The following is a 144,179-nucleotide window of genomic DNA, read 5'->3' as shown; positions in this document are numbered from 1 at the left end:
ATTTTAAGTTTTCTTCTTTATTTGTTCCAAAGCAAAGTTTTAAAAGTGATATGCACAACAGCTAAGCTCAGAAATACTACCACTTAGTTTGTCTGGCTCATCTTTTCAGCGTGATTTCTTTGGAAGTGCTTTGTTTTAATTCCAGTATCTGGCTTTTTGAGTTTTGGTCTTGGGGGATGGGAGTGCTTCTGAGCACTCGTTCAATTCAATAATAAATAATTGTCTCTAAGAGAGAAGGGTTCCAAAAAGAAAGAAATGGGAAGCTGCTAGGATTTGAATATATTCATGTGGGCGCTGTGATTTGAAACTAGTCAAAATGTGTAAGCAGATGGAGCTGTGTTATCACTATTTTGGCTTCCTGGACAACATGTGTCATAGCCATTTGGCCACTGAATGCAATGGTTAGAGCTGAGAAATACTGAATGTCTCCTGACAAGATGGAAGATAGCTCAACATTGTCAAAGGTATGCTATGTTTTCGCAGATGGTGGTCTGACTATCTATGACCATTTGAGGAAAAGCCCCTCATCTAGGCGCAGATGGTCCATTGGATTGTACCGGAAAAAGACCACACACAACCCCCCCCCAACAACAACAACAACAAAAACAAAAAAAGCCCAGAAAAATCCAAAAGCTATCCATGGCAAAAACTGCTGCTGCTCAACTGGCAGGCAGTGCACTGCTGAAGCGCGGACTGATGCATCAGAAAGCAGAAGGTACATATTCCATTCCCACTAATCAGGGCAATGGGGCCACAATTAAGCTTTGAACAAGGTCCTGTAAAGTGGTCTGAAATCAGCTTTATGGTCTAGGGGAGACACAGCACTCAGGGAGGAATGTGGAGAGCTGAATCTGCCCATCACTTCCCTAAGCTGCTATATGACTGAAAGGAATCATTTCAGCATAGTTTCGCATGTGCTGTTCCTTTGCATCCCTTCCACTCACATTAAGAGGTCTTTGGCTATTTAAACTGTACATTAGAATCATAGAATCATAGAATCTTTTAGGTTGGAAAAGACCTTTAAGGTCATCAAGTCCAACCATTAACTTAGCGCTGCCAAGTCCACCACTAAACCATGTCCCTAAGCGCCACATCTGCATGTCTTTTAAAAACCTCCAGGGATGGTGACTCAACCACTTCCCTGGGCAGCCTGTTCCAATGCTTGATAACCCTTTTGGTGAAGAATTTTTTTCTAATATCCAACCAAAACCTACATTCAATAATGTAAAACTGCTGTCTTAGTGTATGCTTTCGAAGCATATAGCACAATATGTTCCCAAGCTCTACAAAAGCCCTCTATTCACCACAAAAATAGAAAAAGATAATAATAATAAAGACCGACTGTCACAACATAGTGTTGGAAACTCATTTAAACACAAGTATATAAAGCTGGCTACATCTAAACCACTGTGTTGTCCGTCTGCTGAAGTAAGCTGACTATTTTGTTGTTTTGGGGGGCTCAGTAACAAAGTACTCCACTACTCCATCTGGCCTTCATCCGAAGAGGATACCTATTCACCCCAGGATAGTATTTTGAAGCTTGAGCTGTTCTGTACCTCTTAGGATAATGAATTTTTGGAGCACTGTATATTGTTTTTCACTAACATGGAAGCATCTTTTGGATTTCAAATAAATTCTGATTTTGAATAAATTTTGGATGCTGTACTATACAACAAAATAACCAGATGATCAGGCCTCACATTTGGAGGCATTTATCTAATATATTTTCCTCTCATCTGTCTCCTTTCTTTTTATCCCTCTTGTGAGCTATGCTCCCTCCTGTTATTTTTTTCCCATCACTATACCTAACTTAAGGTGCATAGAAAAAAGCAGAAAACAGTCACTGATTTCAGGTCATGTAAAAACAATAAGTAAATAAAAAGTATAGCATTTTTATGCTAACCTCTGTAAGTTCAAGTGTTGCTGTGTGCACACTTACAGAATATGGTTATGGGGTTTCCATTAACCTCCTGGTAATATCCAGGAATTCAATATAATCTAGACAGTATTGTTTCTGATATTTATAAAGAATGGTTCATCTTACACAGAGTCCCCCATAAGGGGCTCTCCTTTTAAATTATTCCGCTGTGGTTAGAGTAACATTTACCAAAAATGTGTGTTGTTTAGAGAAAACTGATTACGTGGGACTTGAATCCACATAATTTTTCTAGTTAAGATAAATTCACATTAAATCAATCACAGCTTTATGAAAATAAAGGCCAGGAAATTAAGCACTGTGTAGATCATAGTCCCATAAAACAGGGTATAGGATTTTGCATAATAAACGAAGCAACATATAAACGTGAGAGCACAGTGTTAGTTCTCTCTCTTCCTCTCCTCCTTAATAGGAGGAGAGAGCAATGTTATTAGAGTTGACTGAAACAGAATTTGTTAAGTAGTTTAGGGTGGGGTTTTTTCAAATCAAAATTAGAGGCAGAAATGCTAATAATTAAAAAAAAAATCAAAAGGATTAAATATTCTGAAAAAAACCCCAGACACTTCAGAATATCAAAATGGCATGATTTTTTCAAAAGACATGAGCCAAGGGGTTTCTCCATGTACTTTAAACTATATTCCCATTGGGGAAGCCTACACAAGGCATCAGGAAGAGTTGCCTGCAGAGAATACTGCCTGTCAGTCAAGCCACATATCCCAGCTCAAGGCATGGACACTGGCTTCCCTCAGCATCACAGCTCCAGCCTGGGGCTCTTAGACCTTGCTGTCTCCAAGACTGTTGCTGAGTCCTCAAATCTGAATCAACTACCAAAGCTCAGGAACTCTCTGATTGCCCTAAGAACAACCCAAAGGCCAAATCAGGTTTCATTAACTTCCTGATTGTGCTTAGGTGAAATCTTGAACAATTCAAAATGTTTCCTTGAAATGTAGTGGTATTGCCAAACTGGTTTTGTTGTTGTTTGCTTGTTTTTCTACTCTAAAATATTTTTAATTAGAAAAATCTTAATCATCTGTGTACTTCCTATGCACGCATGACTAGTAGGATCTATCTATGGATCCATTAAATCTAATTGGTTTGACCAGGTCAAACTGGTCAATAGCACTGCTTATTCTCTCAGTATTGCTACATTTGTATGATCTATATAGATACCTTCTTGTAATTCAGCAGCATGGCAAAACCAAGCTCTGAAAAAGCAGTGAGAGGCCATCATATTTTTGAACAAATAATAACATGCTAAAATCTTCTTTCTTGCCTTCTTTTTCAGTTGCACTTTCATTCTTTCTTCCCAATCATGATGACTAGAAATGTACTTTAACAATAAGTCAGGGGAAAAGATGAATCTTGAATAATTGGCATCATGAATCATAGACATTTCAGAACTCCAGGAACTGGAACTTGAGGACAGGATTCATCTCACCTATCATCAGCAGTTGAAAGTTAGGCAAACAGTTGAGCTTCTCAGCAGGGTTCCCTCCATAGTCAGCTGAGAGAAAGAAAAAAAATCCAGATGAGGTTGCTTAGCAACTCCAATTTTCTTCAAATATCTTAGACAGCTATCTTAAAATGGGATGAATCTTCCTCTGGAGACCTCTTTCTCCTTCCAATGATTATAGATGAAATAGCTTAAAGTGGCTGCCTAACTTCTGGACCAGTAAAATAGGTGAAATTAATTCCATCTCAAGATCCAATTACAGCACAATTACAGATTTTGGTTGTGCTCCGAGGACTGTAGTGGAAGGGAACTTGAGTGTTACCACACAGAAGGTGAAGGAGTTCATCTAAATAAACTGATGTAAACAGAATAGAGATTCGCCAAACTGATGGAGGACAGCAATGGCATGTACTGTGAAGATTATGCATTTATGCATTGTTTTACATCCATAAGCAGAGAGCAACATGGGAGAGGTCTGGGAATATTCTATACAGACAGACAAAGATCCCTGTTAACAGACTTATTTATGTATGTATATTTATCCAGATGTAGAAAGAATGAAAGTTAATTTATTCAGTTTTGGGATCATTCTTTACCTTTGTCTTATCAAGGGGCAAAACATCAGCTGACAGAGCTTTGTTTCTCTTTTTAAAAAGCTGCTTCTTCTGATCTTTCCTTTATTCTAAATCAGCTTCTTCTTCAATGTTAGAAAAAACCAGCTCTCCTCCCACAATTTTTTTTCAGTAACCCTTCACAACTGTCATATGTCATGCTCTGTAAGCAAAAAATTTAGACATCAAGCTTATGAACCAAAGACAGCTGAAGGGTTAGCAGTTCATCTTGATAAATTTTTGAACTCACATACAAAGCTCATATGGACTCTAGCTATGGAATTAAGGATGGAAATTTCACGTGAAGTTAAAGTACTTTCTAACTGTTCCTTAGCAATTCAGAAATATCACAGTATTTATTTTTATTTTCAGAAAATAAAGCCATTTTTTTAAAAATCACTAATTTTACTGATATTCTAAAATTCTACTCAAATTTATTCTTTTTAATTTTTTTCACTATTATAATTTTTATGGGTCATATTTGCAAATTAATTTCAATAATTTAAGATATACCTCTACAAATAAGTACCGAGTCCAAATACCATAGATGCATGCACCTGCACTGCCTAGAGTTCATTGTTTCTGTAGCGAGCAGGTGACATTCACACTGCAGAGCACTTCGCTTGTGTCTCTTTTGAACCACAAGGACTGCCATTGTTGCCCTGAAACAGTTAGGTAGTTAATTAATTAGTTAGTTTGTGTGTGTGTGTGTACGCATGAATGATGGCAGGAGCAGCTTCAGATCAATGTGTCTGATCTAAGATGAGGTCTTTGCTGTGGCCCATCAGAGTGATGCTTCTATAACATGAAACATATGGGTTATGTTTGCCCATGGGAGTGGCACAGTTTCTAAAAGGAATTACATGCTTTGTTTATATACTTATTTTCTCCAGAAGGTACTTAAATAGCTTTGTAGATCTGGTCTTCTGTTCTGTAAGTAGAGTATGTGGAGGTCCACCTTGTGCTGGAACATATGCTCTGTTGGTGTGGTCAGTAGTCTTGCATATTTTTATTAATATTTAAGAAGCCTTATTTTCTTAATGTTTGGAGGTAAGGGTGATGCTGTTTTGAGTAGAAAGTGGATTCAGGATATTCAAATCAAATTATTGCTTTAACTTTATTTCCTGTACCAAAAGAATATTTAACTTGATTATTTCACCCCTGCAGCTGAAGCTAATTTTTTCACAAGTACCTCTTATAAAGGTGTATTGCTATTGCAATTAATTGGATAATTACTGTAGGGAGGTCAAGAAATTTTCCATTCAATGTGATTTTTCAAATTTCTGAGAAATAAGAAGTCCTATCCGCAAGTGAAATGGTTTCAAAATATTTTGCACACTGAGATGCAAAAAAACCCCCTCCAGAGAATCTATTTGGATTAGGTCAATCAAAACAATGCATTTAAATAGTTTTGAAAGGTTTTATTTCATGCAGGAATCATATGCTCACAATTTTCTCCCCAAAGAACAGATAAAGGGAATAAACAAGAAGCAACCTATATTTGTCAATAGTTTCAGTAAACCAATATTTCCAAGAAAAAATCTGTGTTAAAAATTGTGACCAGGTCTAATTATCTATGTAAAAATTGTTTATATAAGACTGAAAAATAAAGTGATAAATAAGTCAGTTTATAAAAGAGTTATGACTTGAAACTCAGCGTGGCACTCACACTTTCATGTACCTGAGTTTATCTTCACTTTCTCTTCATGTTATAGTATCTTCCATCCAATATTTGTTGTTTCTACTGAAGTATACCGCACTTTACTTTTTGTGTATGCAATAAATCATGCTTCTATGATCATTTTGGTAAATTGATTGAAAATTAGAACATTTTCATTTTTATACATAGTTACATTGGTTACTATGTACTTTCAAAATCTTCACCAGCTTTGAACTGATTAAATGCTAAGAAAACATTAAAGCCTTGCTGCTGTAAAATCTGGCCTGATGTTTTAAAACCTCAGTTCAGCAAAACCTAACCCAGATTTATCTTATTTTAATATTTCGAAACAGTGTATCTGCAGACCGAGGAAAGAAAGCAAGATAGAAGTGATCAATACCACTGATTTATGAATGACAAAAAAACCCTAATTCAAAACAAATTAATAAATCTTAAACTGCTAGGAATTTCCAAAAATGTTTTTCTACCTATTTAACACATGAAATCAAGTTAATTTAATATTACTTTTGAACCTTGACTTATTGAGATAAATAAACTTTCTCATAGAAATAAATGGAGAAGGGGTGTGTGTATATGTAAATATGCATCTGTGCATGTATGTGTGTGTATGCAAATAACTCCAATCATTTTGTGCCAACTATCTAAAAAAAAATCACTGGGTTTTTACCAAGCTAGGAAAAATTCAAGTTTAGGGATTTAATTTACTTAAAAATGCTGTAAACAGAGTATACAGATTAAACTATGAAACTGATTACTGCATATATTCTTAAGTAAAGCGTTTACTACTGTATTTCTCAAAACAGAAACACAAAGAAGTCTGGAGACACAGCCTAATCCAATGGCCTGAGTGGCACAGCATTGCCTTGTATGTGTTTTAACTTTGCTTTGTTTTAAACAGTTCAAAGTTTAGCAATGTCTGATTGTTCTTACCATGTTTTGGTCTTGTTACATGTTCTCCCCCCCTCCCATGTACACATCTTCCCTCCTTTCATGTCTTTTTTGGGAACTTGGAGCCATATACAGAAATGTAATTCTCCTTCAGACAAGACAGAGTGGCTGTTCCTTGCATAATTGTACCAAAGGAAGAGGTTCAAAAGTGGGAGAAGGAGCAGAAGGAGCATTTCTTATTCTCTCTCTTATGCCCTATCCTATGTATATCAAAGGGGGGCAGCCAAAATCTAGTACTTGTCAGGTCTGATTTAGTAATGTTCTGACAATCTTTCAAAGTCATACACTTCATCATATTCTTTAACAAATGAATCATTTAAAAAGTCTTTCACAGAAAGAGAGAGGAAATCTTGGAGAAAAGCTGGAAAAGAAGCTAATAGCATTTTTTTGAAATGATTGACTAAGTGAAAATACAGATGTGTTTAGAACTAGTTTTTCAACTAGTGGTAATTATTTGATCCAGTTTCTTTATGTTTCAGAATCTTAAAGGCTCCAGTGAAAATGAACAGAGCTGAAGTTGCACAACTGTTAGCTTTGTTCTTGTGAATCTCAGGGAGCTTTTCTTATTTATGTTCTTCTTGATTGTTCCATTCTGTTCAGCTCTGTTCTTTTTTGGCATCACATAGAGTCTCTTATTTGAGAAAGATTAAATACATGTTTAACATTTCTGACAATGGAAAAACCTCATGTAAGTGGCATATTGAAGAGAAGTTGTTACTACCAAACCCCAGACCAATTTTTCCTTACAGACCTGAGGACATCTGTGGGAACACAGATTTGTGAGAATTCAGGCCTGCCTTGGCTTATCGGGAGCATGGGAAGAGATTGCATGAGATATCAAAGTCCCACTGGCAGATTTCTAGACAACATCTGCTGACTGGATATACGTGGATAAACCTAGGGATAAAAATAGATTATTCCTTTCCTCTTCTAAAGCTTTATTTGCATTTAGTTTTGCCTAAACAAGTTAAGTATAAACATGTCAGGAGAAGAAAAAATGATGGGAAACAGTGATTGAACACAGAATGATTTAACATGGCAACCAGCCCAACGCTGTGCACTGCTGAGTGATCTTAGCTTCTGTGAAATAAGGAAATGTTCAGAATTTCAATGAAGATCGGGTATGTAATCACTGCTTCCCATGGATGCTAGCAGACAAATCTTTAGGAAGGTAAAGAAAGGAAGATGAATAGGGGTCAAAAGAGAAGAGACCCAATTCCAAAAAAGACTTCATAAAACATAAAACTGAAGTACAGCCTGTCTTGCAATAAAAACAATCCTGCCTTACCCTTTTGGTGCACTTTCTGCTTTTCCATATCTCTTTCCACTGCCCACTCTTTTTCAGAAGGCACATTTTGTTTTCCTCCCCTATATGGAGTAGCCTTCTGTGTGTTAGAGCACAGCCTCAGATTTCCACCCATCTCTCCCTATTTGCTGTCACACCTACACTTTTTCCTTTTTGGCCTACTTTTGATGTATATTCCATTTACAGTGTGTATTGCAAAACTTTTTACCCCCATCATGCAAAACTGTTTGCATTAGAAGTGCTTCTTGTTTGTGAATGTGTAGCACGTAATTGCAATTTTTTTCCCCTGTAGTAGTTACTGTGCCATATTTACAATACCATGAAAAATATATGTGAGAGAGCAGGCATTATGCTGTCTAATATAAATAATGTTGCTCATTTTACTACAAACTTGTAGATGGCATCAACAGAAATGGAGCCATTCCCATTTATCTGAGTGTCCTCTGCCTGGTATTGAACAGATCTATGCCTGCCTTTAAAGCAGAGGCCAGTCCCCCAGCCGCCACTGAATAATGCTTTCTAAAGCTCAAGAAAGTATTATGCAAAGATCCTTTGTACATCTCTCCAGTTTCAGGGGTTCCTCTGTACCTGGATGGTCTCCTAATATTGATTAGAGTAGCCACAATGTTCCCGAAGAACAGCCAAAATAGTGAAAAAAAGCCAATACAGTGAAAAAAGTAGAGCCATTACTCATGCCTCTTTATCATCCAGACATCTTCCTATTAAGAAAATATCTTTTAGGATCCCCAAGATTTAAGCCTGCACTGAGACCATAGGGCATCAAAAATATACACTTGTCTGTAGCTTTTCTTTTTACTCTGCCATGTAATTACTGAGACAAAAATTATACTAAATATTTTTTTCCTAAGCTAAAGTGGACCGACTGTGGGATGAAAATACTAATTAAAACTTTGCTTTATACATTTTAGCTGAGGTACAGTAATTGATTTTGTTCTGGGTCTGGATTTTGCTTTTTGATTTTCAAAATATTAGACCAAATTCTGCAGCCTGTTACACATATGCGAATATTGTTTTAATGGATATGTAGCATTCCTGGAGAAGACTTAGTTCATTCAGGGCCCAGTTTAACTGCCACTGAAATCAATGGAAAGGCTCTGACTGATGTCTATACGAATTGCATCAATCCCTTAATCATTTCAAACGGGATCTAATGGTGAAATGGTTCTCATTAGAAACAGTGTACTGTGAATATGAGCCTGCTGAGCTCATCAATGGTAGTATAATAAGCAATAATAAGAGCATAAAGAAAAAGGAATAATTTACTTACGTTTCTCAATTGGCTATTTGTTGTAAACATTTCTTTTGTTATAGTAAAGTTCCTCTGCCAGAATAAACAGAATCCTCCTTTCACCCCAATTACTGAACCCATAGCCCTAATGATATTTCATAATTAGAAACTAGCCTCATGATCTGTCTTTCTAAGAGGAAATTTTGGTACTAAATTAATTATGCTACAAGCCCAGAGAACTACAGTTTGCAGCATTTCATGTTATTCTATTGGTGCTCACAACAGACATCTGATGAAAGCTGTCTTCAGGGTTTGTTGGTACAGAAAGTGATTGCAACCTACCAGTTCCTAGAAGTCCCATTGCAAATGTTTATCTTACGTCAGTGGCTGAAACAGTCATTAATACCCAGAAACCCACTATGGTGGGTTGACCCTGGCTGGATGCCAGGTGCCCACCAAAGCCATTCTATCACTCCCCCTGCTCCCAACTGGACAGGGGAGAGAAAATATAACAAAAGGCTCGTGGGTTGAGATAAGGACAGGGAGAGATCACTCACCAATTAGCATCACGGGCAAAACAGACTCAACTTGGGGAAAAATTAGTTTAATTTATTACTAGTCCAATCAGAGCAGGATAATGAGAAATAAAACCAAATCTTAAAAACACCTTCCCCCGACCCCTCCCTTCTTCCCAGGCTTAACTTCACTCCTGATTTTCTCTACCTCCTCCCCTCGAGCGGCGCAGGGGGATGGGGAAGGGGGGTTGTGGTCAGTTCATCACACGTTGTTTCTGCCGCTCCTTCCTCCTCAGGGGGAGGACTCCTCACACTCTTCCCCTGCTCCAGTGTGGGGTCCCTCCCATGGGAGACAGTCCTCCACAAACTTCTCCAGTGTGAGTCCTTCCCACGGGCTACAGTTCTTCACGAACTGCTCCAGCATGGGTCCCATCCATGGGGAGCAGTCCTTCAGGAACAGACTGCTCCAGTGTGGGTCCCCTGCGGGGTCACAAGTCCTGCCAGCAAACCTGCTTCAGCGTGGGCTCTTCTCTCCACGGGGCCATGGGTCCACAGGTCCTGCCAGGAGCCTACTCCAGTGCAGGCTTCCCACGGGGTCACAGCGTCCTTCAGGCATCCCCCTGCTCCGGCGTGGGGTCCTCCATGGGCTGCAGGTGGATATCTGCTCCACTGTGGACCTCCATGGGCTGCAGGGGGACAGCCTGCCTCACCATGGTCTTCCCCACGGGCTGCAGGGGAATCTCTGCTGCGGTGCCTGGAGCACCTCCTCCCCCTCCTTCTTCACTGACCTTGGTGTCTGCAGAGTTGTTCCTCTCACAGATTCTCACTCCTCTCTCTCGCTGCAACTGCTACTCCCCTGTAACTTCTTTTCCCTTTCTTAAATACGTTATCCCAGAGGCGCTACCACTGTTGCTGATGGGCTCGGCCTTGGCCAGCGGCGGGTCCGTCTTGGAACCCACTGGCATTAACTTTATTGGACATAGGGGAAGCTTCTAGCAGCTTCTCACAGAAACCACCCCTGTAGCCCCCCTGCTACCAAAACCTTGCCACACAAACCCAATACACCCACAAAAATGCACAAATAATAGATTCAAACCCAGAACTTACGATACTCCAGTTCTCCCATTTTAATAAGTAACATCTTGTGCTTCAGTTGAAGATGCTAGTTCAAGCAAACCACAATATTCTGTAATATTGAACATCTGGTGACATAGTAGGGAGCAGTGGTTACTTGTACTCAAACAGGCTGCACCAGGAAACAGGGAATTCATTACTGTTGCTGGCAAAACCATATATTTCTGTGAATGACCTGAACATTATTAGCCACAATTCCTGAAACATCCTTTGCAATTTTATATTATGTCCACTTTCAGATACAGTGACAAGCCCATCATTATCAATAGCTGTAAATGACACTAGTGCTGTAAACCTATTGAGTACAGGGGGTAATCTCCCACACCTTGCCTTCTTTCAACTTAAAATCATTTGTCACTGTAGTGTTACAGGATGATTTTGCATTCTTCAATGAGTATGTGCACACAAATGGCACTGTATTGCTAGTGTAGACAATTAGAGTAAATTTTTTCTCCACATAATTCACAGGTTATGGGCATGCATTTACCCTTATTATTAAAACTGAAAACAGATCAAACTGAGCTGGTAGCATGAGTCTTTGCATTTAAGCCTCAGTTAATAAGAGGGTCCTTAACAAAGCCCTCCTCTCTGAACCCTCCCACTCCATTCACTTGCAAATCACTGTATGGCTGGCAAAGCCGTAGTCCTGTCCCCCCCCAGCCCCAAATCTTCTCATGCTGAGCACTGCGGCTCTATCAGCAGCAACATCTCTCTCTGTGAGGGACATATCTTATTAATCAGGGGCACTGAATTGAAACCAATCAGATAGAGAGTCCCTTTGGCTTCAGCTCCCTGCCTGCCTGACTTAAAAGTGATGCTGTGAGAGAGGGAGCTCTAGTTAGATGCAAGTACATACAGCGCTGAAGATACAGTAACAGGCAGAAGGGAGGAAGCAGGTAGAGAAGCAACACTGGATGGACAGAGCTAGGCTCACGCTGACAGACACGGTGAGTAGATTAACTTTATTTAGCATTGAAATTGCTGACAGCAAAAGAGCAGATGCCTTCTTAAAAAGTGTCTAAAACGTTAAAGATGCCTTACAGATACTTTTTAGGGAGGGGGGGTGGGGGGCAGGGTCAGCAGAGCACTTTGGGGAGATTTCTTTTATACAGTTCAGAAAGAAAATAATTGTACTAAATAGCTGAAATCTAAACTTCTGTTGCTGTATATATGACTTCTACTTATGCATATTAGAAAGCTAGTAATATGTATGCTATTTGGCAATACTGTTAGACATTATGCAGTTTTACTGCAATATAATAGTAACAATATAGCCTAACTTTTGTGCAGGATGCTTTTTCACCTGTCCAGATACAAGCTATCTTCCTTTTCTTTCTTTCACATTTGTTTTTATTGAAAACATCTAATCAAAACAAACCAAGTTAAGAAGGATGAAAAAGGAGGAGGTCTTTACTACTAATAAGAATGAAGTACCGATGCTTTGTTTTGTTTTTCTTTAGTGGGAGTAGCAAAATTAGGGGTTTTTTAATATGTGTTACAGGGGGAAGTGGCAGCTCAGGGTTCAGAAAGATTGAGAGCTGAGGGAGACGTCCCTTTGGATATTCATAGGAGTAAGTCAAAGTCAACAGGCTTAAAGTGTAAGGCTGTTTTCCAGAAGTGCTACCAAACAACCTTATCAGCCTAATATGTATAATCAGAGACTAGCACAGAAAGCAAGGCAGAAAGCACAAAAGATGGAACTGACCACTTGATTTTGAAGTAACCAGCAGAAATCAATTGTCCAATGAATGACATTTTGGTTTTTCTTTTTACATGCAAGAAACGTGCAGTCACATCCATTCAATTTCACTGTATGAGCTTCAAAGAATGATGCATATGAACTATAAAGAAATCGATATCTCTTGCAGTTGTATGGCAACGTGCATACAGTAGCCACTCACCTTCTCAGAGATTTAAGTAGTAGGTCAGAAAACAGAATGGTATTTTCTTAGGACAATTTCCATTTTCAGTAGACAAATTTACAACCAACGCATCAGTCTTGTTCTGATTAAAGTCAGTGACAAAACTCACATTTTACTTAAATCACAGCAGGATTATGCTTCATTGCTGAGTACTACACTAGTTTCTCATGGTAAAGACAAATATGGATAAAAAGGGAAGTGTAATACTTGCAATAGTTTCGCTAATGGGATCAAAAGTTTTGTTTAATAAATAATATTGGTGGTAATGATAGGAATTGCTAAGGACAAATCTTTAAAAATCATTGTTTCCAAGTCATTTTCCACATCTAAAATGTTAATTTCTTTTCCAAAAACTGAGAATGGACTAATTAAATATTTAGAAGTCTTGTGTTATATTTTTTCTATGATTATTAAGAACTTTATAGAATAACTGTGTTAGTTTTAAAAAAGGCATACTATTATCTATATGTCAATTTGACAGGTAAAATACATTATCCTGTCACTTGTCCTTCACTATGTAATAATATAAATACAAGATAGAATTAAATATGTTTACAGCTAATGTGATTTTCTATTAGCAAAAATATAAAACTTTTACAAGGTCACGTTATACAATCAAATGCCTATGAAAGAAATAATTTTTGTTTTGTTTTTTTAAGTTAGATAAGATTAATTTTAAATGGGGAAATGTAACCGTATCAGTACTACATACTAAACTTGTACCTAAAATAATTTCAAGTCTTGATGGGGTGATTTCAACAACCAAAGTTTCCATATATTTACTTGTGTGAACAAAGTAGAGTATTTCATTTCAGAGGTTGTCTTGCAGCCGTTATTGTGAAAAATTATGTTGCATGAGTAACCAGTACATCTCACCTAAACACAAAAAGCAGGTTGGAGATGCAGTTTGGAGAGAAAATGTGGAGAGAAACAGCTCTGCCATATGCTTTGTACAGCCCCATGGTACAAGTGCTTCAGGCTTTCAGCATTTTCACCCTTGTCTGCAGAAATGACCATTCCGAACAGGCTGTCCTCCCCTCCGGATAGCAGTCCATTTGCAGGGGTCTGCGCTCTCCCCTCACCTGGCTGCTGCTCCACAAGGATGCTAATCTCAGCGGCAGTTGCATGGCGTTGGCAGAGACACTCTCTCATCATTGGATCAGCCAATAAGGATGATTTCATTCCCTGACTTATTTGCCAAACAAAATGTAATATCCTAAATCCACTAGTTTAGATGTTATCACTCACAATGCTGCAGAAAGAACTGTACAACTTAATTCTGACATTCGCTTATGCTCTGGCATCAGGACATGGTTTCTGAAGCTGCACAACATGGGTTGCAGGGAATCTACTGGCAGAAGTGTTGAGAAGTAGAGATAGAAAGTAACAGGACTGACAATTTCCTCTGAGGACAAGTTTGTTCAGGAGATAAAACAAGGTAGACGGATGTCTCCTGTTGGCTGTCCAAGCCTGATGATAACATGACACAAGAAGGAACAATTATTACTTCAGAATTTTCATTTATTATAGAATTATGCAGAGAATCTTGCACCTGTTTTCAGAGATAAACAGAAACACAGAACTGTTCTCCTTTTCTTCCTCCTCCCCCTTATCTCCCCAATTTTGCAAACTGTTCTGGAGATATAGCAAGACCTTACTGAAAATCAAAACTCAGTAATTAGCACTGTTTAAAAATTCTCCCAATTCCTGCACAAATCTTGTGCTTATAAGAAAACTGGGCTATATAGACCTGGATATAAGACAATATAGATAAATAATTTTATATGTTTCTTTCATGCAGTCAGTGCTATTTAACTGCAGAAGGCAACTGGAGCAAAAGCCTAGACAAAAATGCATCTCCCACTCTTAACAGAATGCCTTCTGAATTTCTAAGGCTTGCAGCAGGTGTTACATGCAAATGCTATCTGCAGAAGCACAAATATTTAAACATGAATAGGGATGTCTGAGTGAAAGCTAACTGCATTCTGCATGTGAGTGAGTTTATGAAATGTCATTTGTAGGAATAAGTCCAAAATTTTGCTGAAAGGGGGTGGGAGGAGAAGGAAAATAAAGCAAAGGGAAATGAACAAAAAGAATCTTTGTAAAAGCAGTCAAGCATCATTTTAATAACTTTCTCCTTTTGCCTTTTAAACAAATAGGAAATTGCTGAATGGCAAAAGGCAAGTTATCATCCTGACTTTCAGCGACTGATCATGATAAAAAAAACCCAGCGGCATCGAGGCCTACTTGCCGAGCATGACTGAACAGGAGAGACATGATCAGATCATACTATGTGTTTTCAGTGCAAAATCCTAGCGAAACTGGGCTTTGGTTACTTCAAGGAAAATGTTGATACTAACTTCAGGGAAGAAGGAAAAATACTGAATGTATACTGCAGCTTACAAGAAAGCTCTAAAATGATTATGTTTTAGAAAGAAAGAATTTTTTAATGCATAGTGCAGAATTTGACATGTATATTTTGGCACCTCTTAAAAAAAAATCAATAAAACATCAGGTTGTATAAAAGTGTTCAATAAGGGAAATTTTAAAAAGTATAATGATCTAACATCCTCAGCTCAAGATCTTACCAAAATAATTGTTCTTTATTTCCTCTATATTCCATCATTCGATATTTGCTCCTGAGGAGATGACGAAGAGGTAAAGTGAAAAAGGTGTGAACTGGGGATAAGGGTGAAATTAATCCCATTATGTCTGTTTTGAAAGAAAAAGTAGGCATATTACAAATGAAAATTAACATTTTAAAATCCAGTAGTTATAGGTTATATATGGTTAGAAGGTATCAGTAAACTACTTATATCTGAATTTAACAAATCAAAATAGTCCCAGTTCATGAACAGAATTCTTCATATATATACATATACATACATTCATACATACATATATGTATACAAACAGAAACCCAAGCATAATTCATGCAAATGATAAGAAGAATGATAAAATATTTTAAAAAGGAATAGATTAAAATGGGTTTGTTTAAGTTTGCAGTGCTACTTTCTGGCTGAATTTGTTTGCCTGCTTACTTTGTTGTTTATCACAATACTTTTACAAAATTTGCATTATTCTTTATCATAATACTTTATACTAACAGATTCAAATATCAAGTTTTGTAGTGGGAAACTACTGTAAACAAGTTCTTTCTTCTGATTTTTAAAACATAGGTGCTGGTTTTGGGAAATCTCATGGAAATGATTCTGCCTGTGTAGTAACAGAAGAAAAATAATCAGAAAAACATAGCTATTTCAAAAGGAAATTCTTGAAGTTGTTTAAATAATTTGTCAGGAGAGCTGTTTGTGTTTGTGCCACATTCTAGAACCCTTATTCAGAATGACTAACAGTTTGCAATAAGAATAGTCCCACTGAAGCCAGTGAAATTGCTTTTGTGCATTTCCCTTACCCTGAGTAAAAATGACTGCTAAATCTGTGTTTTTATAATGATTCTATCTGATAAAAATATCTTTTTTCCTCAGAGTAAAAATAAAAATATTATGTTACAGAAAATATTTTCCCATTTCCTGCAAGATTTGCAATAATCCTTACATTTGCTTCCCAAATGTAAAAGGAAATTTCACCTCTAATGAGAATTCAGACTTGTTGAAAAACAGAAATATATTTAAAAATTAATGTAGACTCTTCATTCCTTGCTGTTATCTGCATCCCATGGATTACCAGCAATTGAGCCAGATCTTGCTCTTAATTGTTTGAAATTTGTGTGACACATGCCTTATTTCCTAATCAAGACACTTTTCTGCATTGTATTTATACCTTTTCTAGGGGTAAGATACTAAGTAAAACCCCTTGTGTTCTAAAGAAAATTAGTCTCTTCATTTTCCTTCATGGAGATAGAACTTCTTTATCTATGATGCTGAAGATATTGTTCTTTGCTTAGTAGTAGCAGTAGTAGTAGTAGTAGTAGTAGTAGTAGTAGTAGTAGTAGTATCAAGGCTGAGAACTCACATATCACTTCAAGTAAGGGTTTTGTAAAGTTTTAATAGCATTTGTCACATTTTAATAAAATCCAAGCTTCTGGTGCTGCCTGCTCTTTCAGTCATAGTCCTACTGAAAAATCCTCACTACTCATGGTGGCAAACCATCCCTGCAGCAAACAACAGGATTTTCAAAACAGAAAAGTATGGTGTCATGTATTTAATGTACTTCTAACTACTTTTTAAGGCAATTAAAGAGAAGAAATTCTCCAAAAAGTTGGTACGGCTGCTCTTAGCTACTAGTGGCCAAAAAACCTACTGGTTGAGAACCTTTCCCTGAAGCTTTCGTTCAGGAAAGGGGAAAATAACACTAGGGAAGTCAAAAAGGGGAGTAAATTAGGAAGTGGCTGGACTGCACCATAGATGTTTTTGGCAAAAAAAGAAACAAAAATTAAAATAAAAGATGCTCATTCATACTGTCTGACATAGATCTGAAAAGGTTGAATCTAATACATAATGGTTTAAGAATATACTTAGTGTTGAACATTCAGAAACATAACTGTTAGCACTGCTAGAAGGAAAGATTTAGCACTCCTGCCAATGGTACTCGCTCTAATTATTTATTTGCCATTTGAATTTACACTCATCCAATTCACATTTAAATTTTAGAACAAATTTGTCTAACAGCCCCCTACAACATAGATCCACAAAGAATAAACTTCTTAAATATACAAAGGTCGTCTATGTTTTTTTCTGTCCCCAGCATGTTCAAATTCTAGTTCATAATACTTTCCCAAAACTAGAAGCCTACAGGTAGAATAGCTATATTTTTTAAACTACTTTAAGGATTATGTTTACTAAGCATTTTTTTGATTAAATAGTGAACTGCACTGCTATACACAGACACAGGACCGTAGTTACCTTTGATTACTCAAGAGATGTACTCAGTAATGGCAAGTAATACACAAATGATGATTTCAAAGAAAACATATATCTGAACATTTCCTAACAATTGCATATGAGACCAGATAGTTCTTGTGTAGTTTGTGTACAGATCTGTGTGTGTAACAAATTAGGAGTAGCATATATTCACAGCTTGAGTGCTGAACAGAACTAAAATGGGTCTTAAAGATTAACCAGTACAGGATTAAAGTTCCTGGTCTCATGACATAAAGAGGATCTCAACTTCTACTCAAAAAGAATATCACTACTTTTTAACTGGCAGAAAATTGTATAAACTCAGGATAACCATTTAACTGATATTTTTCTGAAAGTGCAGGTAGTTTGAAACAGTAGCTATGTGCTATGCATGTCACTGATAACTTTCCTAGGACCTACACATGGGGGTCCCAAACAATACAAAGCCAGGGCAGAAACATACATTGAGTAACCTGATGTCATTGTTAAAGGACATGCCTAGAGACACTAGAAGAAAGCCTGCCAACCTGGTAGAAAGAATCACTAGTTCTCTGCAGAAGGAAGGAAGGAAGGAAGGAAGGAAGGAAGGAAGGAAGGAAGGAAGGAAGGAAGGAAGGCAGGCAGGCAGGCAGGCAGGCAGGCAGGCAGGTAGGCAGGCAGGCAGGCAGGCTTCCTCTCCAAAGCTTCAAGAGTGGATTCACAAAGCTGAAGCAGCATAACTATTTGTGTAAAACAGCACAAGATTCTGGATTACTATGTTTGAGCTCTTTTTAAATGCAGTATTGTGGGCAGCTACAATACAAACGGGACCAAAATGAATATTGCAGTTTGTCTATATCCTTTCTGTGCAAACAACATTGGAATCATTAATTTGTACAGACTGAAAGCTGAAAGCTGAAAAAACATGCTTTTAAGGAACATAAGTAGGGAGACATTGCTGTAGAATGGAAAATAAATGAGTCACATTAATTTTCTGCTTCCTTCACCTCAGGTTGATTAGCACTAATTAAATTTCATGCTAGTCAGCCTGTGAGTTTAGTAGGCAATAAAAAAAATCCTGAAATTTCATTGCTTGTGGTGAAAACACACACACATGTATATGTGCATACATGTACCTATATCTATATCTGTATGGATATTGATATCATTTTAGAGATAGAGATGAGATAGAGATAAAGAGATCTAGAGATAACTATGTAAATATATCTCTATCTCTATATCTATAATTATATCAATATAGATATATGTATATATATTTTTTTATATACACAGCATCAGTGTCATGAAAGCCATGCATGTACTTGCATTGTAAGGTCTCCAGTGGTATATGTTCTAGCCAATATCAGGTAAGGAAAGATGCTTATGTGCTCTGAGTTGAGGAGAACTCTGCATGCCATTTCAGGTTTCTATTCTTTAACAGTAGACCCAGACCAGTAAATATCAGAGGAAAACACAGCAAAACATCTGCTCTGCCTACACTATCAATCCAGAATCATAGAATGGTTTGGGTCAGAAGGGACCTTTAACTATCATCTAGTTCAACCCCTCTGCCATGGGCAGGGACATCTTTCACTAGATCAGGTTGCTCAAAGCCCCATCCAACCTCACCTTGAACACTTCCAATGATGGAGCATTCACAACTCTGGGCAACCTGTTCCAGTGTCTCACCACCTTCACTGTAAAATATTTCTTCCTTATGTCCAATCTAAACTTGTCCTCTTTCAGTTTAAAGGCATTGGCTCATGTCCAATTTTTCATCCACCAGTATCCCCAAGTCTTTCTCCACAGGGCTGCTCTCAATCCATTCATTCTCCAGTCTGTAGTGATACTGGGGATTGCCCCAAACCAGGTGCAGGACCTTGCACTTGACCTTGTTGAACTGCATGAGATTCACACAGGTCCACCCCTCAAGCCTATCAAAGTCCCTCTGGATGGCATCCCTTCCCTCAAGTCTATCAACTGCACCACTCAGCTTGGTGTCATCTGCAAACTTGCTGAGGGTGCACTCAATCCCACTGTCTATGTTGCTAATGAAGACATTAAATAGTACTGGTCCCAGTATGAACCCTTGAGGGACAACACTCGTTACTGGTTTCCACTTGGACACTGAGCCACTGACTAACTCTTTGGATGCAGCCATCCAGCCAATTCCTTATCCGTCTAACAGTCCATCCATCAAACCCATATGTCTCCAATTTAGAGAGAAGGATGTTATGGGGGATCATATCAAAGGCCTTACAGAACTCCAGGTAGATAATATCTGTAGGTCCTTGTCCACTGATGTAGTCAGTCCACTGTAGAAGGCCACTGGATTAGTTAGGCAGGATTTGCCCTTGGTGAAGCTATGTTGGCTGTCCCTAATCACCTCCCTGTCTTCCATATGTTTTGACATGTCTTCCAAAAGGATCTGTTCCATGATCGTACCAAGCACAAAGGTGAAGCTGACTGGCCAGTAGTTCGCAGGGTCCACCAACCACTCAGCCTTAGTTTATTCTTTCAGGATTTTCAGGAAACAATTTCCACTTCATTCAATAACTTTGTATTAAGGCAAGAATTCCCTGAAAGAGGAACTGATGACTAAATCACCTTAATACAATTATATGGCATGACTGACCACTTTCAGTGAAGCACCTGTATTTACTCTAATACCATACACTTTCTACCTGATTACATGTATTGACAAAATTCCGACGTTCAGAAAATTTAAGCGACTATTTCAAAAAGGGGTTTTCGACTTGTCTCACTGTTTCTCACCTGAAAGGGCAAAGATTCAGGAAACCTGGAATCTTGTTGCTACAATGCAGTTTTTGGAATATCTTCAACGTTACTGTACGGTCATCTAAATGATCAGCCCCAAGGTAGACAAAGCAATACCTCTGTTAACTTTCATTTAAATGTCCCTTTACAATGCAAATACAACGTTGACTTCTTATTCCTACTTTACTTAGTTGCTCCTGAAGCTTAGCTTTATCCTGATAATTGACAGGTCAAGTGATGTGAGCATGCTCTTCTTAAACAGAAATTTCCATCCCAGTGGCCACTATCAGGTATATGAAGGACAGGAAGGACAAGGAAGATATAGACATGTTCTCTCCTTTCCAGGTAGTCTGTAGTGGTTAATTCTAAGGCACACTGAATGATGTACGAGGTTTTCAGGATTGCCACAGAGCATCCAAAATTTCTTATCCTACTTATAAAAAAGAGAATTGTAGGTGTTAAGATTTAAATAAAAAGGTAGTCATAGGACAAAACTACCACCTCCATTTACAAGTGATTTTCTCAGGTGCAGGTGACAAACAACAGCACCTATCCCATGCAAAAGATGAAGAACTGTTATTTGTCCTGAAATATAATGGTGTTCATCATTGGAGGCAGCATGTATTGTAACTTTTTTTTTTCCTCAAGAAATGGAATGTTACCATATGGTACATTAAACTGTTGTGTCTGAGAATTGATACATCTTAATACTTTGCCAGCCACATTCAGTAATGTTAGGAATAGATGTTAAAACTTGCAGTTTATCTCACTGAGAATTTAATAAGAAGTATTTGTCAGTGTTCATTTGGTTTATTGTCCACAGTTCTATGAAATTACATGTGAAAGAAATTTAAACATAATTAGTGTAAAAAAACTCGATATTTAAATGTAAGAACATACATATGCTTGACTTATGTATGTATATGTATTTATGGGCATAAATAAGTGTAACTAAAAAGTTGGAGTTGACTTACTAGTGAGAGTCAGGTGCATTATAATTTCATAGAGTGCATATGCTAGTGAGCAGGAATACCTCAAGATCCCAGTAGAATCTTAATTTACATGATGCCAATTACCAAAATTATTATCTGCCAGAATGACAGCAGTATCATAACATTTCCAGCATTTATTTCTTCTCATACTCTGTACCCCTCCCTGGGGCCTGGCCTCACTGCCTTCTGGAGCAACTGGCCTTGCTGTGTCCTTGCTGTGGTTTGAGTTGGAGGACTCGTGAGTTTTGTGGGGTCAGAGACTTGCCAGTTTGAAGAGAGGACAGTGAAGAGGACAGAGGTTTCTGAGTGATCCTCATTCTGAGGGAAGTGAGGAGAAAGAGGGTGACACCCTCCACCATAAGGTGATATGTCAGTGAAAAAGTCCTTTCCCTTTGCTCTGGAGATCAAACTGGTTTAGCAAGTGGAGGAAAAGGTCCTTCCCCTCACTCCAAGTCTCACTGGCCTCTTGTCCATGTTTGTCTTAACACTTTATTGATATTCAAACAATGAAAGATTCAGTAGGTCTTAACAATCGCTGTCTGCACTCCGTCATTAAGAGACCTCCAGGAAAGGCCAGGGACTGGCCTAAGTACTTGCACCCACATCACTGGACATCCATAGCTTGTCATCCTATTAGGGCAGTCATTGATCAGGCCACCTGCAAGTTATATACTCTTCTATCATATTTATGTCCACAGACAGTGACTGCCTGGCACAAACTGTGATAATTAATTAATAGAAATATTAATAATATGTCTGCATGCCCCCAACATGGAAAATATTGCCTACTACTTCAGTGAAAGTCAATTCATAATTTATAAATTAAAGACACTGAACCCAGTTCTCATAGAACAACACAACACTCCTAGCTCACTAGGGATACACTGTTTTAAGTAAGTGGTTTTTACCCTGTGAGTCTGCAGACTTTTAAGGAGCCTATTTCTAAGAGACCCACACAAAAATATATATGCCAATTACAAGCAAGTTTAAATTTGTTGTACAGAATTCCACTTCCCTGATAGAAAATATTTATAATGTCTGCAAACCGTAGTAATCAAAAAGGAAACCACTTAGAACAATATTTGCCTACTGCTTTTTCAACAGATTTGAGGTTTATGAAAAAAGATATGTGGCCTAAGTAACCTTGTGTTCATATACTGCAAATATTGGAGGCACACAAAGGGAGAGGATGTGAAAGGACTTGAGAGTGGAGAATTTTTTATTCATACTTTGTTGTGATTTTGATATCACTAATAAATCTGACTGACAGGAGAATAGACAGGAAGGCACAGACAGTGCAGTTTTAAAAAAGAGAAGTTTTAACCATTCTAGTTTTAATATGAAGCTATTAACAAGTTCAGAAACTTGCATGGATGTAAGTCTACATTGCTTAAGTTCAAGTTTTGTCTTTGACTTCAGCTGACATAAGAATAACCAAATAATTTTACTACTGAATTTGAAGTCCTCTTAAATTACTAGTACAACAGGAGAGTATAAACAGTCATAGTTTACAGTTCAGTAAAAAAAAAATACACTAACTTAAACAACAGATTTTCTCATTGAGCATAGAACAAAATACTGAAATTAAATCTTGAAGAAGAAATACTAGAACCTGAGAAAATTATACAAATAGTATTAGCACATCGTATGTAATGTCTTTGTAATGATATGGTTCTATCTCACTATCACTGAACTGAAAGAAGATCAGTGTTGTATTAGAGACCAAGTAAATTGGTATTCATGTGGTATCCCTCAGAAATTACCAATTACCAGTCAGTAATTACAACAAAGTATTTCAAAGTGTTCTATGAAAGCAGTTAAGTATAAGCTCCAGGTAAACAACAGAAGTGCACATAGTCCTGATGGAAAGCTCAACATGGTCCAGTTGAATATTCCCATTTAGATTCAATCTTTATGAAGGGAGGAAATACTGTCACAGTCATTAACAAGCAGAGCAGAGGACCTGAGAGCTGCAAAGGGACAGAAAGGGCAGAATTAGCTACACAGCTGAGCACCAGCTTGTTCAGGAGTGCCTGAAGTGCCTGACCCACACCAGAGCTCGCAGGCTGAACAATAGCAACCAAACTAGGGGGGAAATGGTCATCTATTGTGTAATCAGGACTAATGTTAAATGATAAGAATTTTGTTGGTATGTGTGCAGAATCCACATTAATTTGTATAATGTGCATGTGAATATAATGTGAGTAGATGGATAATATTACCTGACAAAGCCAATTTACATACAATAAGTCAAAAAATTATTTGGATAATTATTTTTTTTAAATGTATTATCTTCTGCACATAAGTAATCAGTATTCAAACAAATAAGTGGAATAACTCCATGTTCCTTGCAAGGTAAATGTCAGAGGAAACAGTATTGCAAAATGCCAACAAATACTGATTTCTGATACCTCAGAGGATAAAGTTAGAGGAAAATCCAGATAGTGTAAAGAGGCTTCTTTCTGCACAGGCTAGGAGCGAAAGGGAAATTATAGCTTGTTCAGCTATCAAAATGAGATTGAAATATAATTTCAGTATAGCTTAAAATGGGATAAATAGAATACTGTGAGCATATTGCTTATAAAAGTAATAAATTATTTTATTAGATAAAATAAATAGTTATACTTGAGTACTGTATAATTAGAACAACAGATAAACACAGTACAGATTTTAAAATTATACACAGAGCTAAGAAATCTTTGGTTTAAAAAAAGAAAATCAAATGTATACATTAGTAACACATGTTGAAGAAGTCATTGCTTTAGAAGGCATTAAAATGTATATATCATTAAAGAAAATTTCATTAGAAGTTAGAGACACTAAGTGACTAATGCCAGACAAAAAGCAGAAAAACTACAGGAATGCAACAAAAACCTAACTGTAAGCCACTGAAGTTAGCAGAATCTTTTTACTGACTTACACGACTTGGAAGAAAGTTCTAAAATTTCCTGCAAAGACTAGAACAGCAAAAAATATCAGCAATATTATGCACACCTGAGCAGACCAAATACAGTGCATGTAGGAAAGAGAAGAAAAAACCCCACCCCTACAAAGATTAATTGCTTATTGAAATAATGTCTTGTGTAAGTGATGGAGAAAACAAGAATGGAAATAAAGAATGCCTTACCACACTTAAGCTTTGAATGCATGCCAAAATAAAGATGGTACTGAAATAAACACATCAGAAAAATCCAGAAAACATTGGCTTTCAGAAGGAAAAAGCAAAATTATAATTGTATGTGTCATAGAGAAATCACCAGAAATTGGGAATTCCAACTATGAAGTAACTACCTAAATTCTTATTAAGACCACCTTTTTTAGTGTAGGTGCAGATACAACCTGTGTTAAAAACAAACAGTAATTAAGTATTAATCATAATTCACTCTATGACAGAGGACTTACATGATTAAAACAAAACAATAAATTGAAAGTATGAATGTTTTTGACTTGGTAATGGAGTATTCAATGTAAGCCTGATGGTACATAAAAGAACTTCAGTGAACATAATTGGAGAAAATGTGAACATATTTTCAAATGCCAACAGGGAAAAGAGAAAGTAAAAATATGGCTGGAGTAAGCACTTTTATTTTTAATTACATTCACAAGGCTCACATCCAAATGAGGGAAGTTTCACGTGTAGTATATTTTTCAATGCATTGCCTGTTATAATTTCAACACTCACAAGCTGGTGTTAACAAATGTATTTTCTGATGTATTCATCAAGATCAAAAGGGAAAGCTAAAGATCAAGAAATAGGTTTAACCTCAAGCTCATAATTTCTTTTATGATGACTTAATGGCAGCTGATAACATATTTTTTTATTATTTTATGAAATTAATTTCTGTGCAAAATTACTCACTTTCATTATAACACAAGTGGAAGGGGGGGTCAATCTGGAGATTAAGATAAAGTATTTCATTTTGTATTAGATAACAAGGCCTTCAATAATTAAAGTGGTTTTATTATTTCATATTAACTACTAAAGTATACCATGTCACAACAGAAGTGGTGAAGTGGAAAGCTGTTTACATATTGTGAGGCAATATAATAAAATCTCATGCAATATTGATACTAAAACTTAAAAACATAAATTTTCAAACATACCAACTAAAGAAGTTCTCTTTTACAGGAAATTTGGAAAAATACTGGTAATGAGAGTAAATTATGAAAGGTGAACAACTCTTAACAAATAATAATAACTTGTGGAACATAAATAGCTGTAAATGATCTACTCTTTTTTCAACTTTTGAGTTCAAATGTATTGTTGGAGAAAATTATTGGGAGGGCAAGTCACAAGCTGTTCCAACAAGGCGCATCATAGGCTGGATTGACCTTATGTGATAAAGAGATGTGTGATAAGCAAAAACTATCTAAAGAATTTCAGAGTGAAGAAGAAACTGCCTAGATACTTTGTTCAGCTAAACTCTTTTAAAGTGGAATGTTTATTCTGTCATGCTTTATTCAGTTGATTGCTTTTCTCAAAAAAATCTGCAATTCTGCTTGTCTACTTTGCACTGGAGTCACTCTTAAAATTTATCATAACCCCAATAACGTAGAACTTTTCCTAAAACTTATCTATATATTATATTGCAGTAGAAACTGTTAGGTGACTTCAGATACCACTGTGGTAAATACTGATTTCTGTGAATAATGCTTATTCCCAGACATGTGTATCTTTCCACAAAAAGTAGCAGAGGCTCTTAAAACACATGGAGAAAGTACTACTATTACATATATTTCCAGTGAGGAAAAAGCTAGGGACAGACAGAAAATTTTAGTGGATCTCAAAATAGATGAAACAATAGACCCAGTGTAACATAGACTGTTTTCAGAGTTGCTGAGCATTTATAAAACTAGTTTAATTCCTGGATTTGCTGATACTCAGCAGCTCTGAAAAAGTCAGATCCATGTTTCTTGAACTGAGTAACTGAAAACAATTATTCTAATGGGTAGCTAAACTTTATCTAACAAATACATGCTATAAATGGAATGCTCACATTTAACTTTAAACAGTTCTCTAAAGAACACTTATCCATCTTTCCTGCAGCTTTTTTGTTCTCAAGTGTTTGTATCCTCTCTCTTCTCCTCTTTCCTCTCCTCCTCGGTACACTTGCTCTTTCCCTTCCCTGTACTTGCCTTGCTCTTTTCTTATTTACTCAGCATTCTTTTCACTAAAAAAAAAAAAAAAAAAAAAAAAAAAAAAAAGAAGAGGAAAAGATGTAATGGTTTAGATTATATAGCATATGTAGGCTATGATGTTTAATTTTACTTAGGAATAAGAAAGAAAAATACTAGAAGCAATTAAAAAAAATCATGCTCCATACAAGGGGTAACATATATTTTCACATAAATTTCATATATATTTGAGCATATGTGCTTTCAACCACAGAATTTGTATTTGGACTTGCATCTCTAGGGTTTTAACTTGGCCTAACTTTTCTCGTTTACCAAATAGGTCTATAATATTAACATTAACATTACTTTCTGCCAATTACATTGCTACCAAATAACAAGATATGGTCATAGCCAAACCAGTAAGAGAGCTTTTTTGTAAAGCAACAGGCAAATCAAACCTATACTTTAGTTAAAAAATATTAGAAAGGGATTGAACAACTATCAATGCTTCTCTGATGCCAAAATACTAAAAGTCCCTCCTCACATAGGCTTACTGGGGTGTGCTGGACTCCCCATGTGGTACACAGACCTACCAGGAAGAGGCAAAGAGAATGTTCTAAAGAAATGACGAAAGTAAAGCAAGTGTTATTGATCACTCCGTGCTTTTCTATTCTACTCTTTCCGATACATCCTAGTCCACTGACCTTTCAGATATGAAGGCAATCCAGTCCATGCTTTCCAAAATACGGGTAATGCCTTTATGAGAACGGTGTTCCTCCAAGCAAAGGTTTCATAGAACTGGACGTCTCATCAGTTATTAAGGGTGATCTCTTATGTCAATCTCACTTTTTACAGAGACAAACAATTGAAGTATGTTTAGCAAATACCTCAAGCACTCTTCTTTGACAGTTATGTATACATTTTCCATTTCATAAGGTGGGAAATAAGTACAGAGAGATTAAACTCGGTAAAAAAGCATGTGGTGGAATCAAGAGCAAGAGAAATTAATCCAACTTTTTTTTAGTGACAGAATGTTTTTCTCTTGTTTAAGCATATTTTACTTTAGTACAACTATTTCACTCAGCTCCAATAAGATTATTAGCATATATTATCTATTTCTGAACTATATTGCTTACTCATACAAGACCAAAAAAACTTAGAGCAAACACCATGTTTAAGTACAATTGAGAAAAAGGAATAAAAGAATGTATGCAGTTTCACTGTCTCATAAAGTGGAAAGATATAGTATAATGTTATGGCTCCCTCTTTTGGATAGCACATATCTAGTATTCAATAATAAGAAAACTCATCATATCCTTAACACCAAAAAAATAACAAAAGCCTCCTCTCTGTTTTTCCCCCAGATCCTGCTTAACAGTCATAAATACAGCCAACAAAACCAAGCTTTTTTGTAAGTTTCTTGCAAAATGCAATTATATTGCTGATCTCTACATTCTATAAAAACAGACATGCATTTCCCAGCTAAGACTGTAGCTAGAATATTTTTGAAATATGTTAAACATTAGTCTATCAAGTACCTATAAAAACTGGAACATAAAATTCTCTCATGGATTGCTCCTTATTTTAGCAGTGCTATTAATACAAGATGAAGGTGAACAATAAACAGAAGATTGATGGAAAGCACTTAATCTAACTTACTCTCTGGACAAGTGACCAGAAAGGAACAAATTTTGTTCCTACACTGTTATTACTTTATTAGGAACTGTAAGTGAAAAATAAAATAAGCGGTCATTTGGGTTGCTCTTTTAAAATCTTCAGCATAACTGTGACCTAGTTGAAAGTCCACAGACTTATATGCATTGGCTTCAGGAAATTTTTGAACATACTCTCGAAGAATTAAAAGACATATAACATTTTTATAAGAAAAAAAAATCATTCCCATAAAATAAAAAGTGTTTTATTAGATGGGAAAGGTGAGGAAAGAGTAAAACTGTTAAAAGGTATCAGTCAACACAAAATAGTGAATGTGGGCCGAGCCTAAACTCCTATGGTTTAGGATTTTTTCCTAATATAAGACTAGTAATCAAACAATGTTGGCTTTATAGATATAGTTATATTTAATTCTGAATCTGGAGTTTGCTTTCCCAAGTATTGGAGGCATACTACCATTCTTTTACATTAATATCTAGGCATAATTCTACATTACACAACAGGTTCAATTTTCTCCATGTCTCCATGTATGCTGCTGTGAGACAACTAGAAATAAAATTTTTGGCAAAAAATATTCATGAAAAATTCAGTAGCACTATTCAATTACTTCAGCTGTGTCAGCTAGAAGACAGACTTTATTTCACTCAAAAATCTGTCCTATTGCTTTCTTATTACCTTTATATAAAGCTACCCAGTGTTCTGTGGTTCGTTTGTCACAGTTTTCAGGAGAAAACAGAAGGGATTATAATCCCTTAAGTATTAAATGCCAGATTGTTTTATTATTTTTTTTTATTTATTTAACCAGGGACTCATCAGAAGATCTAATTTCAGTACAGTGGGATTTCAAATCGTAGTAAATGGCAGCAACTTCATGCATACTATCAGGAATCTTAAAAATCTCAGTGATGAAACTGCTGAAATATTAATTATTTTCTTTAACCTTTCACTTCAATTTCCTTGATACTTGAGGGTTTCAAGGTATCAAATGTGATGCCAACTTTTAAAAAACAGTTTCAGTTCTACCACGGACAAGTCACAGGGTCAAAGTCTGAGGCCCAAACCCGTGAAACTGTTAGCAACTCTTATAAAGAATACAATTGTTGGACACATGACATACTGTGGAAAAGTCAGTATAGTTTTTGGAAAGGGAAGTCCTGCCTCACAGACCTATTCAAGTCCTCTGAAAGAGTTATCAAGCATATGGATAGCTTTGACCTCTTTGATATGATCTAATTGTGCTTCTAGAAGGCTTTTGACAGGGTCACTCACCAAAGGCTCTTAAGCAGCCATGAGCTAGATGTGAAGGTCCCTGCATATATCAGTAACTGATTAAATGACAGGAACCAGCAGGAAGAAGTAAATAATGAGTTTTCACATTGAAGTAAGGTCTGCTGTAGTGTTCCACAGGGATCTGTATTAGGGCCAGCACTGTTCAACATACTCATAAATAAACTGAAAACAGGTTTGAATATCAAGGTGAAAAACTTTGCAAGTCACATTTAGCATAATAAAGCCAAGGGGCTTTTGCAAAAGCTTGCAAAAACATCTTATGACTGTGATTATACTAATATACTTCACCTGGTAAGGAAACTAGCTTTTGCAATGTAATTGTCCATACTATTTCACTGTTATTACAGTCCCTAACATCAGTTTAGCTTGTATGAACTGGCACTCTCCCAGAAAATTCCTGTCAGTGTCTGAGGACCAAGGCCAGGGTGATTTCTCATAGATGATATGGACATGGTAACCCTGCTTTGGAGGGAAGCAGGAGAGACAGAAGAGAGTTTAACTGTACGGATTTAAGCCTTGCCATCCCAACCAGTCTCTACCTTACAATGGTTTAATAACTATAGTAGTTTGCTATATATACATTTGTAGTCTATGCAATACAGTGAGTGGACACCAAAATGATGGATGGTGAAATTGTTATGAAATTAAGTAAAGCCACACACATGGTAAATCCCAGATTTTATGTTTAAAATAATAAAGTCTGACTATTGCATTGGAGAATAACACCATAATGTAACAATAGATAATAACAGGAAAACATTAGTCCAGAGCTCTGCAGCAGTCAAAAAAAGCAAACAATGCCATGTATCATGATAAAATTAAGTAGAGAATGTGATTAAGCTGCTGCCTATATATGCATGAAGCTCCTGTAGCTTGAATACTGCAACAAGTTACAATCGCCAGTCTCAAAAGATACACCAAAATGGAAGAGATTCAGAGGAGGACTACAGGTGCAATCAAAAGTATGGTACAGCTTCCAGACAAGGAATGATTAAGCAGACAGTCCCAGAACTTTTCATCTTAGAAAAAAGACAACTGAAGGAGAAGTTGATTTAAGTCTATATATTCATCAGTGGCAAAGAGAGTGAAGAGGGAAAGACTATTTACTGTGGCTTCCAATGACAGTACTAGCTGTCTAATGAAGCTGTCAGTTACAATGTTCAAAAACAAACAAAAAGAGTTGGTTCTTTTCACAAGATTGTTAAACTGTGAGTCTCCTTGCAGAATGTTGTGGCTCCTAGAAGCTTACATGGTTTCAAAGCAAAAGTGGAGAAAGTCATGACAAAGAGAATCCATTGGGGATTTCTAAATACCTAATATTTGGAGACTGAGAAAACATACAGGAGAAAAATCATTATATGCTTCTCCATGCTTATACACTATCATGGATGTCTGCTTGTTGAAGACATCCTCGTCTTGGACTATCAGGATGCTAATAGAATAAGCAATACTTTATTACACTTATTTCAAATTTGTTTGTGTTTTGCATTTCTTTCATTAATGAGGTCAAATGAGATGCAAGTGAAAGGCTTTTTTTGGTTGTTTGGGGGGGGGAGATGTTTTTAAGGAAGAGATTCAGACCTAGAAATAAGAAAAAGGAAAGTCATTGTACTTTATATTTCCGAGATCTATATTATTCTTGTAAGTGGTAGAATTACCACTTGTAGGTATATTTAGGTATTGTTTATTATGGAAATAAAGGCTGAAGCTGCATCAGTTGCAGCTTCCTTTTGGATTAACTGAGATAACAAATAGCAAAAAAATTATGTTAAACCTATACACTATTTCTGTGCACAAATTCCTATGCTTGCAAGGGGCCTGCTCCGCTCTGAGGATGAGACTTTTCATGATTTTGTGATCCCATTGGAGACAGCAGAAGGGCATAAAAGGAGTTGAGCTCTGATAAATGACAGCATTCAGCAGCTGCTCAGTTTCTTCAGGAAGGAAGCAGCAACAACGGGCTGCAATTACCAGTCCGAATCTGCTAACTGCTTTTAACTGGTCAGCAACTGAGTTTTTCCAGTCCAGAGAAGTGAATGTATATTCCCTTGCAGGCAGTAATTAAGTCTGATTTTCATGATCCTTCTCCATAGGAAGAAGATTTCTAATGACTAAGACATACATGAGCAAAAAAACAGGAGGATGGGAGAAATTAATGGTTTTTAAAAATCTGGGAAATACTAGCTTGAAGAAGTCTTTATTCTGAGAAATTCTGGCTTGTAACAACCTCTTGGGCCATTATACAATCTGTAGACTCAGAAAGTTTAGCAAGCTCTCATCCCGGTACATGCTATGCTCAGGAGGTATGCAGAGGTAGGAGGCACCTGACATAGAATCTCAGACTGCTTCATCAGGACCTAGCTGTGTGACCAGAGTGGACTGCTGCATAATGAAGCAGCAAGAAAGAGGCATTTGGCGAAAGCACGTAGTCCCAGTTATCAGGAGAACTGGTAAGTACATCCTGTCATTAACAGTGCTACCATAGGTGAATCTCATCTGCTTCATGCAGAGAGACTGATGAGAATCGATGCGTCTGGGAAATAGGGGCCTACACCTGCAGATACTACTTGGTTTTGTATTGGGAAGATAGAGGGCTATTCTGTTTATAAAAGAAAAAAACACAACAAACAAAAAAATATGCCTTAAATATTGCAGGGTATCAATATCAAAGTACAGCCAACCAGTTTATGAGTTACAGAACTTGAGACAATCTTAAAGGGGAAGGAAAGAGAAGAATTTTGCTTTGATGACAGCATTTATTTTTCCTCCTGTTTCTGAAGGCTATTCTTTAAAAACCATGAATGTAATGAATGTGTTGCATTTGTAAATAAGGTGTGGTATAAAAACTTATAATGCAGCTTCATTATATGATAAGAGTGAAATGTGTTCCCTGTGGAGAAAAATTGATACTAAAGATCAAAGGAATATCTTCAAAAGGCCTTGCGTTAAGGGTTTACAAGTGCTGTATTTCCTAGTTCCCCTCATGTTGATGAAAAGCTGATCCTGTAAAAAGGTTCATTATTGGAGAAAAAAGGTCTTCTATTTTTTTTTTTTTAGAAAATGTGAAAATACACATTTTACTTTTGTAATCCGGTGACCTGCTGCCTCAGGAATAGATATTTTTAAAGTCTCTTTTTAGCTTCATTGAATACCATTGCTAACAAGTGAGATACCCTTATACAGAACTGGTTGGAAGTGCTGCAGGCTTCATTCACTAGCTGAAGGAAGGATGGTTGGGGGAGAAAGAGTCCAGAAACAGTTTCATCTGCACCTCAGAAAAGACTTGCTCCAGAGAAGGGCAGATGGTATTTTCGCTGCCCAGGGACAGTTGCTTTAAATCACAGCTGTGTCTCTGCATGAGTCTTTGCCAGTGGGGATTGTCCAAACATGAATCAACACATTCTCTTGCCAGATCCACCCACCTGGGGGACTGGCATTACTCATCACTGTGAGTGCTATAGAGAGGGTGACTCAAGCCATGTTGAGTTGAATTTGGACCAGTGTCTCCAATGTATGTGCCCAAGAGGCTGGCAAAACTCTAAAATAAATGCTAACTCTCTCTTGTTGCAGCAAGATAAATGTTTCTTATAATGCACCTACAAACCATAGATTCGTTTGCATAAAGACATTAAGTCAACAGACATTCCAATACAAATTGCTATTAGTTCACATTCCCTAAAACTTTATTTATATTTGTGTGACTCCTTGACTCATGTAGCTAAGGGAACCTGCACTGATGTCCCAGATATAAAGAACTACCTTCAGCTGTTTCCTGGCAAAATTTTCAGCTAAGCTTGTCTCCACTGTATATACTACTGAACAGATCAGCAACCCAATGGGCAAAAAGCAGTTCTGAAATTCTGTTCCAAAAGGTTTGCAGCGGAAGCTGCTGAGTGAGGAAGTGTTTCCTTTTTAGTGTGGCCCATGTTTCTGTGTCCGAATGGGATCTGAGTACTTGTATTCAAACAATAGGTGTTCATCAGTCAAAAATCTGTCCCTTAAGTTTTGGGGATCCTTCAAAAGTGACTTTAGCTCTCACAGAAATAAATGAAAACACCTTTCTTGATTGTCCCAGGTTCAGCACGGGACATCAGTCAAGATGCACATTGGCTGTTTTCTGTTCATCCTTTCAATGTTACCCTTAACCCCATCTTTACCTACGCAGAGGGGAGAGGGAAGGAAAAAAATTAGGAAGATGAAAACAAAAGGAGCTTGCTTTTTGAAAGTCAGCCATCAATGATACATCCACAGTCTATATTCATGTTTGCAGGATGACTGCACTCAGAGAATATTTGAGCGTTGCAGTCAGAGGGAAGCATGTGTATGCATACCTGGGCTATCTTTAATTAGTTAGGGGAGTAATAGAAGTGAACCTACAGTGGCACAGACCTAGCCTCTGCCTAAGTCTTGGTATTATTGGTGGCAGTGTGCTGTTTATAGCACAGCCTTTTGTTGCTAGAGCTTCACTGTTCTTAGTATTCAGGCTAGGTAGATTAAAGCTACATTCAGATATTTTGTTTTCAAAAGAAACACAGCCAAAGTCAATGAGACCGCTTCCATGCATGCAGGCTACTCAAGACACATACTTGCTATATCTTGTTAAAATACATATTTTAGTTTTACAGATTGTTTGGATCATCCTGAACATCAGTTGCATCTTTCCTATTTAAAGATTGGTGAGCGCAATATGAAGTACTGCTGCTGCAGTTAACTCTGCTATTTTTAGCTATACACGAGCAGTACAGCCTTTTAGAACAGAATTTTACTTCACTATTAACAAATGAAGCAAACTAATGTGGGATACATTATCAAGTTGTCGAAGGTTAGCCTTTCTTCATGTCATGCTTGTGAGTGACTGTGCTGCACTAATTAAAAACATTGCCATGGCAATTGCCATAGAAACATTTAAATTGGCATCATTGCTAACAAATCCCTGCTATTGATCCCAGCAGGGCTTATTTCACACTACACCTGAAGAATCTAAATAGAATGTTTTACATTCAAAAGGACTTTAAAAGACACATTTTTTCAGTTGCTAATGTGCTCAGGAGAATAATGTCTTTCATACAAAGAGAATTCATTTACCTGGAACTGTTGTAGAATTCTGATATCAGAGTCCTTACTGCAAGAAGAGACTTTAATGGTTCTAGGCTACCACCACAGATCCCGCAAACCATAAAAATAAAAAATATTTATTGCCTCCACTCAGATCCTCTGATTTGCAAAGTGAGGAAAGAATGCAGGATCTCCACAATTTGGGGCATTAAAATGTTTACTACATGAATACCTCATCTTAAAAGAAGAAAACCATTTTCCATTGTTTGACAAGAATAAGTTGAGCGCTGTACTGAGTAAATGATGGAAGCAGAAGTGAAACGAGAGAGATTGCATATATAATTTTGATCAGTTATTTAGAACAAAACCCATTTAAATTATCCTCTCTGGTTTCAGACTTAAGATCTTTGCTCCTCTTAGAAGAAATCAGATTAGATGTTTTCCATAATGTTCAGTAGATCCAGACTGATAACTTTCTCTTTACACCTAGTATGTCCAACTTTTGTAAAAATCAAAAGTGGGAAATAATGTGCTATATCTTTCTTTTTTTTTTTTTTTTTGGTCAAGAAGGATAAGGCTCAGTTTTTGGAACGACATGAAGGATATTACCTTTCCTCTCAGTAGCAGAAAAGTCCTTCTGTTAATTAGTAAGCAAATCAATAGAGGGCAGCACTACACAGAAAACCACACATTTCAAACGATCTCAGATCAAGTTCTGCCCTGGCTTGGACAAAATATGGGAACTTTGATTCCTCTTAGAAAAAAAAAAAAACTCTTAAAAAATTGGTGTTTGCACAGAAATAATTTCCTACAGCAGGCTCAGAGCATCTGTGCACAGTGCATTGTGGTCCGTTGAACAGCTGCTCTTACTTTTCCAGACTACACCAGAATCCTTTGTTTCAGTATTAAAATACACCTCAGTCTACCAAATGCAACTCCTGACCCACCTGAACAGCTGACTACAAGACAAGATGCATAAGCCAATGACCACCTTGAAGTATTTCTTTGAGTACAAAGAAAAGAGTAGTATAAACATCTTATGCATTTCAATGAGTATGGCAAATAGTGTTTGGACAGAAAGGAATGAGGGCAATTTCAGGAAATTAAAAATGTGTAGTTTTGAAAAAGCATTTGAAATTTGAAATTTGAAAATTTATTTCCCTTTGAAATTATCACAAAACTGAACATGCAATCATACATCTCCAAATGGCCAAATGAAAATATATTGATGTCCTCTATCCTTCCCCCTGTTTCAAAAAAGAGTAAAAATAAACCAGACTAAATCATCTGAATGTTAGGTGTGTTTAAGTTTTGAAATAATGACATTTTGAAGAGAATATTTAAACTGTTTGACATTTTTTGATAGCTTATTTTTCACAGCAGTCTTCCAAGGCTTAGAGGTTTTCTAAAATATATTTTTAGGATTTTTAGTAGTTTCATAGATTCACTATGTGTTAAAATTTTGCCAAATACATGTGAGGTTTTCAGGGCTTTTTGTTTGTTTGATTTGTGGTTTGTTTTGTTTTAATGAAGAAGAGCTGATATGTTCCAAGAAATTAGAGAAATAAATCAGTCATGACCTTAAATATACAAAAATTTAAAATTTAACAGAATAGTTAAGTAGCAACACATTGCTCATATACAAAGCAAAAGCAATCAAATCCAAAATTTGATCAATATGAATATTTGAACTTGTTATCATTCAGAATGTATATAAGATGAATTCTTGAACTACAGTCCAACAAAAAATGCTGTAATGCAGCTGTGAAAGAGCACTATTTGAGGACACATCAAGCAAGGGATAAGAGACTTCAGAGCCATTGGAAAAACTTGATAATCTGCCTTTTGAGGACAGTATTTTCAAGAGTAGTTCCTGTTGCTGTTTATTTTCATTTTACAATACTTTAACCAGGATCTAATTTACAGAGTCTGAAAAGGCCCTTGCAATCTGCCTCAGGTGGTGCAGTGGGCTGGATTTGAGGATCTGGATGATCATGTCTTATGCTTTACATTGATAAATAGTTTTATTCAGTGATAAAAACTACTTCAGTCTGTATTATGCAGGGAATTAGAATCACCAAATTTAGACATGGAAAAAAGATTGGCTGATGTGGTTTTTTTTTCTTTTGATCTGTATCCAGTAAGTTTCAATCACAACGCAAGATCATCATGTACGCAACGTGTTTTCCAGTTAGTGTCAAAATTTACTGGTATTAAATTAGCCACAGGAGAGTTCCTCTTTGCCCCTCTGAATGCAACAGGAACCTACTGAGCATTACAAGGGAGAAAACAAGATTTTGAGTATACCTACAGAATTCAAAGAAAATACATCCACTAATGTATGCCAAGATCTATGTACATTCATGATTTTATGCAAATAGAGTTAATTTACTTTGTGCTTTGATTCTTCAATTAAAATAAAGAAGTAAAAAAAAATAAGTTTTCCTGCATTATATCCATGATCTTCTGTATAAATTTGACACCTATTAAATTCGTTTCTTTTTGGTTTTGAACATGATGTTAGAAAGTGATAAATATTCCAAGCTTTCACTTCTTGCTCAGCTAAAAGTCTGTTTGAAGTTACTAAAATGCTAAGACTTTGATCCTCCTTCAGGATTGCTAGTTAAGATCCTGAGACCATACAGAATATCATCATTTTAAGGAAAACTTCACACAAGGGCACAATTCTATCAATTTAATCATTAAGGCCTTCAGAGTACAATTCACCGAATGTTTTCCATTACACAGTTTTGGTTCTCAACTGACTAATAATTTTCACAAAAAGCATCTTATTTCCAAAAAATTCTATCTTTTTATACAGAAAAAGACTCCCTTCCCCTCCCCTAAAAAAAACAAAGTGAGAATAGTGGCTGGTATTGTTAGGTTGTGGGAGAAAGGAGGATAGGTATGTATGGGGTTTTTTTAAATTGCAAAATTTCAGTATTCTAAAATTTCTGGGTGCTGTGGCTTCATGCTACTATCATTGTTCATGGACTAGGATTCCCAAAGCAAACGATACTTTTGCTGCTGAATTGTTTTCCTATGCTTTCTGTAATATACGATGACAGCTCAGCTAAAGATATCCTAAAGCAAAAGCGGAGTTGACAGGAAACCCAGGTTATGGAAAAGACTGGGACATCAGGCACCTCAGTGGTACTGCCAAATAGAGAGTATGGCTTTAAAAAAAAAAAATCTGTGATTTTGATTAAATGTTTTTTATAAACTTCTAAACAAAACATCAGTGCCAGATTCAGAAAGATATCATGATTCTGTATCATGAAAATTCCCATTCTTTCAGGAGGGAAAAAAATAAAATACATTCCAAATGCAGAATTCTGTGCCAAATGCAGAATTTTGTTAACCCCAGCAGGGTTCCTATGAACCAAAACTTATCTAACAAATACTTTTTCTTTCTTGATTAAGGAATCTGTTGAAGGCATCAATAATACTTTAATTTTCATCTTACATTATGAGTTCCTCTGTGCAGAAACAGAAGTGGATCCTCTGGACAATTGGGGGCTAGCAAAGAGGAAGAAGGGGTTGTATTAATCATGAAGTAATAGAAAATTCAGATTTGCAGACAATTCTGGACACATTGTAAGAGATCATAGCATGAAGGTGAGCTGGGAGAGATTAGGTTGGAAGGTTTCTTACTATTTGGGCTGTTTCGTTGTGTCAGGATGCTGCTGGTAGCTCAAGTTTTCAAATGAAATATTTTACTCAGATTGTGTTTTAAATTAATGTCTATATACAGTGTGAGAGAGTGAAATAGAAGAAGATGGAAACATTAAAGAACTTGACTTAAAACTCTGAGTAATTTTTATGGTTATATGTGATTTCCATGGGTTATTGTCGTGATCACTAGGCTATTAGTATTCTTGTTTCCCTACAGCTGTGGCCTTAGGGAAATAAAATTATTGCAACTCACTCAAATACTTTTCTCCATCCCCTAGGTCCTACTTACAAGAGGAATATAACATTCGAAAAATTTGTTCTGGTGAATTATTAGAGGAGTGGAGGCTAACATCATCTCTGTAAATGATGAGGACTTACTCCTTCTTGACAGTTTTTCTTTGGAGCTGTATGTTTCATGCGATTCATATGATGCCATCCCAAAAAAGGACTAACAAGCACTCACGCAATGAAAGGATAACAGGATTGTCAGAGAATGATGGAAAAACACTGCACCGCACCAAGCGTGGTTGGATGTGGAATCAATTTTTCTTGCTGGAGGAGTACACAGGTCCAGATACTCAATATGTGGGCAAGGTAAGCCTTGTGTTTAAAGGATTCTTTAGAGGTGATGCATCTGACACCCTTGGTATTTTCCCTCATTCTCCACAGTTGTTTTGCTTTTTATACAGCAATGGTGCCAATTTCTCATTTAAGTCAAACAAAGCACGTCATGGACCACCTGAGGCTTCCATGATTGCTCAAAGTTGTGGGAGAAATTAAGTAGTTTAGTGAAAAAAAAAAAGAAACTGTTCAGACTAAAATGTTCTAATTTCTTATTACATATGTCCATGCATGTGTAGATAAGGGAATAGAGAAGTTATGCTTTCATTCATCTACCTTGTGTCATTTGCCAGTATACTGGGATGTGTACTTCCTCAAGTGAAATATAGGATTCTATTTACTAATAATAAAATTGCTGTCTATGCACAATTCCAAGTATGGATAAAGTGTTTGAGGAAAAAAAAATCTGGGTTTCATCATTTCTGCAATAAACGGAGTTCTTTACTTAATGGCTTGAAAGACTTTCCAATCTTTGAGACCTACCTACATCAGCTTTTGCCAACAACAGAACCTCTGAATTCCAGTTGTCCGCAGTCCTACCTTTTCTGATAACACACAACTCAAAGATTTCCAGATTTTTAGCCCTTTATAGTGTTTCACCATCAACAGATCTGCCTTGTGATCTGGTATAACTAAACGATCTTTGTAGAGACCTAGAATACACACAGCAACCACCCAGGATGACTTACAAATTAAAGGAATGTTTATCTTAATATCTTAGGTTAATAAATGTCCATTCCAGCTTCTGCCATTCATCCACAATGCTGTCACTAGCACGGATTGTCAGGTAGCTCTCTCACTTTCTGGTGTCTAACTACCAAATGGATTGAGACATTTTTAATTAAAAGACCCCAAAATGTTTTTGAACATTTGCTAATATCTCTGGTCATGGGAGGCATGATCATCTGGAAAATACGTAAATCATGTCTCTTTATTAAGAAACAAATGTCAAAGAAGCCATCCACACTCACTATGAACTTGATTTCAACCTCATTTATACCAACACTACACCCACACAATTCTGTTTTCAGTGAAATTAATTCTGACTTGGAGTAGCGGAAATAAGATGAGGGCCAATAATCATATTGCTAGATCTATTTATCAGTGTGTAAAATAGGAAGGTTTGTTGTAGGCAAAGGGATGTTCAATAAAGAATGAACCAACTGCATAGAGAGATTTCTAAAAACAATTTGGTTGGAAGTATCTTTTAGTATTGAGTAAACCTGCAAAGAAAACGTACAATAAGGTACACAATAATATAGATCTCCATAGCCGTAAGATCTATCTAGACTCACAGAAATATTTTTTTGTAAAAGTAGAAAGCTGTCATAGAGGAGAAGTAAGTATCAAACGAGTTTTTCCAGTTTCAGTCCCACTGCTATAGATGAATGGACTCCAAACAATCTATGCCATTCTAAATTTCAAATAAATTAAGCTTACATCAAGACTGTCATCACCATCTCTGTTTCATACAAGGAATGCCTACATGGTATATTGCAACAGATGCAAACTTACTCTGCATTTATTCCAAACTAACTAAAAGCCATCAGACCTTATTACTATGGAAACATAGTAAAAGTCCAGGAAGGAAAACAAATGGCTGTACAGCAGTTGGATCTGAGATGATTCATTTCTTACAACTCAGATAACATTTTGAGATTTTTTACATTTCACTGCAAAATATTGTACAGAGGCCCTGAGGGAGGGGTCAGCATTAGTGATTCTCTAAACAGATCGAAATCACCCCAAATATTACCCCGTGTTCCAAAGTGATGGAGTTGGATTCAAGTGATAAACTCCATGTTGTTGCATTAACTTTGGAACAGTTTATGACCTGACAAAATGATCATAGTTCTGTCCTCAGTGGTATAAAACCACAGTAAATCCATTTGAATTAGTTCAAATTATCCTAGGTACACATGACGTACAGTACCAAGAGGGAGCTGCTACAACAAGAAGTCAACTAAGGAATTTATTTTTGAAAAAAAAAAAAAGCAACAACTTTTTTGAACAATGTTATTCTGAGAAAAGCTTAAATCTCACGTTTAGTATTCTCCTGCTCAAAGGGATGGTAATTAACAAACTGGTATGTGTGAAGAGAGAGCACTTTTATTCCAACCCATGGGGACTAGTTCATAGCAAGTATTTTTATCCTCTACCTCTTTAACATGGATAGCACAGGCAGATGAATTGCTGTGGTAGAATAATAAATGTTGTACTAAAAATTAAATAAACTGAATTAAGAAACTTTATCAGGAAATAAACTTCTAAGGGATCATAGCCATAATACTAAAAAATTAGTTTTCCCACCCTAGTTCAATTTCCAAACAATTTTAATCTGTTAGGTCATTGTGTTCTGTTAGTGATGCTACTTTGTCGATGCTTTATTTTGTTATGAGTGCATTCTGTTACTGGCAGTGAGGTAGGATCACTCGGTATGACATAAAGGGATCAAATTTATTTACTAAGAAGGATGGGCACATGGGATGGAGAACTATTCTGTGACATCCACACAACTCTCACTGCCACCACTCAGCCCCCCAGCCCAGTTTAGACCAGCAGCAGGAACCTAGGAGAACTAGACACTTGCTTTGACTGCTGGACTGTCAAAGTCCTGGCTGGCAGTCTGTCCCCTACAAGGGTACTTTTGCCTTGTGCTCAGGTCCCGCTTGGTGTCAGAGGTCCCTGGAGGGAGGAGTTTCTCCCCCATATATGAGGTGTTATCATCTTAAGTAGCACTTTTTAAATTTAGATTGTCAGGAGCCAATGGCCTCACTAGCCAAGTAGCCCAGGACAACTTCTTTCCCCATATCTAAGGCCAAATAGCAGTTGTTACCAGGGTTACTCTCACCCTCTGGCCTCCTTCGCAAATATCTTCCAAGAATGGAAAGTGGTTAACAGCTCTATCATCCCTGATTTTTTGTTTCTTTCCTGCAGATACCAGACTAATCTAAGCAATTAGAGCTGGCAGATGCAATCACGGTCTCATTTATCTCAGTGGTGCTTGTGGGTAGGCTTCACCCTGTGACAAGATGTAACTAAAAAAGAGGTCTGGTGTACTTGTAATGTAGATGAAAAACCCAGCTCCACACAAATCTGGTGCATGACTCCCAGACTACTAACAGGGGTGACAGTGTTGATGAACTCTGAACAGCTAGAACAGAGCTTACATTCCCAATTATAGTTAGATAGCTTTTAGACAAAGGCGATGGTAGTGATGATAGGTGACATAAAATGGAGACCAGTAAGTACATCTAATGCACTTAGCAGAAACAGAAAATATTGTTTCATGAGCAAAGGAAGTTAGCATTCAACAGTTGCAAAAAAGCTTGATGGCTAGAACAATTGTAGTAAGGAAATTACTCAAAGAACAGACATATCATCAACCACCCTTCAGGGACAGGACACATATGCAGAACAATTGCCTTGTGTATGTGACGGGAGTCAAGGTAAATCCAGACAATCTACAGTATATCCATCACACATCTTTCTTTCCTTCTCCCAGCTCAGAGGACCCATCTGTCTCATATACTGGTGCATGCAGAAAAAATAAGTGCATAGGAAGTCTTTAAATTTGTTAGGTCCTATTACTTGTACCTGCAACAATGCAAAAACTGCTTATGACATCGTTCGATTTCTTATCCTTTTAAATTATACTCAGGAAATGCTTAGAGAAACCAGTGGTTCCAATCATGCTAGGTGTTGTATAAAAAATGCATAGGGAGATAAACTTTGCTCTAGAGAGTTTGCAACTGAAATATTCAGTCAGACACAGGTAAGGTAAGCAGTATGACAGAGTCCTGTTTAAAAATTGGACCAAGAAAAAAAAAATTTCTAAAACATAAAAATTACCATATTCTTTCAAGATGACTGTTGCCTAGTGTGAATGTTGAATATCTCGATGAGATCATCAATGTGAAGGAATTTTCAGAGGATGTAGTGAGGGGAACTGTAAAACTCATTCTGGTTACTAAGAATTCATGAAAAAGAAAAAGAAAAAGTGGATTGCAATATAACATTCAGAGTTAAACGTATGAGAGAAGTTTCTTTTTAAAGGAAAAGAAACAACTGGCAATTTTTTTGTGGAATATGAAGGGGTTGAGAAAATAGAACACCTGACTATATCATATTGTGGCATTCCTTGGTTTCTGGGATCTCTGTTTCTTTCACTAGGGAGGGTCCATAGATCCAACTTCTCAGCTGCTACTAACTTTAAGCCCCATGCAGAACCTAAGAAATGAAATCTGAAACACTGACCTTCTATGAGAAAAGTCTACCAAATTTACTCACTTCCTAAACAAACAATCCAAAGAGATAATAATCTAAAAAAAGGACATGCAATTTAGGAAGTATTAAAATGTTGATGGGGATGATGTTCATTAATCAAAAAAGAAGCCAATAAAATGCACAGAAGTAGCCCTTTAGGAACAATTAGGTTTATTTTCCAAAGCTAATACTGATTTTGTATGTGTCCATTTCTAAACAACTTACCTGATGCACAACTGATGCCTATTCAGTGGGTAAGATGCCAAATATCCCATCTCTTTAACTCCAGTCCTTATGAAATATCCCTAGGTGGGAAGAAACAGGCCTAATCAAAATCATCAGCCATTTTGGAAAACACAGTCCTTTATGCTTTGCAACAATATACTTAAGTGATTTCAAGAGACAAGGGATTTTCCCTCCTTTAAATCACTCAATTACATTTTTTACATGAAAGCTAGTCTCTCCCTATATCAAACAGGCACTTTGCTAATCAAAGGCTGCTAATCTTGATGGGTAGATAATGTGTGAAGTTCCATGCAATGTGTGTTAGACCCAATCATAAACTGTATAATCAAACACATGTCATATCCCAGAATTTAAAAACAGTAAACAAACAACAACAACAAAAACATTTTTGTACACCACCTGCAACCTTTCTTTTTCATATTAAGGGGGGAAATACAAAATCAAATAAAAAAGAACTGACACTGCTCAAAATTAGCTGCTCCATGAATAACCTCCTGTTTAATAACTTCCATAAAATAAATGAACTAGGCTTTGCATGTCATAAACATAATTTAAATTGGATGCAAACTGAAGAAAAATGTCTGTTCTACCTCTAGTTAACCAGTGAGTTTGATTCATAACATTTGCCTGTGTGTCTTATTAAGAAGTATAAAGTGAAAAGAAAAATATTCAGAGGGTGTTTTTTTGGGGGGGTAAGGTTTGTCTTATTTTGGTTTTCGGGGGGGCAGGGTACAACATATATTTAAATGCAACCATTTACTTCTTGTAGTCTGCACTTACAAATATTCAGACATCTACAAGTGAGGTTGGCTACTATAGCAGTGTGCCGTTGTCATGGTTTAACCCCAGCCAGCAACTAAGCACCACGCAGCCACTCCCTTGCTCCCCGCCCCCACTCCCAGTGGGATGGGGAGCAGAATCGGGAAAGAAGGTAAAACTCGTGGGTTGAGATAAGAACGGTTTAATAACTAAAGTAAAATATAATACTAACAATAATAATAATGAAATATAATAATAATAATAATAATAATAACAACAGTAAGGAAAAGGAATATAACACAAAAAAGAAGAGGGGAAAAAAGGGAAAAAAAAAAAAAACAAAACAGTGATGCACAATGCCATTGCTCACCACCCGCTGACTGATGCCCGAGCAGCAATTCGCCCCTCCTGGCCAACTCCCCCCAGTTTATGTACTGGGCATGATGTTCTATGGTATAGAATATCGCTTTGGCTAGTTCAGGTCAGCTGTCCTGGCTATGCTCCCTCCCAGCTTCTTGTGCACCTGCTTGCTGGCAGAGCATGGGAAACTGAAAAATCCTTGACTTAGGATAAGCGCTACTTAGCAGCAACTAAAACATCCATGTGTTATCAACATCATTCTCACCCTAAATCCAAAACACAGCACTGTACCAGCTGCTAAGAAGAAAATTAACTCTATCCCAGCTGAAACCAGGACAGTCTTATAAGAAAAGAGAGACAAGACAAAAAGAACTTCATGTAACAATGCAAGAAGGCTCACTGAATTACCAACCTCACCAGACTTGCTGTTATTTAATACAAAACGTCACTCAATTGCCCCATTATACTGTATGGTTTTTTCTCCTTATTTAATGGAATTGGATAGTATTTCCTTGTAAATATAGACTGAAAATGTACTAGTGGAAATATTATTTCACATTATTTCACATTACTTTGCTGGTTGCACCACAAAAGTCCAGAGTAGGCTCCTTCTTAATATGCGAAGCAGTAGAGAAGTCTGAAAGTGGGATCGGTGAAGCCCTTATTCCATTAGTCTTATCCCAGTTCATCCATGTCCTCTCAACATGTTGCTGAGGCCTTGGCCATTCTCAGCCTCTGGTCTGAGCAGTTCAGGAGGAAGAAGCTTATGGCCCAAACAGGTGACCCACTGAGCTGGCTCTTGACAACATTGCAGTGCCAAACTCTGCAGTAACCTTAGTTTCTCCACCCTAAAGCTTAATGTTCTCATCTGCCACAAAAATATTTTATTATTTACCTAATATTGTTTTCTTTATGTACTGAATTTTATCTTAATCTTGCCTTTAGAGTATGTGAGAGAACTTACTTTTTCACTTGTGTCTTTAATCAATTTATGCAATTAATCCATAAGGATTTCTTTACAGCATTTGTTATTTTCCCTCCACAGAGTCAGTTTAAGAACCACCTGAATGAGAGAACATACAGGTGCACCACCCTTTCAGTGTTCCAAGTGTGCCCTCCACTTCGTTATAGATGCATCCCACTTGTCTCATTTGAAAAACTGTTGCATTCAGTACAGCACCTAAATGCTGCTAAAACCAGCATGTTTCTTTGACATTTTTTGACTTAGCAGCATGATAAGTTTCAAAAAAACAACAGAATCATAAATAATCATATGTTGCTGACATATAATCATTTAGAAGTGTAATTCAACTGGGGGAAGATTTCATCACATTCTTAACATGTTCTGTCTAGCATGCACTATATCCCAAAGCCATCTTTTAAAATACAGCTTTTGAATAAGATTTAATAATATATTTTCATTAGAATCTCTGTTTTTAAAGTAAAATCAGTATTTTAAGATTAAATAAAAGAAGAAAAAATAGTGGGATCTCCTGTGTCTCCTCCTTTTGTTTTTACTTTCCTCTCTCAGACCCCAAGTTTTTCCATGTCTTTGAATGAATACTGCAGAAATAATGATGTGTCAAAACAGAAAGGAAAAAACCAGAAGGACAGAAAAGATCAAAGAAATAAGAAAAAGAGCCAGACCAATACTTTAAAATTAAGAAATGGAAAACTTATTTGATTCCAAAATTAATAAATTGTCTCTGCTTACATCGCATTCTTCAGTTAGCACATTTTTTCAACAAACATTTGATCTAGTTTCAAGCAACCATATCCCTAGGCGGATGAATCCCCAAAATAAAACTAAAATGGAAACAGGCAAACCAAAAAAAAAAGGTCAAAAAAAAGTCACAAGTCTCTGTGTCCAGATACATGCCTAACTTAACTACCAATACCAATGAAGAGCCATAGCTTTACTTGTTTAAAAAGAACTTATTTTCTGAAGGCTTCCAATGTAAACCTTATTGAAAAATTGCTGGAAGTAAAATTTGTTTTTGTCAAAAAATAGTAAAACCCAAAGTTTTCAATAATATTTGATTGCTACTTTTAAAAAGAAGGCTGGAGGGCCAAGGAAGAAAATGATGAAAGAAAAATGCTACATCTTCCAAAAACAATAGGACTGTTTTCTTTTGGAGAAAGGACAGCAGCTCATTTCTGACAACCTAAATGCATTTTTAATTGAAGTTTCACAAATAGTGAAGAGATCTAATCATATCATGCATAACCCAAGTATAAACAGTTTAAATACAAAATATCTTGAATGTTACATTGCAATGATAGGCCTAAGCTAGAATTTTGCAATCGAATTTGGACATCATGTTTCACAAAATAAAGAATTGTTTCTGAAAACAACTGCAATGATCAGAGACTTCAAATACATGAATAACAAGAGTGAGCTGGCATTGTTTGGTACAGATAGAGCAGCTATGATGAGCTCTGACAGCTTCTGTTTCTTCAACTACATAAAAGACCGCTAAAAAAATAATATCAAGTTCTTGTCATGTTCAGGGCAAGAAATTGGGTTCATATTGTCATAGGGTTGATTTACATTCAACATCATGAAAAAGTTTTTGATGGTAAATACAGTCAATATAGTGAAGTACTAGGTAAAGATCACTCAGAGGGACAGGATTATCTTGATACTGGAGGTTTTCATGACAAACTAAAAAGCCACATGCCAGAAAGTCCACACTGATCCTACCTGGAGGCAGGAGGATGGCATAGATCATCTCTTTTGGTCCCTGTCTGTTCTGTTTTCAAGGATTCTGTGGGTGTTGTTCAAGTTCAAATGCTAAATCAGCTAAACTGCTTGTGAAAAACAAAACTAAACCAAGAATAAACCCAAAGACATAAGAAATAAGGAAATCCTCAAACAGTTTATTCCAAACTCTTCCTGTTCCCTTTTTCTTCCCTTTTCCCTTCCCCTCCCCTCTCCTCTCATCTCCTCTCCTGAGACAGAACATCCAGTAAGCAATGATTTTCAAGTTAAAAAAAAAAAAAAGCAGAAAGCTGCCAAATATATGTCTTTATAGAACCTTTGTGCTTAGTGGAAAAAGGAGAATTTGCAAGATAATTTTTGAGGATTTAGTGAGGATAAGTGACAGCTTCATCCATAGCATAAATACAGGCATCTGAAAAATTACCTAGCTACTTTTAAAGCCAAAGCCAGTAGGAGACAACTCAATAAAGGCAAAACAATAATAATTCCTCAGTTCTTTTCCCTTTTCCTTCTCTCCCTCCATGCTCCTACTCTCAGATGTGGAAAAATTACACTCACTCGATACCTAATATAGCAGCAAAGGCTACTACGTGGAGTCTAGTTTATTGTTCACTGCAATGTTTGCTCTTTGCTTAGTCACAGCTCCCCTTCCCCAGGGATCTCCTGAGTGTGCTCAGAGCACCCAGGGGGTGGGCCAGGACAACAGTAATGGGGGTCTGGGGCCTGCACAGTGGACACCCCCTCCATGGAGTTTGCTAGGATTGAGGGTGTTGACAAGCTAACAAAAACCAAGACTCAAAGCAAAAACACCTGATTAAAAGACAAAGTGGGCATGGAGAATGGAGTTCTCTTCTGTCTCCAGTAGTAACTTCCAGTTGCCATTTAAAATACCATTTTCATTTTAATAAAAATTGGCTTTTCTTAGCTTAAAAGCCTCTTGGTCTTGGCAAGCTCCTTTTGCGAAAAGGCCTAAGCAAGTCTGCCTCGCATATCTAGCTGGCTCAGGAACCTGCGACAATACATAACTGTTATTCTTAGAATAGCCCTATCTTCTTATTACAACATCATAGGCTGGTATTTCTCAGCCTTGCAGCTTTAAGCCTGTGGGAAGAGAAGATTAGACTAGTGGCAATCTGTAGACCTATCATTATCTGTTATCAGGCAATCATTTATTGTGCATGAAAAGGTGGGAGGGTGAGGAAAATGTATTTCACAAGATACTTTTCATGATGTTGTATATTTATTGCATTGATTACATTATGGGAGCGATTCTGAAGAGGGGAAGTGTTTTGATTATATTGTGGTTTACTGGTACCTGCCAGCCTGGTGATAAAAAGAGTGCAAAACCCATCAGAGCAAATCAATATGTGACTACTTAGAAAGGGCAATTTAACTGCATCAGAGGGTGGTATTGTGCAACATCTTGTCTGTCGGAGAACGGTTTATGAATAGTCAACTTGAAGACAAACAGAGGAGCTGTCAACAAGCAACTGTCAAGAACAGAAAGTCTTTTCTTCCTGTATGTGTCGGATACATCAAATCCTGTCCATTCCAGGAATCATCACACATTTCAGCCTTCTAGAAACTGAAAAATATGTTAGTCTAGCCAATGTAATCAGTCAATTTAACACTATGCTGGCTATCAATCAAATGAGGAATCTGTGATCTCTTATCAGTTATAGAAATACATAACTACGGTCAAATCCTTGCTGTATGTATTGCCGTAGCAACACAAACACACTGAGCTAACTTCTGTTCTCTCTTATATAAATCTATGGTCAAGAAACTTTGCTGAAATCTCTCTTTTCTGTTTTTACACAGCAGAGTGTAATAAAAAGAGTGAGAAAGCATTCCAGCCTCCATGAACATTTCAGAAGTTATAAGTTCCTCCCTATTTTGCTTCACATTTCAGAGACAAATATGTCCATTTGAGATGGAAGCCGTCATACCACTTTTGTCAAATTGGGAATGTGAGGAAATGACAATCAGGCTGATATTAAATGAGTTTTAGCCTTAACTGAAGAGAAATTGTTTTCATGTATTCTCCATTTCCACAGCAGGAACCTAAGGAGAAATGACATCAATTCCCCTCTGTTTAAGTTGTAGAACTCTTAACAAAATCTCAAAGAGGTCTTTGGAATGGTTGATTTAGCTAAAAGAATAAAGTTTTAGCCCAAACCCTGCCATAAAAATAATTGGTGATGTAGGAAATAATTATTAATAAAATTTGATTGAATGTTTGCTTTATGTACATTTTGCTTTATTTTTTCCATCTGTAAAATGTAATTGCCAACACTTACCTAATGAAGCTTTTCCTCAGAACGTGTCTATGTATGAGGTGTTCCCACACAATATTACAAAAAAAGCTCTGGAATATCATGAAAACAGCCATGAATTAGCCATTTGATTGAAAGTAGGGCTTGAAAGTATTGGGTCGAGTAAGAAAGATATCAGGGCACACTATGGAAAGGAGGAAAAACCAGAACTAAATATTTAATAGCTACCTACCTGGTGAACAGTGCTTGAATGCATGAATTGGTGTTATAAATGATTGCTTTAACATTTCCTAACACCTAAAAATGACAAACACAGAAGTATTAAGTGGGATATTGTTATACTTCTACTCAAGCGTTCATAAAATGCATTTACGTAACTTAAAATTTGTGATTGTTGTTACCACCTGTAGTCATTTTTGCCCCTTAAAATTTTAGCTGTTGCTATATATTTCTGATTAAGAGCTGAAATAGATTTAGTTTCTAAATATCAAGAACAAATTTGGTTTTTATAAAAAAGTTCTGGTTTACAACTTCTATGCAGCTTAAGTGGAATTAACACTACTATATCACACTGTTAAAAATGTTGCAATTACTGATGCAAGCTTTAAAAATGGTGCTTTTCTGATAGTTCAGTCCTACAGGCATTGTGGAAGTAAGCATATTTTTCTTTTTAATAAGCATTTGTGATGAATAAACACTGTCAAATACCAGGAGGTAACAGAGCATTAAATGTTCAAATATAACTGGGTCAGGTAGCTGACTGACAGGACTGAATTAACAAATGAAAAATAAAATATAGAAAGTATTTGTTTACCTTGTCTCTCTACCACTGCAGCATTTGCATTTAAAATGCTGAAACTAAAGATTCTTTAAATCAATAATTTAAAAAAAAAGGAAAAAGTTACTGTATGTTCTGTGTAACACAAGTGTCTAAAAGAAATAACCATGTATATTTATCTTTAATTTCAAACCTATATTAATTAGATATAAACAAATGATGTGGACAATAAAATGAATGTAAAGAGGCATTTGGCATGGAAGCAAGTATTTCTGTATATATTGTCGCTGAAGTAAATGGAAGCAGGTTGTTGCAAGAAACCAAAATAAATCATTAAAGTTTTTTTTAACTGTCTCTCTAAGTTCCACAGAACATGAAAATACATTCATCTCTGTACAGGCTAGTAACTGTGAAGTGGAAGAGGTCACAGTCTGATTCCCACCCATACCATATGAAAGATTTAGAATCACATGCAGAAAGGCATGAAGTGAAGGGCAAAATGTGAATATATCCCAGAAGAAATTCTTTAGTCCTTCAAAAATACTGTTAATGGAGGGAAACAGGAATGATCTGTTCTGTTTTCATTCTATTAGAGGTACTGCAATTAATTGTCTTTGTACTTCAGGTGGCTAAATCTGATCTAACTTCAAAGTGTGTAAAAAAAAAAGAAACAACAACCCCCCTCACAGTTTAGAATCATTTTATGCTTCTAAAAAGCTATGAGGATATATATATGTGTGTGTATATATATATATATATATATATATATAAAAAACATTGTTTTCTCTTCAGGATAAAGAAAAGATTTTTGTTGATCTCTCTGATGAAGATAAAAGAGAAAAGGATAAATAACACCTTATAATGATGATGCTATGATTATTAATAATAATTTCCACTTCTGTAAGTACCATTCAACGAAATATATCAAAGTATTTTGTATTAAATGAACAGTACCTATGGTGAGGCAGGCAATGACATAGTATCTGTTCTTCTGAGGAGAAAACTGAAGCAGAGTTGCTGAAACAGTGATTTGAGGTCGCAGAGCCAGTCAATGACAACAGTTAGATGCAGAACTGAATAGCCACTGCACAGGGACAAATTGAGCATAATGGCAAGGCTTATCTATTTGAAGAGATCAAGGCAGAAAGGACAGTACACATCAAGAGTGAAAACCATTTGAAAAAAGAGCACTCCTGATCCCTCATTTTGAATATTAGCAAAATCTCAAGTTCTATCTTAAAACCTATCTCCAAATGGTCAACAAAATCATGGTCATCATTTTACTCCAGATGAAGTCATAGGATAATTAGCAAAACAATCAGTTTTACTTTGTGTTCTGTGTGTTTCTCCAAAGTACAGAGTAACTCTTTAGACAAAAATGGATTTCGGCAAAGGATGCAGTCAGCATTGAAGACTCCAGTTCCCCCCCAAATCTTCTTTTTTTCATAAAGTTAATCCAAAACTAACATTGATACATTCAGATTTTTAACTGCTTTAACCAGATGCAAACGCTTTGACTATCCATACTGTTAAACTAACATTAGTTTAACTCATCCTTTATGCACCTCCTAGTGAGCTTCTTTTTCATTAATATTTACTGTGAGAATCTTAAAAAAAAAAAAAAATCCCTCTTAAATAACTCCTGCATTGTCTAATGTCTCCATATTAATCTCACTTCATCTGATCAGCTTGCAGATTCAGCTATTAAATTAAACATACCCTCAATGAAGCAACATTGTTGGTCTGCAGGGCTTTATGCTTGGTATGAGCCTTATGCTTTGGCTTCTCTAGGCACTACTTCTCTTTCATGGAGTTTTCATCTGAAGCCCCAGGCAGCCTTATCCTGGCTCTCCTCTAAGCTACAGTCTTCATGCTTAATCAGACAGGTACAATCAGCCTGTGGTTTATGCAGAACCTGAAGCCCATCTCAGGCCCCCTCTAAATGGCATTACACTTATCAGGTTCTGTTGTGCCAGGAAAATAATTAAGTTGTTTTGATAACTATTCCAGCCACCGCCTTGTCTTTGCCATCATTACAGTGACCACCTTCCAAAGATGGTATTTTGAAATAAGATTTAAAAGAACCATACAAGCAGGTAATGCAAATGTCAATAAATATAAAATCAATTACAAATAAGAAAAAGCAAAAAAATGAGCCTAAATATTTATTTCCTAAATACTGGTTTTCAGCATACTTTTCTTGAAACAATAGCTTCACTTAGGTAGCTAAATTATCGCAACACAGACTCAAGGCTTGGTGCTTATTATGCCCTGTCCTGATTTCAAACCTTATGCTTTGATACACCTACCTTTGAGAACTGCTTCTCAGATTTTACTAAAAGTTGGGCATGCACCTCTGTGTCTTGGAGCAGGCATGGGGCAGGGGAATTGCACTCAGACTGAGGAAGACACAAGATAGATAACTCTACAGTATACTTTCACTGAGTACCCTTCGGTTGGTGTGACAGCTTATATTTCCAATACAGTCTGCAGAGTAGAGAAACAGTATACTTTAAATTCATTTCAGCCTGTGTTTTTCTTTTTTCTTTGGTTAATGATGCCAATAAATAAGCAGTGGCAAAGGACCTAAGTGATGCTTTAAGTCAAGCAATGACCTTACCTACCTTCCACTACTGTTCATTTGAAAGTTTAGTTTTAGATAAACATTTAAGGTATTTAAAGAGTCACCATTTAACAACCACATTCTGAAATGAGTATTGAGGAATGAACAGTTTTCTTCTTGTGAGTTGTTGTCCTGGTTTCAGCTGGGACAGAGTTAACTCTCTTCTTAGTAGCTGGTACAGTGCTGGGTTTTGGATTTAGGATGAGAATGATGTTGATAACACTCTGATGTTTTAGTTGTTGCTAAGTAGCGCTTATCTTAAGCCAAGGACTTTTCAGTTTCCCATGCTCTGCCAGCAAGCAGGTGTGCAAGAAGCTGGGAGGGAGCAGAGCCAGGGCAGCTGCCCTGAACTAGCCAAAGGGGTATTCCATACCATAGAACGTCATGCCCAGTATATAAACAGGGGGCAGCTGGCTGGGAGGTGTGGATTGCAGCTCTGGCATTGGTCAGTGGGTGGTGAGCAATTGCATTGTGCATCACTAGGTTTTTTTTCCTTCCCCCCCCCTTTTTTTTTGTTATATTCCTTTTCATTACTATTATTATTATATTTCATTATTACTATTGTTAGTATTATATTTTACTTTAGTTATTAAACTGTTCTTATCTCAACCCATGAGTTTTGCTTTTTTTTCCTTTCCTCCTCCTCACCCCACTGGGAGGGGGGAGGGGGAAGCGGCTGCGTGGTGCTTAGTTGCTGACTGGGGTTAAACCACGACAGTTGTGTACAGTATCCACAAAATGTTTAGCTTGTATCGGTTTGCAAAGCAGGATCTTAGGAAAAATACATCTTTTAAAATTGTGATTTGAAGGTTTGTGGTAGAGAATGTTGTGAATCAATAAGTGTGGAATTCAAAATCATCACTTTTTTGGTTTGAAATGCATTCATGTAAAAGTAAATATGTTTTAAGGATAGTAAATAGCTTAAAATATTTTGAATATTTCTGGAAATAACATATAGTTGAACAGCTTAGGAAAAATGTACATTTTGGGATCTGCTTCCTTTGAGTCAGCAGGCCTACAGTCTGGTTTTGTTTGTTAGGTGCTGCAAACTTGGAAGCCTGTTTACATATTTTAGGCCAAAAAAGTCTCTTTGATTGTATTGCTTCTCTTCTCGACATCTTACTCTTTTACTCTTGCATTATGCTGTATAACTTTCTGAAAAACATTCAGTCTTGATCTGTAGACATCTGTCTGCAAGTATACGTACATATATGTATATATACACATAAAATTGTGATTAAAAGTAGTAAAATACTCCTGTTACTGATGTATTCTTCAGATCACTGTGGATAACCCACAATTGGAAATTGTATAACATCAGTCAGTTCAGTATAACTTCAGTCAATGCAGTACTTGTCCAAAGTTAGGGCAATGGGTAACCAGACAAGTTCAAGGACATCAGATTCATAAAACAAAACAAAACGACTCCCCCCACAGGTACCTCTAACATCCCTATTCTAATCTGACAGTTGCAGATGCTGGGGCTGTGGGGGTAGGGAGTATAAAAAAAGCAAAAATTACAGTGGCTAGACTTGCATGCTCTCTCAAACCAGCATCTCCTATTGTCTCTGAGATAAAGTACTTGGCTAGATAAATAATGGGTCTCCCCTGCTAGAGTATCTCTTATATGCGTATTAGTGCAGACCTCAGCCCAGATCAATTAGTTCTGTGGAGGGTAAGGGAGAATCCATCCATTTGATGAACTCATGTTCCTTCCAGGGCCAGAGCTTTTATTCCTGCCTATCTCTGTGCACACCTTTTGGAACTACAGTGCATTTTGAGTGCCTCTGAAACAGCAAGAGATATCACACACACAGACAGATTTCAGTCAGAAGTTTCTGGTGAGAGAAAAATCTATGAGAAAAATATCCTTTCTTATTGTGAAGCCTTTAAAATAATGACAGATTTACCACCTGTTCCAGGGATTGATTAAAGTGACAGTGCTTGATGTTATGATGTGATAATTTCTGACCTGTGGACATAATTGATGACTATAGTGACTTCCTGTAAACCTGTATCTCATGTTATGGAACAGCCAAATAACAGGGTATGGCAAAGCATAAAAAACCAGTTTGGCTCTTTTCATCAGGCTGAAAACCTGCAACCCAGCTGTTGGTTTGGAGACTAGAGAGAGGAGAACAAAAAAATAAATTCTATGTGCTCTGAAATCCAATTTTTTGTGCAAAAGTAAGAGTGCAACCACTTTTCCAGATTTGACTACAACCTCGCATATAGGGCACAGGAGAAGTAGGAGGTATGCATGGGAAGGAAGCACTTGTGGAAACAGCTCTGGTTTCCAGGACTCCCCCCTAGGTATGGGGAGATGTATGTGGAAGGAATTAATTTCCCCATATAGTGTTTGTATCCACAGAACCAAAAGACTACTAAGAATTCTACTGAACTCTTCCTGAATGAAAACCAGATTTACCCTTACCTACTAAGTCAAAATCAGCACCTGCAGCTGATGTCAGCAGTGTTTTTCACAATATCATTCTCTAGAGAATTTGTAACAATAGACAGCTGAACACAAGAACCAGATGTTGGAAAACACAAGATAAGAAAAGTAAATGTCATTTGCCTTGTTTAATATACAGTCACTTAGGTTACCATCACACACAGAGTTTGGTTGTTTAATTAAGTTTGTGCTGATGTCACAAATTCAAGACAGCTAAATACATTGCCATTTAGCACATACATAAAACTTTCGATTAAACACACATAAATAGAAAATTAAAGCAATGCAGGTACTGCTACTGCAATCCACATTGAAGAACTACTGCGGTTATTAAGATATCTTCAGAGTTTTTAATTAGTTAAAATGCTAATGAAGGAGAATATTGGCTGAGCTGCTGTTGGTGCTGTATCCTAGCTGCTGTAAATCTCACAAAGGTCTGAAGTCATACAGTGGGGGCACTGGTTAATATCCTACCTGTCACTAGCACTCAATGTATTTTCTGTGTAATTTTAGGGTTGGCTGGGATGTTACAAGCTCTTATTTCAAGTACACTTCTTGCATTTTTGGTATGAATTAATTTATTTTGTTTTAGGTAATACTCATCCATCCTCCTTCACAAATACTGTCTTCTTTCCCACCTCTATATGCATAACCTTCTTTACTTGGAGTAAGCTTAAAGTGATAATTACAGTGAAGTTTCCTGGGGTCAAATCAATTTGTACTTTAATACATATTGGACAGACTTGGAAAACTCAATCTTTTTCTGTGCCACATCTTCAGAATAAATAGCATAGTACAATCACCATATATGAATAGAAATTTGATGTAAATAGGCACATGGCTTTGTAGAAGTAACATACACAAGCTTGTGTTTTCCTGTATTTTGCATGTTTCTTCCCTCAGCCCAGGAACTTTAGCTAGAAACTGTGATTAAAAGATATTTGAGGAATCCTAAAAGTACAGAAATTTTCTTTTTTTCCTCTCATTTCAGAAAAGGTCACTTTGAACACCCCTGAACAGCTTATGCTTCCCTGTTCCTTCTCATTGCTTACTATTTATGCTTATTGCTTTCACATTTAAGAAGACACAAGCATATTTGAAAGAATCATACTAAATCTGACAATTAATGACACTTTGCCAAGTTGATTGTTTATGCCATGTACTACAGTCTATTACGGTTTCCCTATATATTTTCCAGAGTCAGTAGGTCTGGATATATTACAGCCCAAACTCAGTATTTTCTAGCTGTCAAACTATTAATATAATGCTTCATTATATTAATTTTATGGAAAAGTTTTTCAATCTGAAGTTATACATGGCTTGAGTCTTTTGCCTTAAGCTATAAAGAAAACAATGTTATGAAAGGTAAACTCAAGGAAAAGACTGTAGTAAAGGCAAAGTTGTGACTGGCATGTGGAAAGCACCTTAACTGTACAAGGAAATAAGAGGCTGAACATACAGTGTTTTAAGGGGAGGGAGTATGTTTTCCATCTGAAGCATAAATTGCACATGAAATATGAAAAGAACAGAGATGTGTTCAGACAGCTGCTTTATGGTTTAGCAAAACCTTAAATAGAAATACATTTGGTATAAAAAGACAATACCTATGTAACTCTTGGTTCAATTTTCATTTTCACAGGGGGGAAAAAAATCTTTGTCTTTTATAGCTTCCAGTTTTCCCCTGCTGACTTATGATAGCCTCAAACCAAAATAACTAGCACCATTTACACTTTATGTTTTTATTGTTATGCCTTCAGCAACTGGAAGAAAAAAAAAAAAAAAAACCAGCAAGCAAACCCTAATGTCCTCCTTTAAGAAAGACCTTTGAATTACATACATTGAAATAAAACCCCATTCCAGCCAACATTAACAAAGATCATGCAATAGGCTACTGCTCCAAACATCTAAAATACATATACAGGCATACACAAACTTACAATTAGCTTTTTCAGTGTTTTGTATAAATACAAATACAATCTAGCTTTACTGGTGAAGGTGGAAAGAAATAACAGAGAAGACTGCAGTAGAGTAGGCTCCTTCGAAATTGCTTCGTGTAACTATAATATGAAAGAGGAATTAAGCCCTGTGGATTATCATAGCAAATTTACAGAAATTATGATAATACCTTCACAATTCTACAGGATGAGCTTAAAAAATACTGTAAGGACATTAGAATTTTCTAATGTAATTTGTAGGACTTCGGCTCAAAGAACTTCTTACTTCTCCTTATACACAACAGTAAATAGCAAGTAAGGATGAACACCCAACTGCAGTATTGCACAATATACAAGGCAATGTTCTTGACAGTGGACGCAGGAAGAAAGGTAACATGCCATAGCTATATCTAACCTGTGGCGCCCAGAACTGTGTCCCCATGCCAAGAAAAGACTCAGTTTTGCATCTTCCTCCCATTCCTCCCTGTCCTGGTTTGAGGAGAGCAAATAAAAATAGCTGAGACAGATAGAAGCCTCTACTCTCTCTAATGTGTGATCAGGATGTTAGAGAGTTTGGAGTTTCAGGAGTTTGGGCCTGGGACTGGGCATGCCCATGAATTCACTTGTCCTCCAAGTCAGATATCAATCACCTGCCTCTCTATCTGGTAAGTTCATGACACATCTGAAAAAAAATATTTCTGACTTTACAACTCTGTATTTGCGCCCTTTGTCTCTCCCATGTGCACCTGCATTCTAGCTGTGATTGCAGCTCTGTGCAATCCTGTATCCTTGACATACCCTTGAAGAGGTTCTTTTGTGTTCTGGCAGTAGTTTCACCACAACAATGTGGAAATCAGCATGGTCCTCATCTCCTACCAAAATATGCAGATGTACCAATTTTGTGACGCTAAAAAGAGTTCTTTTGACCACAATAATCCCCCAACATATCTTCACTTAAAAAGTAATTAAAGAACATTGTTCACACTTTCTAGAAGGCATTTACAGGCAAATAGGGTCTGAGACAGAAGACCATGGGATATCAGGATTCCTCTGCTGGAGACAACTGTGTGGGTGGAGGCAGTGGAGGTAAGAAATCTGTAGCAGTAGCCCTTTTTCTATACCATGATACAGAGGCACACTGTAAACCATCTAAGTTGTAAGCATTAGTACAGTACCTACCACAATGTAAACATGAATCTACCCTTTCCTTGATGTGTCTTCATCCTTCCTTTCCCCTCATCCCTCTCCACAAGAGAGATCATACCTTTTTTCTGAATTTAGGCAACCAAATAAATGTTTTCACTGTATTTATACATAAGAGTCTCACTAGTCATAAGGAGCTCATCTTGTTCTTTTTTCCCCTTTTCTTCTGCAACAGTAGTCATACAGAAATAAATTGCAAATAAAACGAAATCTAAATGAAGTCTGGCAAATTCTTGCTTCTAAATGGGGAAAATTCATTCATCTCACTATATAATTTGTTAACTGATTGATTCTCCCTTCTTTAATTGATTATATGTCTGCCTAACTTGAAAAGAGTTACTCTCTATTACAAAGAGCTGAGAACCAGATCAGCTGCACAGTTTACAGGAAATTTAGTAGATTAAAATTGAATTAATAAGAAACTGTCAAGCACTTTTAAACATGGGCCTTTAAGGAACTCTTTTCTAAGGCAACATTTTTTTCTTATTCCTCTACGTTTTGTTTTACCATTCCCTACCAATTCCTGAACTTCATAATTTATGATATATCTTTTCCCTCCAAATAATGCTGATATCTTCTCTACTGTGTATAATAATTGCAATTTTGACAGAAGTTGTGGATTAGCCTTGGACACACTAAGAATGCATAGTCAAATAAAATACTTCCTGAAACCAGGCAGTTATGTGTTATAACCACCATTTGCTGACAAATATTGAGTGCTACATGAGGATGAAGTGTAAGCCAAAGGAGCAAGGTACTTAATTTAGGGGAAATAGAATTATGCTACAGAACTCTGAGATAATCTGCTGTTTGTCTACTCATTTACTTATTGGACGCTACAGTAACAGGGACCCATGTAAATTTATGTCAAGATTTCTTTTGAGAACATCAAGATCTCAATTATCACATCACATAAAAATTCAGTTTCACAGAACTGGCCAGGCTAATTTGAGATGCACACTTTTGCTATGTAAATAAAGAAAAAAGATTGAGAGCGCATTTATAAATATGCCCATATTTATAAGACGTATATTGTTACAGAAATAGCTAATTGTCACTCCCATCACCATTACCAATGTCTTTGTCTCTGATGATCATCAGGAAAAGTTGTGTTGAGAACATGTTTAGCCAGCCACACAGAAGACTATAGAAAAAGAAATGTGTGCAAAAGAACATTAAGAAATCAAGATACTCAGCTGTGCATCTTCTAAGTTATGTCTTCATTCCAATGTGTTGCAGATGAATTGATGCTGGATATTGAATGGAATGGGGATGGCATTTGTTATCGATGTGGTCATTATATACTGAGTAATCTAATATATTATCTGGTTTGGGGGTTTTTTTGTTTGTTTGCTTTCCTTTATCAAAGTATTTCATGGTTCTCCTCTGACTTGCCAGCTCTTCACAGAAATTGCAGAACGAAAATTTTGTGATATGAGAAAGGACATATTTGACAAGTTCATTTTCCACCCATATAGAGTTTTTGCTTGCTAACCTACCCCACCCCAAATAGAGAAAAAGGATCATGTAGAGTAAAACAAAACAAAACATTTCAACAGGAATGACTTTCTGCTGATAGTAAATGATGGACCTCCTCAGACCTTCTGAATCTGTAAGATGTAGAGGGAAACCACAGCAGTCAAAGATTACTTCAGATGAAATATATGGATACTGTTTTTCCAGTGTGAACATCTGAGTCTCCTTCACACACATAAACATTCTAGTAATTAAAAAAAAATCCACAAACTATTTTGTGTGTAAAACTATTTACTGTAACCGGAAATAGGATTTAGAAAATTTCTCTGTTCTTATTCCTTGGTTTTAGTGAATAAAGGGCATGATATTTTGTAAACTTATTATAATACACCACATTTTTGCGTGTGCTTTTCTGTAGGCAATTTTCTGTAGGCTCTCTGTAGAACAATTAAAATTTGAAAAGCTGAATTCATATTTTATATTATAAATTCAAAATACTTAAGCAGTTTATAGAAGATTACCAGTCATAAAGAAACACCATATAGATTGGTCAAAATTAAATTGCAGTATCTTTTTACAAATGTATATGTCCCTATACTTATTTTGCATAAACATCTACAATCTTATTTGGAGTTATTCTATCTCATAAATTAAAAGCATGTTTTGTATTTATGTAACTAATACAGTGAGAGAAAGGTTGATCATTCTATTTTACACAACTAGTATTTTATTTCTATAAGACACTGGATAATGTTTTGCTTTATTTATTCTTAAATATGAAAATGGTCTCATTTTTTTTCACAAACTATGATGTTGTAAAATTCCTTCACAGATTAATGAAGATTCTTCAAATGCGAAGTGCAAAACAAAACGTACATAGGGATTAGAAACTGTTACACGTAACATAAGTGCTAGTTTGCAACTGTAATTCAAGTGATCGTGCTTATAGTAAATTGGCAATAGGGGGTGGAACTCTTCATTGCTAGGAAATCACATTCTATTCCCAAATTTATCATGCTTGAAAATTCTGTTTATCATTTGGTAGAATCATGAGATAAGTAGGAAGCCTAAAATACCATCACAGTTTGAGCTACCTGACATCTTTGTAGATAGTTTGAACAGACAGATAAAATAAATTAACCTATTCTCTGAGGATCTATGTATAGTTGAGGAGCAGGGTAAGAGAATGGCAATGGACAGATGTGATTTTTTTCCAGAACCACTTGTTAGAGCAGAAAAGATCACTGCTCCCACTACTTGCTCATTGTCGCCCCGTTTCAAGAGGTTGTCGACCCTGGATTGCCAGCAGAGTTGCTCATATGAGCAATCAAAATGAGGTTGGCACACTACTTATATTCATAGCCTGGATCTCTGCTATTCATCTGTATCTGTCTTCTCTTAGTATATAGGACCTCTTTTCAGCAGATGACCAGCTCTCCAAGTCTAGAAAGAGTTTGTAGGAATAAAAAATTTCAGATAGCAAAACTTGCAATCTTAGTAAGTAAAGTGCTAATTTTAAGTCAGTTTATAGTCTCTGAAAGATTCTTTAGGTAGCAGAACTGCCTGGGAAAAGCATTTAGCAGGTTTTCAAATATGAACTACATTATTAACACACTTTCAAATAAAATTATATTAAAATAACATTCCAGATATAATTTCCAATAAAATGCATATTATGTACTTATTATTTCTGAAAAAATTCAACATATTCAATATATTCCTATTTAAACTAAGAATTTTGTTTTCTGTTCTAAATCAGCACAAACAATATAAAAATCTCATTCTACCCCCTACCTCCTTCTTTCTTTTATTTTCCGATTCAGAACTGTGTGATATTTTGTTTCAGTAATGGCTGCTTGTTTTTAAGGCATGAAACCTCTAGTGTCTGTGGACATATTCCATTCTTCCCGTGCATAGCAGTCCTGACAACTAAAGACCAGGGCTCCTGTAAGTTAAGTCTCTTTCTTTGCAGTCTGCCAGGCAGACTGCTATGGAGATAATACCTGTGGGCCAGAGTTTAGTTTAATTCATATAACAATAAGCAAGTTAAATAAATTTCTATCAAGAACAATGTATGTTGGAGTATATACAAGTGCAGGAAAAAAACAAAAGCCCCAGGGAGACTGATGGAAATTATTTCAAAAATACAAAAAGTAACTTTATAAATACAGGACAAAATGTGCAGCTACCCAACTTTTGAGAACTTACTTGTCTAATGTAAGCATTTACATGAGTAATGTTAGTACTATAAACAGTTTAACAAAATACTAATTAGTCAGCAATGACTTATGGCGTGAGAATCGAGAAGTACGTCCTTATATTCAGTGTTGAAAAAGGATGTTAGCTTCACAGAGGCTCCAACCTCCCTAACGCCTTATGTTGAGTGATTTCCCTTCTCCTGACCCATGGGATTGATCCCTCACTGAGTTCCCAGACACAGCTCTTGCTCTGGCTGCTCCCCCGGCTGGCTGGCTGAGGATGTTAAGGAGGCATGTAACAACACAGGGCATCGTAACAGGTACTTGGATGTTTTAAAGACTCAAAAAGAAGCAGGCCTGTCTTCATGAGTAAACTAGGTTCAGATGCTAGTCATCAGTCCTGAGATCTGATTCTTATTTGGCATATTTTAGAAAGCTTCTACCTCAAGAAAAAAGGAGAAAGCTATATTTATGCCACAAGGTGAGGAATATCTCAACAAGAAAGAATGTGCACTGTTTCTTAGGGACAGGAAATTGTCCTGTGTGGCACAAGACAGAATGATCTGACTGAAAGTAATATGTTATATTTTGTAGTTGACGTACAAATAAGTGTACTCTTTTTTTCCTGAAAATAAGAATCAAATATTTTTAATGAACTTTGTATATTGATTACATAATGCTCCACATTCTGTGTCAAGATACCCATACAATATTTAAATTTATTTTCTCTGTATTACCTGTAGAGTTGGCAAGTTGTCAGGGACTTTTTTTTGAGTGCTATATGCATGTTGTATATAATTCTTTCAACCCGTTGTATGCAATCCTTAAGAATTTCCACAGATATTTATTACAGATATACACTGAATATATTAAGTGCTAAAACTTTGGATAGTCATCTCATCCAGTCTTACCTCTAGAAGACCGTAACAATAATCAGATCACATTTGGTGACTAGTGTTAAGCTAAAGTGTTAAACCAGAGGAAAAAATCAAAGTGAAGAAATGTAACAAAATCCATCACAATCACCCTTCATACAGGTGAAGTAATAAAAAGATGCAATGGCTTAACTATGAAACATGGAGATAAACATTGGCAGGAATACAGAAACAAGGAAACAAGGAAAAAAGTGGCATAAAATAACTTATCTGGCTCTAGTGACTATCTAGAGTAATACCTTTACTGATATCGAACAACATTTTCTCAGGTGGATGATATACTATATTTTTCTACTCAGAGAAATCAAAAAAATGCTGGGATAAGATTCTTTCTGTCCCATTTGAAAAATGCTCAGGTAACTGATCTGTGGCCAAATGTGGCTGTAAGCATATACCGGAGGAAAATATACTGCAGATGTTCGTAAAAAGGAACTGTGGGTTCCTGTAAATGAAATAGAGGAATAGACTTCCGAAAAAGAGTATTATGTGAGAATTTCTAGTGCCTGGGTCAGCTTCAATGGCTTGCTTTGGCCTTGGTTTTAGGCACTTTTTCATAATGGTGCTATATGGCAAACTAATCAGTGCCTGTAAGTTCACAGGGATACAGTTTTGAACTCTTATGAAGAGGTGTAGTAGGAAAGGGACTGTTAAACCCCACTCGATGCTTTGAAAATTTACCTCCTAGTGTTCTTGAAAATTATTTCTCCTGCATGGAGAGGACTAGAAGGAAGGAAGGAACTAACTGAAGTAAGATGTTCCTAAAGAAAAAAAAAGAAAAAGACTACAACTAGAAACACAAGTTGCTTAAATCAGAACATTTATAGGTGATTTTGGGAAGTTCAGAAGCTATAATCTTTAAACCTCATTTTTTCTATGTTGTTACAAGGTAACTGGTTGCCTTATCAGCAATCATTAAATGGGAAGACAAGTGTTATTTTGCAAATAGAAACTTGGGAGTTTTACACCCCCCGTCGTCTTCAAAAAGGAGACCTCTGGTAGTTTCTGGACAGACTATTCAAAGAAATATAATTTTTTGTTTTAAGTTAGTAATTTTAAATACTACTCCAATATCTTCTACATCCCCCTATGTCCTAATGAGTTTGTTTAGAGCTATTTTTTGTGTATGACTGAGTCTCAAATTTGCGATTTTTCCAACAGCGAAACAGAAGATAACCACTACTGACCCCAATTATAGTCAAGATTGTACAGACTTATTCATACATGCTGAATGATTTGGTCTGTAATAACAATACATGTATTTATAGAATTCTTCTTTTCTACCTCCCTGAAGCTACACACTGACCAAGATAAAGGAGATGGAAATTTAAAATACATATTAACAGGAGATGGGGCTGGCAGTCTGTTCATTATAGATGAAAATACAGGAGATATTCATGCTGCAAAGAAATTGGACAGAGAAGAAAAGTCCCTGTATGTGCTACGTGCCAAGGCTATAGACAGAAAAACTGGAAGACAAGTGGAGCCAGAGTCTGAATTTATTATTAAAATCCACGATATCAATGACAATGAACCAAAATTCACCAAGGACTTGTACACCGCCAGTATTCCGGAGATGTCTGGAGTTGGTAGGTAAAAACTTATCCTTATGTAAAATACAAATGTGTTTGAGTTGATTTGGAAATTATAAGTAATTTATTATTTGAGGCATTTAATACTAGCTTCTGTGAATAGCCATGGAACAATTTTTGTTGCCAGTAATGTATCATAAATGATTGGTTTCTCTTTTTATTTATTTGTTTCATCTTCATCCACTTTTTAATCCCTTTTCTACACTATAAGCTACTCTTTACTCTTTTAAGCCCACCAGAACCATCAAGGAATGTAGCATGTATGGTTGTCTTATCAGTTACTACATAGTTTTGCCACAGCTGAGAATATCACTTGCATAAAATGTATCCTCTTTGTATTTGTAAAGTCTAATTTACCAAACCTTTCTGTACCTTTAGACACAAACAACTTTAAACATGTAAGTACAGAAATCAATTAATGTATCAAAATGATGCAAAACATGTTCCTACAAATACCTAAAAATTTGTTTGGGGGTTTTTTTGGTTTGATTTTTTTTTAAATTACTTTTTACCTTTGGTATCACTACTAGTAGTTATTTTTGTTGGGTTTTTTAATATGGACTTGTCTGTTTGTGGTTTTTTTTTAAGATACCAAATGTATGAACCCCTTCCCCAAAGAAATAACTCTTTTTGTTTAAAAAAATGTTTTTCTTCATGGATAAAAACTTACAGCTATTCACAACTGCTGCCCTGAAAAGTAAAAATGTGGAGTGACAGTAGAAGACAGGTGAGAAATGTAGCATCAAAGGAAAATAATTCTCTGAGTTGTGTTCAAACAATATAAAGTGATAGATAACACTCACCAGCACACATTCATCAGAAGTCATCATAATTACCCAAGTGCTCCACTCTTTTACAGCACAGACAGTCTCTCTGATAAGATGAGTAAGCATAAAATACATAGGCTATGGGAAACAACTGACAGATAAATTCTCAAGAGTTATTTACTTATCATGAATTACTGTAATGGTTTGCAAAATCAGCCCTGTATGATGGCATTGCTAAGAGAGACAATAAAATACCAATCAACATTTGTGACTAATATGTATCTTTGCAAAATAATTTCCAGAAGCTAATAGTTATCTCTGAGAGCAGTAGCAGAAGTATAACGGAACGGGACTCTTTTATAACTCTCTCTTATAATCATGAGAAGGGAATACTTACACTACTATGTATAATGTGAAGAGTCCAAGAACGGTTCTTTTAAAGATACATGGAAAATAGAGAAATTCTTTCCATTCAGATGTACTTTGCTGATAATCTGTGAAGGAAAAATGTTGGCAGTGCACCTGTCATATTTAATTTGAAATATATTTGTAAGGAAAGAACTCTACAGGAATAGATAGGATCAAAAGCATGATGTCCATGTTTAACCTTATTACTTAGTCCAACCTCATTAGAGTCAATGGAGAAGCATGAATAAAAGAAAACAGAATATGATCCAACGCTTTGGCACTGCCTGTGAAATTTTAAGTCTATGAAATGTCTATATTTGATGAGGATGATGACAGTATAAGTACCATTATGTACTTTAAGCTGAGAAAGTGTCCATAAAAGACCCAAGTAAAGGTGAGTTTTACTGTGAAGAAAGAATTAGAGGAAAAGGATTTCAACAGTAAAAAAAACCCCTTTAACTTCCAATATGAAGGCAAAAAAGGGATTTGAGTTACTCTTTGCTCTGTTTAGTTGACACTTGCATTTGGGGATATAAAAACTACACTGGAATAGCAATTTTTAGCATTTGGATTTTTAATAAGTAAAAGTAGTTTTGCAATTTCTTAAAGCAGCAGAGAATAAGAACCCAAATCCAGATCAGTCCATTCAATAAGCAGAAATTTTATATTTCTGAAGTCAGTCATAAGAATGCTAATTCAACAGTCAGGATGTACATATAGGTAAACAAGGAATACACAAATATATTCCTTCTTGGAGTCCCTTTGTCCCATTCCTCCAGATAAGGAAGCAGATGCCATAACTGGAGAAAATAACTTGGGAGTGAAAAGGTGAGATTCTTACTGTAAGTGGAATACAACTTACAGGTAAGCAAGTGGTACTCTTGTAAACCTTCCCATAAAGCAGACAAGAGAACATATAAAATACAGAATGAAGATAGTGTAGTTCTTGAAATATCTAGACAAAAGAAAGCTATATGAAAGTAAGTCAGCAAATATGCTCTAGGCAGCACATACAACAAAATGCAGGGAAAAGAAGAAAAAAGAGAGAGTGACAAAAATTAAACTAAAAACTGATACAGTGTGGCAATGGGCTGTGGAAGTAGCTCCTGGTGCATACTTTCCACAGTGGCTAGGATATCCATTAAAAAATCTCCAATGCATTATGAAAATGGCATTTAAGCAGTTGTAATTATTCTTCATTCAATAGGTATGATTTAATGAACAACTACTAACTTTTCTTTTGTCTGGATACGCAGTCCAAACAATTTTTTCCTGAACATAGTGTTTATTGCAGAACATCACAAATTTAGAGAATTGTCAATTATGCAAGTAGGTTCATTATACCTCAACTCTTAATCTCTTCAGTGGTTTTGGTATATATTGCTGTTCACAGATTAGATATGTGTCAAATAGAAGTCCAAAAGCTAAACTTGGTAAGGAAGTAGGGCCAAACCTTTTAGATGGTTCTGGACTGTAGAATTCAAAATGGAATTTGAGGTTGGAGGGTTGTGTAAAATAAGTCATGATGGAAGAACAAACTGAGAAGATTTTGAGTGAGCAATGCATATTAGGGTTATTGCTGCTGTGAAAGTAAGTGCATCTGAAAGAAAAGGACAGAAAATATACTGAAAATGAAAAGAAAGAAAGAAAAAAGACTGAGATCACAAAACTGCATTCCAGAAAACCAGAATACTTCAGAATAAAAACTTAAGTGCCCCTCAATTCTATATGTTCCTCTATAACAAATGGAAGAAAATAAGAATAATAAAATAAAAACAAGAATCCCTGGAATAGGGTGATCATCTTTATTAAGACTACATCAAATGAAAAAGTCAGTGTAGTCCTGCATTACCTTCATAAATACTTAAGATAATGAAGGTTATTTGTTATAACTGTATATACACAGATCCTTGCACACCTAACCAAATAACTTTTCTGACTGGAAACAACTATTCAATTACACTATACACATTTTAAGAAATAGATATACTCATGATGAGCAGGTCAAAAATTTGTGGGAAAATCTCAGTTTCTTCCCATCCTTCACTTCCTCCCTATTTTGTGTCTTAAAACACAATTTTTTTTTTAACTGTTATATTTATTATGTTTGCCAAGTTCAACAAATATGACAGCAGATATTTATGAAAGCTCAGGAAATTGTCACTAAGATTGAGAAATTGAAGAGGAATCATCACTAGCAATGTTTCCAGCTGCATGTGTATCTGTTATTCAAATGACATATCGTACTACATATTTCTCACTGTGTTACTGACTGTTTCTTGGAATAGCTAGATCTACAGCACACAAGGGAAACTGATAAGTCAACACCTCTGACAGAATGTGTGATTTTCAGTACCAATAGGCAAACCTCACTCATGTCTAACTAGTTTGATAATAAGAACAGTGAAAGCTTAACATGGATTTTCAGCACAACCTATCCAAGCCTGGGGGGAAATATGAATGCTTCTTTGTGCACTAGTTTGTGCTAATCCTATGTTGTAACATCTGCACTGCAGCCATCAAGCTATACATAAATTAGCCTTGCTATGCCTAAATGGGATCCAGTCATATCTCCAACAGCATTATGGGTAAACCTAAAATGCTGTGTACCAAAGTTAGTACTGGAAGCAATCAAAACCACTGAAGTGAGCTGACTGCAGTGTCATTTCAGATAGCTTTTATGGAAATGATCACGCTAAATGCTCAGAGTGATATTAACTTAAAAAATTAAATGAGAAAGTTAATTTAAGAGATTCTAAAACTCAATAACATGGAATTTCTCATTAAAATCAGCTACTATACTGAAGAACTGGAGGATAATAACTGCTGTAGCTATATTTTTAAAGAGTGCTAGAGTTGACTGGAAGAATCCTGAGATTTATGTGAGACTAGGTAAATTGATTCAATAAAAAATAATTCCAAAAAATGAGAAAAAGATGCTAGACAGACCCATAAAGGTTAATGAAAACATAATATAGAAAGTAAAGGAACAAAAGACATTCAACATTTTAAATTAATGGAATGCCAAAGCTGTAAGCTACAATCTTGGTCACAATGAAGAGCAAGTGGATCTGAAGCATGACCTATTCTGATTTGGCTATATTTTAGAAATACTATAAGAGGAAACTTCGGAGAAGCTAAATACATATTTTGTATCTTGAGAATAATCTTTTCATTTCTTCTTCATGTAGAAGGAAAAGTACAGCCCTGATCATACTTAAAATCTACTCATTTCATCTTCAAGGCTTACACAAGTAGAAGCTATGATCCAACTATTTTTCCAAGTGAAAGATGATTGCTAAAAAAACAAAGTAAAATGAAATCAAAACTAACCCTACACCTCACTGTGAAAACCACTTTTCTCAGGATATAAATAAAGGTATGAAGAAAATTTTAAAAAGGGAAGTTAGCAATGAGATGTCCTGTGAAGTTCAATCCCTTTTGACACCTGGGTCAATATTATGACATCCTCCTGTACCTGCCTTGCTAATTTTAATGAGTAAGTCTTACCATTTTTTCTTATTAAATGTCTTTAGCATGCAGCTGATGAGTATTTCACAACATATTTTTAACCTTTGAATCGATCCTATTAAGAGAAGGGATAATGCTTAATTTAACTTAGCACTCATTTCTTCATACTTAACTGCTACTTTGTAGATTTTATGGATCTAACCAAAGGCACCTCCTGGTTCAGAATTTCTACATGACAAGATTTGTATAATGTATTAGTATAGAGAGCCATATTTTAAATGGCTGAATTTAAATTTTATATTTTTTCCATTAAATTACTTTTATTGCGAACACAGTCAGAATAAAAGTTTTTCTTTAGCTGAACAGTGAAGTTTGATAGAAGGACATTATATATGAAATATAGATATGGCCATTTTCAACTCAAGTATACAGTACTACAGCTTGCCTAAACACGCCTTGTATTTAACAGCTACTCTAAATAGAAGATATATATAAAATATATACACACAAAGAGAAAGAGAGAGAAAGAGAGATGAAATTGCAGTAAAACACACAGGGTAACATGCATTAATACTACCATTTTTATTACCGTGCTGTTGTCTGTGAGTGTAGTAGTACACACTGCAACATCAGTTACACAATGATTGTGTTAGAAGTTCCATTATCGTTGTTCACTATTTCTATAGTATCTCTTGGAAATCTATAAGCATCACAACTACTACTGCATTTAAGCAAGACTGCGTTCTGATATTTAGTTTTAGTTACATCACGTTTTCAGCATCACATAATCATAAACACATATTTTTCAAGAACAGTTTGCTATTTTGTCTAGGAAGCTCTTACAAGAACAAGTAGGCCTTACGGTAAAAAAAACTAAACCAAATACAGTAATCATCACATTTTCTATTTTTAAATTTGCTTATGCCAGTAAGCATTAATCTACAGATGTGTGTAAACGACTAAATGGAGGCAGCTCTCATCTTTCACATTTCAGCAGGAAATAATTATATTTTCTCCTCTGCATATTTTCCCTGGTTTCAGATGCTTATAAAAAAAAGCTATGAATGACTGTATTGACTTTGCCACAAGCTTATGACAACTACTTTGTTAACTTGCAAAATTTCAGAATGCTAATTGTTAACATACAGTCTATTTTAAAATGAACTATTGAGTTAGCTTTAAGAGAAAGATGTATTTCAAATAAATATTTTATCCACAAGTTCGTATTTTACATTCTGCAGTTAAAATATAGTATTAGAATTCCTTTTAGTAAAACTAAGCACAATAGCAGAAATCCTGTAGCTAGAATACTTCCTATATTTCAGTTTGCATTTGCCACTATAACTAAAGAATTTCAAAACCTCTATAACTGTCAGAATCTGCATAGGGTTCTCTTTTTTAAATGCAGTATTTTTATCGTTTTTTTAATTTACCTTCTTTGTTACTTTTATACAAGTATTAATAATGAAAAAAAATCCCTTTCAACAAAATAAAGATGAAAATATAAAACAAGAGTTCAATGCCTCATAATACTTCCTTAAAATAAACCATCATGGAGAAAAAGGCAAAAACCTCTTTTTGTTAAACAGTTAAAAATATAAATCTAGTTTTCCAAGAAATTTGGGGTATTTGGGGGTTTTGTCAGTTTGGGGCATGCATTCTGTTAGATACATGCATAGCATTTTTATTTACAATAGGCTTGCACTACATTTTTCTTAGGAAAGTATGTAGAATGCTTTATAAATATTTTGTATTTGACAGGAGGCAGAGCTTTTTCAGAAGAGTATGAGTGGGTGCTTTAAAAATTTGTATTTCCAGTTAAAAAAAGAAAACCACTGGAATGCCAAAGGGATCTTATTTACGTCATGATTATTTTATTTTTCCTTAAATTATGCTATCATTTGTATAGTTATGTATATAATATGGACAGCATTTTCCTAGAAAAAATGAGGTCTACTCTGCAAGGAACTTACTACAGCTCTGATACTATAAGCAGGTTATTTTGAATTTGTACAGCTCCATTGATTTCAAGCTGGATGTTATGTAAGTGTTAGGATGTCCCTGCATGGACTTTATTTCACTATTAATGTATATAATTCCTGTAAAATTTAAATGTCCATTCAAAACTACTATTTTTTTCTGAGGTTTCTCCTATGTTTAGTTACATAAACAGAAGCATATGCAATGTAAATATTTTGGCTCTTCAAGAAACAGAATGAAACCATCCTCAGAGGAAAATCTATGAGTTTACAACATTGCCAAATAGTTATGTGATCTCAAGAAACAAATAAACATACATTCTGATCGAAATGAAAAGTAATAGTTTCATTTTAGGATCCAAACAAGTGATGTAACTAATTTTTAACAATAACATTTTGTGATGATTATCATTGTACAGCTCTAGTGAACATCCAAACATAACATATGAAATTAAAAGTAAACATTGAATTTATATTTTTTTTCTCCTTCAGAACTTCGTTAATTTTATCTTTACATAAATGATTTTATCCATTAGTGGTTCTGCATTATTCTTTGTTACTGACCGAAGAAAAGATAAACACTTAAAAAACTAATATAAGCAATAACATAAAAATTAATAAGTGTATATTATGTACATATATATGAAGGTAAAGAGGAAACTTAAATAAATAAATCATGTTTATAAAATTTGGGAAATTCTTCATAAGTCATCAGAAATACCATAGTTCCTTTAAAGTTTATGCAGAAAGTATTAATGTCACACTTGAAAAAATTGAGAGATACCGCACATTCAGAAAAATGAGGGACAAAAATCAGCATTAACAAGATTCAAAGCAGTGCTTCTGAAGAATTCAAATCATTCACAAATTTAAGATTTACAGAACATTTTATCTTTATGGATAAGGAGATCTCAAGCTACAGCCAGAAGGAGTGATGCTCTTCTTCTTTTGGTCTCTCTGCTCCTAGTTGTGCTGTCTTATGCTTTACCCACTGTCCCTCTAAACCCAAAAGAAGAAAGTTTAAGGAGCTAAATCATCAGAAAAAAAGGATTGTTCAAGGTCAATATTCTTTTTCTGCTACTTTTGTTCCCTGGGTCAGATCACATGAGGTTAGATGCCAGAGCTGGGGCTAGGGAAGTGACAGGAGCATGCAAAGTATAGCAGGTAAAAGCAGGAGAGACTCTTTCATCCAGCAGCATCTAACTGCAGCTAAAAAATCACTTGACATATTCATTTTTTTTCAGCTATGAAGTCCTCATATTTTCTAAATAGGACTCCTCTCTTTCTTGTCTTTTTTTTGGGGGGGAAGCTTGGTTTCTTATTAAGACACCACAAGTCTGAGGCAGCACAATGGGAAAACCAGAACCATCTATTCACTCCCTGTGACTAACCGCTCACTCTTGGTGCTAGAAGAAATAGGGGTTTTGTAGAAGTGCTGTCAGCAAGTGAAAGTAGCTAGCGCTTGCTGTAAACACAGGAAGGTATAAATAATTTCCATATTTGGGAACTGAGAGAACTGAGCTGCTGTCAACTTATTGTTAGAAGTTTGTGACCTTCTCTGAGCTGCCATAAACCTTCACCCGCTGACCCTTCATGACATGCTAGTCTAAACTATTTCTCATAGGAAGAAATAAGATGACAGCAGTTCAAATGCAGCAATTAGTAAGCACAATGGGTGACTTTTAAAGCACTATATGGGACTTTAGGCTTTGTAAACTGATTGGCCTAAACGTTGGAGATGCAGTTTCAAGGTGATGATAAACTCATTTAATCTCTGTATCTCTCATTTCCCGCCAATTAGTGGAAGACTAGAACAGCTGTACTCCATAGATATGTCAAAATATGTTCAGCTACTGCTGCAACAGACATCACAGTGCCCTTGGAGTGACGGTCTTCTTGCCAAGTGGAATTTTCAGGCCTGGGCTATGTTAAATGTGGCTCCCCTTTATATCTCTGTGAAATGATTCAGTGCAATACTGTTTGCCTGGTTACTTTATTGCAGCAAATCTGTTATTTCCCATTATCTGTGTACATTGAAAACAAACAAACAAAAAAAAACCCAAAACCCCAGAGGCCTGAACCTCTCTAGATTAGAGCTTGAAATTAGCATTAAAAGTTCCTGTATTTTACTTACACTAAAATTTTTTTGATGTATCCATTTTCCTTCCTTTTATTTCAGTAGATTTTTAGCTATAACAGTATAATCTCTGAAAAAAAGCATAATGGGCCTGAATTCTTTACATCAGCACTTTTGCTCACACTGCAGTGCAGTACAATGGGATACGTTCTGCATTGTTAGAGATGCTGTCCTTCTGATAGGTTGTTAAACCAAAGTCCTTTCATCTTTCATGGCTTCACATCTAAAAAATAAAAATCTCATTGACATTCTTAAAATACTAAGGAACAGCCATGTTGCTTCAGCCCGTATATATACCTCGATATGAACATACACCCTTTATACATCCTTTGATATAAACGTGTTACAATTCACAGCCATGTGCAACCTGTTTTCAGAGCCGCAGTAAATACTGAGTTCCTATGCATGATGCCAGTTTACAGGCACCTAATTTATTCCCTTATGAGCTCTTGCAGCTACCACCCACCAAATAATTTTGCTTCTTTTAAGACAGGTTACAGTATAACAGGTGTGGTGAGCCCCTTCTCACATTTATGTGACTATATTGGAGCCTGTTGCAATTGAACTGCCGGTACTAAGGACTGGAATAGCTGGGACTAATTAACATTACTAATATAAGGAACACCTGTGTCTTTATCAGAAGGAACATGTCAAATAGAGGCATACATGTGTTACATCCTTTATCAAAACTAAAACTTAGCAGAAATTAAAATAAACAAGTTAGTAGTGGGGAGGAGGTAATCTGTTGTCTAAGGGCAGATCTTGTTCTTAAAGTGCTAACGTTATTGTCTCTATTTATATCATGCTAATGCACAGGGTTCTTTCCTGAAACCATGTAGTTAAGTTACTTGTGTAGTTTTAGGTGTCTGAAAAAAATCCTTTTCTTCATTTAAATGATTTTTGAGAATGAGTTTTCTCAAATGTTGGATCTGTAGTAGGCTGGGAAGACTGGACACAGATCTAAATCAGGAATTGGAATTAACTAGATATAATTTAAATCTGTTTCAGAATTGGTTATATGTATCCATGAAAGAAATTTACAAATTATATTGAGAAGTATTATTTCATTTTTTTATTCTGTTAAATCAAAGCACATCTGGGATGCTTACTTAGTCTAATCTTCTGAACATAGAAGCTTTTCAGTTGTTTTTAAAAGCAAAGGCAGCTTTCTGAATGCCTGAATATACATTTTAGTTGCTAACGTTATGCAGCTGAGTGTAAAGTGTCAGGTTTATTTTTTAAAATCATGCTAACACATGCATGCATCTATTTTGAAAGTAAAACACAAAGGCAGGGTGGTTATTGTTTTTTTTTTCCACTAGATTTCTCTATAACTTCTAAGTATTTCCAAAATGTGTAAATAAGATACAATGGATCATATTTGGGTTTAAGATAAAACACAACTTTTTTTTTCTAATATAATATAAATGAAAGTAACTAAGCGTCACACACAGCAGAATGTACATAAAGATGCTTTGACATAATTTTCAGTCTTCCAAAGGGGTAACAGTCTCATCAAACAGATCAATCTGTCACAAAACAAAGGTCCAGACTCCTACATCTTTATTTATCCCATGTACCTCATTTCATGAGCTATCCCCCTCCACCCCTAACCCTCAGTTTTACTAGAGCCACTGAGAAATGGAAGCTTTATCTCATGTGAATCTGAATGATTAGGACTACTTCTATTACAAATGATTTAGCTGCAGCATACCACCAGCCTAAGAGTAGCAAGCTCAGGAAAGGAACATTACTCCCCCAAAAGAAGTCCACTATTCTCCCTAAAAGAGACCATCAAATGGCTCTCTACTGAGATGGAAGGACTATGAATGTCTGCCCGTAATGGATACAGTATTGTTAAACAAGTAAATTTCTCACTTAAAATGTGCCCATACATACATATATGTATATAAGTATATATAATAGAGATGTATGTTTATATATATATATTACCGAAATAAAATATGACATTTCTTTCAATTAAATCATGAAAATAGGTATGAGAATTGATCATAAGTTTCTAGCAACATAGAAGATGAATTATAGAAATGGCAGTTGCTGCGTGTGTGTTTTTCTTTGTTCAATTAACAATTCAGTTTGAATTCTATTATACATCACCATTTTTCCTTCTTGCCAATCATAGTCTTTTCGGAAATTTTCTGTCATACACAGCCTTCACAGAGTCAAGAAAATGAAGGTAAGAAAAGTCTTATCCTGGACTATCTTGTCTAACTCCTGCTTTTGAAAAGTACTCTATATTATTCCCACTGATACTTATCTTTTACTAAGTACATGGAACAAGATAGGTTACAGCATTTCTCATGGCAATCACTGTATTTTTCTTAATATCTAGCAAAATGTACATCTGCAAGTTTTCACAATGACAACAATCCTGATGCTCACATTTACTTTATTATCGACTATCTAACCAGATGCCTCCAAAGACTTTCTAGAATAGCTTTTTCCTACAGCCTCATAGATATGTGACACTGTGAAATTAAGATCAAGCATGATTAAGATCTGTGCAAGTATCAATTTTATTTCTTATGAAAGTTGTTCATATCTTCATATTTAAAACACATATTGCTCATACCTAATTGGTAATTTAAAGAACAAAACAAAACAAAAAAAACTAACTTGCTGTCCACTGAAGTATGTACATGTGCGTGAATATCCTGCATTTAACAGAGTTGCTGCCAATAAACCGCAAATTCTCATCAAAGCTTCCTGTCAGAAAGTCAACTCAATAACAGTTACTTCACTCTGCTCCAAGGCAAATGATAAATAGCCTGTGATAAATAAGGCTATGTACACAGTATACTGAAGACATAAACAAAAAAATCGAAAGGTTTATTTCCTCATAAAGTCAAAATATGTGACAGTTGTGAAAAAAACACCTAAATAATACCCACCTCTTTAGTGCACTGAGGTGGTTAAGAGAGAGAACAGGGAAAAAAGTCTTATATTTCATGGTCCAGAAGACCAGTACTTACTGACTTCATGAATAAGGTTTTAAAAGATACCTTGGCTATCAGGAACACATGTCTACCTGAGGAAAATAAACAAACTATTTAAAAGCATATGTCCAACTAATTTTCACTGAGACCTAGATAGTCCAGTGTCTAAACCATTGGAAATTATCTCAGGCATTTCTAAGAGTATTTCCCAAACAAACAATTTGGAATCAATACCTTTAATCTTTTTCAACCAGAAGTTTTCAAATCTATAAGATTTGTCCAAATGAGATCATCCTCATGATGTGCATCATTTACTGTGACCATAATCTTGCAATCAATAGCCAATGCACTTGTGACCAATTTGCAAACATAGTGAAAACTCAAGTCTTTAGCAGAACACTTCTGCATGTGAATCATCTGAGAGATTATACTCAAGATATTTGAACACTTTTGAAGATAAATGAAATGTCTAGAAATAATAACAGAAAAGTCCCTAGAGTGACCCTACTTAATATTCTAGGAGGTTGATCTACATGTACATACACAGACACACATGTATACCCTTACATCTATATTTACTTATATATACCAATGCAATCTCTAGAAGTGTTTTGCTTTTGTCTAAAAATAGTACTCTCATGTAATTTTTAAAAAGCCCATGACTAAGATAATCCCAGAATTTGTTTCATTTTCTCTGCTTTAGACTCCATTTCTCTTCCAAATTACAGGTCTTTATTGTCATTTCCACAGACAACATCCACAGTATCTGAACATGACAGAAGCAAGAGGCTTTCACGAATCACATATTATAAACTAATGTAAATCTGAGTTTACCAATAATATCTTCATTTACTGTATTTTCATAGGAAATTATTATTTTCCACGGCTGTATTAATGTTCAAAGAGACAGACTTTATCATCACCCAAACAGGAGTTTCCACAGATGATGAAAATGCCCCCAAATAAAATAAATATGAGGCCAGCCTGTTGTCTTAATAATAATGTACTACATACTCATGGTCATAACAAAGATTCACGTACGGTTCCAAATTGCACCTGTTCGCAGAGCTGGCAAAAGGTAGAAACTCTGTAAAGTTTTCTATTTACTTGTATTACAGAAGAATTTTGAAGATGCAAATGAGAGTGAGGTTCTAGTTCCCAGTCACAGACTGAAATCCGTAGTAAAGAGACTCTCCAAAATCTAATAAAGAGATATAAAAACCAAGCTCAAAAAAAGAGAGCAAATGAAAAATAGGTACAGAAAGCTAACTTGTTCCTTCCCAAAAAATTCATAAACCTGTCTGTGTTGCATTGTAAAATACAGAACTGTACAGGCATGTACATCAGAAACTCAAAGTTTAGTCCTAAAAAGGGGCAATTATTGCAAACTGTTTCTTTTAAGCTTGCTTTTTTGCTCTTAAATGAAACCTTTAGAGATTGTATGGAGGACCCCAGGTAACTTATTTTGAGAAAAGAAAAAGGCAAAGCAGAAAGCTTCTTAAAGCTGTGCTACATGAACAAAGGGCCCTAAGAGTAGTGAAGAAATAACATCTCTATGATTACTTCAATATTTTATAAATTAAAAATTATAGATAGAACTAAAAACTTGGTTGGAACTGTTGGCTAGGAATTGGGATTTTTAATCAATAGATAACCGCGTCGCAGCCTTTACGAACTACTATTTTTCCTAGTAGGATCAATGGGGACAAGCTCTTCCTGAGCTTATCATAAAAACAGCTGAAAGCTGTTTCTCTCTTTTGGAGTATTCCAGAAATTAAGATGGGGCAAAGGGCCAAGATTGCCAACTCTCATCTTTAAAAGGGAAACAAGTGGTGGAATTCCTGCGACTGACCTGCCATGGATGGCAGCTGTCAGTCCATAAAGCTGGCCTATTTCCACATGCTCCGTAAAAGCATTGTGGTCGGAGAAAGAGTAACCAAGGTAATTAAGTGCCATATTATGGCATTACTTGTTGCTCCTTCAACATATTGGTTTCATTAACAACTAATTCTAGTTGGAACAATCTTACCATATGCATAGCAGCTCCAGGCCCAGAAACATGCTACAGGTGAGTTTCACCATTATTTTGAATAGAAATTTTGAGGATACTTTTGTGATTCATTCTTTTCGGTTTTGGTTTTAATTTCTTTTTGAACATAGACTGCAGATACTAGCTCTGCCTAAAAGAAGTGTGTTTTCTAATTGTAAGTATGTACAACATGTTGAATAAAATGAAAAAGATTTCTAAGCTGCAGTTCATTTACTATGGATGGCAGATCACTTTACACTGTACCTCTTTAGCCACTAGGAAATTCAATGTAAAAGCTAGTCAACATTAACACTTGAAAGAGTCTGACTACTCTTTTCTCTCTGTTATCACTGCCATTTGATGGCACCAGTATTGCTGTTTCAGAAGTGACTTTCTTTATGGTGAGAAAAGGAAAAAGAAGCTTCCCCAAAGAATAAACATACACAGAGCTGTTCACCCACCAATACTTCAAATTACTTCTCATTCTTTTTACCGTTTCCCACTTGTTATTGCATCCATAATGCTTTTCAAATTCTCATGCAGGGCATCTGATGCACTTCACAGTTACAATTACTGCCAAAGGAAAACTAAAGTTACTGTATCAAGGTATTGAACAGTGGGAGGGTGAGGGCTAGAGGCTTTGTTCAGCTTTAGCCATTCTTTTCCAGTTCAATTTCAGACATTATGTTACAATGCTGTATGTATTGTATTCACAGGCAAAAGTCTCTACTCCAGGCAGCATTTCAGGCAGATTAAAGACAGAGTAGTTTAGTCACATTACATCTTTCTATGTGGTGAGACAATCATTAGCATGTACTTACTTCTTTAATGCAAGTTCTGATAACACAATCTAAAATGTGGTTTCATTTTGTCATAGAAAAGGAAGCATTGAACAAAACCCCAAAACATCAAAACAAAACACACACAAGAAATGATGAGAATTATTTCCCCATTATGTTTATAAAATAAAAGGAACTGTTTCCGGAGTAAAGCTACATAAAAATAGCATCTCATGTTTCTGGAATGGGTGGTAAGGTCCATCTGTTTTTACCGGTACGGAGTGAAATGGAGAGGAAAAGGTAGTTCTGAGGGAAGAAGTAAGGCTATCCACACAGCATAGCTTGGTTTTCTTGCATCTGTCATAAATTACTTTTACGCACATTAGCAGGGATTACAGTGACTGTTTATGTACACCACAGTGGTGCAAAGTTTGTGATTCCTGGATGGGAGATCAGTGGGCAGCCAAAACAAGGGTACAGTACCCATCTACAGGAGCTAGCACATCAACTGACTTCTTGATCAACCATTATGTGAGACTATATACACAAAAATAAGGGACAGCATGTTTTCAAGTGAAATTAAGTTTCACTTCATACTTATATTAAAAATCATCAACTTGGTAAAATGTAATTTATGAACTATTGCATCTCCTATTTTATGCCACCTTTTTGCCTCCTCTCTTTTTTATTTTTTATAGATTTCTGCTCAATATATATGGCTGAACTACATTTTAAGTTCCTTCTTAATTGTCCAGTGTCATGTTATTGCTCCTTTGAGTCTGGTTCCTCAGGTTCCTTACTTGTTCTAAGTTGGCTTTATTTGTTTTTCTCAGTCATGCCCATTTACTCCTCTTCTAGCTTGGATCATTTATCTATTTACCTGTTGAAACTTGCTCCTTTTCTGCTTTTACTCTTCCTTTTCCTTTGCTCTTACAAATCTTTCTTGCTACCAACCTTCTGGCCTTTTCTGCATCAAAGAAAAAGCAGTCTAGTGAAATCTCTGCTAAACTGTGGTCATGTACAAAAAAGCAAAGTTCATTTTGCAGTTCTTTATTCCTTCAGCTTTCTAGGTAGAGTTGTCTTCCAGTCAAAACATAAGAGCTATATCTCAACCTTATTTAGCCCTGCCCTTTGTATAGAAAGCAGTTTGAAGTGATGTAGTCCAACTGATACGGTAATGAGATCCTTGGTGGTGAATTCTACATGTTCCTAAACTTTTTAGGCTTGGGTAGTGCCATATGACTGCTCCTAGTTCATAATTTCTCCAGTTCGTTGCCTAAGCACAGACTCCTATCCAGAGAGAACAACCTGCTCTCAAAACCAAAAGTGGTTTAATACCTCTCAATATTTCTGTAGCTCACTTAAAATTTCATTCATGTCTTCAGCAGGGGCATCTCCATAGTATGTCCACACGAAAATATCCTTGGAGCCATGCTGTCTGAGCAAACTATCTGTCCACTTATCTTCTTTAGGCTTTTAGCCAAACAAAATTCCTAATTTTGCCTCCAGAGGTTTTCCACAGCTCTCCCAAATCTTTTCAGCTTGTAGAAGTAATCTACTTCTAAAATCTTCCCTCCGTGAATAAACTTGAAGAACAGAAGGTTGTCATTGTGCTTGAAAACAGAAAGCAAGCACAAGAGCTTCTCCTTTAGAGAAATAAAGTCTTTCCTGCTTCTCCACTTACCCCAGCTGGTCTTTTATTTCTGAAAATGAAACAGCCTTTCTGCTTTGAGTGGAGCTCTCTCTTAAACAGAGCTAGATACACATACACAGAAGTTCTCTGTAAAAATCAAAACTTTTCAACAAATGCCAATTTTGACGGAAGTTGACTTCAGAAAAAATAGAAAGGAGGCTGTCTGATAATATAAAAAACATTCTGTTTCAGCATTTTCAGGTTTTTTGGTTTCCAAATTACTTTTTGAAAACTTTATATTAGAAGGCCAAAGTCTAAACCAAACATCTAATTTTTTCTTAAAATCAAATATTTGAATTGATCTGAAATCCTACATTTATAAAAAATGTCAGCAGCAAACTCAAAATGCATTTTGAGGTTACAGAATTCCCTCTGGAAAAGAAATGTCATGGTTCTGAATGATATTTCAACCACTATCTGTCATTTTTTGATCCAACATTCAAGGTGGAATCTTGAAACATACTATGCTAACAACATAATCTGCTCATTTCCTTCACCCAAGCTGGAGATTACTGTTCAAAATGAAGGTTACAGAAAAAGTTATCAGTAAAAATAGCATTTTCAAATAGACATAGGTATATTCTTCTGACTGGCAGAAGCTGTTTTAATTCATGTCAACCAAAGGAACCAAGTAGGAACAAGAGTTGCATGCTGAAGAGTATGACTTTACATGAAAAGGTAGCAAAATGCATGCCTATCTCATCTAGTGGAAGACCTCTTTTGCACTACAGCAATCTCTGCAGGCTATTTACTTCAGCTTTGCAATGCACTCTGGTATCATGCTAGGAGACCTAATTATACCAGAGGGACTCTTTCGAAGACTGAATAGCACAAAAAAATAGAAGGCATCTTAAACATAATTCAGAAAAGCATTCTCATTTCAAATGCTTTTTCAAATTTATGTCTTACTCCTCTTGAGTTCTGGAAATCTGTGTTAGTGGGACTCTGTTCTGACACTGAGTTATACTGTCCTAGATATGGAGTGATGCTCTCTCTAATTCAGTTTTCTTACATGCACATACATGCATACATATGCACACACAACCACACGCACACAAAGACACTACTCACACAGATTTAGTCTAGATTTGTCTTTTCTCTGGTTATCTTCACAGTTATCCTTCTGCATTTTTCTACCCTTACATTAGGACCCCATGTATCACAGATATGTTGTCAATGTGCTTAAGCTTCCAGACTCAAATGTACATCTAAGCAAAGAAGAAAAGGAAAAAAAAAATAATGCTGATTCTATAGCACTCATAAAGCTTGGCAAATTCAACACATTCAGCAAACCGCTATTCCTTGCTTATTGTATGCAGACATAGAGAAAATCTTTGAGAGACAAAGCCAACAAAACAATCTGCAAGCTGTGTGAAAGAAATATTGAGAATTCATCAAACTAAACAAAACAAAACAAATTTAAAAAAAAAGAAAAAAGAAAGGAAAAGAAAATAAGACATAGCTCTTGAGAAGTCTGAGATTTAGTTCCCATCCTCAGATGGGATAGGCTTGTTGGGTAGGATTGGGTTGAAGTTCACTTTGTTTTGCAGAAAAGTGATGTTATCACTCCTTAGACGGCTATTGTAGTCATTCTCACATTTTCTCTGTCATCTTTCACGCTAGTTTGCTCGTGTGATGTGTTTGATCTTGGCCAGCTGCCAGAGGCTCACCCAGCTGCTCTCTCACTCCTCCTCCTCAACAAGACAGGGGGAGAAAATAAGATGGAAAAGCTCATGGGTTGAATAAAAACAGGGAGATTATCATCAGGGGCAAAACAGACTCGACTTGGGAAAATTAATTTAATTTATTGCCCATTAAAAATAGAGTTGGATGGTGAGAAACAAAGACAAAAGCTAAAACACCTTCTGCTCACCCCCAGTTCTTCCCAGACTCTACTTCACTCTTTCATTCCTGCTCACGTTGGCAGCTGTGGAAGTATCTCAGAAAGCTTCTAATTTCTAACCTAGCAGCCTGATTTGTACTTTAAATCATGCTGACTTCTGCTGAAAAATGTGGGCAAAAGGCTGCTTGTGAGGTAATCTAGACTATAAATAAACAAATGAATAAATACATCCACATTCTGTGGGTACCATCCAGGTGGGGGTGAGGATAGGGCATAGTTGTCTTTAATTAAAAAGATCCAAACTGGTTTTGCCTCTTTACCAATTACTTTGTAATTAGTGCTGAGTTCCTTTATTTCACTGCCTTTCCTGGTTTAATTTCAGACCCCAAAATCTAAGAAAAGTTTCTTTCCTCTTAAAAAAAGCTGCACAAGCATTGCCTATCGTCCATGAGGATCCTCCTTTATGACACAGCAGACTGTTGGCAGAGAAGAGAGGGAACTGCATGCTGACAATACATTTTCTGAGGACATACTTTTGTTAATAATTTTTCATGATTGTGCTATTAGTTTACTAGGAAGCAGCAGCTGTTATAACACTATTTTTTCACCACTCTACAAAATTCAACAAATAAAAGAAAACATTGATATTTTGCAAACTATAATGAGATCTCATTCTATATAAGATCCACTTGAATTATCTGGTAGTGACATTCAAAGCTTCTGTAGAGTTACAGCTTCTGTACTCTCCTCAGCAACCATAGTTATATGGCACTTGAGCCTCAGGAAACAAAGATATAAATTCCAATGCGACAAAGACAGAAATTTCCCAAAGACTGCCCTGAGCTCTGTAATGCCTTTCTTAAAAAAAAATTAAAAAATCATTCTCAAAACAGCCTTCAGCATTCTTTTTTTCATCAAAACAGTACGCTAGGAAAAGAAAGTTAATGTGCATTCAGTTGTTATGACCATACTTAAACTTCTGTGTCAGTCCCAAGAGAGTGCCTAGATCAGGAGGCCATAGCAGTAAGTTTTCCTGATGAAGATATTTTGGGTTTTTTGGGGGGAAGGGTGGGATGGACGTATACATTTCCCTTGATTCTTAACTTCTAGATGCTACAGTGGCACACAGTATAAACATATGATTCTACTGATGACTTTTACATTTTTTATAGGCTAGTAAGTGATACTGACTCTCCTTTCCCTGTTAGTTTTGAGGAGGCATGGCATTTAACTTATTTGCTTTTTTGAAAGCAGATAGGACTCATGGAACTTTACATTTCTCAAAAAACTGTCTTCATTTTTTGTCCAGATGAGCAGTTCTGCCGGACATTGTTAGTGATAAAATTGTCCTTAAATATTCACTTCTCCAGGATTATCTTTACAGCTCAGCTTGGCACGCAGATGACCTCTAACTGTTTAACCAGGCAAAAAGTAATCTAGATTGCTGATGGCAAAAATCCTTTTCAGAGTTTGATGAACTGTGGCAAAGCATTTTTGCAACTTTGCTCTGCTCATTTGTTGCAGAGAAAGAAGTATTCCTCCCCTCTTGTCATGCTGTTTGGATAACCTGAAATAGTGGGAATTGTTACTATTATGTAGGTAAAATTATTATGTGTGAAGCGGTATTACGTACTATGAGAAAATAGATGCATCTAACAGCACGTCATAATAACATGCTTTCATAAATCTCTTTTGATTACTCTGGATTGCTACTTTCCCCAATCCCTTGTATACACTGAAGAGCGATAGTAGAGATGATTCATTTCAATTCCATTAGTCACAGGTAAATGAGCATCTTCTAAATTCATAGTCAAGACAGATATTCAACTGCAACTTATCTGGGTGAACTTCAATCTAGAGAGGCTGAAGGTGGAGAAAAAAAGGAATAGGAAATGATACCACTTAAGTGGACAGTGCTCACCAGACCTTTTTCTTATAGGGAAAGAGATTTTTATGTATGAGATACATAAAAAATACCCACGCAAAAATAGGGTAAAGAGCTGCTTTTCAGTGTGCCTTCTGCCCTTGGCAAGGAGTTAAGGAACTCTACACTTCTAGCTATTGGACTGCCTGCATTTATCCAGACATTTGTCAGCTCTAGATTGTGTTAGCAAAATGTATCCTGACATCTTGAAAATTGCTTAGAAATAAAAGCTTGTGAAGAACAGTTTTGTCTTTTTATATATCTTATAAGAAAGACTTTACAGAAGCTTTCATTTGCTTCTAATCCATAAACTACACCAAATGTATTGGCTGACAGTGCTCTTAATCCCATATAGCCTATATTCTCCTCATTGTGATCACAGGACATTGGTAAGCCATTTTCATGCAAAATAAGTGAATACTGAAAAAATGTAGTTATCGTTTAATGGCAATTATTTGCCAAATAGGTGGATAACTTTGATCAAGAGAGAAAAGAAACACAGATTTTCTTATTGCAAAACCAAGCTAATTTTTTAAAAGCATCTTCAAAATTGGTTAGGATAAGACAAAATCTTTTATTCAGTCTGACTTCAGATATTTGGATGTTGTCATCTAAGCAAAAAATGAGTATGGGGAAATTTGCTTTAGGTTAATTTACTGATTAAGCCAAACTTAAGAGTCATAATGGTACTTTTCACACAGCAGCTACCTACCTTTTAAGTGAACTATTTCAAATGAGGTCACGTTATTATCAGAGAACAATCTTCAAACCTGTTTGATCATGAAAAAAACCTAATGCTGTGTTGAGTTTCAAAGACTTGTCAATCCCTATGCATTTACTCATGTTTAACTGAAGCATGAATCTTAAGTGATAATGATTTTAGTTTTAGTCATGAGGAAGATGAGACTTTATTTTACTGTTTGCTTGGGTAGGATAACACTGGATTTGTCCACCAGATGCTGTTTGATTTTTTACTGAATTCAATACCAAAACAACTGTATGCGTTCTACAAGAAGTAGGTGCCTTCTTAAAATCAGCTGCTTCCTTGTTTGGTACCCATTTAGGTACATCTGTTATTCAAGTGACAGCCACAGATGCTGATGATGCCAACTATGGAAACAGCGCCAAAGTGGTGTACAGCATCCTCCAGGGACAGCCATATTTCTCAGTGGATCCAGAAACAGGTTAGCAATTCATTCAGTCTTGCTTTTTGCAATGACAGAGACAGGATGCAGGGATCAAGACACTTTTCACTTGCATTTAAATATTGGAACAGGTGTATGGCATCATATGACTTGACACGGAGCTGATACACTTTTTCTAAATGGAAAGTGGAATCACAATAAAAGTATGCAATTTTTTTGTTAAAATAATATTATTGCAGAAGAAGAACTGCTTTACTTGGTATGAATAAGACTTCTGGAAGACGACTGTTAACTGTAAAGGTCAACAGTTCAGAAAAGGTGTAGAATATTGTAAGGGGTCCGAAGAATCATGAAAGTATTAAAGCTTATTTTACACCAGTTTCTGGGAATTTCATCTGTTTGTCCTTAAGAAAAGAAAAAAAAAGCTGGACAATTTCAGATTATAAGGTAAAAAAAAAAAGCAAACCCAAAGATAAATTAATTCTTTCTAAAAGTTTGTGATAGATTCTTGACCATTGACAATTTTTAACTCAAGATGCTTTTCGAAACTGTACTCTGATTCCAACAGGTATTAGAATTGAAGCAAGAAGCATTAATGCTTTCAAGCTGTAAAGCATGAATGGAAGCCCTTTTCACTGTTTTGCAGGAAATCAGATAAGAGACAGACACAAAGAAGAAAAACTTGTGTGAACTTTGGATATCTATAATCCAAAATTGGGGTTCAAAAAAGAAACAAATAACAACACTCTCCTCCCCTCCAGATACCTAATCCTAATGCACGTAAGACTTAGCAGGCATTGCACTAGCTTGTTCCTGCATGTTATCAAAATTGTTCTGGTTTGAGAATCCAGAATTTAAGTGCAATTGTGCCCATAATCCTTGAAGCTTCTGAACTATTGAGCATGCTCAGATGATGGCTAATTTCCTTTTGAAACAATTTCTTTTTTAAATACAGCAAGGGCATCATATCAAAAAGATAAGAGTCACATGGCTACAGTTTTAAAAGGGAGCATAACGATTTTGCCTAGGATTAAAGTGTTTGGGTTTTTTCCACCTTTTTCTCTCTCTCTCCTTTTTCTCTTTTCTCCAATCCCCTACTTAAAACACCTTTACCAGGCATGAGCAGGGAAACAGGACCAGTACCACACAGTCATTAACTGATGGCAGCAGGCGGTTAGGCAGGCAGATGGTTCAGGGGAGACCTGGGCTTTCGTCTTTGGTTCTGGGATTATCTTCTATTTTCATCCAATTTGCTTTTTAATGTTACATATATTAACAAGCCTAGGTACGGTAATCAGAACCTGGTAATCGGAATCAGACATAAATGGCATAACCACTAGGTTACAGGGTTTTTTTTTTCTTTGTTGCACTCTCTTTCTAGGAGTAGGAGTTTTCCAGTTTTGGGTTTTTTTTTTTTTGCATAATAGAACAGCTTCCCTATCAAGCTGAGCTTGTAATGAGAGCCGCCTTCTGAGAAAGGAAAGGCAGGGGTGTGAATCCTCCAACCAAAAAGGGCACTGAGTTTAAATTCTCCCACTTCACAAGACAAAGCTCTCATCACTTCAACCTTGCAAAGCCACCAACCTTCTAAATAATACAAAAAAAAAAGCTTGGTTTTCTAAAAGAAAACATGTATGTGTCCACTTTAATGAAAAGGTCTTTTGGGCTTTGGATCCCAGGAGGATTGAGGTCACTTCACTCTTCAGGCTATGGGATTTTTGGTTTTCTCACCTGAGGTCCCTACTCTTTTTGTGTGCTGTACAAGAGTCTGAGACATTTAAATTACATTTATGAAAGTCTTGAGATCGAACACCCCAAAAAGATTTTCCAGCACTAATTTTACAGTCTTGTCCAATTCTTTTATTAGCTATAGACCTAGCTGACTTATGGGGGCCATCACTGGGCATTAAAATCTATGATCTATTACAGTCCAAAAGAATGAATCCAGGGCATGTTAGAGTTCAACCTTGTGCTATAATATCAAAACCTCACCAGGGCTGGAGATTACATAATGCATTAAAATAATAACTGGGGATAGTAGCTGAAAAACTTCATTAACTCAACAAATATATTTATATTTTTGTCATTGAAAGAATAATTAGATTCATTTAGCACATCACAAACAATGAATAATGTCTCTGTTACATTTATTTATCTTTTTTCTTAAAATCACATTAAATTAGCCATAGATTGAAAAGCTTATTGCCATACACCTTGTTTTGATTGCTATGGATTAACATCTGCACAGTATATCTTACATGAATCCATTTAAAAATTCCGAGATTAAAGTGGATGGTGCTTCTTCTCCTTCACCTCTCTGTCTCTTCTTTTTCTCTCTTCTCCAAGGCTTAATCAAGACTGCTTTACCTGACATGAGCAGAGAAAACAAGGAACAGTATCAAGTGGTTATCCAGGCCAAAGACATGGGAGGTCAGATGGGAGGACTATCAGGGACCACCACCGTGAACATCACACTGACTGACGTCAACGACAATCCACCTCGCTTCCCCCAGAGTATGGAACATCTAATAGCTGTTGTTTTCCAAAGAACCTCTCTAAAATCAACTGTTTCACTGTCATCATCTGGGATCTTCTTTTTTTCTCCCTTTTCTTAGTATAAATACTGGCCCACTGCTGTGTCTGTTTACGTTGCAACATTATTAAGGCAAACGGGAATCTCTGCCTCTGTTTTTTTAATAGCAAAATTTTTCTTAGAACGATAAACTTACTTCCCATTCTTACTCTGCTTACAGGAATGTGAGCTGTAACAATAACCTAGGCTAACCGCAGGGACTTGAAATCTGGGTTCAGTTTTTGGATACACTTTTAGTTCCACATGTTTAGGCAAGCAAATAGGTCAGGAAATTTTCTAACGTACCACCTTGCACAGGCAGAGTTGGTCAGGTGGTATGCTCTGCTGGAAGTCTAAGCATTTGGTTTAGGTACTTGTAATCTGTGTTCAGCTCTTGATGTTGAGTGATTTTGATTATCTAGACCAGCTTGACACAATTAAGTTTTATAAAATATCTCTGTGGAATAAAAAATGGCAAACAGAAAGCTGCACAACACAGAAAGCTTCACAGTAGTGTACTACAGATCCTTTCATCCTAGGCCACTGGTTTAAATCCAATCCCAAATTGTTATAATCAGTGTCTGATAACTGTTTGATAGACTGCAGATAGAAGAAATTTACAGCCTCAGTTCCGTGCCTACTGGAAAAATGTCCACATTTTAAAATTTGAATCGCTTGTTGGCACTGATTAGGGAACCGACTGGCTCTCTTTACAGATTCACCAAGGACTGAACAAACAGAGCTGATTTAGAAAACACTCTCCTGGACTTGAAGAAACTTGAAAAGCACTTCAGTACCATGGCAATAAGTACACTCAGAACAGTATAAACAGGTCAACCTAGAACAGATTTTTTAAAATATTAGAAAACTCTGACAGTATGGGAAAAAGGATTCTTGAAATTGCATATAACTTTTTTTATCTCTATTTATGATAACAGATTGCTTTTTAAAAAGAGAGGGGAGGGGAAGTACTGCAGTCCTTATAAAGAAAATATAATTTGAATTCACACTCAGAGTTTACTTGCTGAGAATCACCTTTACATGGCAAACTCAAACAGCAATTTTTAACCAATCTTTCTGTTTGACTTCAGGAGGGGATACTGCTTAAACTGTATAGCATGATATAGCTCATAATATTTTGGCAAATAGGAATTCTTGAACCTAAATTAGAATGCAGTGTAGCACATTGCATTGTAAGCTTTGTCATTGAATTAAATTAAATTAAATTAAAAAAAATAAAGAATGAAGAGTGCATAGAACTGCAAAATAACTTAGATTTTTTCAGACTCCTTAACCTTTGTTCCTTATGATGCTCTTCTTTCAAGATTAGCTGAAGTCTGAAGTCTATGGAAGTTCTGATTATTTCAGTAAGCTTTGCATCTGGTACTTAATTATAGAGAAATGTACACAATTTGATGCCTCATACAATATTCTCTGTAGCTTTCTACTTTGAACATCACTGAAACACGTTGGGTAGGCTATAGAAGATCTGCTGTGGGATCTATTCCATGGTGCAATATTCATTTTGCTGATGACCCTTCTCTCTCATTTTCTTTCTCCTCAGCAGGGTGGTTTTCAACACTTCCTGGGAAATCAAACATAGAGAAACATCTGGAGGTTTTGATTTCTTCTGAGATAGTTATGAAGAGGGGCATACCTTCAAAGAACTATCTAGTTCTGGAAGTCTGCTCCTTCCAAAAACAATTATCTTCCATTTTCTCTTATGTGAAGCAACAATAAGTGAAAATGTGGCCCAAAGCAGAGGGTGAATTGCAAATGCAAGCAACAGGAGTTAATGTCAAGATATTGAAGAACTAAAGATTAATTTCTTACAGGGACAGAAGAAAGGAAAATGGCAGAGTGCACTGTAAAGTACTGTTTGTTCAGACTGCATTAAGAAGGAACAGATTTTCTGGGGTTTTTTGTTTCCTGAAAGGAATCCTGGACAGTTAAAAGACATAGGCCTAAACTGAATTTAAATGGCACCATAATGAAAATCTTACACATTTTGAATTCAATTGTACTCTAAACCAAATTAGCCATCTCGCATGCCGAAACTGTGTAGCACTCACACAGCACCACAAAAATAAGGAATGCTTTAAGATGCAAAGGCACTCAAGGGAGCTATTTATTCTGGAAGAACTCATAAGTAGCATGATTAAATTTGTTCTTATAGTATTTCTGGCTCACCTGCCAAACCCTTGAATTTGAGCAAGCCTTCAAACTTATGCTTTAGCTGCCAGGAATCCTAACTTTCATCCCATTTTCAGCCTGGTTTAAGGGAATAATATGTATTTTAGTCTGTGTGGATTGCAGCCAAACAGTCTACTGCTGAGTTTTCACTTACAACCTTGAATTTGTAACAGCAAATACAATTTAGCATCAAGCATTAACTTCCATTTTGTTACACATCTATATAAATGTAAAGTATTTGCAGTGACACTCTTTTGTACTTAGTCTGTACAGTTGGGGATGGAAACTCATTCAGCAGTCGGATGTTTGGTATATTCCTTGTACTTAAAAGGAACCTTCAAGACCCTTTAAGTGTCTTAAAAGAAAGCAAAGGACATGTAAAAATAAGAAATAGGCTAGTTGCAAGAAAGATACCTGATTGTATTTCACTACAAGTCAATACAATTTATACAGGTTCTTATTGGACCCTTCAAATAAGGATTGTGCATATTATCAGGTGCTAATTTTGTCAGACTCTTAAGGTATTTTTCCAATGCTACTACTTCGCTCAGTAAATTAATATTAATTTACATGAGAAAACAGATCAAAAGAAACATAAGATTCTGGAATGTCACGTGTACAATGCTGAATATATTAGAATTTTTTTTACATTTTCTTGGTAGCAAATAACTGAAAATACTGATTTAGAAACATTTGTGTCTTGCTAGTGATGAAAGGTTTTCATTGTCTAGTTCTGACTGGTCAAGAAAACCATCTGATTAATACTTTTTCTGCAACAGTATGTCTTTATAGTTAGATTTTTATTGCAAATGTTGTCAGAAAATACATATAAATTCACTTTTCATACACATAGGCAAGATTAAAGTGTCTATGTAATCAGAATTCTTTCTAGCAAACCCTGATTATAAAAACATTAAATGAAACCAACCATTAAAAGAGCACAAAAAGTATATGCAGAGTAAATTAAAGAAAATCTGAATGTATCTGCATTTCAATTAACTCTAGCAATTAACATGAACATGTATCCAAATGCTCTTTACCATGACTCTTTAGTATGTATTACCAATAACGGTTGAATGAATTACTTCAACACAGAACACCTACAAATCTTGAATATATTTTTCAAAAGAATTAAAAAAAAGCCTATTCTATTTTAGTCTCTTTCCAAATTCTACACTGGTTTCTACAACTCTTGTGCCTTGAGAAAACAAAACAAAATCCCCTACTACTTCTAAATATATCTGGGAACATTTCTAGAAAACTGAGGGGAAAAAAAAATATATATACTGTTAAATAATCAAGATTAGAACTGGTGCCTTACTGTTGAGCTTCTTTGTTCCTTATAGCTGAAGAACAAAAAAAAAAAAAAAAAAGAAAAAAACTATAAAAGCACTATAAATGGCTTTGAAGAATCACTTGGAATTTTTGTGACAGTTTGTCAATCAACTCTAAACCCTGTTTTAAACTTTAGTATGATGAATAACAGCATTTTTCTTAAAGTGTTTCAAACTTCAAGTTACTTAAAAAATCCAGGTGAAATTGAAGATGTTTATTATTCAGAAGAACAAAGCTTCTCAAAACAATAAATGCTTGATTTCACTCTTCCAGGCACGTACCAGTTCAGCTCTCCCGAGTCTGCACCACCTGGGACTCCTCTTGGCAGAATTAAAGCCAATGACCCTGATGTGGGTGAAAATGCAGAGATTGAGTATAGCATCTCCAATGGGGATGGATCAGACATGTTTGATATCGTCACTGACAAGGACACACAGGAAGGGATTATAACTGTCAAAAAGGTTTATTTTTTCTCCTCTCTTTTATATGTACTTAGCTCTCCAGGTGTTACGATTATGTTTCTTTTTCCAGGGGGAGGGAGGGTAGATCTCACAAGGGGTCAGGCTGCCAAGGAGTTGTTGTATTAGTTTTGTTCTTCTCTTTCTTCAGCAGATATCTGTTATTTTCAAGTCTCGAGGGAAATTTACTGGCATGTCACTTCACATAAAGCAATATTCCAGTGGCTGCTGTCTGTTCAATATATATACTCTCACACACAGTATTTTCAAATTAGGGCTGTGAAAACCTGGAGGGGTTCAGTTCACAGTGGGATTTGTCAGCTGAATGCTGCAGTAAGGCTCACAAGGGTTGGAGGCTCACCTGAAGTTTGATGAACTTACACCTCCAAGGCTAAACTGTCCCTCTCTGTCCAACAGTCAGGTATCTCCAGTACCTAAAATCTGTCTTGGTTTAAGTCCAACCCTGGTAAAACTTAAGTTGTTACATATTATGTCAATGGAAGTCCAAAGAGCAAAGACATGGGAGAAATTTAATTCAAAATACCTTCTCTGACAGATTTATTGGTTGCTTTTTAGTGTTCAGACTGTTAAACTCCGAACATTATTTTCGGTTATACTCTTACTGAACATATCAGTAACAGTTAATTGATATCTACATATATGTATAATATAGATCTATACACTTATATTTGGAAACATATGTATATTTATGTGCATGTATGTATATGTGTGCACATATGAACGTATATATACATATATGGATATGCATAATATAAATGTCACATAGATTGGAAATCCGACTTCATAGTTTTTCTTTTCACTTTGGAACATGGAGGCCAGGGACAGGTCTGGGTTGATCCTGATGCAAAATAGGCAAGGGTAGACGGTAATGGGGGAGGAGTAAGGAAAAAGGAAATAGGACAGAGAGCATTTAAGAGCTGGGATAATTGTTCTTGTTCCTACCAATGAGATGAGACAAATAAGACCTTTAGCAACTTCTACTTGTAGATAAAGTCCAACTTCCCTGTTTCTTTCTCTCTTTCTATTTTTCTATAGATTGACCCCTCCTGGTTTTCCAGGAATCTGAACAAGTCCTAGGCAGATGGATAATTGCCTTGCTGCCCTATAATACTCCTTATTTTTCTTATACTTAGAACAAGCCCTAATATACTCCATCTTCTCCAAGATGCATTAAATTTTAGAGCTTTTGCTCCTAAGAATGCCTACACTTCTAATTCAGCATTATAAAACTGACTCATATTTCTTGTAAAGTGACACAATTTTCTTTATTATTATTTGCTCCCCAGCATCTGGATTTTGAAAACAAGATGTTATACACCTTAAGAGTGGAAGCAACCAACACTCATCCTGATCCTCGTTTTCTTCAGCTGGGGCCATTCAAAGACACAGCTTTGGTCAAAATTTCTGTGGAAGACATAGATGAACCTCCAGTGTTCAGCAGACCCTGGTATTTAATAGAGGTAGATGAAGATGCCAAGGAAGGAAGCATTATTGGGCAGGTTTTAGCCCAAGATCCGGATATAACAAAGAATGCAATAAAGTAAGCCATTACACAATATAAAATGCTTTAGATGTGGGTCAAGTCTCATGCACAAAGAGTGATGAGAGTGCAATGTAATAGGGGGCCACTTGAGTAATTAAGCACATAGGGGTTACTGAAAAGTGTCAAGCAGAGAAATATTTATGGGAGCTTGTGAAGGCGAACACAGTTAACTGCAGAGTATGCTTCTGAAGGACAGTATATAGGCACCAGGTAAAAAGAAAGGAGAGGTCGGCATTTAACTGGCATCATGTTCTAGTACTTTCACCAAACTGTTCATAAGACTATGCTTTTATACCATGTTTCCAGTGGCAATGTATGTATGTATGTACATGTAAAATACATTTTACATAGTAAAATTTTACTATGTAAAATACTCAAAATGGTGTATTTCTACACTTCCTGCTGGTTGATAGCAGTCAGTAGCCTTCAGTACTGTCATAATCCCCTAGACATAACATTTTCTACCATGTTCCATAGCTTAACTATTTAATAATCCCATTATATTAAATAAGAAATGATTGCAAGAAAGTCATAAAAATTAGAGGTAAGAGTTCAGTGCTGTGAAATTGCTGTAATTGTTAGCCATCTGGTATTATTATCTGCAGTGACAAACACAGCACTGAAATTTGTGTATTTACCATGCAACTGATTAGGAGACCTGATTTTTGCATTTCTGAACAAGCCTGTTATGTCCTGCAGCAGTACAGTTTGAGGTAGGAGGTGTGAGAGGAGGAAGAAAATAAAATATTTTTAAATAATCTATGTATAAAATCTCAATTTAACCTGATAGTGACTGGTAACTACTAGACTAATTAAACAAGTTTTTCTTTGGTGGGAAAGAACAAAGCAAAAGCAAGTGTCATAAAATAAGATTTTAAGAGCTTTCATCTTAAACAACAACAAATCCAAAGATTTTTCTGGTGATTTTGATGATCCTTGTGACATCTCAAAAATATCTTGTTATAAATTGATACTTAATTATATCTGCAATGTGTGTCCTTTGATGACTGAGCTCTCCAAGAAACAATTAATTTGCAAAAATGTTATCTAAGAATGTTGACTTTTAGTTGTTATTCCAGCATTGACTTTATAAGCTAAAATGTAATTTCAAATATCAATCTAACAACCTGCCCACATAAATAGTTTGCTTTTCATCCCACTCACTAGTCTTAAAAAATTGTTTCTCAGTATTTGTAGCATGCTGCACTCCTCAGGCAGCTACAGGAAAGCTTAGGTTAATTTTAAAGAAAACATTCTTGATTAACCACAGTTAAAATTAGAAAACTTTTAGAGGTGGCTGTGAGCTAAACTAGAGACTGTAAGAGGAGATAGTGATGCTCAGTTGTACTGTGTCTTGACAGATATTCTGTGGATCGACACACTGACCTTGACAGAATATTCAACATCTATTCAGGAAACGGATCCTTATTCATCTCAAAGCCAGTTGATCGGGAAGAAACTCCCTGGCACAACATCACTGTCATAGCAAGTGAAATCAGTAAGTTGGAGATCATTTATCTCAGAACATTAGAACTGAGAAAAGACTGAAATTCTACAGTGTCTACGATTTATATTCTTTCATTAGTGTTGCCCTTATTCAGACATTATCAATAAATAGAGTATCTTTAAATGCACATCTAGAAGTTTAATTTACTACTTTAGGATTATCTTTGCCCATTTATGAAAAGATAATTCGGAATTCTCAGGCTCAACAAAACCGTGTACAGTATATATTAGACAAGTTAACTGGTTCCCTGAGAATTCCCAGCAAATAATTTGGTGCAGGTGTGATGCACTGGCTTTATCCTAAGCTAAGTCTTTGGGAAAAGCCTTTGAAAAAAAGATGTCCATGATTGATAGACAAATAACACATTGTCAGAATGACCACTGTAAACAGGGGAAGAAACGATGCTTTACCTCAACTGCTTTAACTTATCTCAGGAAATGGCTTCATTTGAAGCCAAGACTAGAGGAAATTCTTTCCCCTCCATGTCTGAAGGAAACCCTAGCCCTAAGTCTTTCACCTGGATTGTCTACTATTCTGTTGGACCCTTTTAGATCTGGATGTCTCTTGCCTGCCTTTTCTTTCCAGTCAACTGATAACAGTCACCAGAGGGGAAACAGAGACACTGATTTTAGGGAAGAATTTTTCTCCCTTCCTTCATTCTCCCTACAGATTCCCCAGGAGTCAATGTGCTTAACAGTCTGGGAGTTGGGTAATACGGAGAGATGAATTATATATCCATTTTCAGAAAGACTGATACCTTTTCCTCACAAATGCTTTTTCATTGTTTGGTCAAATATGGTCTCCATTTTCAATATGTGTACTGCAAGATTCATCTCCAGAGATAGCTTGACATTGCAAGTCAAGTTTGTGAAGACTAATTTATGATAACATCTACATATCTCATTTTTTTGTTTTTGTTTTTACATTTTGGGGAGAAAGGACAACCTTGGGTTGGGGTTCTTTTGTGTGTGTTTTTATTGTTGACTGACACTGTTTAACTGCTTTACTGATTTGAACAAGTGAATATTCTTGACAGCTCGACCTCAGGAAAAAGCTTTTGCAATGAATCATTTACTGTGCTGATGTATAGAATACAAGTCAATAATAACTCAGTGACCTGTTTTTAATGCAAATCAATTTAAGTATACTTTATATTATTTCAAAATATATGTACTATAATAGAACAATTTGTTTCAAATATAAATAGGGCTTTTATGCATATGGAATGTATGTTAGTAGAAAATGAAATATAATTGTTTTAATAAAATCAAGAAAAATGAACATTTCTAACATTTATTGGAAAAAATATATTAGATAATTTCAGATCTTTTTATAGACATAGACTGTAAATCTCTATATTGTAATATAAATAATTTTCTTGTTTCAGATAATCCTAAACAAAGTAGCCAGATACCTGTCTTCATCCGGATTTTAGACATAAATGATCATGCACCAGAATTTGCCAAATACTATGAAACATTCGTTTGTGAAAATGCAAAAGCAGGACAGGTAAACAAATATTTATGTTACTGAAGAACTTGTAATGAAACTATCTTGGAATACAATCATGAAGACTTCAACATACATTAATTTGAACAACTGCAAACCAACCCAGTCTTTTTATTCCCCACCTTCTACAGAAACTACCAGTTGATTCAAAAAAGGAGGAGATAAAAGATGCAGGATTTTACCCTAGTATAATAACATAGCATATAACACAAAATTGTACTTTAAGGTTTTTTTTCATTCCTAATATCCAAAAATATTTTTCAGAACTAGTTATGCATAATGCTACAAAACCCTTTATACTGTTTGATAATTCCATTTCTTTCTGGATTTTTTTCAAAGACTTGGTTAATGTAGCCACACCTTCAAGTACACAAAGCAGGAAAATCTTTTATTATGCTTCAGTAAAGGAAACGTGAAAAATAAACTTTTACAAGAAAAAAAGATAATGCAACTGGTTCCATTGTAAGTTAAACTTCAATTTGGAATTGAGTTGAAATTGGTAAAAGCACATGTATATCCCTTTCTAAACTATCTCAGCAATTCTGTAATAATCTAAAAAGACAATAACAAGATTTGTAGAGAAAATAAAGTGATAACTGGGAACTGAGAAAGGAGGCAGACCAATGGAACTCAGAGCCAGGACATTACAGAAATCTTGTAATATTACTGCCGCTACAACCAACATCTATTTATGCTAATGCCAGTCAGCCTTTCAGTTTTAAATCCTGTGAAGAAAGATGTATGTTTTGCTGATTTTTAATTCTGAAAGTATTTACTGGATTTAATAGCAGATTGGGTACCTCGAGATTGTCTTTCAAGCATGGGCCTAAGTCCATGCATCAGCCTCTTCTCTAGACTGATGCATTTTTGAGTGGAAGAAAAAGCTTGAGGTCATTATTTTCGTTAGCACAAATGTGAGTGGGATCCTACTCTAGCAGAGAGAGGCCAAGATGGAGCCCTAAACTCAGCTTAGGTCTGTCCTTGTGTCTCACTAGTTTTATGCTGACATCATCCAACCAAAGCTTGCTGACTTCACAGAAAGTATGTGGAAAGGATCAGAATGTAGGATATTTTGTTTGTCCTTAGAGCACAGTGACCATACAACACTCAAAGGCTTTACAGGGCTGCAGGATATGGATACACATCAGGTAGCATGCTGATGTTTTACCTTGGTCACTGCCCAGTGTTGTATTTAGCATAGTCACAGGGGCTGCACTGAAAGTAGCATAGATGGTACCTGAGATGAGTCTAGAATTTCAGGTCCTACAGAACTCTAGACAGAGCAAGAACATGCAATTTACCAGTTGCAATTCAAATGATGTTTTATGAATGGTTTAACAGATGGGGCAGGGGGGAAGAGACCAAAAAAGGGAGAAAAAGAGCATACAGTGGATTGCTGGAGTTTGCGTTCAATTCTACTTATTTTTCATTCATTGCACCTAATACTGGAATTTATGTAAGTGGGTTAGAAAGGAGGAGGATACTTTGAGTGAAATCACTTGGCTTTGAAGAGGTACTTGACCATTATTTTAATTATTTTTCAAGAAAGTCTTACTATTTTTGATGCAAATGACATAAATAGAGGAATATGTATATAAAAGGCAGTGATTAATTAAATTAAAACAATGGAAGGAATTATAATATCAAAAAATGAACAAGGAGCATCTCTCAAAACAACTGAGGCTTATGACCAGAACATTGTGTCTTAACCAGTGACATAAATTGTCACATAAGAATGCAGTTCAAGCCTTACAGAATGAGCAAAAATTCCCTAAACTTCTGGTTATTGTACCCTCATAGTTTTGTTTTATGATTTATAAGCTGTCTTTCCAGGTGGAATACATTCAGATAATTCTAGCCATTAATTTTAAACAGCTGGCATATGACCTAAATTCTGTCTGTGTAACAAAATCTCTTTGCACAACATGAAACTGAGACAAATAAACCTTAAAATCTCAGTATAATGACTGATAGCAAAATGAGTCATGTACTTTAACTGCATAACACAAAGAAAGGTTCCAAAGCTTACAAATGAAGAATTAATTAAATTTAATCATGTGCAATTTTATCAACCAGCAAACACAGGTTTTGCCATATATTTGAACCAAGTTCAATCCACACATACTGCTTGTCAGTTTTTTTAACCTAATTTCCATCTAGTCTAGCATACCTGATGAAATATCCATTAATGTGTAAAATTTCATTTACCTTTCTGGTAAATTCTGTGCTTTTCTAACAACAGTGATGACAAAGGCCCATTAGATAGGCATATTGTTATTCAGACCTCCCTTACATCTAGCATACCAATGTAATTCCAGGAATTATTTTCCCTAATTGGAAAAATCCACAAAAATACTAGAAAGACAGTGTGCATCGAGTAGCTGCAGAATAATGAGAGATCCAGACTGTTCTTCTATTTGTTAACAATTGAGTTCCTCAAGACAGGCATCTGAGTTCATATCTGGACATTTACATATAGTTGACTTAGTATTTTAGAAAACAGATTACCTTCAGTACATGAGACTACTTTTATTTTGGTGTCTAAAAATAGCAATGAATATAGAGATACAAACTTGAATATTTTGGCCAAGGATGCTAAGTTCCAGATAGCCTGTATTGCTCATGTTTAGCAGTCCCCCTATAATACAATAAAGATATAGAATCATGTTGTGTTCATTTAGTACTACTCCACCTTATTTTAGAGATCACCTAAAACAGCTAACTTATTAGAATCATTATTGCTTCTTGACACATCACAGCAGTGCTTCTACATCTGGTGCCCATAGCAGGAGAGCCAGACTGAGAAGATAAATACATTTAGTTAATTTTTAAATTTTTTTTTTTTTAATCAGGCCCAGCTATTAATCACACCATTCTCTAAATCTCAGGTGCATCAGGAAGCAGTCAGAATGATCAAATATTGCTCTCTGCTGCCAAGTGACATTACTCACTCTCAACACCAGCAGATATTAGAGGCTGCATTCATTGTGTTTTTCAGATAGCCTTAGGAGGCTCAGAGGAAAGAAAATCCTACCGTCTCTCCTCCTGCCCTGCCACTCTTTTGTCTCCAAACAATGGTATGACTGGGGAGAAACATTATCACTAGAGGTGCATAAACAACTACTTTCATTAGGCTGGAACAGATTTGTGACCATGCAAGTCCCGTTCCACCGGCTAATACTCAAGCTAAAAAAAAGCATGACGCAGCCTTCCTCTCGCGCACTTTTGAAATCCCTAATCCTTTGATGGTGTGCTAGAGCCCCAGGGACTGTTGTGGGGAAGGCTCTGGTACAAGTTCTCTCATGCCCTTGTCACGGGAATTAATTGGGTCTTTTTAGCTGGATTAGAGGATGAGTCATCTCCATGGAAACCAGGAAGATTTACTTGAAAAGGAGACTGATTTAACTGAACAATTTGCTAGGAACAATTTAGCTAATTTCAACACCCATCAATAATGATATTTAAGAAAATAACCTGAGTTGCTTTTTTTGCACTGATGCTATATTCTTTCTTGCCATTCAGGGGCTCTCAGACATCAGAACAGAGAAAGAGTTTGTTTCCTCCTTCAGAAAGCTGGCAGATTTTTCTTTTCATTAATCTCCGTACCCCACCTCCCTTTTTCAGATGGAACAGACGGACATCACATTTTTCATGTGGCCATTGTTAATTATCAGTCATGAGTTGTTTATACAATGTAGCTGCCTTATCTAGGTAGACACCTATTGGCTTGATTTAGTGAGAGATCCATGCTAACAGTCTGTCTCTCTTTTGAAGTAAGAATTGGAGTTCAAGGGAGAATGTTCCAACTTCTGATAAGTATTTAGTCCTGCTTTAAAACTGCCAACACATTTGTGGAACAGAGCCAAGACTTGAAAACCAAACTGTTTTTCATTACCAAACATGAAGCTTTGTTAAATGGCAGGCATTTTAGAACATTTCTTAAGACTTAAAACATCAAGATCAAAGGTCTATTCAAGCTTACACACGCGTGATGGAGGCTGCTTTCTGCAACTAGCACCATACAGGTGTATAGGCTAAAATTGTGCCTGAACATGTGTGATCACGCAAGCTGCAAAATGACAAGATGGGCATCCACTGATAGCTGGATTGATTTTGAAACACTTCTATGTGGGGACACTTGAACTATATTATTACTTCACTCCTAGAGAAATGTAGCCACTTCGAAATCTTCTACAAAATCTTCATCCCACCCACTTACACTGTGCTGTGTTATTAATACATTCAAGATTAGTTAGTGATTGGCCCTACCAGATCGTACAGGCAGGAAAAGGGGCAAGAGAAAGAAAGGACAGGAGAAACACAAAGTTGCTCTTCCACCATTCCCCCATAGCATTTGTACGCTACTACGTTCTGATGTCAAAAGCGCAGTCTCTCTCACAATATGTTTTTTCATAGTTTATTGCAGACAAAGTGGTGAGATCTTTCCAGATTCCTTGAGAAATATTCAAAACACAAAACAAGTTTAATAAATTTCAAGAATGACTAAGCCAGTGCTCCAAGATCCAAGATTTGTTCTGTTCTCTCCTATACCACTTCTGAAAAAAGTGTCAGACAAAAACAAACAGCAAAATGTCCCAGACATTCCTTTCTCAAGTGCCTAGTGATATTTTTTAAGTCTTATCTTAGAAGCAGTTGAAAGTAGATAAATGACATTTGAGAAATTTCTTTGTTGTACAATATGCAGGTTTAACTAAGAGCGTAATATAACAAGAATAAAAGCCCAAATGATTCAAGTGGATTGAAGGCCTACTCCTCTGCATATCTATAATTGAGTACAAGAAACAACAAAATTCAGCAGCTGTTACTGTATTTCTAGCTTAACAATGCCTGTGTCCAGTGGTCTTACTTCTCTGAGACTGGAAGTACAATTTTCATGCTATATGACAATTATATTATTTTAAAATTTCAGAAAGGCACTGTCTACAACAGCAGACCATCTTTAAATTCCTGTGAAAGTGACATTATTTTTCACTGTCTCATTTATAGTGAATTTTAAAAGAAAAAATTTTGAAAAAAAGGTCTAAAAATACGATAGCAACCACTGATATGCTGCTGTTTTGAAAAGAAGCAGCAGCAGATTACATTGCGGACATTCTATTTGTCTCAAATTTTGTTTTATTAGTAGAAATTTTTAACCTGAAAATATGTTGCATCCGTCCACCCATAGACCTCATCTTGTTCAGCTTTCTTCAATGAACCTTTCAAGAATCTGTCTGAAGCATGTTGCTGCATTTTTAAAGTGTGTACTCTGGAGCCAGTGTGCATCTGTGGTTTATTCACATGACATGCTAAGCCAGCACAGGCTGAAAAGCCCATCTAAAAAGCGGCTAGCTGGTGCTGACCTCTATACTGTTAAAGATGCAATACTAGCTTAACAATTGCTTTAATGGTTCCTATATTCCTTTTAGAAGCAGTCCCAAGGCTGAGCCCATGACCCAAGTCTCCTACTTGTGCAGCTCTCCGCGTCCACAAATGCAGCCTCAGGAAGAGTAAGGGCATGCTCTGAAGTGCACAGGGACCCTTGTTATTTCAGAATACCCCCACCTAGCTTTTACTCACTTTCTATCTTTAAAACAGCTTGAAGAAAACTGGAGAGCAGGCTACATCTAGGGATGTACCAGATATATGTAAGGAATCTGTTACTAGGCAGTTTATTCATCCCAATCACTTTTTCAGAGATGAGTATGAATAGCTAAAAAATAGCCTGAACATAAACTACAATCACAATTTTGACTGTGGTGTAAGTCATGGCCTTAAAAACACAGTATCCAGGAGAAAAGAAAACCCCACAAAACAGTATTATAATCAAACTGTTTCCTCATTTGAAAAAATTATGTCAATGGGAAATAGGTCCAAACCCTTTAACAAAATCTCTGGCTCCATCATGAAAGAAATTCTTCAAGAAATTTTTCCAGTGGGAATAATTCCTCATTCACAACTCATCTTACATTGTCAAGCTGCTACAACCACTTTGTCCTGAATGTAAAAGTGAAAACTTTATGTCAATGCCTAAGTTTAAATTTTCAGTACCGTCAAAGACAAGTGACTCCTAAAAACTTGTATTTACCCAATAAGATCCACTCAAGAGTATGAGACTGTTTCTTTAAACACACAGAAGTGCACATGCACATGCAACTCTCAAAATAATGACAATAATGCTGTATTTTCCAAATTGTGCTCATTCGCATGGGAAACTGTGGAAGAAAGAAAAAAATGGGAATGCTTTTTATCTTCTCTAAGCCTGATATGCTTGAAATATATTTGAATAAAAGTCATTTTCTTGAAATAACTCTTCCCTCATGAATCTTACGGTGTCAGAGTTCTTTCTCTGAACTCGTGGTGAAGAGTGATCATAACTCAATGTCCATAACTGCTTCAAAACGGAAGAATACATTTCCGACATGAAATCACAAAATGTACATGAAACAGTACTAAATTTTTTCATATAACTGTGATACTTAAAATAAAAATAGCCACATCTCTTTCATTTCTGCAGTGATTATCATTAACATCATTCTCTTTTATTTACAGCTGTATAACTGAAAAAAAAATCCTTAATTAGATAACAGTTCTAATTTCCTTTCACCTATTCATCATTTGGAAAAATTCACCTGCAATCATCCTTTCTCATTGTTCTTTTATTCTCCCATCTTTCCCAGTGGAAGAACAGCTAGTTCTCAATTTACACAGCCAATAGTTAGAGCAGGTAATAAAGTGTTGTGGTTTTTTTTTTTCTTCTTCAGCCTTACCCTCAGCAATAAGTTTTCAATGTAATTAAGTTCCTCTGTGCCTGGCACAATTGTCCTCCTCCATGTGATTTGCACATGAAGGGAATCAAATCCAGATCCTACAAACATCCCACTGATTACATCTCAAAAAGCCCCAAGATACTTAACTGCAATTTCTGGTAGCTATTATATCAGAATATTTTCTCGTTGAGTCTTTCAGCAAGTAATTGTGCAAATATTATCACTTATCCTAATTCTCTCTCTTCTCTCTGGTACTTTTACACTTTTTCTGTCTTTTCAAACTTGTAAAAATATGAAAGGAAAATTTTCTCATTTCAATTTGGTATTTTAGTCCTATCAGAAGGAAATTTTTTTTGGTAGCAATATTAGATTTTTGCATTAAACAATGCAAAACTAAAATTAAACACCATCCTGGTCTTGCTCTCTGTATTGCCACTCTCAGAGGCAGATTATGGCAAAGAGAAAAGCAATAGGACAGTGGAAAAATGCTGACATAATCAGAGACGCAGCAACATACTGAACAGGGTACTTTACTATAAACAGCAATTAGGCTAATCTTGGGAAACAGCTAAAACTTAAAAAAAAAAATCTGAAGAGCAATGATCATCAAATGCTTTAAAAGTGAAGAGACCTTAATATGTAGTTATTATTCAAATCACACTTAGAAAAACTGCATAATCCTGCCTTCTGCATAGTCACGTCCTCTTGTACAAGGGTGATGTTCACAAATTACCTTTCAAGTTCCCCAATATGCCTCAAAAATAAACAGAAAATGATTAAAAAAAAGTCTTGTAGTTGTTTTAGAAGGAGCTTCTAGGAAGTGAATGAGCCAAACTCAGACATCTTTACTGTTTTTTTTTTTTTATAACAATGTAATGTTGTTAGCTGTAATAAAAGTATCCCAAAATTAACTAGAAAAAATGGGCCAAATACTCATTGTGCAGTACAGCACTAGCAGTAGCAAGTTTCTGAATGACACAGTAAGAAAAACACTTTAGTATTTTTGGTAGCCCTATAATTATGTTTGTCTAATACAGTGTTCCATCCTGAGAGATGCTAAATACCCTCCATAATTTAACTGTATCCTCAAGTCTCACTCAAGCTGATGTTCAGAGAAAGTATATAAGAAAAAGGCATTCCTTACTTGATTGCTGCAAAGCTTAAAAATCATACCAGTGTTACTTGTCAATTACTGTATTTCTTGAAGAAGTCATGCTGTACTTTCCCTGGAAATATCAGAAAAACAAGCCATGAAGTAAGTCTTTGATAACAAGTGGCTTTGATGTCTGTGGGATTTCAAGACACTCTACACACTGGAAACACTTGAAAACCTCAAGACAGGCATTGGCTCCCTCATGGCTTTGATAGAAACAAGTCTGACTGCTGCGCTCTTTCTGCCTTTAAGTTTAGGTGCCGTAGAAACTCACCTATACTGAATTGCAGCATCCTCAGTTGAAGCTTACTCCCATTCTCATGCCACCAAGCTTTGTCACCTTGTGATTGAACTCAAACACATCCTTGCAAGCCAAAGTGGGGTATGGGTCACTCTGCAGTGCGATACCTGCTAGAGAGTGCAAAGGACATAGCAGTCATTCATACGTCTCACTGGAGTTACGACGACTCATGCAACCTGGCATGGTGTTAACTGTTGTAAGTCATTTCACAAACCACAGCTATTCCCAGGTAGCTTTTTCTTCCTCAGTTCTGCAGCCTCAGCCTCTATCTATCAGTCTAGCAGCAGATAGATAGAAAAAGAGTCAAATTGCTAGTGTATATGTATGTCTATATATACATGACAACACATATTTACACATGTTTTGATGCAACAGGAAAACCTGTGCAATCCAGAGGTGCTGCTGAAGCCTCTCTTTTTTAGTCCACTCTACTCTGACCCTAGGCTGGCACTATTATCACTCCTTCCCAGCTGGGCTTGAGTGGCCTTGTTAGGGCAGCTATAAAGCTCCACAGCCAGAGGTTTCAATTTAGGAAGGAGTAAAGCATCTCTTTTTATTACCTTAGGAGAACTGAGCATCCTGCCAGTGCAGTACTCCAATTTATCATCAAGAGCAGATGAGGTGGACTGGGAATTAGACCCACTTAACAACTGGTTTACACACTACTCTGTGTCATTGCTATATGAGGTCACTGGAGGTTTATGGCTTATTCAGAAGGACAATTGTTTCTGTATCACTGCAAGACACTGAGTACAAATCAAAGCACTCGGCTGTCTTGCAGTGAGGACTGGCCTCTTTTTCATCCTCTCTTATGTGTTTAAACAATAGAACAATTTGCTTACTGTAACCTCTCCTGTGTTTATGTGGGGAACATTTGGCTCAGGACATCAGTTTGTGTCTTCGGATAGAGATTCATTGGACTTTTACCGGACATGAAAAGCAGAGATCTTATTTCAAACACAAGATTTCTAAAATAGCATGAAATACTGTTTTCTTTATAGCTGATACAGACTGTGAGTGCAGTTGACAAAGATGAGCCTCCTCGAGGACACAAATTTTTCTTTGAGGTGGTACCAGAATTTGCTGTTCATCCAAACTTCTCCATCGTAGACAACAAAGGTAACTGCTGACCAGTACCATCCCCCCACCCACCAGCCCCAATACCACATAAAACTTCATCCAGCAACATTGATTTGTTCCGCTTTTCCGTTCTAGACAACACAGCAGGAATTATGACTAGAAGAAATGGATATAGCCGTAGTAAGATGAGTACCTATCTCCTGCCAATCATAATATTTGACAATGACTACCCGATCCAGAGCAGCACTGGCACGCTGACCATTCGAGTGTGTGCCTGCGACAGCCGAGGGAACATGCAGTCCTGCAACGCTGAGGCCTTGCTCCTCCCTGCTGGCCTCAGCACAGGGGCACTGGTTGCCATTCTCCTCTGCATCATTATCCTGCTAGGCAAGTACCTGTGATGAGATGTTTAATTGACTAGGCAAAGGTCTGGTCACTTCTAGATTCCTGATATTCTTCAACCCCTTATTCACATGACCCTGCAGAACAATATTTCATACCTGATGTCATCTTTTTTTTTTTTTTTACCAGCTGTTTTCTAAGATGGAAAAGGAGCTGGGAGAGTGGGAGAGGGAGCTACTATGGGCTGTTGGTCATCATTACTATTCAGAAGAATGTGTGAAAAGAATGAGACTATTAATGTTATTTAGATGAAAGAAATTTTAAAATCTAGGGTCAGTTTTAGATACCATGCTCATTTGAGTAATGTTTTATGTTATAAACAGATCTTCGTTTAGATCCAGGACTTTAAAATCATATTCCTGAAGCTGAGTGATAAGTTTCTCAGTGATTAAAAAATTATCAATTATACTAGCTATTTAATCATGAACAATTTGTAATTTTTATACTCAGGAAATATTTAGCTCAAAAGCATAGAAAAGAAATGTTCAATTTCTTGCAAGTGGTAGCGAGAGCAGCTGATTAAATAAAGCGTGAGAACAGAAGTTAGATGGGTGGTTGGAGAGCAGAAGCATTAGAAAGATGAGGTGATATATGAAGAAACTAGAATAAATGCTAGCTCATAACCTGCTGTTAAGAACATAAAAAATTGCAACTTGCATATTTTGCTTACCAGAAAAGTGCCTCCTTAAAAGCGCCATCATCTCTGCTTTCCAGTCAAACTCTGTGGAAAACCTCTTTCCCTTTCCACCTGTCCTAGCATACACAGGTTGCCAAGGGGGCAGTGACAAACTTACAGGTGTCAGTTTATATAATTCTAAGGAGATCACTTTTTTTCCATTTTTAGACTGGATTCAAGCTAGCTCCAGTAAATATTCAGAGGACCACAGAGGTTGCTAGGAGAGGGGCAATATGTAGGAACTATATCTGTACTGTTGGGCATAGGGAAGGGAGGGTACTTGAGCTCTGACAAACTGATTGTCCATACTGCTTAGGTTCAAGCATCGCTGCTGGCCTAGTTTCAGCATGAGCCAGCTTGGATTTCCCAGGACATTGCCCGGGCATAGTCTGAGCAGCATAACTTGCAGGGCACCACTTCCAGCAGACAATTATCGTTCAAACTCTGCCAGATCTGGCTCTCCACCTTGCATGGTTCTTAACACCATGTCGACAGGCTCTGAGTCTTCAAAGCCACCCTTCATGACTCAACATAGGGCATGAAATGTGTACCATGAAACACATACCCTTACTCACTCACTATGAAAACATCACTCTGATCGGCTGCAATCCTTTAGTACAGAAACACTAAACTAAAAACAAAAATCAAAGTGTGCCTTAGGACCACAACGATAGCACATGAGACTCAGAACAGGCTTAGGGACCAATGCCGTGCAAAACAAGTGTGACCACTTTGTGTCTCTTGGCCCCACGGTCAGAGACCCTGCTCTACTTAGCGCTACAGACAGCTGAAGCCAGAGTAGCATAAGGCTGAAGAACATGTAAACAGAATTGTTAGTCTACAGCTGGTGTGCTTCTCAGCACCTTATTTAACTGTTCAAGAAGATGTAGTGTGTTAGGATAGTAGACTGGTGTCATCGTGCCCACAATAGGAGAGACATATTAAGTACCTGGCTGTGAAAGACACTTCTTCATAATAACCTTTTAGTGGTCTGCCCTACTTTTGTATATGAAGTTATTAAACTTACTTAAGTGGGCTATTACTTGTCTAGCATTAGGAAAACTTGAAAAGAATGGCTTCTGCACAGATACAAAAACCACAACCAAAACAGAACAGAACAGGCTTTACATTCACAGCACTGTACCATGGCACGTGGAAGATCTCAGTTCCCCTGTCCCTACCCGCAGCATGTCCAATCTTCCCTTTTATTCACCAGTACTATGTCATTCAGAGTAAAAACTTTGCTCCTAAGACTCAACAAAAGTGCTTGGCACTGCTGTAATGTGTGGTTCGGCAACCACTGTTATGCCTCATTGACAGATGATTTCCTATTTACTCCAGCTACTGGAGCTAGGGTCAGCATTTAAATGCATTTAAGCATTTAATTCCTACTGAACTCAATAGCATTTAGGCACCAGAATGTATTTACAAATCTTAACTTCAGTTTTTCATCTCCCTCTGTTCAGGTTCATTTTTGTGTCAATCCTTACCTCTCCAAAAGGACAAGTTATTCAGCTAACAGTTCTTAAACTAGGGGGATCATGTTTTTAAAAAGAAACATTTAGTAGCAGAGATTAGATTTCAATTCTTGCAGTCAATGAAGCCAAAAATAGTTTTGTCAATAATATTGATAGCTGAAGGTCTTCAGGTTCTTATTTTCAGAAGGACCTGTAGATCCCATTTTCAAAAGTGAATTAGGCACTTAGGAATACCTAAATCACTAGCTTTCAAGAGTGTGAATTACCTTTGCCAAGGAGATTCAACTACATTCAATGAAATCACCCTTAGTGACTGCCAGGAAGGTGGTGCTTCACAAAACTAAAATCAAAGTCAAACCCTAGTAGGATGATACATTTTAAGACATTATCTGCTTTTCAACTTCAGCTTAATTGTATATCTATTTCAAATCTATAATATTTTAATCATTGCTCCCATAAGTTTAAAAAAGCAGAAGTTTTTGACTGCTATAAAATCATTAATATTTTTCCTTATCAACTTCAACTTGGAGATAGCTTTTATCACTATTTTCCTACTAAAAATCCCATCCCAGCCTTAAAACTTTTCCAGTTCAACAGATAATGTAAAATATTTGCTCATTTATTTAATTTCTAACTACCCATTTCTTCATTCATCTTTTGTTTCCTTTCAGTATTAGTTGTCTTGTTTACGGCTCTCAAGAGACAGAGGAAGAAAGAACCCTTGATCATCTCAAAGGATGATGTTCGGGACAACATTGTGACCTACAATGATGAAGGAGGTGGGGAAGAAGACACTCAGGCTTTTGACATTGGCACACTGAGAAATCCAGAAGCAAGGGAGGAAAGTAAGATGAGAAGAGATGTTATCCCAGAAACTATATTTCAGATAAGACGGACCGCACCTCTTTGGGAAAACATTGATGTCCAAGATTTTATTCATAGAAGGTTAAAGGAAAATGATTTAGACCCAGCTGCCCCTCCTTATGATTCACTAGCAACATATGCCTATGAAGGAAATGATTCCATAGCAAATTCACTCAGCTCCCTGGAATCGCTTACCACGGAGGGCAACCAAGACTATGATTACCTCAGTGACTGGGGACCTCGGTTTAAAAAACTAGCAGATATGTATGGTGGAGAGGACAGTGATCGAGACTGAGAAAGTAATCTGTGACCTGGTCAGTGTTAGTGGAATTCATGTCTATGTTACTAGATAAAGTGGCCTATTCTCTCTTACTTGGGAATAAAAAAATTACAAAAAATAAGTGTTGTCTTAGTAAGGGTTTGCTTAATCAATAAGTCAACGTGAATGAATATGAATGATTTAGATTTTAAAAAATCTATAATTCACCCTCTTTGCCTAGAAACCTCCAATGAAAAGTTTTTATTGATGATGAAAAGACAATAAAAGGCTTTTTGTGCCTTTAATAATGAGATGGAAACTTAATTTTTTTTAATTGCTTTGCATTACCTTTCCTACTAGCTGGGACAGTGTGCACCTGCATTGTAATGTAATCTCAAAAATATACTTTAAAAAAGATTAATATTACTACCATATTTATTGAGTTAAAGAAGGTCTGTGTGTTGATTCATCATGATATTTTTATATATGTATATTTATATTTTTGTATTTTTATTAAATAAATTAGTATTTATAAGAACACTACTTACTCACGTACTTTGTTAATCGTAAGGAACTGTCCAATCTTTCTGAACAAAAGAAACTGCGTATTGTGCAATACTTAATTTTTGAATGCATCTTCTTCTATTGGATTAGTGGTTGAAATGTACTGTGCAAGAACAATATAGAGAGAGTGCTCTGTAATGGGAATGCAGTGTAGAAAAAAGAAAAATTATTTTGAAAAAGTGATTATAAATAAATGCAGTCTGACTTGCAATGTGTATTGCTATATGGCATAATCATACAGTTTCATTGTGAAACTTGCCCCCACATACCTTCTTATGTGAACAGGTGACCAGTGAGAGGATTTAACAGATATATGCCTGGGGATTTAAGGAACCATGAAGGTTTATTCTGGTAGATATGAAAACAATTTTATAATATGCCTTTAAAAAAATGGAATAATTAAGCAAACATCAATAATGAAAGGAAAGCTTTTGTATTCTAATCTTATTTTTGGGTTTTGAGGCAATTAGGCAAATCAGACATGTTACTAATAGCTTCTTTTTAAATCAAAGCGAGCCAAGCAATAAAAACAAAGTCCAACTAATATTTTATTAAAGATGTTAGTGTTCTCTTCCTTCAAAGAAGTGCATACATTTGCATATTTTCTAAAACATTAATGACAATCTTCAAGTATATATTTATGTTTAAAATCTATTTGCTGGATCAGCTTTTATGCAACGCACATTTTTTTTCACAACACAGGATAGGAACACACTCCTGCCTAATATTTTCCTCTCTACTATGTTGACTTTCAGATTATTTATCCAAAAAACCTCTTTACTCTTATTTATTTTATCCCGCTAGCATATTCTTCTACCAGCCCCAAGGACACATCTCAAGTTTTCCAACACTGAACTCCTTTTTTTTGGGAGGGGGGTGTGTGTATCAGGGAATTGGGGTTCCAAACAAGCACCTGAACAGCTCACTGTGAGCTGCATGTCAGGTGTGCAACACTACATTGCAAGCAAAAAACTTCAATGACACAAAAAAGTCAAAATAACCTGCAGCCATGTGGCAGCCATGTACATGGATGCGATGTGGTGACAAGACATGAGTGTATAGCTTGATAGCATAAGAATGCATATTTCTTTTTTGTGTCTTTTGGAGGTGAAAGCAAAAGACTTATGGAATGTATGTTCTCAACAGTGTTGCTGGTAAAGTGAAAGTACATAGGAATCCATTAGTCTTTCAATGCAATTTTTATAACTTTAAAGCACTGCCTTAAGATGGGATAGGAGGAAAAAAATGGATGATAAAACAACTATGTCCCTGAAGAGAAATGACTGGGGAAATAAAAAAAGAAAAAAGAAACAAAACAAAACAAACCAAGAATATAGGAAAAACTTCCTTGACTTATAGAAATTGTACACCCAAACTTCATCTTCAGTGACAAACATAGTAGATTGGACTAAGAGGAGAGCTTTTAAGAATCTTCTAAGTTGCCATCAGAAATCTGAATATCACACAGTGATGTAGAATGGCAGGAGAGGGGAAAATGAAAATACATCTGTCCCTGAGCAAGGACAGATACAGACAAGGTATATGGAGTTGAGTAAGTTTTCAAGATGTTAAAAGTTGGTACAGGACACATCAAAAGGTACCAGTTTGATTTCAGAGAGGCTACTGGTGAAGGCAGAATGAAAGAAACAAGGTGTGAGGAATTCTTCTTCCTTGAACACATATAAATTTAATTTAAAAATTATATTTTCCACATAGAAATAATCTCATTTGTGTATTGTTATTTATCTCCCCCCCCCGGAGTGACAGAAAGGAAAAAGAAGTATTGTAGAAGTCACCTCACAGAACGTCCTGGTAGAGACATGTCCTCAGTATCATTATGTCATGGTACCACTGTGGTACTTTGGGAAGAGCAGAAACTCCAGAAGATCATTAAAAAAAGGCACCCCCCCTTCTCTCGCTCTAGGTTTTCTCATCCCACAAGTCATTGCCACTAAAGCGAAGAGAGGGAGCTTTAGCCTTTGTTTTCAGCAAGAGAATGAGACTTTCCCGTGCTTTCCTATTATTTCAGTAGTGAGCCCAAGAACTCTGTATCACTTAAAGCAATATACGTTTAAAAGATAACCTACATGGATTTACAGATCACAGAAATTCACAGTTGATATAGCAAAACAAGTAATTTCTCAAAATTGCTAAAAATTTCAAGCATTCGTAAAATTACTAAAACTAGCTGGCAAGTTTATCACCTGACATGGTAGTTATGTGGGCTTGTTCATTTAAACGGGCTGCAGAAACTATTTTTTCTATTACAATTGTTTTTTAAAAAATGGATCTTTTTTTACTCTTACATCTGACACAACACAGTAAATAGCACATCACTGATGAGGAATTTGTATTCACAGTGGAAACTACTGTGATATGTGCATTTTCCTCTGTACCATTTTTATCTGTTTACATCCATTGAGATTTTTTGGGGCACCTTTTTGATTACATTTTATACAATTGAACAAATGAGTGACAACCATACGCCCAGGGAAGTGGTTGAGTCACCATCCCTGGAGGTATTTAAAAGATGTGTAGATGTGGTGCTTAGGGACATGGTTTAGTGGTGGACTTGGCAGTGCTAGGTTAATGGTTGGACTTGATGATCTTAAAGGTCTTTACCAACCTAAATGATTCTATCATTTTATGATTCTGTGACAGGATGAGCTCCTTCTTCTGGTGTCATAAGCCAGACTGATTCCCAGGGTAATTCAGCAGAGCAGCTGCGCTGCCTCTGAGTTTGCCCACTAGAAATTCTAGAGGGTTATGCCTGCAAAACCCATGCTGTATCACCTTCTGGTGCTGAGGACATTCTGAGATGAACAGGGGCAGCTTCTGGCCCGTGACTTGCTGAGGCTGCTAGGTGGCTAGCCGCTCTGGATGCCCTCATGGGTATTGCAGCTAATTAAATCTCAGGTTTTCTATGCCTCCGAACAGGCAGAGGGCCAGATATAGGAACTAATAGGAATTTGAATAGCATTGGCAGATGTAGAAATCTACCTTGTCAGGTTACAAAGGTGGCAGAAAAACTTCAGATCAGCCTTTGATTAACTTCTATTTTCCAGTAATAGGTTCAGACTGATGGAGTTATGTACATTAATTTTTTGATCATTTAAACAATATTTTTGTGAAATAAATATTATACAAATTTCATCATTCAACGAATAAACAGGAATTTTGAGGGAGAATGAAAGGAGATTGGATAATAAACATGTATGTGGACAGCTCATTTTGAAGTCCAGTTACTGGTAAGTCATCTCCTTTTAACCATCAGTGAAACAATGGCTATATGATTTCTCTAAGTCCTAAAGGAAGCATCACACCTAGATCCCACTATTACATTTTATTTGGCTTTCCAAAGATAAGGGAAGGAAAAGAAGGCCCTGAGAGGCCTCATAGAGTTGGATAGCTATTGTTGGTTTCACAAGCCCACATTTAGAAGAATTGGGTGAGGTCCAGCATGGATACCACTACCATAGCGTCGTTGAAGGAGCTGACTGACATCATAGAAAATGTCTTTGAGTTGTCCAATACAAACTGGTACTGACAAAGTTATTAGCTTCCTTTGGCATTTTAAGGTTAGTGACATTGATGGGTACAACTGACAAAAGGTCCAACAAAAAACACCAAGCTTCAGCTGGATAGGCAAACACTATTGGTCCAATACTGGGCAGAAGTGCTGACTGACACAGTGGGATACACAATACTGGTTAAGCAGCAGGAAACAAAGAGAAGGATGAGAGGTAGGAACTCCTTCCAGTGATGCTTCTGCAGATGTTCCTCCCTCTGTGAGAGAACTGAGGCACAGAAGTGCTGGGCATTTCATGTTTATGCACATCTTCATCCTGTGTGAAATAACTGTGCTTGGCAAAGTTCCAGATCCATGGGATTGCCTTAAACCTCAGACATGTCTCACTGGGAAGTTCAAGGCCTTGGGACCTTAGAAGAGGCTCAAGAGGAAGGAGAAAGGTCATTTTTTATGATGCTAATCTCACCCAGGATCTACTTTTCTGCCACTCAGATCTGTTGTGGTTCACTCCAAAGGAGAAGTAGCTGGAAACACTTCGGATGTACAAGACTAATTCGTGATCTCTTGCAGAAAAACTACTTGTGACTGCTAAGGGCCAAGATAAACTTACTAACTCCTGAGGAAATACTGTGGGATTTAGTCATCATTCCGAACAGTCTTAAATTGATTTTGAATGGGTTCTCCCCAGGGTTAAGAGCAAATAAGCTGAGAAAAAGGAGTGAAAAGGAGTAAAAATGAACACAGAAATATTCCAAGTGAATGTTCCAAGAAAAAACAAAAAAGTAAATCCATTCCATCTTGAAAGCAGAAAACAAAAAAAAAGAGGAACGTATGATGAAGGTCTTGTTTTGTAATGTTGATGTATTTTCTATTTATTTTCACTTTAACTGAATTTTGTAACATCCTTATACAGTTACAAGCTTATCCTGATAAATAGTCTTAACAGTAAAAAAAATAATACTGGAGACAATCTCCCACAGAAAGTCGCATCTTTCAGTGAAATGCCGAAACAGACTCCTCATTATGTCAGGTTAAGCAACCTAACTGCAACCACCACCATACATAAACATGCCTAAAATTTTTATTCATTTCATGAAATGGCTATTTTCAGAATAGAACAATCACATAAAAAACCCCATATATAAAACTTCCTCTTAGTACTTTTCTTATTGTAGTGGGTTGACCCTGGCCAGATGCCAGGTGCCCACCAAAGCCGCTCTATCACTCCCCCTCCTCAACTGGACAGGGGGAGAAAATAAAACGAAAGGCTCGTAGGTCGAGATAAGGGCAGTTTAATAAAACAAAAGCAAAGGTCGCACGTGAAAGCAAAGGAAAACAAAAGATTTTATTCTCTACTTCCCATCAGCAGGCGATGTTTGGCCACTTCCCGGGAAGCAGGGTTTCAGTACGCATAGCGGTTGCTCCGGAAGACAAACGTAAACAAACGAATGCCCCCACTTCCTCCTCCTTCCCCTAGCTTTTATACTGAGCAGATGTCATATGGTATGGAATATCCCTTTGGTCAGTTTGGGTCAGCTGTCCTGGATCTGTACCCTCCCAAGATCTTGCCCACCCCCAGCCTACTGGTGGGGGCCAATGTTGGAGAGACAGCCTTGATGCTGTGGGAGCACTGCTCAGCAGTAGCCAAAACACTGGTGTGTTATCGACACTGTTCTAGCTACCAATACAGAGCACAGCACTACGAGGGCTGCTGTGGGGAAAATTAACTCCATCTCAGCTATACCCAATACAATCTCCACCCCTTATTCCATACCATTTGTGTCATGCTCAGGTCCCACATAATTTAATACACACATACATATACATATATCTTCTAACCATCCCATCGTATTTAATTCTCATTACTGAAATCCCTTCTTACCAACACTTACGACTTAAACTACGTACTTAAACCATCTTTATACCCAACATACATATTTACACATTCTCATTAACTACTATCTTCTGTCCTTTAACAGAGAGATATTACTCTCCCATTCCATGGGCTTCTTGCACTCCTCCAGATGTTCACAAACAGGCTTAACTTTACTCCTTATTTTCTCTACCTCCTCCCACCCCGAGCAGCACAGGGGGATGGGGAATGGGGGTTTGGGTCAGTTCATCACACGTTGTTTCTGCCGCTCCTTCCTCCTCAGGGGGAGGAGGACTCACACTCTTCCCCTGCTCCAGCATGGGGTCCCTCCCACAGGAGACAGTCCTTCATGAACTTCTCCAGTGTGAGTCCTTCCCATGGGCTACAGTTCTTCACGAACTGCTCCAACATGGGTCCCATCCACGGGGTGCAGTCCTTCAGGAACAGACTGCTCCAGCGTGGGTCCCCTGCAGGGTCACAAGTCCTGCCAGCAAACCTGCTCCAGCGCGGGCTCCTCTCTCCACGCGGCCACGGGTCCGCAGGTCCTGCCAGGAGCCTGCTCCAGTGTGGGCTTCCCAAGGGTCACAGCGTCCTTCAGGCATCCCCCTGCTCTGGCGTGGGCTCCTCCATGGGCTGCAGGTGGATATCTGCTCCACCATGGACCTCCATAGGCTGCAGGGGGACAGCCTGCCTCACCATGGTCTTCACCACAGGCTGCAGGGGAATCTCTGCTCCGGCGCCTGGAGCACCTCCTCCCCCTCCTTCTTCCCTGACCTTGGTGTCTGCAGAGTTGTTCCTCTCACATCTTCTCCACTCCGCTCTCTCTGGCTGCAACTGCAACTCCCCTGTAACTTCTTTTGCCTTTCTTAAATACGTTATCCCAGAGGCGCTACCACTGTTGCTGATGGGCTCGGCCTTGGCCAGCGGCGGGTCCATCCTGGAACCCACTGGCATTAACTTTATCAGACATAGGGGAAGCTTCTAGCAGCTTCTCACAGAAGCCACCCCTGTAGCCCCCCTGCTACCAAAACCTTGCCACGCAAACCCAATACACTTATGCATTGATGACAACAGGCATTAACACCTTCCAGTCTATCAACGGCATTTCAACTGCTAATGGTCTAATTTACAGTGAAAGTTGTATTTTAAAGTCACATTTACACTTCACTCCTCACTTGTGCTAAGCAGACAGATAGAACACATAAGTGTTTGGGTCATCGCATATTGTTACATTTTATGTTTTACAATTGAATTTGTAGATGATCTTGAGCAGTTCCAGAAAGAAAAAACAAGAAAAAAAAAGCAGAATGGGGAAATCAAACATTTTGGCTCTGCTATGGGAAGCTGAATGGGGGTGAGATAAATTCTAGAAGAATTTTTCAGGAATATAATGTGGATATTACTTGGTATACATATGATTGTCTATATGTACGAGTGAGTGTATATATATGAATATATAAAAAAACCTACTTTATTATCTATAAGGTTAACCAACAGAAACCCTTAGGTACCACTTCTACTCAGAGATGCCCATCTAAGAGAAAAAAAACATAGCAGAGTACAAGACATATTCAACTATGTGTAAACCAAAGGACATAAACCAATCTGATTTTACAGATTGTTTTGTGTTGTTCTAGCATCCTGCTGTTAAAGGGTATATTTTATACTGTGTTCATGAATCATAATTCAAACTAGGAGGGATCTGGCCTGAACTCTACTTAAAAATCACTTCTAAATTTGGGATTTTGCATCTTCATTAAAATCTCACAGAAATGGAAATGCAGAAAAGTGTTATGAATATCACTGTGCTTGCATTCCAAAGAAATCAAGTTGACGGTATTTCTGCAGGGGAAGTGAGTGTCTCTGTGCAGAATTAGCTCACTGGCTGTCACAGGGCACCATGCAACAGAGGAAATCCAGGAACATTTACTTCTTTCCTTTTACTCCCCGCCCCCCATCATCCCCATTCAAAGTAAAGCACTCTGCAACACCCTTCGCCCACTCCAGCAAAATTCATTAGAATACCTTTTAGCAGATTTCAGATCACCAGTAAAAGCCGAAGAAGTGACAGTGTCTTGTCAGAACTTCAGTGCCTTTTTCCTCTTGCTGGTGTGCACTGTTTTAGCATGAAATACATTTTCATAGCAGTCCTGTGACTTAAAATACGAGCATATACCTGATTTTGTTCATTTTACCATGGAATTTGACAGAGCTTCTGTCATAACATGTATTAATATACCTTCATCAAGCTTGGAATGAGGTCCATAATTTTAAAAAGCATTTGCTTTTAGAGTCAGTGTGTCAAGCATTTCTCCCATCACTTCTCACAGGGGAATGACAGGCTGTACAAAGCAAGCCTGTACAAACAGATTTTGATTTTTGGTGGGAGTAAAATGATAACAACGTTATTCACTACTTATAGTTCTGTCCTTCAATTTACCGTTTGAGTTACTGGTAGGCATTTAGACCACATTAGAAACAGTTTATGATCTGTTAGAGTACTGCAAGAATATCTTCAGAGCAGCACAGGACCCCAAAACCAGTCCGGGATCCTTACAGCCTTTCTTGCCCTCCAGCAGCAGGAGGCAGAATGACCCTCCCAGACACTGCATCACATAAGTACATATCTGGCACTTACTATTGGAAGAAGAGGTGAAAGTTAGAGTTTCACGAGTAAAAGTGGTGAGAAGGAAATTAGGGCTGGGATTTTTGTCGCTTGAGAATTGCACTTGCAGCTGTCAGGAAGCAGGCTGCTAGTTGCTAGGAGCAACGATAATAATACTTACTTCTTATATAATGCTTTTCATCCCTAGTTTTTAAAGCTTTTTACAAAGAAGGTCAGTGTCATTATCACCATTTTACAGGTAGGAAAAGCACTTATTTGTGCATCAGTTTCCCCAAGGACACCCAGCAGGACAGTAGCAAAGACAGGAGCAGAAGCATGCTCTTCTCTTCACAGTCCACACTGCCTTGAGGACAGCTAACCATTTAGGAGGCATTAATTTATGTACCTTCACTGCTTAAACTGCTCAGAAATTTTGCTTTTAATTAGCTTTTACTGCCCCACAAATTTCAGACTTCTTAAAGGAAGATGCCCTTCCAGGGGACACCATGAGTCAAAGATCCCTTCCAAATTAAGACTGTGCTTTGCACAAGTATGTGTTTCTGAGACAGGTCCAAGGTAGTTGCAACAGGAGAAGTTGAGGTGCTTTCCCGGGCTTGCTTCCTGCAGGAAAGTGAACAAAAGAGGCTTTTAATTCCAAGTACAAAAAGAAAAGAAGAGACAAAGAAATGTGGAGTAAGCCCTAAAACCTGCAGGAATATGGCCAGATTTGGCAAAGAAGTAGCTTTAACGTAAAAGTTAATCTTTCATTGAAAGCAGACGACAGTGGGACAGAAGAGGCGGACAGTGTAAGAATATCAGGTTGTAGTACCCAACACCAGCTGGTCTCCATTCTTTCAGAATTAATTATTTTTTATTTCTAAGGACTCCTTCCGTGCCTTTCCATTTGATTTCTTGATGAGACATTATCTTTTGATTGCTGAAAAAAATTGCTTTTTCCCCAGCAGTTCCAGATTGGTAATTTAATGACAAATCTTTAGAAACAAGCCTGACCAACACTCAGCAGAGATGCAGAGAGAAAACAAGACTTGAAGAGGCTTTTCAACCCCATCTCCTGTGTAAGTGAAGGGCTTTGTTTCAACTAATGCTCAAATTAGGATACAGAATGGACACCAGGCAGCACGGCACCATCCAATGGGATCCAGAGTGAGAGCCAAAGGGAGTAAACAGCTTCCCCACCTGCTAAAACATATGCTGCCATCTGCAACTTACTGACCAAGGGGAAGTTTGATCTTTTCCAAAGCAATGGCAGTGTGCTTTCCTCTGTGCTGTGGCTGAGTGCCTTCAGCCATCCTGTGCAATAGTGCCAGAATATTTGTTGTCACTGATGTTTGGCCAACCCTGCACTGTTTTACAGCCAGCTTTTGCACAGCACTACCAGTAAGGGCCAGATTTCACCCACTGCATTTTTCTTCCAAAGTCAGTGACGCGCTGCTGCGCTTCACAACACCAGACTCGTTGCAAAGTACTACGAGAAATCACACACTATAATTTTTTAGAGGAAACAAAACCCTCATGTTACCAGTCTTTCTCTTGATTTTATGAAAAGCCCTTAAAAATTAAAAGAAAATAGGTTTTGCATTACATCATTAATACAAACACATGCCTGTACAAGTGATGTAATCTGACATAATTTACACATGTATTTGAGTGATATAAAGGAAATATCTTTCAATGTTTTAAACCAGAGTTGCACATAAAAAGCTTGATCCTCACAATCCTATAAAGCAGGTTTAAATAAATGTTAAAGGGTTAGATAGTATTGTATATTGTGTATAGATAATTTGCAGAAAGATTCTTTGTACAGATTTTTAAATAATCTTACAAAAACTATGAATTTATACTGTCTTACATAAAGTAGAGAAAAAAAAAAGAAAGGTAATACAGTTCTACCTAGTAAATAGGGACTTTCCTATAAAAAAGTTTTATACACTTGTAATAGAAGGAAAGTCTAAGGAAAGAGGTAGTATCTTTTATCCAACTATATTAGCTGCTTTAATAAAACCAGACAAGTTTTTAGGCTTATGAATCCCTTCTCATCAGGACTGACAAAGATTAGAAAAATCTTCAATGCCACTCTGCAATATAAGCTTTTTAAGTCCAAATGCCAAATTAATTTTTAAATTGTTTATTAACAGAAGTTCTCATTTATAAATAGCAAATTCTGAGTATTTTGGTAAGGCAACATTTGCAAGGTAGATGTGTTGACATGCCCTATAGCTACATTTAGGGACATTCACCAATTAATACTTTTTTCAATTCACTTTTGTCATATGTGCATAAATATGGTAAATCAGTTCATGAGAAAATATTCTTTTAATCTCACTTTTCAGCCAGTAGGGCAACACACTGCCAGAATTTTGTAGGACAAGACTGGCAGCATACCCAGAGAGGCCGAAGAGCAGAATTTCAAAGCAGCTAGTTCAAAATTATTAGATAAACCAGTTTGCAACAAAGCAGTTCACATTTATATCCATATTACACACATATTCTAAACAAATTTTACTATGTAATTAAATAATTTATCCTGCGGCTTTTGTAATATATGTAGTTCTTTAAAGTATTGTACACAACTTCTGTGAAGCCAGTGGGTCACAGCAGCCAGACGTTGGATTTTAAGAAAATTCCTGCCATGTTATGGTTATCCTGCCAAACATGGGAACTCTGAACTGTCAGGTTGCAGCCCTGGATGGCAAAAATCAAGAGCAAGAACATAACACTTGACTCTGAACCTTCATTGTTCCAAAGTGAGTTACATTTCTGATTCAATAAAGGTCTCATCTAAATCCAAGTCTTGCTTCCCAGCAATGCTTGGATGTGTCACTGTTATAGGCAACTCTCTCAAGTTGCAACATCAACATGGAATCAGGCCTGAACGATTTTGTGGATGTCTGCAGTTCCATTTAGTGATGATATTGTTCTAAATACCCTAGTGAACCAGGATACTGCAGACGTGGGTCAATATACCTATGAAAATGAAAGTTCATGGATAGAGCTTCAGCGGTTTCCAGCTTTGAGAAGAACATGGTGAAGTGATTATCTTAGCAGCTTATACTTAGCAGCTCCAGATTTAATTTTCTGTTTCCTCCAGAGCAAATTATTTACAATTTGGATAGCCATCTGTCCCACCGCATCCTATCCTTTCCTTATGGATTGTGATGTAAGTTAATGATGTCATGATGAACCTGTACGAAGTTCCTTTAATAGAGAGTATACACTGCTTAAAAATATAAATCTAAGCAGCATAAATCTACATAATACATAAATTATTGAACCTATATAGTGCCTATCAGCAGGTTTGAACAACAGTGTCATGTTCTACCAGGTTCAAGAACAAATCCATTTTTCCTTGAGCATCTTTTTCTCCATCGTCCTCTCCCCATCTTTTGCAATTAACCCCAGGACTTTCAGCTGCAGTCTCAGAGTATATAGGAAATGATTTACTGTTATATAATACCTTGTGCATCCACATCAGTGTAGTGTTGCCTTCTAATTTTGTAGTATTAATTTTCTTACTGAGTAAAACTGCAAAAGCAACTGTGGATGTGGTTCTGCTCTCCAGAATATTGTTGCTGCTGCTGATTTGCTACTAATCTTTTGTTCACGGAAGCAGACAAACCTGCAGACTGTAAATAGAACAGACTGAGAAAACTAATGTTCTTTCCCTCTTCCTCCTGACACACAAAGAGATTCCTCTAGCAGTTCAGCTCTTTCAGGTTGGTTTAGATATTGGGACACTATTATTTTTCCTCAGAGATGCTTTGTAGGACAATAATTGGATTATCTTAAATGTTTCCATTTCTCTACATTCATTTATGAAAGATTGATTCATTCTCATTTCAGGAATATAAAAGACCTATTTTATTGCTTTTTATTTTACTAAAGGACATGAGTTCGTTATAACAGTAATACCAGTAAGCTCTAACAAGCGGCCTCTAGAAATGAAAGAGGAGAGCTTGGTTCAATACTCATCCTGCCCTGTTCTGGACTATCATTTTAATAGCCACTAATAGATCTATCTTCCATAAAGCTTTTAAAATCCTTTTTGATTCCATTTATGCTTTGAATAGCTTCTATTTAATTATGATCTGAGCTTGCACTTGCTTCAAGCCTGCTACCTGATTTTCTCAAAAAACTATGAGATCAAGTTTTACAGGTTTTTTACATTCATTTTTTAAAGTAATTTGACTATCTTTTCATGCATAAATAGGTTTTGAATAGTTAATTTGAAAAAAAAAACAAAAAAACAAACAACCTAGAGTTGAAATGGCATTGGTAACTTACTGAAGTTTAGAAGGATATCTTTTCATTCACAGATGATTAATATAATGTTGTTTCAGTTTCCTGAAAAACTAAGCATGCTCATTAGAGGCTATAAAACATCCTTGTGGCACCAAATTGCTTAAGGATGAAAAATTAATAAAAAAATAGATTTTTTTACTTTCATACAATAAACAGATGTCTGGAGAAAGAGCAGGACAAAAGAATATTTATACACAAGTGCTTTACTAATTAGTGTGGATCACAGATCTCAGATTACAGTTTGAGAAACATCAAATATATCATAAAAGAAAGATACACAGATAGCAGAATAACAACATGAAAAAGGATAGATGTGTGGGAGGATGAAAGATAATGAAAGTTTGGGAGCAAAAATCAAAATAAAACATTTTGAACACATTTTAAAGAAGAAAAGGGTCACAGAATACAGCCAGACTGATCAAGAGACAGACAGTGGACTGTCAGAAATGTGGCCAGTGACCAAGAACAGAAATTGGCTAACCAGAAAGTCTGGTTATATGTCTGCATTATGCTATTGGTTTTAGCATTGGGGAGAATCACAAAACTAGAAAAGGTTAAAAACATAAACTGGTTTTGTTGATTATTGGATCAACAGTGATCGTTTTTACCTCTTTCAGCCACCAATCCTATAAATATTTTATTATTTGTATTCAAAAGATGAGTAATTCCTAAACCAGACTTTTATTTTTTAAACTTGTTCTTATTTTTAAGAACTTTATGTAATAACTTCAAAATAATTTGAAGTACAATTTCTTCTTCTAAGATGTGAACTTACACATATGTTGTGATTGCTAACAGATAATACAGTCCTAGCCTAGTAAATAGCTCAACAAAAATGGGGATTCCGAATTTATTAACTGCTGGTGACTTCAAGATCATATTTGCTCAGTCTCCTAGTAGAAATATTGTTTTCATTCTTAGTCATGCCTCAAATGCAGCATGGCAGCAGGAAGTCAAGCTGTCTCCCTTTTCTGCTCGTGCATCACCCACAGTTCTGCAATTAGAACTTATGGAGTGAAGAGGGAAAGAGAAGGAAGGAGATTTTGTGGTATAAAAAAAATAGTTAAAAGGTAAAGCTTCTTCTGATATCGTATAGGTTAAGAAATAATCCAGCCAATGGCCTGTTTGTGAACTACAGAATGTTTAAAAAAATAAAATAAATAAAAACAAGAAGTGTCCTTTACAACCAAGCAGCTTTCCACAGTAGAAATGCACCATTCAAATTTGAGAAGACCAATGGAAAAAAGTCTAAATACCAGGTGTTGTCTACAAAACATTTCTCTTAAAAAACATAGAGTATTCCATTTAAAATTAAGAATAGAGACGTATAGAGTGACTGTGAGGAAATTCAATATCAAAGCACTGATATTTGTTAAAATAGAGAATTATCTCCCCAGGAAAAATGTAGAAGCTCGTTTACTTGTTACAATTTAAATTAACTAAGAGAAGAACAAACAATAATGCAGTAGAGAACCATCCTGCTAAGGCATAAGGGATGGAAATAGAATGAAGGGGTAATTACTAAGACAATATTACTTTTTTACAGCAGTAGCATCTGCAATATTAAATAATTGTACATAGATTCCTTTTTTTATTACATAGTATTGAGATGCAGAACTTGGTCCTGCAGAGCTTCTCCATTGGCAAATCTTTGTATACCTGCAAAATATCCCTATCAAATTGTCTTTATAGGGCAAAATTCTATTTTTTGGAAGAGTCTCATTTCCTTGCACTGCTACATAAGCATAAGCCCTCTGGGGCATGGTAATGCCAAATTTACAATCCTGCTGTGCTTTTTATGCGCGTGTTTTCAAAAAGAAATGTTTATGCTAATACAGCAAAATGCTTGAATCAGCCCAGTATGTGTCATTTGTATATTCTCTTGCATTCCTAAGGAATATTAAAAAAATATGGTGTTTCATTGGCCTTAATTTCAGCATTATACAGAAGAAACCCAAGAAAATATTAAATATTTTTATTATGTTTGAAAAATATTAAACCTGACATTCAATGTATCAGCTGTTAACAGCATACATTTCTTGTGCTGTTTCTCAGGATGTAATCAAAGAAAAACAAATCACCAATATGTCAGATATGGAAATTTAAATCTCAGTAGCATATACACATTTTGTACGCTACATTCATATATAAATATTATCATTCCCATGTGGACCTTTTCTTTATTCTTTCCCATTTTTTGTATAGTACAGCACTAAAGTATATTTAATGTACTGTCATTATCATACTGGGATCCATACAGAATAAAAGAATGTAAAAAAAGAAAAAAGAGGAAGAGTACTTCATTGTTCTCTATAGGAAAATGCTAGCAGGTGTAGGGTTCTCTGACTGGCTTCTGCTGTTTCTGTCCCACTTCCTCTGCCACCCAGAAGGCTACCAAAAATACCACCCGCAGGCAAAACTACTAGCCTTCATAACAAGAAAGGACGAGCTTCTCTGCATATAGAGAAAGAGAGCCAGGGCCCTCTAGGTGCCCCGAATCACAGCCTGAGCCACTGGGGAGGAGGGTGAAAATAAAGCAGAACCTAAAAGGCACACTCAAGAACATGGATTAGTTCTTCACTATGGAGCTGCCCACATTGAAACCTGGGGGAAAAGATATGCAAGTTACCATCTCTGTACATAGCCACAAAAAGTCTGTGAAGCTGATCTCATTCAGAACTTTGTTGCTGTTGTCTTATATTGACACCTGAATATTTGAGGCTGAATCCTTGACTTCGAGGCCTATTTCATGGGGTTTTTTAATATTTTCTAGCTTCAAATAAGATATTTACCATTTGAGCACACAGAATACATTAATTTTCATTAAATTTTATTTTACCTAGAAAAAAGTTCAATGAAATCAATATGTCAAACAAAAAATTAAGCTAAATTATTAAAATGAAGTTTTACCTATTACATATACTTTTTAAATTATTCCCAAATTTTTTCTTATAAAATTTTCAAATGTACTTTTTATTATTATTTTCTTACCTAAAGGAATATCAGAATTTCTTCTGGAACATAAACACACTGCTTGGTGACTATGCCATATTTGTATAGCAAGTTGGAAACCTATTCTATAGAAAAGATTAAAAAAATGTGTTAAAACACGTTTCTTCAAAAGTTTCTTTTAGTAAAGAACAGGAAAAATATCACTGTAGATAAATATTTTTAGGTTTTTATTGTCAGCTCCTACTTATTTTTTAATGATTTTTAAAGTATAATGAAGAAGATAATGTTTCCTTAATACTATGCTTTGTTAATGTGGCCCTACAGAAAGCTCTTCAGACAAGCAACAAAATTAGTTTAACAGCAATACTTATTTCTGAACTTAAGCCTTACCAGTATAGGATTTTTAATACTAGTTAAATGTTCATGAGGAAAACTCTAGAGCAGTTATCTGCCATAGGACATCACTGAATAACAGTATGCTTTCTACAGACACTTAGGTTTAAAGAAAAACAAGTGTTGAACTGTGCTCTGCATGCTTGCAAACTTGCCATTGTCAAATACATCAATTAAACTGCCATGCAGAAAAACACAAACAAGGCCTCAAACACCAACTTCAAGCTATATTGAATGCATTTAGCTTATTTCAATAAGTTGCTGTGTTTTAACCTAGTCTCAAGCCAAGACTGTTACTTTCCCTACCCTTCTGCATTATTTCTGTAATTTTTTTTTGACACACATTTCTTACCAGGATCTGTACTGGAATCTGTGATACTGTATCCCAATACAGCTTTCCAGTTGAATGGACATTTAGATAAGCAGGCAACCTCAGAAATACACTGCAGAACCCACTGTGCCTGCTGTGCTCCTCAGAGACATTTGGCAGGATATGACTTTCCACTCTACCAGCTCCCCAGCTTGGTGGAGAAGGACATAGTTGCACTTGGCAGGGCTGTTCTGCCCACCTGGAGCAGCTTGTGTGAAAAAGAGGATACAGGCCAAAGAGACTGCCAGATAACACCATGCAGCTTAGGCAAACAGAATATACATGGCCAATTTACAGTGTGGTTACATCACGGTCAGAAGTCACACCTCTCAAAACACACACAGTCCTTCAGGAGCCATAGTCTTTATGTCTTTCCTACACACATCTATTTTCCTAGAAAAAGGATATTGTTTTGTACTTACCATGTAAGCCTTATACCCCACTTCTTTTTTGCAGAGACTGCTTCAGGTAATCAGCACAGATTCTGTTAGCTTCAGTCTGCTAGTTGGACTTAATGGTTAGAGAGGGAACTTGACATTGGGAGAAGTGTATTAACTGAATATAATGAGCCTTCTCATTGTGCTAATGCAACGTATTTTTGTGGGTGCCTTTAAAAAACGTTTAAAAACAAGCATTGACTCAAACTACATCTTGAAGTGGCAAATTGTCTGAAGTCTCCATTGTTAATTTGTCCTTACCTATGATTGACAGGATATGAATTATCCAAGTGAAAATGCTGTGGAGCCAATGCCATTTCATCACTGGAAATGATCATAGAATTCTTTTCAGAGTGCTAATTCAGTCCTGTTCCCTATCTCTGGGATCCTCAGGTCAGTTTAAGACAAGATTTTAAAGCTAAATAACTAGAGGAAGCTTGACATGAGTGGGATATACAAACTCTTTGTTCTCATGGTCTACAAGACACCAGAATTTTCCAGTATACAGACAAGACAGTTTAATTTGACTCCAAAATATGAAATGGTTATCACAACTAAAAATTCATGAATTAATTAGATGCAGAGAACTGGATTTTTTACAACACACTATGTATGATAAATTATTTTGCAGCAAAGGTATTTTAAAAGTAAATTGCAGTTTATTCTGCATTCATCTGAATTGTAGGTTTTAGCATCTTTTCTTGAGTGGATTTTTTTTTTCCCCCCAGGCCAATAACAATATGTCAGAAGACATGTTTTGTTTACATTAGCATTGGCAATAGGAAATGAATGTCTTTTTTACCTCATTTCAAAGATCAACTGTGTCCATGTTACCAATGAAAGACGATACTTTGCAATTTTCATTGTTAATCAAACCTTCTATTTCATATCTCTGTATTAAAATATGCTTAATCTTGTCACTAGAATTCCATCAGTTATGCTCACAGGTTAGCTAATAATTTAGAAACAATGTCAAAGGACATTGAAATGCAAATATACATATGTCAAACATAGGCATGCTCTGAATCTTTACTAAACCATAGTTAAGATTTTGTTAAAATTCAGCCATAATTAATTGTGCTACATAACTTGTTGACTCTTCTGAAATTAAAAAAAAAAAGTATGAAGTCTGCATTTCTTAAGTGAAGGTTGATACTAGGTTCTGTTTTCCTGTGAAATCTTTCTGCAGTCATCTCTAGAAAAGAGCAATGTCCTTCTGCATACTCATCATGTGGACACTCCTCCCAAATCTTTATTCAATCCAGGTCTAGACTAACTTTACTATTAGAGAAAATTAAATTTTATTCTCTACTGAAAAGGATAGCATCTCCCTGTACACCAGGAAAAGATTGTAGATGCAAGGATGCACTAATAATTTTGTTAGTCCTTATTGGTTTCGCAATAATTCCTCCAGCCTCCCTGGTGATTTTGTACCACTGCTAGGATTTGTTCATTCAACCACTAAAATTACTAACCCTATGTTATCGTAAATGTTACTGCCAGAGAGTTTATTCTAAAGAGCAATATGACCAATAATTATATCCTATCATAGCAAATGAATGCACTTAGATAAAAATAGAAAGCATAGTGTCTTGGTTTGCAATCATCATTTAAACATAGCTATGCTAAAACCATTGTTTTTCTTTCAATTTGTTAAAAAAAAAATCAAGTAACTGCCTTTTATATAGCTATTTTACATTATCTGCATATTCTTTCACAAAGACTTTTTGTGAAATCATGTCTTAGTAATAATTCTAATGCCAGCAATTAAATTTGTAACCTGGTATTCCTCTCCTTAAAACATGTAACAAACCATTTAGAATTTATTACTGTAAAACAATATTGGGAACCTACTAAATGTAAACAAGAAAACAGAGGAAGACTGTACAGCTGAACACAGAAAATGGAAGATCATTAGCCTAATCTTGTTACGTTGTAAGCAGACGGTTTATCAACACAAAGAAGTAGCCCAAATTTGAAAGACAAAAATCAGTTAGATTGGTAGGATAACTAGGATTGCTATGGAGATAGTTCAGGAAGATGGGATTATCAACAATGTCAAGTACTGAAATAAGGTTAAGGACTCTTCATTAGCAGAGAATAAGAGGACACTAACTACTTCAGGGAGAGTTGTTTCTATGGAAGCCAGAGCAGAACCCTTACTGAATTTGGACAAAAAAATTGCTTCAGGGTAAGAAAACACTTCTAAGACATGTGATAAGCAACAATAGATTTCATACCCCTGTTAAAAAAAATAAAAAAATAAAAATCAAGAGTTCAACGTCAGAGAGATTCATGGTACTATAACACACAAAGCACCCAGAGCACCATGATGCAAGAGTGAGAGGATAACAGAATAAGAGAGAGCTTACTTCCATTTTACGTTGTTTTCTTCTTGACCTTTCTTGTCTTGTCCAGAATCAAGAGTATATAAAAGATATTGTTAGGTTAAAAAATAAATTTAAAAAAAAGTAAGAGAAAAACAGATAAGAAGGAGAAGCGGGGTGGGGAGTAAAAGGATGTAGGCTCTTTGTATCTTTCTGGAAGATGTAGTTATGGACGAAAGGTGGGGAAGAAATCAGTCACAGGAAGACAGAATATTTCATTTCTTTGTCTTTTTCAAAGACTTGTAAACTAGATTTTGTAGTTCATAGGATTTACCTGTGGGAGATTCTGATAAAAAAAAAAATCTCACATTACTCTCTGAAGCCAGTCATTTCTTAGCAGTATCAAAAACTAAAGGTCACAAAAGCCATACACATTAAATACATGAAATGTTTATTACCATTTGTGAAGCACGATACGGAACATAAGGAAAATAATTGCCACCTGAGTGCATAATTACAGTGAAGTTTCACAATTTTTATATGCAGTTTAATATTTACTTTTTAAAAGGCTGGGAAAGTTTAGAATTGATATGTCAAAAAATGCCTTTGGTTTCATGCTTAAGCAAGTTCTTTTGTGCACTAAGCAAGGGAGTAGCATATAGGAAATTCTGGTTTATTGGTAAAGCACCATGGGAATATTCTCAGATATCATGAAAACTTAAATTACTTTTTACAGTTGAAGGGCACAGTCTGTATTTACTGAGATCAATCACAATACAAAGTTTTGTTTCATTATCATTAATATTTTTATTGGCTAGAAGAAAAAAAAACAGTAAAAAGACAAAAAAAATCTGCTACACTTCTGAAACCGTGGATAAAAGATTTACTATGTTGTTGCTTCCTCTGTTAAGTAACACATTAAAAAGGACTAACATAAATATACACTGCAAAACAGGATCTAATTTTCTGGGCTACTTAATTAAGTTGCAGCAACTTCACTGATACTTTGATTAAACTATGACCAGTATTGCTGACAGCTGTATAACTAGATAAAGACATTAATGTTACACTTTATTTTTAGGTGTTTTTAATGAATTAAGCTGTTCTGCTTTAACCGTAAAGAAAAAAAAATGCAAATAGTATTACAGTTTTGTTTGAATTTTCATATTTGTTTTAAGATGTATTCCACCATTATACTGGACAGAGTCAGTAGGTTCAGATTTCACACAACTTTAAATCTAAAGATTTTTAGAAACCTATCAATACCTGGGAGCAATTTTGTCATAATCAATGTACAATTTTGATTGTCCCTGTGAATATTAAGTCCTCTCAGGTTTTATGTAAAGCCATTAATCTGATCTTTGACTGAATACAGCTTTCTGAAACAGAAAAATAATAAACACACAACAGCAAATGAAGTTTTAGGCATTTATGTAAGACTTTTATTGAAGTACAGGTGATTCTGAATAATATTTAGCTAAAAACCTGCTTACGCAGGTAAAAACAGGGAGGAAGGTTCATGAATGTGCCTGAACTGGAAACCACTCAAAACTCAGCTGAATATTCAACTTGCAGTATTTTATTAGCTCTGGTTAGCAGATTATAACGGTATCATGGAAAGCACAAAACCAGACATACTTGTATCTATTTCTTCTTGTTTAAAAATAGTAAAAGTGTAATATTAACAGAGATATGCGTACGAACCCTTTCTTTATAACCATGATATGCAACTGAAATACAAATCACCCTGGAAGATTACAGAAATTGCTACTTAGTCTGGAAGAAAGTCAAGCTCATGAAGAGCTAGGAGATGCTACAAAGAAGTATGCCTGCAGAACCTATATTTTATCCTCTACTGTATATGCATTACAACACAGTATTTAATTGCTATTTACATAGTGTCTCCCCAGAGGACCCTCTCTACCCTCCCATTTTATATCCAGCATAGCTGGCTTCATAAAGGAAGAGTTACTTCATGTTTTCCTATACTGTCATTACTTAATGTTTGGCACATAAATTATTTACTGCACACTCTGCAGATAAAGCACTGAACACAGACTTATCCATTTTCTCCCTATAAGTCTATTCACTGTATGAGATAGATCTGGCATATCCATTAGATACCTTTATTCAAGAATTCTTCCAGAGTAGAAACCAATTCTTTAGGCTACAGGAGACAAATGATATATTGTGCATATTACACACTTATCTATAGCATACTAATTGCAGTCTACCTCAGGTGTAGAAATTATCTTTCCAAGAAGCTTTGCATAAGCACTGGAAAATACAGGAAAGAAGATACATTACTGCAGGACGCTGCTGTGAATTGGTGTGATGTGGCAGGTAGTTACTAGACATTCTCTGTTTAGTCATTCAGGGGTATAAAATCAAGAGACTTGCCCCCCCCCCAAAAAAATTAAAAAAAAAGGCAGCTTAAGGAGGTATTAGGCATTGCCGCCTAATTTGTGAGGCATCCTGACTACAAAAGTATTAAAGCCTATGATCATAAAGTGCATTCCCTAATCCAAGGATTTTTTTGTGACATACTTGAAAATCTATTTGGAAAAAATATAGAAATGGTTCTGAAAGCAGAGATAGGAATCTGAGCTTGCCTTTTTTCAAATAGGTGCTCTAAAAAAATAGGTTGTTCAACTATACTCACTTCAAAGCGCTCTCCCCATCTGAGGAAACTTAGTTCTGTTTTGGTTTTTTTGACTGGTACTGATAGAGTTTCAAAGATAAGAATGAAATGTTCCCATTCAACTTACTGTCTCCAACTCCTCTCATCTCCTCTCCCCACCCCTGCAATAGCTCTTTTGGTTAGAGCAGGAGATAAAAGATACAGATATGGTTCACTACAGGCAATTCTCAAAAGTGGAGACATGACCTGACCTTGCAGCCTGGAAAATTCTCTATTAGCTTTTATTTTTATATATATATACACACGCATATAAAAAGCACCATTAGCTGTCTTTTAGGAGAGAACTGGGATTTCTGTTCAGTTCTGTAAAAGAGCATTTAACAGGTGCATAAATTCCCAGCAGAGGTGGAGGAAGCTGAGACCTCCCAAATATGTATTTCCTGGAGCTGTGCATTCCAGTGCTGTGACAGGCCTTCACGCTGCATTCATTGGGTTCAGAGCGAGTTAAAGTCGCTACACGTGCACTGCACGGTTTATCAATACACGCGCGCCAAGCCCCATACCTCCAATGCACATCAAATTCTCTGTGCCTGTGCAGATCATAGGCACGTAGATAACAATGTGGGCTTCACAGTTATCTGTCAGAATGCTCAACGTGGCTGCTACAATGCGATATCTATTTAGCAAAAATCACTTATTTTTCTTCTCCCCTCTACCTCTAGAAAAAAGTTCTGAACAGAAAACGGGAAGTGCCCAAAGGAAAATAAAGAAGGTGACAACGTCTCAGTTGAGGTCTGGGATAATATGAATGTCAGACCCCTAAAAGTTACAACATTTAACTGGAAGGGGTCCAAGTCCTTTGCCAGATGTAGTCCCAGGGTACTTACCGTTAAATTCTAATACAAAGGCTTCAAACACTGGAGACACAGGACAATGGTCCCAGCTATTAAAAAGTTCCTTACTCTTTGTAAAGGCTATTAAGTAGAGATTATCATTATTCAAAACACACTATCTTGCTTTTTAATTTTTTCCATGAGGACATACTAATGTAGCAGTTGTCACTACTGATTGATTCTTTTCCGTAGGTATAGTGGGGAAAAAAAAAAAGTGAAAAAAAAAATCTAAGGTTAGATGAGAGTTTCAGATAAGGCAAGAAATTCATTGTTCACTAAACCAAAAACAAAGAAACAAAGACCAATCACTTGGTACTTCTTTCGCTCTGGTCACTGGATATGAAGTCAGAAGGCCAAAAGTGTAAAATGTTTAAACACAAGTGGAGACTAACAGCTAAACTGTGTAATTAAAATGGAATTTTTATTTGGAATGATTGAAATCATCAACACAGCATTCTGTCTGTAAAACTACAGTGGTTTTCTTGCATTTTTGTGGGATGACACTACGTCAAAGAAGTATTTAAGATTTCTTAACATGCTTGTTGGACAGGAAAAGTTTAGAACACAATTGAAAAACTTATAGGAATAGAAGTGTTGGATTTGCCCTATTTCTTAACTCATTTAGTAAGACTGCCAAGCTACATCCTCCATAATATTTCAGTGATGGGTTTTGTCAACGTTATTCAATACATCTAACATAGTGAACGCTTAGGCTTTTGTTACCTTTCATTTAAAAAACAAAGAGAAAGCTATGTGAAAGCTATGTGATAGCAAAACATTCCCTCACAAGTATTCTGAGATTAATGTGTTGGATTCAGGTTGGTTTTGGTTTTTTGTTTTTTTTTTGGGGGGGGGAGGCTTTTTTTTTTTTTTAAAACTGATTAGCATCAATTGATGTCATATTAACACTAGCTAGTGTTATATAACCCTGCAAAATGTCATGCAATTTATTGTGCTAATAGATTTGAGACATTCTCCATTATCTTTCACTCTCCATATGCAGTTAAAGGATATTACTTACAGGAATTTGGCTTGATAAATGTTTCATGAGCAAAAGCCAAGGTCTCCTTACCTCTCCTAACCACTAGACTACCTTTCACTGAACTGTAGTTTGTTATTCTGGCTGTTACTGGTGGGAAGGCTGCTAATCTGCTGTCCCTCAGAGTGAGCTGGGAGACAAAAAAAAAAAGCCATTGGGGTCATCTTCTTGCTACAACAAAGTTATGAATATTTTGATTTGCCATATGCCAAGAGGAAAAGCTTTGAGCAGCTATTCAATACTTACAAATGATTGTAATGATGCTTAATTCCCCCTTGCATGATGTTGTTACTATGGTAACTACATCCTGATCTGGTGAAGCCAAAATTGCTTTCAAATTTCAAAATATTTCAATAGTTTTTGTTTCAGTAATGCACTTTGACTTCACAAGTTTCAAAATGAATTAATATTTAGGCCAGAACACTATGTGGACACAGTAAACAGGCAAATGGTAACTTGGGACAGAAAGATCTCGAGGCACTCTGATAGGAGTCTTCGTTGGTAATCAGGACATTCAGCAAGGAAAAGCATTTGCCTAAAACTAAACACAAGTGGGTACATCTAGTGTGTCAGCTTCATAAGAGTGGTCAAACAAGGGAGCTGAAGCCACACCTTGACACAGGGAGTATTTTGCTTCTTTCGTTCTGCCTTTTTTTTTTCCCCACACACAAATCACCTCCTTTTTGTGCCAGAAATCATCATCCTTTATTCTGTTTTTGAGGAATTTGATGAGAAGTGAATTGGCTTGCTTATGCCGAGAAATGCTTCTTTATTGTTCATTGCACACCCTTACCCTTCTCCTGTAACACTATTGCTTAGCGTCTCAAAACTTTACTGTAACTTTTAACGGCAACACTAAGTATTCCCTCAGCATCCCCTGGCTTGGTCTATAACAAGAAATATTCGCTTTGAGTAGGAGTCTGCATGCCTTGTAAAAGTAACTTGCTTGACAGCTTCAGTGGGAATCTTAGTTGCAGAAAGAATTCAAGACAGAGCTTATAAATATAATGTGCAGCACTTCTGTGTGCTTCACAGGGCAGACAGAAATATAGAACTCTACATGCACATACCTATTTTCAGAGGCTACTTAATAGGATTATACTGAGTTTAAATAAATTCAAAGTATGCAGTTTGTAAAATATGTTTGGATCATTCTTGGGGAAAAATACTGCAGTTTTACGTAAGATAACATTAAATACAAAGAGAGAGGAAATATAAAGAGATATATAAATAAATGGTTTATCTTCACAAGGCAATGCACCTCTCTTGGAAAAGTTCAGTAGATCATGGAAGGCCTCATGGACATGTTAAGTATATAAGGCACCTAAACACCTTTAGGAAGCATAGTTAATCATTTTCATGCTCTGATAATGTTAAAATCTGAAAATATGGCTCTTAAAGGTAAATTAATTTCAATATGTAGGAGTTTCAAACCAACAGTGGAAGCAGCTGGATTCTGCTCCTTATGTGTTTACTTACAACTTCATATAAATAAAAAAAAAATTAGTCAAGCAGCCCTTTAGCTCACACAGTTATTGTCTCTAAAAAAGCTCAAAAAGCTTTTTAGTCTGTCCCTGGCTCCTCGTTGCAGGCCACCAAAGGAGCCTGGCTCAAAAGCAGCTACCACAGCCAAATTAGAAGATCTATCATGCTCACAGTGCAGTACATGGTAACAGCTATTATGTGACTTTAGGTGCAGAAGGCAGTGGGAGAAGAGGCACCCCACTGACGGCCCTGTATGTTTTGCAGGAAGACTCCAGACCTGACAAGACAAAAACCAGTAAGCAGGTACAGAACAGTTTAGAGTGGCAACACAGAAAACATTAAGAAGCAGGAATTGTAATAGTTTCTGAGGCGACAATTATTTTAGCAGAATAGAGTAGAAGCAGTAGGCACTGATTGTGAGTGTTTGAGATAAATTCAATTCTGAACTAACAAAATGCATTCTCTCTCCGGAGAAGATAATCTGGACAGATAATAATTGTGACCTATCTGAGGACAAACCACCAATGGTTATGGAAAAATCCATGAAGAGCAACAAAACGAAAGTGAAACAGTACACAGAAGTGAGTTACAGTGAGAAATTGACTGTGACTTTTGGGGAGGGTTACTTACATCAACCTGCTTGGACAATGAACGTGGATTATTTCTTTCCTTTTTTTAACCATTTTTTATTTTAATTTCTTTCCAACACTAAACCAACAGTTTATTGGTTTAGTGTAGTAGTATATTAATATTTCACTTGCAAACACAGAACTTCAACAATAAGGTTATTGTTTTGTTTCACATTAATTGGGGGTGGGGGTTGTGTGTGGGTTTTTTGGCTTGGTTTTGGGTTTTGTGGTTTGGGTTTTTTGGGGGTTTTTTTGTTTTTTTTTAAAAAGCTTCATAAACTTAAAACTTGAACTAAATTTAACCTGACATCATCTCGGGGCGGAGGGTGGGGGGGAGAAAGAATAGAGAAAAAGGGAAAGAAAGATGTAAGCTTAATGAATAGCTCCCTGAATATCCTGAAAGATATTGTAATGGCTTAGGAAGGAGGGTACTGAAATCTCAGGTTTGGAAGTACACTCACCATAGTAAAACTGAAGGAACTCTTTGAACTAAGTGCCACTGTGTAAGCCTCTTGCAACGTACTGCATGCAATATTTATAAAGGGCCCTTTGGAAAAGGCCTGAATTTCACATATGGTTTTAGCCTAAAGGCAACGGGTGTTCTGTTGTTGCTTTTAATGTCACACTGTATCATGTGCAAGTTATAGGTACATATCAACATCTTGCATTGTATAATTCCACCATACTTCATTGAAATGTTAAGCTTTCAGCACTCTCGCCCACAATATGATAATTACAGCCATTCAAGCACTAAAACTGGCACATTTCTTTTCCACAGAATATCATGGGTTATTCAGACATTTCACACCCCACCTCCTTCTACAATTTTCTAAGTAGCACTAAGATAGATATAAAAAGTGAAGATGGCAAACAGTGTGTGCCAGATAAGACTGTGAAAAGCAGACCTTTATCCTCAGTTCTGTTCTCCACCTGCAACACCAAACTCCAGACACTTGTTCTCTCTCCTCTCTTCTTTCTCCTTCTCCCATGATATGATAATGTAAGATATTCCTCTTTGATCTTTCCAAACATATTTCAAGCTCTTTTGAAGACTGTATATGTAGTTTTTATAAATCCTTTTAAATTTTTTATAGTTTTAAAGGCTTCCTGAAGTATAAGAGGCTTTTAAAATTTAACATTCACACGGTCCATCCTCTCCTGTCTATCTTCAAGAATGCTGTGAAAATCATGCCGAGTGCCCTTGTTCTTTGCATTACCCCCCTGGAATGTCATGGCTCCCTGCATGAACAGTCATACAAATTTAGTTAGTAAGGAACACTTTGAATATTTCCTGCTAGGAACTCTGCCTCTGTAATGGATCGTCACTCTGATTTTAGGAAGCATCAAGAAATGGGTATGTTGTTTCTATTTTTATGATAGCAGTTACATGGTTTTACAAGAATATATATTTTTTCCTCTGTCTTAAAAAAAAAGTATCACTTTTATGAAGGTGTTAATGAGTATCTGGAATTGAGAAAATTCCTGGAAGTACTAAAAGCTTAGAGAAAATGTTACAAAGAATAATTGTGCTAGTCCTGCTCTTAGTTTAGCTATCCATTTGAGTTTGAATTATATATTTAAGTGCTTTCAGTTACACAAAACTATATATTCACAGAGATTCATAGAATCATTTATGTTGGAAAAGACCTTTAAGATCATCAAGTCCAACTGATGTCCCCCTAAAAAGGACAATCTTAAAGTGTAAAAAAATCTGTGGTGGCTTTTTGATGTAATATGCAAGGCAGAGGAACTGGGGTTAGGGAACTAATGAATTGAAATTATATATCTTTCAGGATTCATGCAGATTCACCAACTAAAAACTTGTCATAATACTTAAAAAAAATATATCAGACATGCATCTGATAAGAGCAATTTTTTGCAGCCTGACATTCACAACCCACGCAAGAGTACAACGATGTTACTGCTCTGCGGCTAAGCGGACAGATGTAAATGAAAGTTGCAATGATCACAATAGAGGTGATTTTTTTTTTTTCCCCAGCGATGTTGTCTTCTGCAACATCCTTCCAATAAATTGGTTTAGATATAAGTAGTCACATGGATGCAATGGAATGCAATTCAGTGGACTTGTATAGCTGTATAGGACTGAACCAATGGAAGCTTTCATGAATCATGTACTATGTTTTTATATGTCATTGTTCAGTAAGGAGATTTTACTATGATACTTAACAGAAAATGAATCAAAAAGTTAGAAAAAACACTATGTAATGAAGAAATTTAAAATTATTACAGCAGTATGTCAGGTTGATTTCCTATTTCTCTTAAGAATATCCTATTAGGATCATTTAGTTATTTAGTAGAAGCACATAAAAAGTATACAAAGACTCAATATGAACGAAACTTGTTCCTGAACATCTCCTCTATGCATACACTGAAGTGTCATAGAGGTAAAGGGACTTGAACAGAGAGTTTTATGTACTTACACTCAGGCAGAAAATAATCAATTTTAAAGAAATTTAAAAATCTGCTGATATAACTGTAATTTAATATTCAAAAGTAGCACAGGACAAAGTGCTTGGATATTCCTTTCTAGTTGTGAATGGAATATAAACTTTCAAGGGTGAACATGAATAACCAGTAAAGGAGTGACCAGGGGTGAGATAGCGCTCCATTGTTTGAAGCCACCATTATCAGGGAATGCTTCTTCCTCCAAACTACACTTTAAGTCATCTACAGCTTATTAGGTTCAATAGCATCCCATTACATGTTAAAAATAACACCAGATTAACTAGAGGCCAACATTCCCTTTTTTCCATTATACAACATGTGACACTAGATCTACACAACAGCCTATTTTAGCTATTAAAAAGAATAAATAACCCCACCCCAAACAAGAGCCATGAGTGGTTTGCAAGACTGTGCTAGTATTAATTTTGTAAACGCTCATCACATTTGCTATCAAAGTCAGGGTATCCCCTTGTTCCCCTAATCATCTGCTCTGAGACTGCTTATGACTTTACTCCATCTTCTCTCCATGCTCAGCAGAGGGTACCAACCAGCCCTTTACCAGCAGCTTCTTCCTCCTCTTACCCTACCAGCAGCTTTGAGAGGCTGCATGCAAATACGATGCTGTAGGATTACAGTCCCAATAGTCGGCAACCAAGGTAGACATCTTCGCTTTGTCTTGCTGCCTAACTTTGCCAATGCTGTTATTAGTACACTGCCCATGCTGATTTAATGTGTAACGGACCAAGTAAATCATCACTTTGCCTCAATCCAGCAATTCCTATGATACTTGTTTCACTTTCTACTACTTATAAGAAATCCCCATATTCCTCATTTGTTTGAGAAACTCCTAAATTTGCTAGTTCAATATGGAGAAGAGTCTTGATGCTGTTACCGTAGGGGAATGCTAGGTAACAGTCATTTCTGACTTCCATGGGATTTGTCTGAAATGTTTTATACCATAATGATTGCTTTTACTTTGCTCTTATGGATTGCTGTCTGTCTTTGTAAGCAGAGTCCTGATTTTTTCACCTCTGTACACAGAGATTTGCAATGTATCCGTTGCTTCATTACCTACAAGCCATACTGACACCAGCAATAAGGAAAGTGGAGGTGGTAGGATTTTCCTTGTCAAGCTTGGCAGCATCAGAATTGCAAGTATGAGCTCTGTCTATTAAAAGAGATCTTTTCTTTTGTGCTGAGAAGCCAGCCAGCATTTGTCACTAGAGTATCACAGAGATAGGAGCTGCTTCTTTGTTGCTGAACATACAAAGGTATCTATTTTCCTTTCAATAGGTCCAGCAACTCCCACTAAAAATCAATGAGGCTTAAGCAGAGCCCCAGGATTTCATTCTAAGACCAGTACCATTTCTTAACTGGCCCACAGAAGAAGTGGTTTCCTTTGTGTTGATTTCTTACAACAATTCTTAATAAAGTGTTTAGGTTGACCTTGATCCCAAATGCTGAAGTTACAAATTAATTTGTGTGGACTAATATACTAAAAAATAAAGTAGCTATTTATAGCACTATTTACTGCTTTTTGTTTCAGTGCTGTCTCTATTAAACAGTATTAAGATGACTAGCATGTATTTAAAAACAAACAAACAAATTTTGTTTTTAAAATTAAAAGAAAAATTAAATACATGATAAGAAGCAAAAATAAATTTGTTTGAACCCTGGAAAAATTACCTTGCCCCATTTAGACTGGGAACATTCTTCCTCAAAGAACCCTCATGAAGTTAAACGAGGCTGGACAATATACCACAAGGACCTATGCAGCATGGGAAATGAAAAGGAATCAGTGACATAACAGGTCTTTTCTTCCTAGATATCAGAACTCCATATTTTACCTATTATGTCCTCCAGATTTCCTTTTTAGGTCTAATGATGGAAAACAGGGGTGACAGAAATTTAAGTTAATGTTTATTAATTTAGAAGGGTTTTTATACTGCTTTAATTTTGTTTATTACTTCTCTAGCCCAATTCCTACATTAATTTATATTTCCTTGTGGCCATTTGCGATGAGAATTGAATATATTTAAGCCTGTTTATATCTCTCTGCCTCAGCAGATGTGGAATATAATAAAGGAGCAGAGAAGAGTTCTGTATGGGGGGGGGGGGGGGGGGGGGGGGAGAAATGAGAGAAAAGGATAAAGAGAAACAAATGAAAATTAATTCTGAGCCTACTGTGGGAGAAAATAAGAAGAATTTCAGTCAATGATTTGTAGAAGAGAGTGAAACACAGGAAATACTTTCTTATGGCAAGCAAATTATTTTCTTCATGTGTATATTCCTTAAAGGCAACATTTGCATACTTTGAGAATCATGCAGAATATTATTCTGATCTGTTTTCAAAGTTCATGCAAATACTTTGCAAGCCTGGCAGAAATTGTTAGTAAGGCTTCAGCTGACTCAATTGTTGATTGAAAAAAGTCTCAGACTTGTTCAAAACTTATTGAATTCAAGATTTCCAGCCAAGAAAAAAAAAAAAATTCCAATAAAGCCTGTAAGCTATCATGAGGTTTTTTGCCTAAAAATGCAAGATGCATTTTAGGAATAGTTAGGGACATGATCAATTTCACAAGATCATTGGTCAGACTGTACAATCAATACAATTTTGATTTTCACAAAGTGACAGAAAAAAAATTACTAGATACTAGATGGAAGTGGAACTGTGGGAACTGATGCAAAGCTGGCAAAGACTGGGGCTGGGAATGGAGGGCATTTGGAAGTAAATACTATAATAAAAATAAAGATCTAAAGGAAGGAAAGGATCTAGAATCTATAGCAAAGATAGATATAGAGAGTGGAAGTGTTTGACAGAAACGAGAAAAAAAAGCCATTCAACTGATGAAGCTTGTTTACCCATAGGTATCTTCTTCCTTAGCCTTCCTTCCCATTGTTTTAGCTTTAATTCTTCATCCTCAGAGACAAGGGACAACATTGCTCCCAGAGATAAGCATACCATGGCTTGTAGGAAGCATAGAGTTGTCACTCAGCATGTCAAAGAAGCTGAGTGTTTGGCAACGGCTAATTGCCAAAATTAATAGCTGCTTTCTACCGCTGCTTGCCTTTTCCTCACAAGCAGAACTAATTGATGAGGGGAGGGGAAGCTCTGTCTTCTAATCATATCTAAAATTTGGTTACAATTAAAGAAGAGTTCAAAAGTTACTGATAGATGAACTGTGAGCAGATAACCTTAGTGTCTTCGGAAACCAAACTTAAAACCCTTTGGAGAAGAAAACAAAAACAGTTATCATGCACAGAGATCTTAAATTGTACAGTGCAGCTGATCAGCCTGGCATATGTAGAGCATAAATAAGTAAAATGCTTAAGAGTTTATAATCAGTGCTGTCTATGTCTTGTAGAAATCTAGAAACAGCTTTTTTAAAGGTACCTGGAGAAGGAAGAAAAAAAAAAAAAAAAGAATAAAATCCATCAGAAGATAGTGGAATGCAAACCAAATCACTTCAGGGAAGATGGGGAGTGCATAAGGCTGTATGGCAATTATCTTTACAAATTGCTCTTTCTAGTCCTATATCTTCCTCAAATCTTCTATCATGTGCCTACACTGGATGCTCATCTTCACATCATTATAAGGTTTTTATGATATTTCTTCCCAATACACCTTATTTCTATTTGACAGACAGGGAAACTGAGGCAGCATGATTTGAATCTATATAAGGATGTTTTGCAGACCACAAAGAGAACTAAACACTTCAATCCCAGTTCTATGCTATGCTGTGTTACAGGCTACCTTGACCAAAAGACCTACCCTATATGCACTAAAGCTTTTTTAAAATAAATAAATAAATAATTTAAAAGTGTAACAAGACATTTTACATCAAGACAACAGTTAGAACAAAAACGTGACTGGGAAGGAATCAGCAAAGGAGAACAGATACATAGACTCTTCTAGGCCAGGAACAGCTGGCCTTCATCCAACATGGTATTATCCCTTTACAAAGCAGGGGAGCTGTTTTACCTTCAGCTGTCAGTCTCCTCAGCTCCCCTCCAGTAATAACTGGAATAATTAGCATGTCTCTCCACAGCAAAATAAACACCATTTGAAAACTCCTGTCCCCCTCCCTCCTGATCCCAAAAGACAACAGTCCCAAAGAGGCAAAACCAAAAGGAAAAGGCAACCATAAAATTGCCTTTCATATTCCACTCAATATCATGCTCCTTTGTACCATTAGCGCATTTCTTTTTGCAGCCAGTAGATCATTTGTGACATATTTACTAGTCCATACTATCTACAAAACAGTTTTCTGGGGAAAGCTTGAGCTTCTCTTTGGTGTCCTTTCAGGTACAGATGTCCAAGTGGGTCTTGCCCTGGCAGAAGAGAGAGCTGCACTCTATCAGTTGCCTCAGTGAAACAGAAAAAATGTCTTCCTGAGGCCAAACACGGTGGGAGGACAGAGATACCAAGTCCCCTTGTGAAAGGGAGGCTATATTAACAAAACTCAGCAAGCAAATGCACATGCTTTCCTCAAACTCCCTTTCAAAGTATGGAACAGTACTGCTCTTCAATCAGGAATGTATCTGTCGCAGAAACTAAACTAGGGACACTGCTTATTAGAGCTGCTCTGAAAAATGATTTTTTCATCTCTGGGAAAGACTAGAATTAAAGGGCTTTTGTTTTGCTTTTACTTTTCATGAATTATAACTAAGCATCACTGCCGAAGAATTTCTCATGGAATAGAAATTCCAAAGCATTTAATTCAGAGCTATCAAAATATATTGATTCAGCACTGTCGGAATAGGATCATAACAGAGCCTAAATAGAATTAATTACTTAAAATAAAGCATTACTGTTTCCTCTATTGATGGAAGCATTTCCAGAAAAGCCAGCACATATGCAACCAGTCAAAATTATGGTCATCTCAGAATCTAAGTTGCAGTATCTATTGACTGAATCTACATGGCATTGTATAAGTGACCTTGAGGTCAAGGTTTATGTTACGTTCCATGCTATTTACCCTCAGAAATACAAGGGTAAGACCCAGACCTAGTGTGAATCAATTTGCAGGCACAAAGGGAAAACGCAGAGCACACCCTGCATTTTAAAGTGCATTCCGTTACCTGCCATCTTGGTAGGCTTCCAGAACGCATGATCATGTACTCCTATCCGTCTTTTCTGACACCTTCGTGTGATCAATATCAAGCCAAAAAAACAGTCTGATGTCCTTCATGTAAAGGCCCAAACATCATTTGCTGCGAGGGCAAGTGGGATTTTGTCCTGGTTTCAGATGGGATAGAGTTAATTTTCTTCTTAGTACCTGGTACAGTGCTGTCTTTTGGATTTAGGGTGAGAATAATGTTGATAACACACTGATATTTTAGTTGTTGCTAAGAGGTGCTTATCTTAAGTCAAGGATTTTTCAGTTTCCTATTCTCTGCCAGCAAGCAGGTGTGCAAGAAGCTGGGAGGGAGCATAGCCAGGGCAGCTGACCTGAATTAGGCAAAGGGATATTCCATGCCATAGAACATCATGCTCAGTACATAAACTGGGGGGAGTTGGCCAGGAGGGGCGGATCGCTGCTCAGTCAGCGGGTGGTGAGAAATTGCATTGTGCATCACTTGTCTTTTCTTGGGTGTTATTTCTTTTTTTTGTTGTTATATTCCTTTTCATTACAATTATTATTAGTTAGTAGTGTATTTTATTTCACTTTAATTATTAAACTGTTCTTATCTCAATCCATGAGTTTTACCTTTTTCTTTTTCCCCCTCCTCCCCACCCCACTGGGAGGGGGAAACAACTGTGTGGTGCTTAGTTGCTGGCTGGGGTTA

General features: G+C 36.4%; 1 protein-coding gene across 2 annotated transcripts; it reads left to right on the top strand.

The window, feature by feature from the left end:
• The first annotated feature begins 38,535 nt into the window (after nt 1-38,535).
• Nucleotides 38,536-109,902, top strand: CDH9 (cadherin 9). Of its 2 annotated transcripts, XM_050890691.1 has the most exons (11): nt 38,536-38,766; nt 64,316-64,610; nt 85,665-85,784; nt 88,092-88,259; nt 92,119-92,306; nt 93,611-93,864; nt 95,229-95,365; nt 96,762-96,883; nt 106,109-106,226; nt 106,323-106,574; nt 109,415-109,902. In XM_050890691.1, exons 1-11 carry the CDS (start codon nt 38,536-38,538, stop codon nt 109,900-109,902), a joined length of 2,373 nt encoding a protein of 790 aa, XP_050746648.1. The 2 variants fall into 2 exon arrangements, with proteins under 2 accessions (XP_050746648.1, XP_050746649.1); XM_050890692.1 differs by lacking the exon at nt 85,665-85,784 and having other exon boundaries at nt 38,698-38,766.
• Nucleotides 109,903-144,179: the final 34,277 nt, after the last annotated feature.

Source organism: Gymnogyps californianus, chromosome 2 (assembly GCF_018139145.2).
Source record: "Gymnogyps californianus isolate 813 chromosome 2, ASM1813914v2, whole genome shotgun sequence".
NCBI lineage: Eukaryota > Metazoa > Chordata > Aves > Accipitriformes > Cathartidae > Gymnogyps > Gymnogyps californianus.
The sequence above is the reverse complement of the archived record's forward strand: the minus strand, read 5'-3'. Positions and strand labels throughout refer to the sequence as shown.

Coding starts and splice junctions, on each gene's coding strand:
- CDH9 (XM_050890691.1), top strand. CDS start 38,536: ATGATGAGGACTTACTCCTTCTTGACAGTTTTTCTTTGGAGCTGTATG. Junction 38,767..64,315: donor ATACTCAATATGTGGGCAAG/GTAAGCCTTGTG, acceptor ACCTCCCTGAAG/CTACACACTGACCAAGATAA. Junction 95,366..96,761: donor TGTCATAGCAAGTGAAATCA/GTAAGTTGGAGA, acceptor TTCTTGTTTCAG/ATAATCCTAAACAAAGTAGC.